General features: G+C 44.1%; 1 protein-coding gene across 2 annotated transcripts; it reads left to right on the top strand.

Moving 5' to 3' along the window:
• Positions 1-24730: 24730 nt before the first annotated feature.
• On the top strand, positions 24731-93807 carry LOC139382703 (solute carrier family 12 member 9-like). Of its 2 annotated transcripts, XM_071126805.1 has the most exons (14): positions 24760-25347; positions 26995-27014; positions 30563-30697; positions 31090-31227; positions 31862-32179; positions 34807-34914; positions 35045-35156; positions 46204-46361; positions 47022-47104; positions 48123-48247; positions 64061-64253; positions 68364-68538; positions 91712-91858; positions 91994-93807. In XM_071126805.1, exons 3-14 carry the CDS (start codon positions 30604-30606, stop codon positions 92935-92937), a joined length of 2595 nt encoding a protein of 864 aa, XP_070982906.1. In that variant the 5' UTR covers positions 24760-25347; positions 26995-27014; positions 30563-30603; the 3' UTR covers positions 92938-93807. The 2 variants fall into 2 exon arrangements, with proteins under 2 accessions (XP_070982905.1, XP_070982906.1); XM_071126804.1 differs by lacking the exon at positions 26995-27014 and having other exon boundaries at positions 24731-25347.
• The last annotated feature ends 50372 nt before the right edge of the window (positions 93808-144179 follow it).

Below are 144179 nucleotides of genomic sequence, written 5' to 3'. Positions count from 1 at the left end.
CAGTTGCCATACTAGGCTAACATACAGCCCGACAGGTTGCAACCCTTGCTCAGATTTTGTCTACCTTGTTGTCAAGAGACTGGACATTGGCGAGTAGTATACTCAGGAGTGGTACACGATGTGCCCGTCTCCGGAGCCTGACCAGAAGACAGCTTCGTCTGCCCCTTTTACGCCGTCGTTGTTTTGGGTCGCTTGCTGGGATCCGGTCCATTGTCCTGGGTTTTGGGCAAAGCAGACGATCCGCTTCGGGAAAGTCGTATTCCTGGTCGTAATGTTGGTGAGTTGACGTTGCTCTTATAGCCAATCGTTCCTCCCGACTGTATGTAATAAAACCTAAGATTTCCTGGGCTAACAATGTAAGAAATAACACATAAAAAAACAAAATACTGCATTGTTTCCTTAAGAACGTGAAGCGAGGCGGCCATCTCTGTCGGCGCCGGAAGTAACAGGTGAGGGGGTGTTGAAGATGCCCCCAGGATTAGCTAACTAACTAATGTTACTTGTTGGTGGCCCTTATTATAGTTAACCTGGCGAAGGCTAGCTTGCTAGCTTGCTAGCTGGTGTGATTGTCAGGTAATATTAGTCACACAGCTTTTACTTTGAAAACTGCTAGCCCATGTATCATGTTGCAGCCCCTCCTCTTCACGCCCACACAGTCTCTGTTGGTTATTAATTATTGTGAAAGAAATTAGAAAAATGAATTCAAGCAGTGGAAATAGTTATCCATCTTCGTTGTTTGAGTTCGGATATCAGTTGAACAACCATTACACAGATCAAATTAGTTAGCTATTTAATCTAACATGCTCAGGGAATGCATGATGGATATTTTGATGTGCAACACTGTTTATTGACCAAAAATCAGCTATAACTGGGAAAACTAACTAGCAGAAAATATCAACAAATGTGCACACGTGTCTACATGCAGCAGTTTCTTTTTTTCTGAAGCCCCAATGACTGAGTCTTGAAGAAGTCTGTCTAATGTCTTAGCCAGCTAGCAAAATGCTAGTTTTGTTTTAAAAGAAAATGGCCGAGATGACTCAAACACTGTAACTAGATAGCAAGCCCTTCTTGGTGACAATGTTATTGGGGTGTGGGAATGTTACATTCATCTTTTAATTGAATTTGGTGGTTACTACTGGCTTCAGATAGCAAGAGAAACTGTCTGCCATGTATGATATTCGGAGTGACGTCATACACCCAAGAAGCCTCAACCAATCACGTGACAGACGTTAATGACTTTGCCTCCTTAAAGGAAATTCGCAACCGGATATGCAAAAACCCTGTCTCCCAAAAATGGATGTCAAGGGAAAATAAAATATCTAAGAAATATAAAAAAGTGAATTGCTGATAGTTTCCTTGTTCTTTTAAGATATCAATGCCAAACCTAACATGGTTCATCATGGTAATGTCTTTGATGACCCTAAAAAGTTAAGTCCATAAGCCAATGGGCAGATAAAATCAGATTTCCTGATTTCTCAATAATTCAGCCATCTCTTAAGCCAAAAAATGTGACGGAGATGACTACAGTATTTCCGTTATATTGTGCTGCTGCTTAGTTGTTGCCACTGCGGCAATACATCTTTTTTAAATGAACATCAAATAATACTTGAGGCACGCCTCTGTGTGTGCATGGCATGTGCGTGTGCCAGTGCGAGTCAGGCCGTTGCCAGAAGAGAGACAGGAGAGCACGAAGTAGCGGACCCAGTACCACGAGGGGGCAAAAGGGGGCTTAGCCTCCTCAGTTGAAACTTGTGCCCCCTCAGTTTTAGTTTTATGTCCCTATATACAAATACCAAAAAAAGTTCAAATGATTGAGTGACAGTTTGGAGAAAAATCTGTATCTCTGCTGCGCTGTATCAGCACAATGGACCGAGCGTGCCACAGTGTCTGTAGGGGGGCTATGGAAAGCCATTGGGGTGGTTAGGTATGACTCCTTTGAGTTTGATTTTGATTTATAAGGGCGGGGGCAAGTTTACAGTTGAAGCTCCTTCAATTAACTCTGCCTCACGCCCCACCACTACAGAGTTTAGTTAGGTTCTTAGCTAGCTGTAAAAAGCATTCGTGTTTTTAGCCTTAGCCTGAAGGGTAGGCCATCATTGTAAATACAAAATTGTTCTTAACTGACTTTCCTAGTTAATTAAATAAAGGTTAAATAAAAAATTAAACTGCTAGCTTGTACCAGCTAATCTGCCACTTCCAAAAGGAGAAGGAGAGCGATGAGCAGCAACATCAAACCACAGAGGCCGCTGGTAAGGTCAGCAGTGATGAGCTCCAGCTAGCTCCGCTAGCAGAGCCTACCCACCCTTCCACAAGCATCGCCAGGATAATCGCTCCACAGCATCCTCCATCTCTGACTGTTCCTGACTATCTTGGAACATAGGAGTCAGCCCAGGTTAACCTAGAATCCTACCCTAGCCACAGGTTTTCTGTGCAAAAATGTTTTATTTAATAGCAACGGGTTCATAGGAAGAGAGTGTCTAGAGTATTCGTACTGCAGAATTCAATATAATTCCAATGCAAGAACCCAAATGACGCCCCTGGGTATAGCTAGATATCGGTATGTTTCATCATAGAAATAGATGCTTCTATAATGGTTTTCTTGGTTGTTGGTTTTGGTTGTAAATAGAACTGTAAATATTGGAAATGTGTTTATGGTAGGCTGGCATTGCTTAATTGATTACGTGGGTGAAATGTGATCCACAGAAGTGTATTGTGCCAAATCACAACTTGTTGCTCTACTCAGGAGCAGCATGGTTTCCCTATAAGTGGGCCTATAGGCCTATTTGTTTGTCAAGACGGCTGTGCATGGCTGCATCTCAGTAGTAGTTTGTAGGCTTTGTTTTGGTTATTTGGATCTCCATTTGCCTTTTATTTACTGTGTTTATTAACTGTTAATGTAACTAGCCTACATATAGATTGTGTCCTGCCTTTATCCATCAGATATTTTGTTTACTAGGCCTACTTGGTACCGCTGTTTTGTTCTGTTAGCGTTCATTCGTGTTCATTCGTTTGCATTCGCAGTTGTGTCGGTATTCTAAGCCAAACTGCTATTCAGTATTTTTGTTTGCATGCATGAATAACTAGGTTACCACTTTCAGCATTTAGTTTGTGTTTTTTTGGTAAAACAGATGTGCGTACGGCTGCATTCACATAGTGTAAATCACCTATTGCAAACAGCCTAAATATCTTGTAGCCTATATTCATTACCTAAATAGCCTTGCTTTAGTGTGTAGGTTGCTGGCCATTGTGCGGATACAGTAAATTTGAGATAGGCTACAGATTTCATGCCAACCTATCACTTCAAAACACTCAATGGTCTCAGGGTCTCTGCACTGGAACTTAATGTTTGTGGTATAGCGTGATATAAGCAGAATTCAATATTATGCCAATGCAAGAACCCTCCAAAATTGTGCCCAATCACCAATTTCAACTGCCCCCTTAGTAACTTTATCCTGGCGCCTGGTCTGCAAGGTAGCCTATACAATTTGATAGATGACAACACTAACAAGAGGTGGGACGATGAACCAAAAATGACCTCTTACCTCATATGAAAGCAATTTTGCTTGCATCGGTAATTTCAGTGATTAGGCTACAGAACATTCCTGTAGATTTTTTGGTTCTAAAACCATTATTTTGTCAACAGTAATGTACACTAACCTGCTTACTATAATGAAAGTATCTGCTCTGTCTAGCAGAGTATGTGTTTGAGATGATGCACCAGCGGAACAGAGCGGAGCGTGCCATGTGCGGTGAATACATCAAGCAGCCTATTGGCCTACCAATGGAACATATGTGTTGGACATTTAATTTACTGTTAGATCAATTGCATGGCTATCTAACAACAATAATTCTGTAGCCTATAGGCCTATACACAATAAACATGAAGGCAAAATAATCTCTAAAGAGCCAAAAAGATACCCAATTATTCTGGAATCTATTTTGACATGTTGCAAATCAAAATGTCCATCATGCATTCCCTGAACATGTTAGATGAAATAGCTAACTTCTTTTATGTCTTACTTGGCACTGGAAAAAGTCAGTCTAGAGTCCTTTTGCTTAGCTACCTTTCTTCGAAGTATAGCCATTTGATACATGATTCACTGAATGAGTGCATTATTTTATTAGACTTTTTGGTTGTAGGCTATAGCCTTAGGTGAAAGAGACACCCCTAAAAATACAACTTTTGCCAACATGGGCTCATTTCTGGAGTCCTCAACATTTGTATTAAATTGCATTCCAAGTAGCATTAAAAAGGTCTTAAAGTCTTAAATTCAACTTGAAGTTACCTGCAGATACCCTGGCAAGGGGAAAAACATATTTAAGAATAACAAGCGTCGCTGTAAACCCCTAATCAGAAAACGTACCTTAATTCAGTGTTTAACAGTGTTGGGGTCAATTCCATTTAAATTGCAGTTAAATCAGAAAGAAAACCCAATTCCAAATTAAAAGTATGGAAGAGAATTGATTGGAATTTAAATGTAATTGACCCCAACCCTGGTGTCCAAGCGCATCTCCATCCGACTCAGGTAGGGCAAATTGAGAGAAACCGTAAGTATCCGTGGTAAGGACTGTTCAACGTTGGTCTGACCAATCAAAATATATGCTTCAAGATTGTTTTGATCACTCGGACTGGGATATGTTCCGGGTTGCATCTGAGAATAACATTAACGTATATACTGACTCAGGGATTGAGTTCATCAGGAAGTGCATAGACGATGTTGTTCCCACTGTGACGATTACAACGTATCCAAACCAAAAACTGTGGCTAGAGCAAAACTGAAAGCGCGAACCACCACATTTAACCATGGAAATGTGACTGGGAACATGGATGAGCACAAATAGTCCAGCTATGCTCTCCGTAAAGCAATCAAAGGCAAAATGTCAGTGCAGAGACAAAGTGGAGTCGCAATTCAATGACTCAGACATGAGACACATGTGGCAGAGATTCTAGACAATCGCAGATTATAAAGGGAACATCAGCCTTGCTCCCGGACAAGCTAAACACCTTATTCGCCTGCTTCGAGGGAAACACAGTCACGACGACTGTGAGCTCTCATTCTCCGTGGCCGACATTTAAGCATGTCAACCCTCGCAAGGCTGCCAGCCCAGACGGCATCCCTAGCCTCGTCCTCAGAGCATTACAGACCAGCTGGTTGGAGTGTTTATGGGCATATTCAATCTCTCCCTATACCAATCTGTTGTGTCCACTTGCTTCAAAATGTCCATCATTGTTCCTGTACCCAGAAAGCAAAGGTAACTTAACTAAATGACCCTCCCTTCTGTCATTATGAAGTGCTTTGAGAGGCTAGTTAAGGATCATATCACCTCCACCTTACCTTACCTGACACCCTAGACCCACTACAATTTGCATACCGCCACAACAGATGCATGGATAACGCAATCACCATCGCACTGCACACTGCCCTATCCCATCTGGGCGAGAGGAATACTTATGTAAGAAAGTTGTTAATCGACTACAGCTCAGCCTTCAACACCATATAGTGCCCTCCAAGCTCATCACTAAGCTCGAGGCCCTGGGTCTGAACCCCACTCTGTGCAACTAGGTCCTGGACTTCCTGAAGGATCGACCCCAGATGGTGAAGGTAAGCAACAACACCTCCGCTACGCTGATTCTCGACACAGGTGCTTGCTTAGCCCACCTTAGAAACTGCTGCCTTATGTACATAGTCATTGAACACTGGTCACATCAATAATGTTTACATAATGTTGTACCCACTTCATATGTATACTGAACCAAAATAGAAATGCAACATATAAAGACTTGATCCTATATTCCATGAGCTGAGGAGTATTTCTGTCTGTAATAAAGCCCTTTTTGTGGGGAAATCCATACATTAGGGCCTAATGAATTTATTTCAATTGACCGATTTCCTTATATAAACTGTAACTCAGCAAAATCGTTGAAATTGTTGCATGTTGCCTTTATATTTTTGTTCAGTATATATACTGTATTCTAGTCAAGGCCCATCCTATACAGTATATAGTAACTACTGCTGTACACACCTTGTCTATTCATATACTGTCCATAATGTCTATACCCACCATCATATAAATACTGTATAGATTTATATTCCGGACTCTGACATTGCTCGTTCTAATATTTCAAAATTCCTTTATTTTTGGGATTTGCCTGTTAGGTTTTACTGTACTGTTGGAGCTAGGAAAATATGTTACGTGAACAATACAATTTATTCTATAGACACTCCCACTCAGACTAAACCATAGAGCAGCAACACATATGTTTATCTTTTCAATATCCATCTCATATACTGTATGTTTAATCCATAAAATATAGTATGTATAAGTTGGATCTCTGTGACAATATATTTTAGAAATTCATAATAATAATAATAAAATACTATATTGTTTGTCATTGCACCGCCCTCTCCTCATTGACCTCCATTCTTCATACTGAGTCAAGGAATGTACCCAACTCATTCTCTCTCCATAGTTCATTGTTAGGTTTAGCTATAAGGATGGCAGAGTCCAGTAACTTTCCCTAAATTCCTCAGTTTTCCAGAAATCCTGGTTGGATGCTTCTGGATTTCCTGCTAATTCAGCGAATCCTCCAACCAGAAGTACTGGAAAACCTGAGAATATTTGGACATTTTGCAACCCTACCTGTACAGCATATTGACCATAGGATATTGACCCATTCATTTGTGTGTTTTGTCTACCTTTGTAAGTGGAGTGAATTATTGATTGGCAATGAACATTAAATGATTCAGTTAACCACACACACATGATGCACATCCCACACACATGATACAGATCCCACACAAACCCTCACACCTTAAGTAGAAAAGAAAAATTACTATCAACAAGAACCCGTTTCTAGGTAATGGCAGTGTCATGTTATGGTTGCTAATTTAAAATGTTCTTCAGGTGTGTCCTCTCCTGGCTCAAAGCCATATCTCCTCCCAACTTACTCTCTGCTGCAGGCTACATACAAGACAGACTGGCAGATGCTGAAACAAACAGATTAGTTCTCTGTATTAAGTTTGTTGATTGTATCCAGTATCCTAAATATAGAGGTGACACTGTAGTTCTAAGAAGGTGGAAGAAGACACAAAGATTCATTTGAATATAACAAGTTGAAAGGTTTATTGCTGGCTGTATATTCATCAAAAAAGCAGCATATAAAGCATTACAAGTCGGCTTTAAGTAAAGTGTTATCACCATTTTTTTATGCACACAAAGAGATGGATCCTTGCTTAATCTTCAAAAGGACCTTTCTAGAATGTCTTCAGTCAAACCGACAATGGTGCCACAAAACTAACAGACAGACAGTCAAAATGATACACACACACACACACACACAACGTTGAAGAGAAAATATGTACAGTATTTGATGAAAGTGGAACAGTTGTCATTTCACCTTTGGCTGTTGTTTGCAGTATAGGGTTTACCAAATTTACCCGGAATCTTCTGTAATTTTGGTAAGTAAAAGGTAATCTATGGTAACTTTGGAAATTAATTATTGAATAACTATATTTATATACACTACCGTTCAAAAGTTTGCGGTCACTTAGGAATGTCCTTGTTTTTGAAAGAAAAGCAACTTTTTTGTCCATTAAAATAACATAAAATTGATCAGAAATGCAGTGTAGACATTGTTAATGTTGTAAATGACTATTGTAGCTGGAAACGACTGATTTTTTAAAGGAATATCTACATAGGTGTACAGAGGCCCATTATCAGCAACCATCACTCCTGTGTTCCAAAGGCACATTGTGTTAGCTTATCCAAGTTTATAATTTTAAAAGGCTAATTGATCATTAGAAAATCCTTTTGCAATTATGTTAGCACAGCTGAAAACTATAGTATATGTATATTTTTATATCTTTGTCCATATTGTCCATTTGTTTTGAATGTATAGGCCATATGGTTCAAAAGAAAATAGCCTAATATTGAAAAAGCATCTAATCAACAATGGCATGATTTTCAATTAACTCCGGCAATTCGAAAGGTGGTCTTGAGGAAGCCCCTCAAGACACTGGGCCTGCAACAAACTTCGAGCTGCGGTCTAGGCCAAGGTGGGGTGGATAAAGATTTTGAAATCTGGGCCATCACATTACCTTTTGAGGGGTGTTGATCAGAGTCCTGCACGGATCGAGTCTTTGACAACGGAAATACAGAAGTTGCTGGAGGAGAAGTTGGGCAGAGCGCTGCAGCGGTGAGCAGGTCTTTGGCTATGAGTGGAAATAAGAGATTAAAGAAAAAATTGGTAGACTTCCGTCGGCAACCGTTGTTGTTTGACAAAGAGCAGTCAAAACTGGGCGCCCTAATCTTAGACGGAGAGGTGAGCAGCTCGTGTAGCCTGGTCTTATAGACTAGACGTAACATAGTAAAAATAAATCCTGGATACTCAAATTAGTATGATACAGGGGCACAACTTTCACTCGGGACAGGGGACTTAACCCCTCCACAATCTGAAATTGCATTTTTGTCCCAGCTCCAGTTTTATTATTACACTGGGGTACAAAAATAGGTATTGTATGCTTTAGGACCATGCGGATGCATCAGAGCAGTTGGGTAGCTGTTCGGCGGTTTAAGTCGGCTGGATTTAGGACTGTGCGGAGACCAGAGAGTGTGCGGATAAGCTGTGTGAAGGCAAAGCTGGCTTATAGGACCTTCACGGGAGAGATGAATAGAGGCAGGTGCAGTCTGTGTTGTGATTTTTCTCAGAGTTGTAAAAGCAAGCAGAGCAGAAACTGGCTACTTTTTTATTTGACTGATAAAAGGTAACTACTGTTTGACTTCAGAGGAAAAATGTAGATTCACAGTGCTGAGCTAATAGTGTAGCTAACTGAACTGTAACATTAGTTAATGTTTCACAGTAGCTACTTTAGCTAGTAGCTACCACAGCCAGTTCAGCTCTAGCCTCTAGCTGTCTCAGTATCTGTCAGGTAGCAGTATCTAACTGCTGTCTTGTGAATGGAAATGTTTTGTAGCCTTTGTTTTGTCCCATTTCAACAGAAGTAAATGATCTTGGCTAGTTTTCACCAGTTGATGTACCATTAGAGCTAGCCAAAAGTTGGCTAACGTCAGCTAGCAAATTACACTAGACCTGAATCAAATGATGAAACCAGTGGCCAAACGATTAAAGACCGTTGTTTTTACATTTTCTGACAGCACAATGTGAGTTTTTTTCATTAGAGCCAGTATAGCCAGTATAATTCCCTACTTTTCACACTGACACAGCATTTACAGCTCTAAAGGCTTCACTGTCATGACTCATTGTGCACAATCAGTACACACTACACAACACAATGCTCATCATGTCTTAGCAGCATTAGATGGTGACAGGTGTCCCAGCAGGGTCAGACAGCCAGCCAGACAAACCAGTTTACAGAGCTCAGGTGAATTTTGCAGTGTATTGTAACAATCAGTGAATAGATAAAAAGTTCCATTTAGAGTTGATAGGTAGGTCTATAGTAGCTACATGACAGCAGCTTAAAGCTTCAGTCTGGGATCTGGGAATACTGGTCATTTCAATTATTGAACCATTGATTATAGTCTTGGATAATGTAATGTACACCAAGAAGTGCAGCTTTAATGTAAGGGAATTGTCATCCATATCGGGTGAACTGTTTAGAAATTACAGCACTTTTTGTACGCAGTCCCCCCATTTTAGGGGAGCAAAAGTATTGGGACGAATTCACCTGTATGTCTAAAGTAGTAGAAAGTAAATAAATTGGTCCCACATTCATAGAACCCAATGACCACATCAAGCTTGTTACTCTACACATTTGTTGGATATATTTAGTGTGTGTTTTGGTTGTGTTTCAGATTATTTTGTGTCCAATAGAAATAAATGTATGATACATTTGTTTGTTTCATTTTGGTGTGACTTTATTGTAAATAAGAATATAATATGTTTCTAAACACTTCTACATGAATGATTCCAGATCATCCTGAATGAATCATGAATAATGATGAGTGAGAAAGTTGCAGACGTACAAATATCATAACTCCAAGACATGCTAACCTCTCACCGTTACAATAACAGTGGAAGTTAGCATTTTGGGGGGGATATGATATTTGTGCGTCTATAAATTTCTCACTCATCAATATTCACAATTCATTCAGGATTATCCATAGTTATGGTAGTATCCACATTCATGTAGATGTGTTTAGAAACATATTCTATTCTTATTTACAATAAAGTTTGTACATCTCAATTGTCAGTAGAAACCACATTTGTTTACACAAGTCAGCCATATCAGCTACGTTTTTTTAAAAGGCAGTAAATGAGGCTGAATGAACTGTTTCTCTGCCAGACAAGGCTCCACTGATAGCCAGGTGTAGCAGTGGTAAGGTGTTGGGACTGATATTGGGACTCTGCTGTTGGGACAGCTTAATGTAGGCCCTAACAGTTTGTGAGCACCGTTTGACACCCTTAGAGTGCAATTAATGTATTGTTTAATGGCTTTGCTGGCATGCATCCCACTTATAATTTTTTTGCCCCACCAAGATTTACATGCTAAAATCGCAACTGGATGAGGTCAGACACCTGGCAGTGTGGTGCCAGAAAAACAACCTCTCTCTCAACGTGTGCAAGACAATGGAGCTGATTGTGGACTACAGGAAAAGGAGGGCCGAACACGCCCCCATTCACATCGACAAGGCTGTAGCGGAGTGGGTCGAGATATTCAAGTTCTTAGGTGTCCACATCACCAACAAACAATCATGGTCCTAACACACCAAGACAGTCGTGAAGAGGGCACGACAATGCCTGTTCCTCCTCTGGAGACTGAAAAGATTTGGCATGGGTCCCCAAATCCTCATATAGTTAGAGCATGTTTGCATCAAATCAAATCAAATGTATTTGTCACATACACATTAGCATCACCGCCTGTTATGGCAACTGCTCGGCATCTGACCGTAAGGCACTACAGAGGGGAGGGCGTACGGCCCAGTACATCACTGGGGCCAAGCTTTCTGCCATCCAGGACCTCTATACTAGGCGGTACCAGAGGAAGGCCCAAAAAATTAGGTCTAGGTCCAAAAGGCTCCTTAACACCTTCTACCCCCAAGCCATAAGACCCCAACCCCACCCTTTTTTTTACACTGCTGATATTCGCTGTTTATTATCTATGCATAGGCACTTCGCCCCTACCTACATTACCTCAATTACTTTGACTAACCTGTACACCCGCTCATTGACTTGGTACCGGTACCCCCCCTGTATATAGCCTCATTATTGTTATTTTATTGTGCTACTTTTTTCCACTTCAGTTTTATTTTGTAAATATTTTCTTTTTTTTAAAGTGCATTGTTAGTTAGGTTTGTAAATAAGCATTTCACGGTAAGGCCTACACCTGTTGTTCCATTGGCTAACAATACACTACATGCGAAAGTGCCTCAAACTCTTTGATTTTCTCAAGCAAACAGAGTAAACAGATTGAAAATGACATGGTTAAAAGTATTGAGATGTGTGTGGTTTTATATTCAAGATGTGTTCGCTATATTTTGCTGAAAATGAACAGGCTCAGTGGTCCAAGGGAAAGTATGTTGTTTGGTATCTGTGCAAAAATATATATATTTTTTTTATTGTCACATGCAGCAGATAGGTGCAGTGAAATGTAGGCTGACCCAGTAAAACAACACATTATACTACTATGGCTGACCCTGTAAAACGTCACTACAGTCCCTGGTTCGAATTCAGGCTGAATCACATCCGGCTGTGATTGGGAGACCCATAGGGTGGCGCACAATTGGTCTAGTGTCGTCCAGGTTTGGCCGGGGTAGGCCGTCATTGTAAATAAGAATTTGCTCTTAGCTGACTTGCCTAGTTAAATAAAGGTGAAATATTTTTTTTTATAAAAATAAAAAACAACACATTATTCTACTATGGCTGACCCTGTAAAACAACACATTATTCTACTATGGCTGACCCTGTAAAACAACACATTATTCTACTATGGCTGACCCTGTAAAACAATACATTATTCTACTATGGCTGACCCTGTAAAACAACACATTATTCTACTATGGCTGACCCTGTAAAACAACACATTATTCTACTATGGCTGACCCTGTAAAACAACACATTATTCTACTATGGCTGACCCTGTAAAACAACACATTATTCTACTATGGCTGACCCTGTAAAACAACACATTATTCTACTATGGCTGACCCTGTAAAACAACACATTATTCTACTATGGCTGACCCTGTAAAACAACACATTATTCTACTATGGCTGACCCTGTAAAACAATACATTATTATACTATGGCTGACCCTGTAAAACAACACATTATTCTACTATGGCTGACCCTGTAAAACAATACATTATTCTACTATGGCTGACCCTGTAAAACAACACATTATTCTACTATGGCTGACCCTGTAAAACAATACATTATTCTACTATGGCTGACCCTGTAAAACAACACATTATTCTACTATGGCTGACCCTGTAAAACAACACGTTATTCTACTATGGCTGACCCTGTAAAACAATACATTATTCTACTATGGCTGACCCTGTAAAACAATACATTATTCTACTATGGCTGACCCTGTAAAACAACACATTATTCTACTATGGCTGACCCTGTAAAACAACACATTATTCTACTATGGCTGACCCTGTAAAACAACACATTATTCTACTATGGCTGACCCTGTAAAACAATACATTATTCTACTATGGCTGACCCTGTAAAACAACACATTATTCTACTATGGCTGACCCTGTAAAACAATACATTATTCTACTATGGCTGACCCTGTAAAACAATACATTATTCTACTATGGCTGACCCTGTAAAACAACACATTATTCTACTATGGCTGACCCTGTAAAACAACACATTATTCTACTATGGCTGACCCTGTAAAACAACACATTATTCTACTATGGCTGACCCTGTAAAACAACACATTATTCTACTATGGCTGACCCTGTAAAACAACACATTATTCTACTATGGCTGACCCTGTAAAACAATACATTATACTACTATGGCTGACCCTGTAAAACAATACATTATTCTACTATGGCTGACCCTGTAAAACAACACATTATTATACTATGGCTGACCCTGTAAAACAACACATTATTCTACTATGGCTGACCCTGTAAAACAATACATTATTCTACTATGGCTGACCCTGTAAAACAACACATTATTCTACTATGGCTGACCCTGTAAAACAATACATTATTCTACTATTGCTGACCCTGTAAAACAATACATTATTCTACTATGGCTGACCCTGTAAAACAACACATTATTCTACTATGGCTGACCCTGTAAAACAACACATTATTCTACTATGGCTGACCCTGTAAAACAACACATTATTCTACTATGGCTGACCCTGTAAAACAATACATTATTCTACTATGGCTGACCCTGTAAAACAATACATTATTCTACTATGGCTGACCCTGTAAAACAATACATTATTCTACTATGGCTGACCCTGTAAAACAATACATTATTCTACTATGGCTGACCCTGTAAAACAATACATTATTCTACTATGGCTGACCCTGTAAAACAATACATTATTCTACTATGGCTGACCCTGTAAAACAATACATTATTCTACTATGGCTGACCCTGTAAAACAACACATTATTCTACTATGGCTGACCCTGTAAAACAACACATTATTCTACTATGGCTGACCCTGTAAAACAATACATTATTCTACTATGGCTGACCCTGTAAAACAACACATTATTCTACTATGGCTGACCCTGTAAAACAATACATTATTCTACTATGGCTGACCCTGTAAAACAACACATTATTCTACTATGGCTGACCCTGTAAAACAATACATTATTCTACTATGGCTGACCCTGTAAAACAACACATTATTCTACTATGGCTGACCCTGTAAAACAACACATTATTCTACTATGGCTGACCCTGTAAAACAACACATTATTCTACTATGGCTGACCCTGTAAAACAACACATTATTCTACTATGGCTGACCCTGTAAAACAACACATTATTCTACTATGGCTGACCCTGTAAAACAACACATTATTCTACTATGGCTGACCCTGTAAAACAACACATTATTCTACTATGGCTGACCCTGTAAAACAACACATTATACTACAATGGCTCACTCACTTCCAAGATGGCGTAGCAGTCAGACGTCTTTGTCTTGTCTCGTCCCATGTGTATATAACTTTTTCTTCGCGTTCTTTTTAATATTTTTCCTAAACCTCAACTTCAAAATACTCTCCTGCAACCTGCCTCACCCAATGTGGTGTGGATTTGTTTTTTTCCCCCTAAAGTATTTATATTTACTTCCGAACTGGAATACCTCAACTGACGCTAGCTAGCTAACTAGCTACCAGCTATCAGTCAGCTAACCACTGCTAGTGGTCATCAGCTAACCTTTAGCTCGGAAAGCTCTCACCAGTTCGTACAACGCGTTTCAAACCAGAGCATACCGGACCTATCTTTCTCTCCATATCCCCGAATTCCTACCACAAACTCTGAACCTTTTCATCTGGATCATCACAGCTAGCTAACCGCAACCAGGGTTGACTACTCCTGGCTAACGTTTCCGTCCCATTTCTAGCACCAACTAGCCTGGGGATAGCCCATTCTAGAACCATCTCCCGGCTCACGCCTGGGCTACAATATCCGGACCCCTTCTACTGCCGGTATGGGGCACGGAAACCCGCCGATCCTCTACGACTGGAATACCGACATAATCTGCCCGAGGATTCTAACAGGCCCCTCAGGCGCGACACCCGCTGAAGGCCCATTCTGCTTACCTGCTAGCTACCTAGACCTACTTGGAACCCTGCTAATTCCACGACTGGTCTATCGGCGTCACCTCACGAAGAGGCAAAAACAGACTTACCCCCATCGCGACGTCCCCCAAAGGCTAACTTGCTAGCCCCGGTCTACTAACTGCTAGCCCCTGCTAACTGCTTGCTTGCTAACCCGGTCTGATAACTGCTAGCTTGTTTAGCCCCGGCCTACTAACTGTTAGCGTGTTAGCATCGGACTGCTAACTGTCTGAATCGCCGTGTTCCCAGTCAGCCCAACCACTCACTGGACCCATATGTTCACTTAGCTACGCATGCCTCTCTCTAATATCAATATGCCTCGTCCATTACTGTCCTGGTTAGTGATTACTGTCTTATTTCACTGTAGAGCCTCTAGCCCTGCTCAATATGCCTTAACCAACCATGTTGTTCCACCTCCTACATTTATGATGACATCACCTGGTTTAAACATCACTACAGACTATATCTCTCTCATCATTACTCAATGCCTAGGTTTACCTCCAATGTACTCACATCCTACTTTACCTTTGTCTGTACACTATGCCTTTAATCTATACTATCGTGCCCAGAAACCTGCTCCTTTTACTGAACGTGCTAGATGGCCATTTCGTATAGCATTTAGCCATTCCCTTATCCTACTTCTCCTCTGTTCTTCTGGTGATGTAGAGGTTAATCTAGGTCCTGCAGTGCCTAGCTCCACTCCCACTCCCCAGGTGCTCTCATTTGTTGACTTAGGTAACCGAAAAAGCCTTGTTTTCATGCATGTTAACATTAGAAGCCTACATTAGAAGCCTTCCTCACCATCTTAAATAAGCATGCCCCATTCAAAAAATGTAGAACTAGGAATAGATATAGTCCTTGGTTCACTCCAGACTTGTCTGCCCTTGACCAGCACAAAAACGTCCTGTGGCGTTCTGCATTAGCATCGAATAGCCCCCGTGATATGCAACTTTTCAGGGAAGCAGCTAACAGATCACTGCACCTGTACATAGCCCATCTATCTACCTACCTCATCCCCATACAGTATTTATTTATTTATTTATCTTGCTCCTTTGCACCCCAGTATCTCTACTTGCACATGAATCTTCTGCACTTCTTTACCCGGGTTATGTAAACAAAAAAATGCCTGAATATATAGTTGATGTTTTTTACTGCTAGATTGATGCCTTCATTGTGAGTGGATGTGATGTCCAGAAAGTTATCTAAGTGTTTGGATTTACTGGTTGCTTTCTGGTATTCTCCTGTTTTGTTTTGGGCCCATCTGTATGAATTTCATTTTTTTCTCTCCCCAATTTCATGGTATCCAATTGGTAGTTACAGTCTTGTCTCATCACTGCAACTACCGTACGGACTCAGGAGAGGCGAATGTCGAGAGCCGTGTGTCCTCCTAAACACAACCCAACCCCGCACTGCTTCTTGACACAATGTCCACTTAACCCGGAAGCCAGCCGCACCAATGTGTCGGAGGAAACACGGTACATCTGGCGACCGTGTCAGCATGCACTGCGCCCGGCCCGCCACAGGAGTCGCTAGTGCGCGATGGGACAAGGACATCCTTGCCGGCTGAACCCTCCCCTAACCCGGACGACGCTGTGCCAATTGTGCGCCGCCCCATGGATCTCCAGGTCGCGGCCAGCTGCGATAGAACCTGGACCCGAACCCAGAATCTCTAGTGGCACAGCTTTAGACCAAATAAATCTGATTTGTTTTATAAAATATCTACAGTCTCCAGGAATGCATTGCCTTGTCATTTTAAGAATTTAATTGCCTCAGAATTATAAATTAACTGTAGTTATAATTGTAACTATTTTATAGTTTCCTGCTGATTTGTAGCAAGTGGTGCCCCATTAAAGATGTCATAGTAATAGGTGTACACAGAATTAGAGTTACAGTTGAAGTCGGAAGTTTACATACACCTTAGCCAAATACATTTAAACTCAGTTTTTCACAATTCCTGACATTTAATCCTCGGTAACATTCCCTGTCTTAGGTCTGTTAGGATCACCACTTTATTTTAAGAATGTGAAATGTCACAATAATAGTAGAGGGTCATTTTTTTCAGCTTTTCATCACATTCCCAGTGGGTCAGAAGTTTACATATACTCAATTAGTATTTGGTAGCATTGCCTTTAAATTGTTTAACTTGGGTCAAACATTTCGGGAAGCCTTCCACAAGCTTCTCACAAGCTAGCCTAGTGGTTAGAGCGTTGGACTAGTAACCGGAAGGTTGCAAGTTCAAACCCCCGAGCTGACAAGGTACAAATCTGTCGTTCTGCCCTTGAACAGGCAGTTAACCCACTGTTCCTAGGCCGTCATTGAAAATAAGAATTTGTTCTTAACTGACTTGCCTAGTTAAATAAAGGAAAAATAAATAAGTTGGGTGAATTTTGGCCCATTCCTCCTGACAGAACTGGTGTAACTGAGTCAGGTTTGTAGGCCTCCTTGCTCACACACACTTTTTCTATTCTGCAAACACATTTTCTATAGTATTGATGTCAGGGCTTTGTGATGGCCACTCCAATACCTTGACTTTGTTGTCCTTAAGGCATTTACCACAACTTTGGAAGTATGCTTGGGTTCATTGTTAATTTGGAAGACTCATTTGCGACCAAGCTTTAACTTCCTGACTGATGTCTTGAGATGTTGCTTCAATATATCCACATCATTTTCCTTCCTCAAGATGCCATCTATTTTGTGACGTATCACCAGTCCCTCCTGCAGCAAAGCACCCCCAAGACATGATGCTGCCATCCCCATGCTTGACGGTTGGGAAGGTGTTCTTCGGCTTGCAAGCCTCCCCCTTTTTCCTCCAAACATAACGATAGTCATTATGGCCAAACAATTATATTTTTGTTTCATCAGACCAGAGGACAATTCTCCAAAAAGTACAATCTTTGTCCCCTTGTGCAGTGGCAAACCGTAGTCTGGCTTTTTTATGGTGGTTTTGGAGCAGTGGCTTCTTCCTTGCTGAGTGGCCTTTCAGGTTATGTCGATATAGAACTTGTTTTATTGTGGATATAGATACTTTTGTACCTGTATGATGGCTTCGTGGTCCCATGGTGTTTATACTTGCATACTATTGTTTGTACAGATGAACGTGGTCATTTCAGGCTTTTGGAAATTGCTCCCAAGGGTAAACCAGACGTGTGGAGGTCTACAATTTGTTTTCTGAGGTCTTGGCTGATTTTTGATTTTCCCATGATGTCAAGCAAAGAGTCACTGAGGTTGAAGGTGGGCCTTGAAATACATCCACGGGTACACCTCCAATTGACTCAAATGATGTCAATTAGCCTATCAGAAGCTTCTAAAGCCATGACATCATTTTCTGGAATTTTCCAAGCTGTTGAATGGCACTGTCAACTTAATGTGTAAACTTCTCACCCACTGGAATTGTGATACAGTGAAATAATCTGTCTGTAAACAATTGTTGGAAAAATGACTTGTGTCATGCACAAAGTAGATGTCCTAACTGACTTGCCCAAACTATAGTTTGTTAACTAGAAATTTGTGGAGTGGTTGAAGAACTAGTTTTAATGAATCCAACCTAAGTGTATGTAAACTTCCGACTCCAACTGTACGTGAATAGAACTGTGGTGAAGGAATGGCTCCACTTCCCACATGCAATGAATACAACAGGTACCTTACCGTGAAATGTTTACTTACAAGCCCTTAACCAACAATGCCGTTTTAAGAAAATATAGTTCAGAAAAGTAACACAAAAACATAACAATAACAAGGCTATATACAGGGGATATCGGTACCGAGTGAATATGTGGGGGTTACAGGTTAGTCAAGGTAATTGAGGTAATATGAACATGTAGGGGGTGTCAATGCAAGTAGTTCTGGTGACCATTTGATTAATTATTCAGCAATCTTATGGCTTGGGAGTAGAAGCTGTTGAGGAGCCTTTTGGACCTAGACTTGGAGCTCCGGTACCGCTTGCTATGTGGTAGCAGAGAGATATGTCTATGACTTGGGTGGCTGGAGTCACTCTAGGGATGTACTGGGCCGTACCCACGGCCCTCTGTAGCGCCTTACGGTGGGATGCCGGGCAGTTGCCATACCAGGCGGTGATGCAACCAGTCTATGGTGCAGCTGAAGAACTTTTTGAAAATTCTGGGGACTCATGCCAAATCTTTTCAGTCTTCTAAGGGGGAATAGGCATTGTCATGCCCTCTTCACAACTGTCTTTGTGTGTTTGGACCATGATAGTTTGTTGGTGATGTAGACACCAAGGAACTTTAAGCTCTCAACCCCCTCCACTGCAGCCCCCTCGATGTGAATGGGGTGTGTTCGGCCCTCCTTTTCCTGTAGTCCACTATCAGCTTCTTTGTCTTGCTCACGTTGAGAGGTTGTTGTCCTGGCACCACACTGCCAGGTGTCTGACCTCCTCCTTATAGGCTGTCTTGTCGTTTTCGGTGATCAGGGATAATAGCCTGGGAGTTCTTCTAGCTCTCTCCCACTTTATCAAGGCTGAACTGGTTGAGGAATCTAGGGTGACCAGAAGACTGCACTAGCACTCCCTGGTGGAGGCTGTCTGTACTACATGGCAGTGTTTCGCTGCCACCTAGATTTCTTGATGGAGTTAGCTCGCCCTCTTCTGGTGATATACATTATGACATGGTAGGTGCAATCTGTAGGCTACAACTGGCTTCTACAGAGCTCGCCAGCTTGTAGTCCTAAAAACTAGGAATGAGTTACTTCTGCTTCGTTCAACCATTCCTATGGGGGAAATGTGGAAAGAATGGGGTTAACACAGGTTTAGGAGATCTTATACATTTTGTTCTATGAGATTATATCAGTCAGTTAACCTGACATTTCTGATTTTTGAAGCCTTTATGTGCATTATGTGCTAGTTTTGATTATATAAATGCATCAAAATTCAGAAAATGTGACGTTAGCTAATGAAAATGATCTCATAGAGCAAAACATTTATATCTCCTAAACCTGTGTTTACCACAGACCTTATTTTCAGCATTTATCCAAAAACCCTACAAAAGCCCCATTCATTTCCCCATTGGCTTTGGCCAATGAGCTATGGCAGAGCTGGTGCCTTTAAAAAGACTCCATTACTATTGTGCTCTATCAGAAGCAGGCACTATTCGAGAAACCAAGACCAAAGAGACTGGACCTATGCTCTTATTAGATAAGACAATTCTAAAGACTTTTGCCCTGACTTTAAAGTGCCTCTGTGCCAAATTGGAAGAAGACTATCAACAGTATTTTCAAATGGGAATATCAACAGAGTAAAGGTAGCCGAATATGCATAGATTTTCCCAGCCATGTCAGGAGGGAAAGAAACATCCACGGTGGAAGTATAGTTGGTTAAAATGGATTACTGCACTGGTTGGAAGAATGGAAGAGGAATATTTGTAAAAAGGCATACTTTTGAAGAATGAGTGGTTTGGAAAAAGTTGAGCCAAAAGACTGAATGAAAATGTGGAGAGAGGGAGAAAGAGTTAGTGTGTTGTATTCTATATGTATCTCTCTCTGGGTATAATGATTGATATTAAAGTGTCCTTGTCGAAAACAAATTGTTTGGCTATGTCATGTTTTATATTGAAATATTATTTGCTTCTTATTTCTGTATTTTTTTTATATGCATGATACAGACTGTTACATGGAATGTTATAACAATTAGCCCACCCTTGGTTTCTATTTATAGACTACATCAGTATAAGATTAAATCTAATCCAAGAGTGTGCATTTTGGGTATCAGTGTTGGACTCAGTGATTTATTTGGCCGTTTTTAGGTTGCAATTCCATGGTAAATAGAAGGATTAGCTAACCGCAACGGAATTACTGTAGGCAAATGTATTCCAACGATACAATGTTACTTGTTGAGTCTAAACAGGTGTCAACTTTCGTTTAGATACAAAGTTTCCAGTAATAAGGAAGTAAGACATGGAGGTTTTTACAATGTAATATTTTAAGACATAGGCAAAGTGCATTTACAAGTTGGAGAGAGTTGATTGGACGAACGGGCTGGATCATATGATCGGATGACAAACTAGAAAATCCTGGCGTCACATGATAAATCTAGTGAACGGATTGAGCTCCATGAAATCAGCACCAATAAGCGACATCAACGGGTCCCAAATAGCGCAAATAGCTTCAAAATAAAAGTCCTCCGTTTAGAAGACAATGGGCTTCAAGTAAACGGAGGCAATTGCCGACTGACTGATCTACAAATCACCTTGCATAATAAATAACTACTTTGTAGATCAGTCAGTCAACATTAACCCACAATGCATCATGGATTTGATGCTCTCGAACACGACCAGCATCACAAAAGCTAGCGCCATTAACTTGACATAATCATACGCTAATTTTCTAATAACAAAGTCCCCTGAAAATGTTTTACTTGACTGTTAGAGGACGTTTTTTCATTTAAAACCACAAAACATATATAGTTTAAAGTCACTTAAACATACATTTATTGAAAAGACATAAATATAGAGCCTGGTTCTTTAGGTTTCTTCCCACAGCAGGTTCCTGATTTCTATGGCGTTTTTCCAAGCCACTGTGCTTCTGCATCTTCATGGCTTGCTCTTTGGGGTTTTAAACTGGGTATCTGTAAAGCACTTTTTGACAACTGCTGACGTAAGAAGGGCTTTATGAAATAAATGTGATCGATGATCTACAGATGTTTGATTCTATAACATTTATTTTGATAGAAGTCATCATCATTAAAGGGGGGTATTTCAGACCCTCTACTAATAAGATCCAGTTTCATACCATGAAGATTGACCGCATAAGTATATTTTATCAGCAGGAAGCTACTGTGACCATTGACCAAAAAATACACTGCTCAAAAAAATAAAGGGAACACTAAAATAACACATCCTAGATCTGAATGAATGAAATATTCTTATTAAATACTTTTTTCTTTACATAGTTGAATGTGCTGACAACAAAATCACACAAAAATGATTAATGGAAATCAAATTTATCAACCCATGGAGGTTTGGATTTGGAGTCACACTCAAAATTAAAGTGGAAAACCACACTACAGGCTGATCCAACTTTGATGTAATGTCCTTAAATCAAGTCAAAATGAGGCTCAGTAGTGTGTGTGGCCTCCACGTGTCTGTATTACCTCCCTACAACGCCTGGGCATGCTCCTGATGAGGTGGCGGATGGTCTCCTGAGGGATCTCCTCCCAGACCTGGACTAAAGCATCCACCAACTCCTGGACAGTCTGTGGTGCAACACAGTGGCGTTGGTGGATGGAGCGAGACATGATGTCCCAGATGTGCTCAATTGGATTCAGGTCTGGGGAACGGGCGGGCCAGTCCATAGCATCAATGCCTTCCTCTTGCAGGAACTGCTGACACACTCCAGCCACATGAGGTCCAGCATTGTCTTGCATTAGGAGGAACCCAGGGCCAACCGCACCAGCATATGGTCTCACAAGGGGTCTGAGGATCTCCTCTCGGTACCTAATGGCAGTCAGGCTACCTCTGGCGAGCACATGGAGGGCTGTGCGGCCCCCCAAAGAAATGCCACCCCACACCATGACTGACCCACCGCCAAACCGGTCATGCTGGAGGATGTTGCAGGCAGCAGAACGTTCTCCACGGCGTCTCCAGACTCTGTCACGTCTTTCACGTGCTCAGTGTGAACCTGCTTTCATCTGTGAAGAGCACAGGGAGCCAGTGACGAATTTGCCAATCTTGGTCTTCTCTGGCAAATGCCAAACATCCTGCACGGTTTTGGGCTGTAAGCACAACCCCCACCTGTGTACGTCGGGCCCTCATACCACCCTCATGGAGTCTGTTTCTGACCGTTTGAGCAGACACATGCACATTTGTGGCCTGCTGGAGGTAATTTTTCAGGACTCTGGCAGTGCTCCTCCTGCTCCTCCTTGCACAAAGGCGGAGGTAGCGGTCCTGCTGCTGGGTTGTTGCCCTCCTACGGCCTCCTCCACGTCTCCTGATGTACTGGCCTGTCTCCTGGTAGCGCCTCCATGCTCTGGACACTGCGCTGACAGACACAGCAAACCTTCTTGCCACAGCTCGCATTGATGTGTCATCCTGGATGAGCTGCACTACCTGAGCCACTTGTGTGGGTTGTAGACTCCGTCTCATGCTACCACTAGAGTGAAAGCACCGCCAGCATTCAAAAGTGACCAAAACATCAGCCAGGAAGCATAGGAACTGAGAAGTGGTCTGTGGTCACCACCTGCAGAACCACTCCTTTATTGGGGGCGTCTTGCTAATTGCCTATAATTTCCACTTGTTGTCTATTCCATTTGCACAACAGCATGTTAAATGTATTGTCAATCAGTGTTGCTTCCTAAGTGGACAGTTTGATTTCACAGAAGTGTGATTGACTTGGAGTTACATTGTGTTGTTTAAGTGTTCCCTTTATTTTTTTTGAGCAGTGTACATTCTCATTAGAGGCCTTCATTACAGCCCTATACAGCTGTTTGCTAATGTACTGTTAAAACTCTATAAATGATCACCAATAAAGGGGGATGTTTTAGAATCATCAGACTCTCTACTAATAAGATCCAGTGTCATACCAGGAAGATTAACTGCATTAGATACTTTTTTTGTTAGCTGACCTGCTTTCACTTATTAGCAAAACTTTGTTTTATTATAGCTATCCACATCTAATTTCTACTCCACCATTTAAACTAGAGAAGTTGTCACAAATAAACATAGGTATTTTAGTATACTCAGACCCTCTACTAATAAGATCCAGTGTCATACCATGAAGATTGACCGCATAAGTTTAAAATTATCATTATTAATAGAGACCTTATTTACAGCGCTCTAAAAAATACCCTAATGACACAAATCTTCATGGCATGACACAATATCCCATTAGTAGAGGGTCTGAGGATTCCAAAATACAATAGCAAGCAGATGTACAGGGCTGACAACTTCTATAGTTTAAATGATACAGTATAAATGTGATGTGTAGAGCTATAATGAAAACTATTTAGAGGGTGCAACAGTTCCAAACCTCTGGAGTCAATGTCAGTTGGCTTTTCATAGCCATGCATTCAGAGGTAGAGGTAGAGGTAGAGGTAGAAAGAGAGAGAGAGAGAGAGAGAGAGAGAGAGAGAGAGAGAGATTGAGAGAGAGAGAGAGATTGAGAGAGAGATTGAGAGAGAGAGAGAGATCGGGGAGAGAGAGAGAGAGAGAGAGAGAGAGAGAGAGAGAGAGAGAGAGATTGAGAGAGAGAGAGAGAGAGAGAGAGAGAGAGAGAGAGAGAGAGAAAGAAAGAAAGAAAGAGGGCCGAAAACAGCAGGTCCGGGACAAGGTAGCACACCTGGTAAATTAGGTCAGGGGTCTTCAGCTGTAGAACATCAGGAGTCGTCCTAGAGAGCATGCCTAAGATTACAGTACACCAGATAATAACCTGGCACATAGGCTATTGCAGCATAGATACTGGGGACTGAGATAAGCGGGGTCGGGGGTCACTGTGGCCCCATCCAAAGTTACCCATAGACAGGGTCAATGTGAAAATGTTCACTTCAAAACTTTAAAATCCTGTTCTGTCATGAGTTGATCATAGTTAAAAACCATTTACTGTTGTCAGTATTGTGTTGTTATTATGTTTTTTTTAGTTTTTTTACATTATAATAAAAAAATAATCCCGTAAATCAATGTTTGTTATTTAATTTCAATAATATATTGTTTGTATTTTCAATAATTGTATGTTTATGCAACTTTAAACTCACCCTTAACGGCGTAGGCCACAACTGGATGCATTCAGTTGTTCTGGCGATGGTAACAACTGGATGCATTCGGTTTTTAGGGATACAGTATCTTCAACCTAGGTTCCCTTCCACTGAAAACGTGGGAACTCCGCTCAGGTCTTTATTTTACCCCTGCTGTGTTAGGTTACTTGAGGGGGGACTTTTATTTTGAACATTTGCTGTATGATTACGTGACCTAAATGGCACTAGCTTCACAATGGTCACGGATTGTTGGAAAGTGCCAACAAATGCGACGGGCAACTTTTACGATAATGTGTGATTTGTTATGTAGGCCCACTACAATATAGTGTTTTCTCTTATTTCGAGTGGGGTTAGGCCACACGGGGAGAAACTGTATTTCTAATGTCGAGGTAGGCAAACTATATTGATTAGCATTCAGATTGTAACGATTGGTGCGTGCCAATGTTGTTCAGCGTCTGTTTACATGATTTGAGAAAACAATGTCGTAGTAAAGTCATGCGCACTGATTTTTGCTTCAATGTTTGAGAGTGAACTCTAGAATAGTTTATTGAAAAAGACGACACAATTGGTGATGGGGTGTTTTTAAGTTCTGGTTAGTCGTAGTAGCCAACAGCAGCTTTGCCATGTCGGAGAGGACACCACTCCTGCACTATCGCCTCTCCACAAGTGTCAATGAGCAGTCGGGGGAGCATCAGCCGTGTCTTCCCAGGGAGGCTGTGGAGCAGTCCCCGGCTTTTTCCAGACGGAAGTCGGCGCACCACAGCCGGCCCAAAAAGCTCTCCACATTCTTTGGTGTGGTGATACCCACCTTGCTGTCGATGTTCAGCGTGGTGGTCTTCCTACGAATTGGTGAGTAACGTTATAGCCTACTGTTATTTATTGAGCCAGTTGTTGCCTGGAAACCCGACGTTGAATTGCATTGAATTCTACATCGGGCAGAAATTAGCGTTGGAATCTGGAAAGTTACTAGTAACTCTCACGACGCCTACAAGCCAGAATGTTAAATACAATTATGTTTTTACGTTAAAATATAATTTCATTCAACATTCTTGAATGAAAAATGTAATGTCAGGCCTGGTGGAAACACGTTTCGGCAAACTTTGCAAACGTCGACAAAACAAAATACGTTAGACAACGTGGGATATTTTTGTTTCGGTAAAATGAATTGTGCAAGATCTAGGTGGAAACGATTTTATTCGCAAATATTGCGATAATAAGCATCAAATCGAAGTAAACTTGGGAGTCACGCGATGACGAGTTAAACTCATCGGAAAGGCATGCAGTTTATTAGACTACAAATAAAATAAATTACGATGAACTTCGCAGGGTGGTGAAAATGCAATGCAATGTGATGAGCTTAATATTAATTTCCAATAAATATCGAGGGGCTTAATCTGGTGACATGATCATCGACACTTGGCTGCCATTTGACAAAATAATATATTTTGTCAATAATAACCGCATCGTGTAGGCTATACTTGCGCTGTGCTGTTGGCTAGAACACACGTGCAAAAACCGGATATGGCACACTCGCTATATTATTATTATTTTACATTTTTAGAAAACCATCAGTAGAGTTGAAAATGCGATGGAAACGCATTTATTTTTTATTCGGTAGTGATTTATTTACATCTGTCCCTCATTTTAAGGTAAATCTTGTTACGTGAATTGAACTCTCGTTTTATTATTTTGAACATATTGCTTTTTAAATAGTGTAAAGCAGTTTACCTGGTTCTACTCTCATTGGCCATTTTCTGGTGTTTTGTGATGGTCGGGCAGAGCACGTCAACCCTGATAGTCATAGATAGACAGGTTAGACATAAAAAATAAAATACAAACTTGTTAAGCTTGCATTTAATTGCACCTCCCTGATGCACACAACAAGCTTCCATCCCCTCTGTCACACGGGGATTTATGGATGATTTAAGATAAAACCGTTAACCCTGTAACTTTATTTGGCACTTACTATAGTCATTTTTGTTTTTAGAGATGGGAACGTGTTGAAAGTGCTCTTTATGACAGAATTAAAACATTTGGTGAAATCAAACACTTTTGCCACTTAAGTCCCTTGGTGTGTTACAGTACAAGGGTATGAACTCCTGAGAGTTGCAGAGATAAAAGTAGGTTAACGGATAGAGCCTACTGTAGTGAGTGCATCCTGGGACAGATTGGGAATGGACTGTTATGGGGTCATAGTCATGATGATAAATGTGTAAATATGTACGACAACAATGTTCTTACTGGAGGAATATAGTAGTTTCAAGTGGACTAACAATATGGAGTAAAATGTAGTTCTTGCAAGAAATTGATTATTTACTTGCGCTATAACTTCAGTCTCGAGCCGTTAATCACATTCACATGATGCAGAGCTCGAGGTCCAATATCTCTGACGGCAATAATGACATCCGTATCCATAGTGTATTCGCAAATAATCTGAAGATATGTTTACAAACACAATCCCCATTCCTCAATGTCTCATCTGTTTTCTTTGTTCAGAGGTGTTTTATTCTATCAGAGTAAGTACAGTGGTCTGTCTGTGAGTGTTCTCTCTTGCCTTGGTGTGTTCCACCCTCTGTTTTGCCCCGTCTCGTGATACCTCAGCTGCTGTGGCGTAGACACGCAAACGTTGAACAGCCACTAGTTTGAGAGACAAGAATGCCATTCCACATAACATAAGCACTGCATTATACCTTATATGGAACAATATGGCACTTCTGTTTCAATGCATGGGAGTGGTGTACAGTGAATTGGATGACTTCTGTTTCAATGCATGGGAGTGGTGTACAGTGAATTGGATGACTTCTGTTTCAATGCATGGGAGTGGTGTACAGTGAATTGGATGACTTCTGTTTCAATGCATAGGAGTGGTGTACAGTGAATTGGATGACTTCTGTTTCAATGCATGGGAGTGGTGTACAGTGAATTGGATGACTTCTGTTTCAATGCATAGGAGTGGTGTACAGTGAATTGGATGACTTCTGTTTCAATGCATAGGAGTGGTGTACAGTGAATTGGATGACTTCTGTTTCAATGCATGGGAGTGGTGTACAGTGAATTGGATGACTTCTGTTTCAATGCATAGGAGTGGTGTACAGTGAATTGGATGACTTCTGTTTCAATGCATAGGAGTGGTGTACAGTGAATTGGATGACTTCTGTTTCAATGCATGGGAGTGGTGTACAGTGAATTGGATGACTTCTGTTTCAATGCATGGGAGTGGTGTACAGTGAATTGGATGACTTCTGTTTCAATGCATGGGAGTGGTGTACAGTGAATTGGATGACTTCTGTTTCAATGCATGGGAGTGGTGTACAGTGAATTGGATGACTTCTGTTTCAATGCATGGGAGTGGTGTACAGTGAATTGGATGACTTCTGTTTCAATGCATGGGAGTGGTGTACAGTGAATTGGATGACTTCTGTTTCAATGCATAGGAGTGGTGTACAGTGAATTGGATGACTTCTGTTTCAATGCATGGGAGTGGTGTACAGTGAATTGGATGACTTCTGTTTCAATGCATAGGAGTGGTGTACAGTGAATTGGATGACTTCTGTTTCAATGCATGGGAGTGGTGTACAGTGAATTGGATGACTTCTGTTTCAATGCATGGGAGTGGTGTACAGTGAATTGGATGACTTCTGTTTCAATGCATAGGAGTGGTGTACAGTGAATTGGATGACTTCTGTTTCAATGCATAGGAGTGGTGTACAGTGAATTGGATGACTTCTGTTTCAATGCATGGGAGTGGTGTACAGTGAATTGGATGACTTCTGTTTCAATGCATGGGAGTGGTGTACAGTGAATTGGATGACTTCTGTTTCAATGCATGGGAGTGGTGTACAGTGAATTGGATGACTTCTGTTTCAATGCATGGGAGTGGTGTACAGTGAATTGGATGACTTCTGTTTCAATGCATGGGAGTGGTGTACAGTGAATTGGATGACTTCTGTTTCAATGCATAGGAGTGGTGTACAGTGAATTGGATGACTTCTGTTTCAATGCATGGGAGTGGTGTACAGTGAATTGGATGACTTCTGTTTCAATGCATAGGAGTGGTGTACAGTGAATTGGATGACTTCTGTTTCAATGCATGGGAGTGGTGTACAGTGAATTGGATGACTTCTGTTTCAATGCATGGGAGTGGTGTACAGTGAATTGGATGACTTCTGTTTCAATGCATAGGAGTGGTGTACAGTGAATTGGATGACTTCTGTTTCAATGCATGGGAGTGGTGTACAGTGAATTGGATGACTTCTGTTTCAATGCATAGGAGTGGTGTACAGTGAATTGGATGACTTCTGTTTCAATGCATAGGAGTGGTGTACAGTGAATTGGATGACTTCTGTTTCAATGCATAGGAGTGGTGTACAGTGAATTGGATGACTTCTGTTTCAATGCATGGGAGTGGTGTACAGTGAATTGGATGACTTCTGTTTCAATGCATGGGAGTGGTGTACAGTGAATTGGATGACTTCTGTTTCAATGCATGGGAGTGGTGTACAGTGAATTGGATGACTTCTGTTTCAATGCATAGGAGTGGTGTACAGTGAATTGGATGACTTCTGTTTCAATGCATAGGAGTGGTGTACAGTGAATTGGATGACTTCTGTTTCAATGCATAGGAGTGGTGTACAGTGAATTGGATGACTTCTGTTTCAATGCATAGGAGTGGTGTACAGTGAATTGGATGACTTCTGTTTCAATGCATAGGAGTGGTGTACAGTGAATTGGATGACTTCTGTTTCAATGCATAGGAGTGGTGTACAGTGAATTGGATGACTTCTGTTTCAATGCATAGGAGTGGTGTACAGTGAATTGGATGACTTCTGTTTCAATGCATGGGAGTGGTGTACAGTGAATTGGATGACTTCTGTTTCAATGCATAGGAGTGGTGTACAGTGAATTGGATGACTTCTGTTTCAATGCATAGGAGTGGTGTACAGTGAATTGGATGACTTCTGTTTCAATGCATAGGAGTGGTGTACAGTGAATTGGATGACTTCTGTTTCAATGCATAGGAGTGGTGTACAGTGAATTGGATGACTTCTGTTTCAATGCATAGGAGTGGTGTACAGTGAATTGGATGACTTCTGTTTCAATGCATAGGAGTGGTGTACAGTGAATTGGATGACTTCTGTTTCAATGCATGGGAGTGGTGTACAGTGAATTGGATGACTTCTGTTTCAATGCATAGGAGTGGTGTACAGTGAATTGGATGACTTCTGTTTCAATGCATAGGAGTGGTGTACAGTGAATTGGATGACTTCTGTTTCAATGCATAGGAGTGGTGTACAGTGAATTGGATGACTTCTGTTTCAATGCATAGGAGTGGTGTACAGTGAATTGGATGACTTCTGTTTCAATGCATAGGAGTGGTGTACAGTGAATTGGATGACTTCTGTTTCAATGCATAGGAGTGGTGTACAGTGAATTGGATGACTTCTGTTTCAATGCATAGGAGTGGTGTACAGTGAATTGGATGACTTCTGTTTCAATGCATGGGAGTGGTGTACAGTGAATTGGATGACTTCTGTTTCAATGCATAGGAGTGGTGTACAGTGAATTGGATGACTTCTGTTTCAATGCATGGGAGTGGTGTACAGTGAATTGGATGACTTCTGTTTTGGTTAAAAGCATAAAGTAACTTGTTCTGCATTTTGACCTATTGTTGAATGTTGCAAGGAAGTGGTAGCATTGTAGAAGTTTGGTATTTTTCCATAGGCTGTTGTCAGTCTAAACTGATTTTACTGTGTGTGACATTGAAAAACATTTCTTAAACATAACTGGATGCCTTGGCATGGTGTTTTGATTAATAATTACATGATTGTGTAACTTCGCATGGGGAGGAGGGTCAAACTACTGTCTCAACTGTATAGTGAAGATGAAAGCCATTGAGTATTCCCTACTGCATGTTCTTGTTGACAATTACTGTACATTCCAAGTTCCAACTTGCTGTAAGATAGTTGTTAAACCACCAAAACCAGTTCCTGTTAGACTTTGAGATGATTTGAATTTGAAATGTTAAACCATAGTGTGGTCCTTGTGTTCTCTCCTCTCCCGTCAGGTTTTGTGGTGGGCCAGTGTGGGCTGTATCAGGCCATAGCCATGTTCTTAGTGGCCTACTTCATCATCAGTATGACCGTGCTGTCTGTGTGTGCCATCTCAACCAATGGAGCTCTGGATGCAGGAGGGGCCTACTGTATCCTCCTCAGCAATACACACACAGCTCTATATGATAGATGTATAGACATGTCATTTCAGGCCCATTAGCTGTACACACACACTCCACCTTACAGTGCTCTTTCAGTTTCATTAATGTAGCATTGTATTCCTCAACGTATAGATATTTGTGTGTGTGTCAGTGAATGGCTGGTATTGTTTTCACTTTATCTGTAAGACACATTGTGAGTGTGTGAGAGGAGGATGGGAATGAGTGTCTGTGCCTGGGTCTATTTCTTTCAGTGCCTGATGACATCCACATTTTAAAGGCCTTCACTTCATTATAGTGTCCACAAACACACTCTTTCTCTCACAAATTGACACTCACTCTTAACTCCTGTGTATCCCAGCCTTAACCCCCTCCTCCCCCAGACATGATAAGTCGTGCGTTGGGGCCAGAGTTTGGGGGCAGTCTAGGTGTCATGTTCTTCCTGGCTAATGTGTGTAGCAGTGCCCTCTATATCCTGGGTCTGGTCGAGGCCATAGTAGCAACCTTCGGGCTTCCAGAAGGTATACAGCCATACTCTCTACCTCTTCCTGCTCTGTTTGCGGGTCAATGTTTATTCGGGTGAATCTTGTCCTGGAGGCAGAGCTGGGTGATTTCCATTAGATGGGCCAGCGGCAAATTCGAAATGGGCAATTATTGTATACATTTATGAAAACAAATAACTTTTTGATCTTAATAAAGGTAAGGCTTAGTCATAAGGTTGCCATTGTGGTTAAGGTTAGGTTTAAAATCTGATTGTATTACTTTTTGCTGTGCCAGCTAGTGACAACCCTGCAGAGTTGCCTCCAGTACAAGAGTCATCCCAATAAATACCAACCTGTGCTCTGTTTATATTGACAGACTACTTTTTTTGTATATTGTATTTGATCTAAAACTAATCTGCTTTGACAATGTCTACTCATGCATGTCATGCCCATTTTTAAAGCTTATTGAATCAAACTGAACAATTTAAATGGAATTGGATTATAACCCTTTGACCTTTTCATGGTCTGTTTCAACTATCACCTCATTCCTTCACCCCCTCATCTTCTCATCAACCCCCTCATCTTCTCATCAACCGCCTCACCTTTTAACCTGCTAACCCTCTCACTTACCTCACCTCCTCTTCTCACCCCCATCTCTCCTCTCCCTCTCCAGATGGGGTGAGCCCAGCGGGTTCCCTCCAGGTGTTGCCAGCGGGGTATTGGTGGTCATTGCTCTATGCCACCGGCATCCTCCTCCTCTGCTTGCTTGTGTGTCTGGTGGGGGCAGAGATCTACGCCAAAGCCTCCTTCATCATCTTCCTGGTGGTCATGCTGGTGCTGGCCACCATCTTTATCAGCTTCTTCGCTGTGCGCCCGCGCACCATCCTCCTGCCCGCCGCTCCACCCATCCTCAACGGCACGGGGCCACAGCCGCCGACCATGGCCAACTTCACCGGCTTTAAACTGAACACACTCCTGGGCAACCTGGATGGTGAGAAAGGGGGTCTGTCTGTAGTAGTGTGTGTATGTGTGATGTGCACCAATATAAATGTGTGTGCTTAATGTATGTGTCATTCTAAATAGAATTGCACTTGATTTAAGCTGCAATATGTAACTTTTTGTGTGCCCCTACCAAATTCAAATAGAAGTGTGTTATAGATCTGTCATTTGCATTGAAAGCAAGTCTAAGAAGCAGATGTGATCTATGTGCGTTATTTCTATGCTTCCCGTTAAGTTTAATTCGTCTTTTGCTTTCGCTTTTGTACACCAGCTTCAAGCAGCTGGTAATACAATATTTTTGGTTTATGGAATGTATATTTCGCAGCAGTTTAGATGGTACAAGATTCTCTACACTATGCTTGCTTGTTTTCTCACATAAACTGTCATTTAGAATTTTAGCAACCAGGAAATGGCGTAGTGATTTCTGCATAGTGCATCTTTATGGAATTTAATATAGCTAAGCATTATTAATGTGAGCATAAGCAATGTGAGTGATGTCTCATGTTTAAAAAAAATAAAAAATATTTGACCTTTATTTAACCAAGTATGCCAGTTGAGAACAAGTTCTCATTTACAATTGCGACCTGGCCAAGATAAAGCAAAGCAGTGCGACAAAAACAACAGAGTTACAAATGGGATAGAGATACTGGTGTGCAAAAGAGCAACAACAAAAAAATAACAATATGGGGATGAAGTAGTTGGGTAGGCTGTTTACAGATGGGCTGTGTACAGGTGCAGGGATTGGTAAGCTGCTCTGAAAGCTGATGCTTATAGATAGTGAGGGAGATGTAAGTCTCCAGCTTCAGTGACTTTTGCAATTTGTTCCAGTCATTGGCAGCAGAGAACCGGAAGGAAAGGAGGTGTTGGCTTTGGGGACGACCAGTGAAATGTACCTGCTGGAGCGCGTGCTACGGGTGGGTGTTGCTAGGGTGACCCGTGAGCTGAGATGAGGTGGGGCTTTACCTAGCAAAGACTTATCGATGACCTGGAGCCAGTGGGTTTGGCGACGGATATGTAGCGAGGACCAACCAACAAGAGCATACAGGTCGCAGTGGTGGGTAGTGTATGGAGCTTTAGTGACAAAACGGATGGCACTGTGATGGACTACATCCAATTTGCTGAGTAGAGTGTTGGAGGTTCTTTTGTAAATGACATTGCCGAAGTCAAGGATCGGTAGGATAGTCAGTTTTACGAGGGTATGGTTTTATAGCATGAGTGAGGGATGCTTTGTTGTGAAGTAGGAACCTGATTCTAGATTTAATTTTGGATTGGAGAATGAAAGTTTACAGTCTAATCACACACCGAGGGAAGTCAGAACCGTCCAGAGTAGTGATGCTGGGCGGGCGGGTGAGGGTAACGATCGGTTGCAGAGCATGCATTTAGTTTTACTTGCATGTAAAGAGCAGTTGGAGGCCACGGAATGAGTGTTGTATGGCATTGACACTCGTTTGGAGGTTTAACACAGTGTCCAAAGTAGGGCCAGATGTATACAGAATGGTGTCGTCTGCGTAGAGGTGGATCAGAGAATCACCAGCAGCAAGAGCGACATCATTGATATGAAAAGAGTCAGCCCGAGAATTGAACCCTGTGGCACCCCCATAGACTGCCAGAGGTCCGGACAACAGGCCCTCCGATTTGACACACTGAACTCTGAGAAGTAGTTGGTGAACCAGACGAGGCAATCATTTGAGAAACGAAGGCTATTGAGTCTGCTGATAAGAATGTGGTGATTGACAGAGTCTTGAGCCTTGGCCAGGTCGATGAAAACTGCTTTACAGTACTGTCTTTTATCGATGGCGGTTATGATATAGTTTAGGACCTTGAGCGTGGCTGAGGTGCACCCATGACCAGTTCGGAAACTAGATTGCATAGTGGAGAAGGTGTGGTGAGATTCGAAATGGTCGGTGATCTGTTTAACTTGGCTTTCAAAGACTTTAGAAAGGCAGGGTAGGATAGATATAGGTCTGTAAAAATTTGAGTCAAGAGTGTCTCCCCCTTTGAAGAGGGGGATGACCGCGGCAGCTTTCCAATCTTTAGGGATCTTAGACGATATGAAAGAGAGGTTGAACAGGCTAGTAATGACAGTTATGCATACCTTATGGCGGCAGAATTTACTTGTTTATTATCTTAGACACACATACACCAATTATAGGTTTAAGCCTCTTGTTGTGTTTACCAGGGTTGTAATTAGTGGGTATCATAAATATCCTTTGGCTCCCCATTTCCACCATAACATACCAACCTCACTGAGCTGAGGGATTTATTTTCAGTGTGGAAATCAACCACATGATTACTCTGCTAATCGCCATAACTCAGTCACACTGGCACACACACACACACACATCCCCTTCAAAGACCCTGTTGTCAACAAAATGATACTTTCTTTGCCATTGTAAAGCTTACCCTCCAATGAGAAGTGGGTTAAAAGTCAATGGCTTCATATGTAACACAAACTATACTTGAACCAGCAATGGCGAGAGATGGCATTTTTGTACTTTTTGAATTCCAAGAGGCATGCATGTTCATCAATTCCATTTATTTTGTTAAATATCTGAATTTGGGGTGGATTCAGACATGGAACTGATTGAATTGATTTCTAAATCCGCCCCTCTTCCCTAGCTGACTATGCTGTGGACTACACAACAGGAACCATGATGTCCTTTGCTACGGTGTTTGCTGTCATGTTTAACGGGTGCACAGGCATCATGGCTGGATCCAACATGTCAGGTAAGAAATGGATGTTTGATCAATGGGTGGAGAGATGGGATTTCTATTTAGCTGCTCAGTTTTCAAAGGGAAGAGTTATCCAAGGGATCAGAGACGTGTGTGTCTGACCTGGTGTTGTGCTGTGTCCCAGGTGACCTGAAGAACCCTAGCTACTCCATACCTCGAGGAACCATCACAGCTGTCATCTTCACCTTCATAATCTACAACCTCCTCAGTCTAATGGTGGCCTGCTCCTGTGACCGGTCAGTCACACACACACACAAGTTTGGGTATAATCTATGTAGATGAACACACCTGTAACACGTACAGTGCATTCGGAAAATATTCAGACCCCTTGACTTCTTCAGCATTTTGTTACAATACAGCCTTAAATTTACAGCCTTAAACGGATTAAATATTTTTTTCCCCTCATTAATCTACACAATATACCCCATAATGGCAAAGCAAAAAATAGTTTTTTTTGTGTGCAAATGTATTAAAAATAAAAAAGATCACATTTACATAAGTATTCAGACCCATTACTTCGGTATGATGCTACAAGCTTGGCACACCTGTGTTTGGGGAGTTTCTCCCATTCTTCTCTGTAGAACCTCTCAAGCTCTGTCTGGTTGAATGGGGAGCGTCACTGCACAGCTATTTTCAGGTCTCCAGAGATTTTTAGATTGGGTTCAATTCCAGGCTCTGGCTGGGCCACTGAAGGACATTCAGAGACTTGTCCCGAAGCCACTGTGTGTGTGTAGGGTCGTTGTCCTGTTGGAAGGTGAACCTTTGCCCCAGTCTGAGGTCCTGAGCGCTCTGGTTTTCATCAAGGATCTCTTGTAATTTTCTCTGTTCATCTTTCCCTCAATCTTGACTAGTCTCCCAGACCCTACTGCTGAAAAACATCCCCGCAGCATGATGCTGCCACCACCATGCTTCACCGTAGGGATGGTGCCAGGTTTCCTCCAGTCATGACGCATGGCATTCAGGACAAAGAGTTCAGTCTTGGTTTCATCAGACCAGAGAATCTTGTTTGTCATGGTCTGAGATTCCTTTAGGTGCCTTTTGGCAAACTCCAAGCTGGCTGTCATGTGCCTTTAGCTGAGTGGCTTCCGTCTGGCTACTCTACCATAAAGGCCTGATGGGCGGAGTGTTGCAGAGATGGTTGTCCTTCTGGAAGGTTCTCCCATCTTCACAGAGGAACTAGGAAAGAGCAACCATCGGGTTCTCGGTCACCTCCTTGACCAAGGCCCTTCATCCCCAATTGCTCAGTTTGTCCAAACGGCCAGCTCTAGGAAGAGTCTTGGTGGTTCCAAACTACTTCTATTTAGGAATGACGGAGGCCACCATGTTCTTGGGGACCTTCAATGCTTCAGAAATGTTTTGGTACCCTTCCCCAGATTGGTAACTCAACACAAAGGGGGTGAATACCAGACGCACCGCTTTTCCGTTTTTTACTTTGTATAATTTCTTGAAACATTTCATTTCACCAATCTGGACTATTTTGTGTATGTCCATTACATGAAATCCAAATAAAAATCATTATAATGATTATATTATGATATATATATATATATATATATATATATATATATATATTATGATTATAATTATAATGCAACAAAATTGGAAAAATGCCAAGGGGCATGAATACCTTTGCAAGGCACTGTAGATGACATGTGTTTTTTCCCCACGGACCCTGTGTCAATACAGGTGCATGATAATGGTCCATTCTAAGTCAAATTTCACACATATACTAAATAATATATGTAAAGACAAGATTCAATCAAGAATAGTGACCATATTATCCTATCACTTGTGAATTATATGTCTCTTGGGAATGATGCCCAGCGTAAGAAACAATGCTCTTTTTTTTTGTGTGACTTTTTTAAAATCGTAGTCGCACACCTCATGTAGCCTAGCCCATGGGCCTATATGTTTTTTATAAGGTTTGTATCACAACTAAAGTTGCCAAATAACTTCTTAAAATTAATCACATTAATCTGCTTTACAAAGGTTGTAGAGGCTAACCGGCATACATAAGCAGGCCTGAGTTTCATGGGGGATAGTAGATTGACAGGCTAGTGTTTTTGATGTTAGTTAGGCCTACTCGTATTGTTGGCTGACAGTAAATGTGGACAGTTCTTCCAATCTCTTCAATATGCACCTGGGTATTGGATAAGGACAAATGTAGTTGCGTCCCCGATGTCTCTTCACTTGTAGCCTGTGACAAAGACCCAATCACGTGATGGAGCATCACTCGGGGAGAAGCGCGTAACGGCCACTGGCAGCAAAAGGCATGGATTTAAGGTGCATAACGGCCACACAAAGGGGATGCCGCCATGAAATTCTAGGCATCAAATTGTGAATGAGTGACTGATGTAGTGTACAGCCTGCACAAAAAAAACAAAGCAGAGCTTATGCCTTTCAAGCAACTTCTTTCAAATCATCATTAGTCGCGTCATGCAGCCTTAAAATGTATAAAATCAAAACCTATAGCCCAACATTTGTTCGAACAACTAAAGTTACATTAATAACTCTAAATTAAGCATATAGGAATACCTATGTCTTTGTTAACCGCTCAACACAAAATAACCGCATGTGCTCACTTCCTCCAGTCTATTTTAATCTGTTCCATTGTATTCGTCATACTATAAAATAATGCCTCGGAATTCTAAGCAAATCTTGTCAGCTAAATGAACTTGTCGCCTAAAGACATTTTGCATTGCCAGATCAGGACCTAAGGACAACTCCGAGTATGCTATTCTGTTCTTCTGAAATAGACTACATTTTCTTCATATCATGCTTCATTAGACCTGTCTAAAATAAATACTGGATATATTGTGAAGGTGTAGATGTTCCAAAGTTCTGCATCAAAGTAAAGATACCTTAATCGAAAAGGTCTCAAGTAAAAGTCACCCAGTAAAATACTACTTGAGTAAAAGTATTTGGTTTTAAATATACTTAAGTATCAAAAGTAAATGTAATTGATAAAATATACTTAAGTATCTGAAGTTAAAAGTAAGGTATACATCTTTTCAAATGTATTATATGAAGCAAACCAGGTGGCACCATTTTCTTTTTTTTTCTTTTTTAAATGTACAGATAGCCAGGGGCACACTCCAACACCGACATCATTAACAAATGAAACGTGTTTAGTGAGTCGATCAGAGGCAGTAGGGATGACGAGGGATGTTCTCTTGATAATTGTGTGAATTAGACCATTTTTCTGTCATGCTAACCATTTAAAATGTAATGAATACTTTTGGGTGTCAGGGAAAGTGTATGGAGTAAAAAGTACATTTTCTTTAGGAATGTAGTCAACAATACCCCAAAAAACAAATGAATTATTATTTTACTAAAGTACTTTACACCACTGACGGGTAGACTCCAAGTTGTGGAAACATCTCAAGGATGATTAATGGAAGCAGGATGCACCTGAGATCCATTTCGAGTCTCATAGCAAAGGGTGTGAATACTTATGTAAATAAGGTATTTCTGTTTGATATTTTTATGAATTTGCAAATATTTCTAAAAACCTTTTTTCACTTTGTCATTATGGGGTATTGTATAGATTAATGAGGAAATGTTTTTATTGAATCCATTTTAGAATAAGGCTTTAACGTAACTGTGGAAAAAGTCGAGGGGTCTGAATACTTTCCGAGTGCACTGTATGTTCACATACAGGTGCGCACACCCGATCCAATTCAAACTCGTCTCAAATTTGCACTGAATGAACGACTCACATTTACAATTCATTCTCTCTCCTACTCACACACGTTCTCTCACTCACACTCCCGTCTCTAGCTCAGTGCCAGTGTGCAGTATTGATGTGGCACTAAAGCAAGTGTTGCCAAAGTGCTAAACTGACATAAAAGGACCATAAAGGAGCATCGGAAATCAATACAGCCATAAATTATACTCCTCCGTGTCCTCCCCTCTGCCTGTTTTACCGTTTCCCCTCCTGAAATTGATGTGGTTGTAATTGTGTGTGGTTGTAGTCATTAATGTTTTCATTTGAAACAGTGGTTAGTGGTCGTTGTAGGCTTATCTTAGTGTGTGTTTGAGTGTGAAATTGACCATTCACCTTTTCAAATTGGCACCACCTGCTAATCACATGACCTCACGAGAGGGCTGCTTCAATGGAGGCAATGAGACCCTGTTCCCATGAAGTGTGGGTGGGTTGGTTCTTCTATCTAAAGACCTAAAGTCCCCACAAGGATAGTAAAACAAGAATAATCTTCCCTCATGGGGACATTTCCCACATCCCCATGAGAACAAAGGCTATTTTAAGCTTAGGTTTTAGGGTTAAGGTTACAATTAGGGTAAGAGGTTAGGGAAAATGTGGATTTTGAATGGAAATCAATTTTAGGTCCACACGAGGATAGAATAACAAAACGTTTGTGTCCAGGGGCATTCATAGTTAAGTTACGTGGAAAAAGTCATGTGACATTTTACACCACAAATAGAAACGAGAAGTGGAATGAGGAAGTAAGAGTAGATCAGACATTAGCAGCTAGAAATATACTAACTAATTGACCATGTTTACATGCCCACCAATATCTCGTTATTCGGGTTACTCAAGTATTTAGTTTTTTGAGTTCAACATCATATCCCTTTTACAATAACCCCAAAAAACTCTTATATCCTGGTTATGAGAAACCCGGAGAAGATGCCTGGGATATGCTGATCTTAGATGGGATACTGTGGCATGTAAATATCTTATCCCGTTTACTGTTTTTTTGCTGTCTGCGCAGGCTTAGTTTCACGTATCATGGGTGTTGTGATTATTCTTTTTTTCATCTGATTATCAAACAAATGACTTAAAGAGTAGGCTATACCTGCACAGTTCCATCCACCATAATTCCATAAGAATGTATTTTGCTGATACACCATAGTCTACTGGACGGTATAGCTTACTTTCACCCCTAATTTAGATAGGTTTCTGCTTATATCATTTTCAGCACTTGGTACGCCATTTGTCAACTATAGCTTCTCTTCTGTCATAACTGGTTGCCCAGAAGACCAAAATAAGTATTGCTCACCAGAATGTCTTTCATCGATATGCAGTATAATCCAGTTAACATGGTAAAGTTGTCTGTTTCATTTAGGGACCGGGGAGAAAATGCAATAACTCCAGAACAGTGGAATGATGTCCAAATGTCATCAGTTTGACTGGTTTTATGGAAATGAAAAACTGAGAAAAAGAAACTGTTTCTGATAAGACTTCAGTTCGTCTTGGGTGTATATTTTATCCGGTTGAAATACTGTCTGCTTTGCATAAGTGCAAAAGATAACTTGCACGTACATTCACATTTTCTCAAGAGATGCTGAAAGACAGAAATCCTGTTTCTCAACTCCTGTTCTCAAGACACAATTAACATTTGTTATAATTGTTGGCCTGCTACAAGAAATGCATAATTATACAGGAGTTAATATTATATTACACACCATGTGAGAGGTTATAGACCTACAGATAGTGTCTACATTTCACTTACTATTCCATTTAACCCATATGAACTTAAATGAGGAATATTCATGGGTTCAGGGATATCAAAAGTGCATGTAAACAGCTTATCCCAAACAAGACCTCAAGCAGGATATGTGCTACTATCTGGAGTACTGTGTGCATGTAAATGTGTTCAGGGATGGATAATGTAGTAGTTGATGAGACCCATCGGATCATGATATCCTAGGTGGTTGATTTCTACACAATCTAGATCATGAGGGAAGTGGCATTCAGGACTCGTAGAGGCACATGTACGTTTTTACACTTTTGAGGAAATTCAGAGTATATTTCGATCCATACTTCAGGATATGAACCAAAGGACAATAAGAATGCATTTATTTCTCCAGTAGGTTCAGGTTGTTATCTATCTGTGTCCTTATCTGCTGTGGTTTAGTGTTGCTTTCTTTATGTTGGACAGGGCCTGGCATGCAGTGGAGTGTGACTTTATTGGTCTTAGGTAGTTCGACTGAATGGAGGAAATGTACAGGGTTTATGAATGATACTGACTCCAAGGTCCTTTTATAGTACTTGATGGTGTCTCAACCATATCTAAACCTTATCCTGAACTGTCTTAGTAGTTACTGCACATGTGAAAACCCGCTGACTGCTCCTCCAGTAGTACATAGAGTATGGTAACGCGTTGAAGGGGATAATGGCAACTTGACCAGGGGTAAAGCACCATTTCATCTTGCCTGTTACTGGAAACATAAACTTTTTATTTCTGGTCAGGGAATTCCACATTGATTATAACCTCATTCACCAGAAGGGCTGTATAACATCCTTGACTAGAGGTAAACTTCATAAATGCCGATTTACATTACGAAACAGTTACGCCCTTGTCACAAGGGAGGTCACAGGTTATGTCTATCAACAATATGCCATGTTTTTTGTTGTTGAAAGTAACATGTGGCTGTCAGTTGTAGGATCCAAAAAAGGGCCCAAAGTTTTTCATATTCAAGTCACTTTTCAGGAAAAACCCATGTCGCTAGTGCATCTGTCACCAAACTAAAAACTTTTATCATATTTCTGATATTAACTTTTAAAGTAAACCTGTCACCACCGTCCCGGTTCATGTCATTAAGAGACAGACTAAATAGATTACTGAGATTAAATAGGAAGAATGTGTATTAAAGCCATCAGTCAATGTCACATCGAGACATTGCTAAATGCCAAACACCCCCATCGTCGCCAAGCATTGCCATAGCAACAACACATCGTTGACGGGAAAGCAGTTGAAGGCCGATCACGGTCTGGGTCAGTGATTCTCACTGAAGAGGAACAACTAGAAGCTTTTTGAGTTAGATGTTATTCCCCTTTTGTTAGTCAGAAATGGATTAACATGGTAGCAGTATCCCAAAATATCCAACAGGTGGCGGTCACACCATCTCACAAGATGAGGAGCTCAGTTTCAGACTCTAACATGAGGTCAAGAGGTTTCTTAGGCTGCATTTACCCAGGCAGCCCAATTCTGATATTTTTCCACGAATTGATCTTTTTACCGATCACATCAATCTTTTCACATCAGATTTTTTTCATATCTGATTGGTCTAAAGACCAATTAGTTGGAAAAAGATCAGAATTGGGCTGCCTGGGCCTTACTGATACAGAAACGGTATAACCTTTGAATAAAGCCAAAATGAATTGCTCTCCTCTTCAGCTAGTTATTCTGCGTTCTTGGTAAAGGCATTGTGTTCACTTAAAGTGGAAGTCAGGGAGATTAAGAATGGGTTTTCAGATCTACAGTAGTGTTTCCTTTTGGGAGAGTGACACCTGATGCATACCTGAATAGGTTACAGGTGCATATTTACAGAGTGTGTATGTGTTCTAGATGGTTCTGAGAAGCGTATAGGAGCCCAATGTAAAATATGATGATGGAGGAGGAAGGTCGAGTTCCCAGAGATGAGGAGTGTGTTAACCCTGTGTGACAGGGTAGCCAGTGGTGACACTGCCAACTCTCCAACCCCTCACAGCCAAGTCCTGCCCAATCCCCCAATATACACTTAGCTTACCGTGTGTGTATCTTGGTTAGGGACCCGACTGATCTGTGTGTATCTTACTGTCGTTCTCTTTCTCTGGGTAAGTGAAGAGAGAGGGTGGGTGGGTGTGTTCATTTCCTGAAAGAGTGTCCTTTGGTGTGTATTTGTATATGACTAACTGCAGCGTGTTTGTGTATCTCTATCTCCTCTATGGATGAGTGGCATTGTAATGTGTGTGTGGTGAATGTTTGTGTCTCTGGTTGAGTGTCTTTGGTGTGTGTGTGCGCACCTGTGTGTATTGTGTGTCAGTGACCTGTTGGCTAATCCCATCCTGCTATTGAAGCTTATGTATTTATTACTGACTAAATAATTAAATAAATGTATTCATTTTGTTCTGCTATCTCCTTCATGCAGCCTGTTTGTGGAAGCTGTGCTGTCCCACAAGGCTCTGCAATCGCCAACATGTAGCCTGGTGTGTGTGGGAAGCTGTGTAGTCCCGCAAGTCTCTGCTATCTCCAACATGTAGCCTGGTGTGTGTGGGGAAGCTGTGTAGTCCCGCAAGTCTCTGCTATCTCCAACATGTAGCCTGGTGTGTGTGGGGAAGCTGTGTAGTCCCACAAGGCTCTGCAATCGCCAACATGTAGCCTGGTGTGTGTGGGAAGCTGTGTAGTCCCGCAAGTCTCTGCTATCTCCAACATGCAGCCTGGTGTGTGTGGGGAAGCTGTGTAGTCCCACAAGGCTCTGCTATCTCCAACATGTAGCCTGGTGTGTGTGGGAAGCTGTGTAGTCCCACAAGGCTCTGCTATCTCCAACATGTAGCCTGGTGTGTGTGGGGAAGCTGTGTAGTCCCACAAGTCTCTGCTATCTCCAACATGTAGCCTGGTGTGTGTGGGGAAGCTGTGTAGTCCCACAAGTCTCTGCTATCTCCAACATGCAGCCTGGTGTGTGTGGGGAAGCTGTGTAGTCCCACAAGGCTCTGCTATCTCCAACATGTAGCCTGGTGTGTGTGGGGAAGCTGTGTAGTCCCACAAGTCTCTGCTATCTCCAACATGTAGCCTGGTGTGTGTGGGGAAGCTGTGTAGTCCCACAAGTCTCTGCTATCTCCAACATGCAGCCTGGTGTGTGTGGGGAAGCTGTGTAGTCCCACAAGGCTCTGCTATCTCTTTGCTTTTTCTTCTGCTTTTTAGCCCCCCATATGGCTTTTATTAGTGTGTGAGAGAATGTTGTACTGTCTCTCTCATGCCCCCCACACACACACACTCGCTGGCTCGTAGTACTAGTCTCTTGTCCAGACATTGTGAGGCAACAAGTCCAACATTCTCAGTCTGTCTGCTCTCCCTCTCTCATACCTCTGTTCCCTTGCAATCACCCCACTGCAGAGTGCCTGTCCTTAGCTCTCTCTGTCCATCCTCACGTTATTTGCTTGCTGTCTCTCCACCACAGAGATCTCTCTGTATCTCTTGTTCCCTCTCTGTCTTTCTTTCCTATGGCAGTACCGTGGTGAAAGCGGTCTTGTCTGCTGGTGGACTTCACCCTCCTACCCTTACTACAACTGGTCCTGTCACTGCCATCCCACAGGTAGAGAGATGGATAAGGTTCTTATGTTGCCTATGTCCTCTGTAATCCTGTGGACCCCAGGAAGAGTAGCTGCTGCATGAGCAACAGCTAATGGAGACCCTCATAAACCACATAAACATAGTATCAGGAAGGAGAATGTAGCCAGAGAATAGGAGAGGGGTGAAGTAGAGACAGAATGAGAGTGGTAGTGAGTGAATGAGAGAGGGAGAGGAGCTCTGCAGGCCTTGTTAGCTATTGATCCCATTTTATACTCCTCAGCCACAGCCTAGCCCCCAGGGAGCACTTAACCATCACACATTCTCGCTCTTGCTCTGTTTCTCTGTATGGCCCTCTCTCTGTATGGCCCTCTCTCTGTATGGCCCTCTCTCTGTATGGCCCTCTCTCTGTATGGCCCTCTCTCTGTATGGCCCTCTCTCTGTATGGCCCTCTCTGCTTGCCTCCCCTCTGTAGTTGGTTCTGAAGCGTAATTTTAAAAAATTAAAGAAATGGCAAAAGAACATGAATGTATGAATAAACAAATAAGAGTATGATTGAGGGGATCAACAAATGAGGGAAAGAGCAGATGAGGTGTGGAATGAGAATGAGCGTCCAATCTCTCCAGGCTCTTTCACTCATTTAACTGCATTCCCCTCTTTAAAAAACCTATTTTCTTCTGTCAGGTGCTTTACTTCGTTCTGTTCTTTATTTCCATGGCAGAGCTCATTCCAGCTTCATGATCCGATCAATAATCTACATTATGGGATGGAGGGGACACCAGGACGAACACACTCACACACTCAAAAACAACCGTATACACACATGCTTCTACAAATGCATAGCCTACACAGACATGTTAATAAAAATGACCATATGAAAGTACCCAACTGTGCATGAACACACACAAATGTACTTATTCTCTCTGTTCTCTCTGCATGGCTGTCAACTCTTTATGATGGCTTTGTTTTGGAGTGCAGATTTGAAAATGTCAAGCCCGTTCAGATTTATACTGCACCTGCCACACGTCACAAGGATTAATAACAAGGCCATAGCACAGACCAGCTCCATTACACACACACACACACACACACACACACACACACACAACAGTCACTTCAATGATCCAACCAACACACGAGCATACACTAAATGGGTGCTATTCTGTGTGTCTGTGTGTGTGTTTCTTGTGGAAAGGACCGTTGAAAGTGAATCACTATTAAGCATATGTCAGAGAGCCTGATTAAAGCAATGGCTCATAAACATTTTACTGCGGCACCCGACTCATAACAGACGAACAATCGCACACACACATCAACTAACACGCACAAACCAATCATTGGCATTTCCTAATTTTCGGGGGAGATATTAATTTATCGTGTGTGGCTCTATCTGGGTTTCAGTGTGAAAAAATGGTGTTCAGATGTGTGGCTGGACGGAACAATATTTAATAGGGCCATGATGATAAGTATTAAAACCAGACGACCTGAAAGAACGTGACGGGAGTCTTAATTACAGTGGAGAGTGAGGGAGAATGGACACAGTAGTGGGCAGAGAGGGGGAGCGAGAGAATAGACACTTGGGCGGGGAGCGAGAGAAGGGACACGGTTGGGCGGAGAGGGAGAAGGGGACGGAGAGAAAGGACACGGGTGGGCGGAGAGGGAGAAGGGGACGGAGAGAAGGGACACGGGTGGGCGGAGAGGGAGAAGGGGACGGAGAGAAGGGACACTGGGGTGGGCGGAGAGGGAGAAGGGGACGGAGAGAAGGGACACTGGGGTGGGCGGAGAGGGAGAAGGGGACGGAGAGAAGGGACACTGGGGTGGGCGGAGAGGGGGAGCGAGAGAGATTGAAAGAGGGGTAGAAAGACCTGGTGAAATGGGGGGGGGGGGGAGGGGCGGTAGTAGGTTGAGAAGAAGGAAATAGTGGTTGAGGGAGATATGGTGAGAGTGAAGAGCGGTGGGGAGAGGAGCAGACTTGCTTTACTGATTCTGATTTCTACAGCTCCATTGTGTGGGAAAGGGGTGGAGTGAGGCAGGGCACAATCAGAGAGGGGTGTCCATTTTCTCTCTGATTTTTCTCTCCATCTCTTATTCAAGTATTTAGATGACACACAGCAAATCAAGTCGGAACATCGGTCTTTCTTTCACCCACTGTCTCACCCCTTTCCTCTTGCACCTATTCATGTTGATGTTTGTTTGCGTGTTACCATTCACTCTTCATAGGTAACACGTGTTTAATTTGAATTGTGTATAATAATCAGATTTTCTCTCTCAGTATTCTCCTCCAGAGGGACTACAGTTTCCTGCGGGACATTAATGTGTGGAACCCGTTGGTGACCGTTGGTGTGTACTCCTCCACCATGTCTGCTGCCATGAGTAACCTGATAGGGGCCTCTCGCATCCTCTACGCTCTGGCACGGGACGACCTGTTTGGTGGGTACACCCATGTCCTCTTCTCTCTTGTTCTCTCCCTCATTATTTTTCTTTATAGCTTCTTCTGTCTCCCCTTTCACTGGCGTTGTGTGTGGATAGGGGAGATGAATAGCGATATTAAGCAGGGTTCCCGTGTAGTGGGCAGCTGGAGCAGGGGAGATGACTCAAAACCATACTGAACCAAACTGACTGACTCAGCTCTGGATTGCTAGCAATGCTTTTCAGGGGTTAAAAATAGATTTTTGTTGGGTTTGTTTTGTTTTTGCCTAGTTGACTGTTTGATTAAAGGTGTCTAACTTCAAATGAAGTTCTTATGTGTGTGTCATTCAAACCTTCTGCATGTGGCATCACCTTGTCACTCTCCTACACCCACTGGCTAATATAGTGTAACACACATATACACACCTCATCTCACCCAGTTTAAAACTATCTGCTTTGTCTTCCATCTTTTACCTTTCCTTCCTCTCTCCTATCCTCTCCTTTTATTTCCTCCCTCTCTCTCCATCCCCTGTTCTTGGCTGCATTTATTTGAGTTGAAAGTCTCCTAATTTAATTAATTTCATGTATTAACTGTGAAATGTGGTCCTTAACTTTAATCCCCTCCGTTTTGCTCCTTCTCGACCTCCCTCTTGCTCTCACATATGCTCTCGCTCTCTGCAGGCACGGTGTTGTCTCCAGCTAAGAAGACATCTGGCAATGGGAACCCCTGGGTGTCTGTCCTCCTATCCTGGTTCCTAGTACAGGTAAGACAATGGGAACCCCTGGGTGTCTGTCCTCCTATCCTGGTTCCTTGTACAGGTAAGACAATGGGAACCCCTGGGTGTCTGTCCTCCTATCCTGGTTCCTAGTACAGGTAAAACATTGGGAACTCCTGGGTGTCTGTCCTCCTATCCTGGTTCCTAGTATAGGTGAGACACAGAGGATAGATTAGGTCTAATTTCACATGCTCAATAATCTGATCAGGTCAGATGAAGGAAAGATAGATTGAGAGAGTAGAGGAGAAAGGGAAGTCATTTGAGATTACTGAGAAATGGCCAAGACTTAACAAGAAAGGGAGACCAGGGGTGAGAGTGGAGGCAAGAGATGGGAGGGTAAAGATGCAAAGAGGAGAGAGCTCTGTTAATGATTGGCTAGTCAGATACTCTTCAAGAAGTGAGAAAGGCTAAATGGCTTGTCTTTCTCTTCCTCTCTCATCCCTCGCTCCGTTTCTCTGCTGGAGTGGGGGAGTAATTAGAGGAAATCGTTAGCCTGTATCAGAGCTCATTGAGTCACTAGTCCTGGCCTTCTTTCTATCCCTAGCACGCTCTCTCTTTCGCTCTCAGCCATTTCAATGATACACTGATGACACGAATGATAATCTAATCTCACTCCATGTTAAACAATCTCAGACGAGAGAAAGGGAGCAATGGATGGGGGAGCAAGGGGTGAGTAGAAAAAATATGGGGAAATGTTGCAGTATCATGTACACGTTACATGGACTGGGCATGCAGCATGAAGACGAATGACCTGATCTCACACACACAGATGATTGAGTGGTGCACTGGCAGGCCCACAATTTGCCCATGCTGGCCTGTGGCTGAGGGCTCAGTTAATAGCTACTTATTGCTTTTGTAAAAGAGCCTCTCGGGGGTCAACTAAGGAGACTGACTTAGCATTGGGGAGGTCAGAGGAGAAACTATTCCTTCCCTCTGTCCTTTTTCTCTCTCCCGTCAATGGAACATTAATCAGAGTTTTACTCTTCTCTTTTCTCCATCTCTATAGTTGGTGTTGTTCACAGGGAAGTTGAACACCATCGCCAGCATTGTAACTATCTTCTTCCTGCTGGTCTATGCAGCTGTGGACCTGGCCTGTCTGGCTCTGGAGTGGGCCTCGGCTCCTAACTTCAGGTACTAAGTCACTGTATTTATCACATGCGCCAAATAAAACTGGTGTAGACTTTACAGTGGAATGCTTGCTTAAGAACATTTCCCAACGATGCAGAGTTAAGAAATAATAATACAAAATGAAATGGTAATTAACGTGAGGAATAACATAAAGTACAGAAGAATGGTGCTATGTACAGGTACCAGATCAATGTGCAGGTGTACGAGGTATTTTGAGGTAGATATGTACATGAAGGCAGGGTAAAGTGACTAGGTATCATGATGGATATTCTTATTATAAAGAGCAGAGTAGCAGCAGCAAGTGTGTGTGTGTGTGTGGGGGGGGGGGGGGGGGGGGGGGGGGGGTTGTTGGTGGCACCTTTAATTGGGGAGGACGGGCTCATGGTAATGACTGGAGCCGGATGAGTGAAATGGTATCAAATACAGCACACATGGGTTTCCAGGTGATTGATGCAATTCCATTTGTGCCATTCCAGCCATTATTATGAGCTGTTCTCCCCTTAGCAGGCTCCTGTGGCATATGCAGTGTTTGGATCTGTGAGGGATTTGTGTGGGAGGGACAGCGTTTTGTGTGTGTGTGTGTGTGTGTACAGTGCGCTCAGAAAGTATTCAGGCCCCTTGACCTTTTCCACATTTTGTTACTTTACAGCCTTATTCTAAAATTGATTAAATAGTTTTTTTCCTCATCAATCTATACACACTACCCCGTAATGACGAAGCAAAAACTGTTTTTTAGACATTTTTGCAAATATATTAAAAAATTAAACTGATAACACATTTACATAAGTATTCCGACCCTTTGCTATGAGACTTGAAATTGAGCTCAGGTGCATCCTGTTTATATTGATCATCCTTGAGATGTTTCTACAACTTTGGAGTCCACCTGTGGTAAATTCAATTGATTGGACATGATTTGGAAATGCACACACCCGTCTATAAGGTCCCACAGTTGACAGTGCCAAGCCATGAGGATAAAGGAATTTTCCATAGAGCTCCGAGACAGGATTGTGTCAAGACACAGATCTGGGAAGGGTACCAAAAGATTTCTGCAGTATTGAAGGTCCCCAAGAACACAGTGGCCTCCATCATTCTTAAATGGAAAAAGTTTGGAACCACCAATACTCTAAGAAGAGCTGGCTGCCTGGCCAAACTGATCAATCGGGGGAGAAGGTCCTTGGTCAGGGAGGTGACCAAGAAACTGATAGTCACTCTGACAGAGCTCTGGAGTTCCTCTGTGGATAAGGGAGAACCTACCAGAAGGACAACCATCTCTGCAGCACTCTACCAATCAGGCCTTTATGGTAGAGTAGCCAGACGGAAGCCACTCCTCAGTAAATGGCACATGATAGCACTCTTGGAGTTTGCCAAAAGGCACCTAAAGGACTCAGACAATGAGAAACAAGATTCTCTGGTCTGATGAAACCAAGATTGAACTCCTTGGCCTGATTGCCAAGCGTCACGTCTGGAGGAAACCTGGCACCATCCCTACAGTGAAGCGTGGTGGCAGTATATGGATGTTTTTCAGATGCAGGGACTGGGAGACTAGTCAGGAACGAGGGAAAGATGAACAGAGCAAAGTACAGAGATCCTTGATGAAAACCTGCTCCGGAGTGCTCAGGACCTCCGACTGGGGCAAAAGTTCACCTAACAGGACAAGACACTAAGCACACAGCCAAGACAAAGCAGGAGTGGCTTTGGAACAAGTCTCTGAATGTCCTTGAGTGGCCCAGCCAGAGCTATTTGCAGATTTCACAACCTGCTACACTTATGAGAAACACATTTTTGGTTTATCATACTATCATTTACGCACTCTGAGCATTGAGCATGTGTCTAGTTTCTTTGTCCTATTAATGTTGACGGAGCTTTGTGTGTGTGTGTGCGCGCAGAAGTACCCGATTGCTAGCTAGCTAAATTTATTGCCTAGCAACAAACTTCTTAAGATGATTCGTAAGAAGATATTTGTAAGAAAATCATTAAATCTTAAGATATTCTTGAGGAATTGCACTTACACTATCTTATGAACTTATTATTTAGTGCCCAGCTTTTCGTCAACAAAGTCCTTTTTTTTTTTTAGTTTGTTTTACATCCATTCAAATTATAATAGTTCCTCACAGTAAAAAGTCTTTCCAACACCCCCCCTCTGATCAGCGTTGCTGATAAATAGGCTGAGGACGTGTGTATTTGTTGCTATTTTGATGATGGCCAATTTCGTGTTCACACTACAGCATAGCTGTCCGCTTCATACTTTCCTTGTCAATTCATTATCTTATAGCCTACTTCTGGAAAGGTAGGCCAAGGTTTTTTAATATGTTTTCAGGAAAGGAGAAATATTTGCTGGTTGCATTGATTGACAGGTGCTTTACTGGTGTGTGAGTTGGCTGATTATCTCTATAGGCCTATACGGTATGTCCCTTCAGTAAGTTTCCTAAAGTAGTCTGTCTGAACACATCTCTATTTTAATATGAATCAAACTCTCCTGTCATGATTTCATTGTGTAAAAGGCCTATTTTCAGTAGCTTAGGCTACATTAGGTCTCATGACTTCTTTGAAGAAGAGAGGATGCCATGCTCTCTCTATCTGATGGTTGGATGGTGTGGAGAGTTGGTGTTCCACAGTGTTCACCAGCTGGGTGTTGTGGCCACGTGCTAATTAAGACATAAACTGGCCACAGCTCCCAGCTGCACATCTGAGAAGGACTGAAAATAAGTGTGTGTGTTGAATACTGTGAATCCTCAAATGTTGATGTAATCACAATTAATCACATTTTAATTGAAGTTACGATATAGACATGCAATATCCACTGCGCAAACACACACCAAGACCCACCTCCTTTCACTCAAGCAGGCAGCACATTTCAGTTAGTCTTAGCGCTAAGAGTACCTAGATAATCATGTCGTGCAGCTCTAATGTATGCTGTTAATAATGTGTGATTGGGTTGGTGTTTGGACACGTATATCACAACACAGTTTCTCCTTAATGAAAAATATCTCTAGAAGTTCCTACCTCACTGTACTTCTCTGTCCATATCTGTGCTTGTCCATGTGTCAAGGGAATATAAAGTTAGAAAAGTTTTATTTATATGTGTATGTATGTTACCCAAACTTTTCCCTCTCTCCTTATCGCCCTCCCTATTGGCCGATGTGGTTCAGCTGGGGGCTGATAAGGCACGTGGTTGGCTAGCTGCTGTGGTGCACTTCCTTAATTATATTAGCATGTTGCTGCTGCTGTTGTTGCAGGGCGGGTTCTGGGTGTTGTTGTTTTTGTTGTTGTTGATTGTGTTCCCTGCACCTCTTTCCAGGCGAAAATCATTTAAAGCCATTTAGCGCTGCTCTCCCCTGAGAACTGCTCTGTAATTAGCATAACTAATTTAGCAGAAATATTTCCTTTCCCCTAAATTTGGCACACGGTTGTTTAGCTGATGGGAAGGGGAGGGGACTGCTGAATTATGATGTAGCGGAAGAGCTGTCTGCTTGTTAAGTGTGTGTGTCTGTGTGTGTGTCAAAGAATATTGTGTATAGGGGTGTGAATCTTTTTTTAATTAAAAAACGGTGTCCCGTAAATGTGTCCACTGTGTCCAACACTCCTCTTCATCTTTCTGAATGTGTGTGTAAAGGGGTTGGCTGCAGCTTCATCAGTGACTGGCTCCAGTTTTCCAGAGCGCTCCTCTGGGGCAGTATGTTCACTACTGATGGGACTGACTACTGGGTTTAGAGGACCGGGCTGACTGGCTTAGACACACACAGGCTAGGTTTTTGGGTAAGACTTGAAGCCCAGGCTCTGTTATTAACTACACATGCAGTGAGTCTGACTGTATTCTGTCACTCTTAGCGTACATTTTGTGAAGGTTACTCTAATTACAGTGAGAGACCCTTCTGAATGATATGACTGACGTAATGTCTGAATGAGCACTCACTGACGTACCTCTAGATCTGCCAGCTTTGAGTGCACTTGAGTGCGTGTTTGCAGAACGGGGGTTGTTTTAAGGTGATGGTTGGCAGTAGCAGTTGTGTCCTCTCTAATCATGACGTGTCTTTTGGCTGGCTGCCGGGTCCCCTCTCGCTCTCCCTAAGTACTTGATGGTGGACACTTTTTTTTTGTGTTTTCGCTGATGTCAGCAAAGTGACATCAGTCATTGGGAAATGATTGGGTTGCGGGCAAGGAGGGAGGTGGGAAGAAGGGGGAGACATGGGGAGTGCCAGCGATACACTGACACTAATGAGAGAGGGATTAGAAAGAGCAAAAGAAAGGGAGGTGGAGAGGGAGCACGGGCAGGGTGAGCTTTTAAAATAATAACACTGTCAGGGAGGGAGAGTAAGAGAGGAGTGGATAGAAGAGGGATTGTGAGAGGAGGAAGGGGGGGTTAAGATTGAGAAGTAAGACATTGGGGTGACAAATTATGTGAAATTGGCAATAAAACAAATGGAAAGTGGGGAGAGAAAGTTAGAGCAAATAGTAGGGGAAAAGAAGAGCATTTCACTCTAGTGATGGAGAGAACGGAAAAGAAGAGAAGGGTAACGACTGCGCCAGTCTTTCTTTATCTCTCTCCCCATCACGTTTTAGTGGGCTATGAAGCATTTAGTGCTCGGGTGCGTTCCACTCTGTTAATGAAGCTGTCTTTTAGCGTAGCCTAGCGCTCCCAGCTGGGCCCGGGCCTGTTCATTTGGATGGAAATGACAGTAGCTATCCTTAATAGCTGTTTATCTGCTGAAGATGTTATTGCAGGAGATTAGGGTCACTACGTGATCAATGATCCTACCTTTTCTGCACCTGCCCATATGGGGGAGCTCAGACGCATCACACACACTGACACACACACACCTCCCTTGGACTTTTTCACATTTGATTGTATTACAAAGTGGGAATAAAAATGTATTTAATTGTATATTTTAACGATCTACATAAAAAGATGAGAGGCCTGTAATTGTCATCATAGGTACACTTCAACTATGACAGACAAAATGAGAAAGAAAATCACATTGTAAGATTTGTAATGAATTTATTTGCAAATTATGGTGGAAAATAAGTATTTGGTCAATAACAAAAGTTTATCTCAATACTTTGTTATATACCCTTTGTTGGCAATGACGGGTCAAACGTTTTCTGTAAGTCTTCACAAGGTTTCCACACACTGTTGCTGGTATTTTGGCCCATTCCTCCATGCAGATCTCCTCTAGAGCAGTGATGTTTTGGGGCTGTTGCTGGGCAACACGGACTTTCAACTCCCTCCAAAGATTTTCTATGTGGTTGAGATCTGGAGACTGGCTAGGCCTCTCCAGGACCTTGAAATGCTTCTTACGAAGCCACTCCTTCATTGCCCGGGCGGTGTGTTTGGGATCATTGTCATGCTGAAAGACCCAGCCACGTTTCATCTTCAATGCCTCTCTCATATTTTTAAGTGGGAGAACTTGCACAATTAGTGGCTGACTAAATACTTTTTTGCCTCACTGTAAATGCAATGTCTAATTTCTTATTGTTGCATATCTACCAGTCACTGCCCTCCTTTTAGGCATTTGAAAAACTCCCTGGTCTTTGTAGTTGAATCTGTGCTTGAAATTCAATACTTAACTGTATGGGGGACAGAGGAAGAGGTAGTCATTCAAATCATGTCATCCCCTATTATTTCACATAGTGAGTCCATATCACTTTATGTGATTAGTTCAGCCAAATTTGACTCCTGAACTAACTTAGGCTTGCCTAAACAAGGAGGGTGATTACTTATGCAATGACTATTTTAGTTATGACATTTTTGTTAATTACTAAAAATGTGTAGAATTTTCTTTTCACTTTGACATTATGGAGTATTTTGTAAATTGATGACAAAAAAATCCATTAATCTCTTTCAATCCCACTTTGTTAAGCAACAAAATGTTGAAAAAAGTCAGGGGGTATAGACTTTCTGTAAGCTCTATATATATATATATATATATATATATATATATATATATATATATATATATATATATATATATATATATATATATATATATATATATATATATATATATATATATATATATATATATATATATATATATATATATATACACATACACACACACACACACACATACACATACACACATACATACACACACACTCACTCACAAACATCCTATTAATTTACTAGAGGGGCTATGTCAAAAACCCTCAGTTCCAGAATGGGATGAAAATGGCAGACATATTGGTCAGGGAGAAATCCAAACCAGTCTAATTGGAATGAATGGTGGTAGAGGCATAATCCTGATTTTATTTATGGTGGAAAATACAAGTAAGGCATGTGATCCACTACCATAAGTATGTGGACGCCTGCTCGTCGAACAAACACAGGCACCCTCATAGATATCATCCTAACCAACTTCCCCTCTAAATACACCTCTGCTGTCTTCAACCAAGATCTCAGCGATCACTGCCTCATTGCCTGCATCTGTAATGGGTCAGCGGTCAAACGACCTCCACTCATCACTGTAAAACGCTCCCTGAAACACTTCAGCGAGCAGGCCTTTCTAATTGACCTGGCCGGGGTATCCTGGAAGGATATTGATCTCATTCCGTCAGTAGAGGATGCCTGGATATTTTTTTTTAAATGCCTTTCTAATCATCTTAAATAAACATGCCCCATTCAATAAATTTAGAACCAGGAACAGATATAGCCCTTGGTTCTCCCCAGACCTGACTGCCCTTAACCAACACAAAAACATCCTATGGCGTTCTGCATTCGCATCGAATAGCCCCCGTGATATGCAGCTGTTCAGGGAAGCTAGAAACCATTATACACAGGCAGTTAGAAAAGCCAAGGCTAGCTTTTTCAAGCAGAAATTTGCTTCCTGCAACACTAACTCAAAAAAGTTCTGGGACACTGTAAAGTCCATGGAGAATAAGAACACCTCCTCCCAGCTGCCCACTGCACTGAAGATAGGAAGCACTGTCACCACTGATAAATCCACCATAATTGAGAATTTCAATAAGCATTTTTCTACGGGTGGCCATGCTTTCCACCTGGCTACTCCTACCCCGGTCAACAGCACTGCACCCCCAACAGCAACTCGCCCAAGCCTTCCCCATTTCTCCTTCTCCCAAATCCATTCAGCTGATGTTCTGAAAGAGCTGCAAAATCTGGACCCCTACAAATCAGCCGGGCTAGACAATCTGGACCCTTCCTTTCTAAAATTATCTGCCGAAATTGTTGCCACCCCTATTACTAGCCTGTTCAACCTCTCTTTCGTGTCGTCTGAGATTCCCAAAGATTGGAAAGCAGCTGCGGTCATCCCCCTCTTCAAAGGGGGGGACACTCTTGACCCAAACTGCTACAGACCTATATCTATCCTACCATGCCTTTCTAAAGTCTTCGAAAGCCAAGTCAACAAACAGATTACCGACCATTTCGAATCTCACCATACCTTCTCTGCTATGCAATCTGGTTTCAGAGCTGGTCATGGGTGCACCTCAGCCACGCTCAAGGTCCTAAACGATATCTTAACCGCCATCGATAAGAAACATTACTGTGCAGCCGTATTCATTGATCTGGCCAAGGCTTTCGACTCTGTCAATCACCACATACTCATCGGCAGACTCGACAGCCTTGGTTTCTCAAATGATTGCCTCGCCTGGTTCACCAACTACTTCTCTGATAGAGTTCAGTGTGTCAAATCGGAGGGTCTGCTGTCCGGACCTCTGGCAGTCTCTATGGGGGTGCCACAGGGTTCAATTCTTGGACCGACTCTCTTCTCTGTATACATCAATGAGGTCGCTCTTGCTGCTGGTGAGTCTCTGATCCACCTCTACGCAGACGACACCATTCTGTATACTTCCGGCCCTTCTTTGGACACTGTGTTAACTAACCTCCAGGCAAGCTTCAATGCCATACAACTCTCCTTCCGTGGCCTCCAATTGCTCTTAAATACAAGTAAAACTAAATGCATGCTTTTCAACTGATCGCTACCTGCACCTACCCGCCTGTCCAACATCACTACTCTGGACGGCTCTGACTTAGAATACGTGGACAACTACAAATACTTAGGTGTCTGGTTAGACTGTAAACTCTCCTTCCAGACCCATATCAAACATCTCCAATCCAAAGTTAAATCTACAATTGGCTTCCTATTTCGCAACAAAGCATCCTTCACTCATGCTGCCAAACATACCCTTGTAAAACTGACCATCCTACCAATCCTCGACTTTGGCGATGTCATTTACAAAATAGCCTCCAATACCCTACTCAGCAAATTGGATGCAGTCTATCACAGTGCAATCCGTTTTGTCACCAAAGCCCCATATACTACCCACCATTGCGACCTGTACGCTCTCGTTGGCTGGCCCTCGCTTCATACTCGTCGCCAAACCCACTGGCTCCATGTCATCTACAAGACCCTGCTAGGTAAAGTCCCCCCTTATCTCAGCTCGCTGGTCACCATAGCATCTCCCACCTGTGGCACACGCTCCAGCAGGTATATCTATCTAGTCACCCCCAAAACCAATTCTTTCTTTGGCCGCCTCTCCTTCCAGTTCTCTGCTGCCAGTGACTGGAACGAACTACAAAAATCTCTGAAACTGGAAACACTTATCTCCCTCACTAGCTTTAAGCACCAACTGTCAGAGCAGCTCACAGATTACTGCACCTATAATTTAGCCCAAACAACTACCTCTTTCCCAACTGTATTTAATTTATTTATTTATTTTGCTCCTTTGCACCCCATTGTTTTTATTTCTACTTTGCACATTCTTCCATTGCAAAACTACCATTCCAGTGTTTTACCTGCTATATTGTATTTACTTTGCCACCATGGCCTTTTTTGCCTTTACCTCCCTTCTCACCTCATTTGCTCACATTGTATATAGACTTGTTTATACTGTATTATTGACTGTATGTTTGTTTTACTCCATGTGTAACTCTGTGTCGTTGTATCTGTCGAACTGCTTTGCTTTATCTTGGCCAGGTCGCAATTGTAAATGAGAACTTGTTCTCAACTTGCCTACCTGGTTAAATAAAGGTAAAATAAAAAAATATGGAGTTGGTCCCTCGTCTGCTGTTATAACAGCCTCCACTCTTCTAGACGGGCTTTCCACTAGATGTTGGGGCATTGCTGTATGGACTTGCTTCCATTCATTCACAAGCATTAGTGAGGTCGGGCACTGATGTTGGGCGTTAGGCCTGGCTCACAGTCGGTGTTCCAATTCATCCCAAAGGTGTTCGATGGGGTGGAGAACAGGGCTCTGCAGGCCACTCAAGTTCATCCACACCGATATCAACAAACCATTTCTGTATGGACATTGTTTTGTGCATGGGGCATTGACATGCTGAAACAGGAAAGGGCCTTCCCCAAAATGTTGCCATAAAGTTGTAACACAGAATCGTCTAGAATGTTATTGTACGCTGTGGCGTTAGGATTTCCCTTTAAACTTTACAGTTGGCACTAAGCATTGGGTAGGTAGCATTTTCCTGGCATCCACCAAACCCCTTCGTTCGACTGCCAGATGGTGAAGCGTTATTCATCACTCCAGAGAGCACTTTTCCACTGCTTGAGAGTCCAATGGTAGCGAGCTTTACACCACTCCAGCCAAAGCTTGGCATTTTACATGGTGATCAGTTGACCGGGGCAACTCTAGCAGTGTAGAAATGTGACGAACTGACTTGTTGGAAAGGTGGCATCCTATGATGGTGCCACGTTGAAAGTCACTGAGCCTATCAGCTCTTCAGTAAGGCCATTCCCTTAACTCAGTACTTTTTTGACACACCATTGGCTGAAATTACAGCAATGGTGTAATACACCTGTATTTGGGGAGTTTCTCCCATTCCTCTCTGCAGATCCTCTCAAGCTCTGTCAGGTTGGATGGGGAGCGTTGCTGCACAGCTATTTTCAGGTCTCTCCAGAGATGTTCAAGTCCGGGCTCTGGTTCGACCACTCAAGGACATTGAGACTTGTCCTGACACCACTCCTGCATTGTCTTGGCTGTGTGCTTAGGGTCGTTGTCCTGTTGGAAGGTGAACCTTCACCGAGTCTGAGTTCCTGAGCACTCTGGAGCAGGTTTTCACTGTACTTTGCTCTGTTCATCTTTCCCTCCTGACAAGTCTCCCAGTCCTTGACGCTGAAAAACATCCCCACAACATGATGCTGCCACCACTTTGCTTCACCGTAGGGATGGCGCCATGTTTCCTCCAGAAGGGATGCTTGGTATTCAAGCCTAGGAGTTCAATCTTGGTTTCATCAGACCAGAGAATCTTGTTTCTCATGGTTTGAGTCTTTAGGTGCCTTTTGGGTAAGACCAGGCGGGCTGTCGTGCTTTTTTACTGAGGAATGGCTTCCGTCTGGTCACTCTACCATAAAGGCCTGATTGGTGGAGTGCTGCAGAGATGGTTGTCCTTCTGGAAGGTTCTCCCATCTCCAGAGAGGAACTCAGGAGCTCTTTCAGAGTGATCATCGGGTTCTTGGTCACCTCCTTGACCAAGGCTCTTCTACCCCGATTGCTCAGTTTGGCCAGGCGGACAGATCTAGGAAGAGTCTTGGTGGTTCCAAACTTCTTCCATATAAGAATGATGGAGGCCACTGTGTTCTTGGGGACCTTCAATGCTGCAGAAATGTACCCTTCCCCAGATCTGTGCCTAGATGCAATTCTGTCTTGGAGCTCTATGGACAATTCCTTTGACCTCATGGCTTGGTTTTTGCTCTGACATGTACTATCAACAGTGGGACCTTTTTTATATAGACAGTGTGTGTGCCTTTCCAAATCATGCCCAATCAATTGAATTTACCACAGGTGGACTCCAAGTTGTAGAAACATCTCAAGGATGTTCAGTGGAAACAGGATGCACCTGAGTTCAATTTCGAGTCTCATAGCAAAGGGTCTGAATACTTATGTAAGTAAGGTATTTATTTTTGTATTTTTATTTTTTTTGCTTTGTCATTATGGGGTAGTGTGTGTAGAATGGTGAGGAAAAATCAAGGGGTCTGAATACTTTCCGAATGTACAGAAATGGTGTAATACAATTGTCAACCTAAAATATTGTCATATAATTATTTATACGGGTATTATACAGATGTTCTGTATAAATAGCCTCTTAAAATGTATGTAAACGGACCTTAAATGTCTCGGGGCTCTATTCCTGGCTGGCGTTAAGGTGGCGCTAGTTGTCAAACGCAGGTTAGTTTGCAATTTCGTCATGTAAAAACTGGCGCACTGGCATTTTCCAGCCCTAACGGCAGGTTCTTATATCAGCTCGTTTGCGCTCAGCTCGCTTGGGCGGCGTGGAAATGTGTCCTTAAAAACATGATCCAAAGTGCTGATTTCAGGCAGCGCTGATATGGATTTTTAAGACCAACCAATACCTGGTTTTAGCGGGAACTCAGTTGGTTATATCATGAATTGACAGCAGAAACTCCGTCACGGCCTATCCAGTCGTGACGCACACTGCACATATGGAACAAGAGTAGCCTAATGTGCTTTTGGTGCCTGTATAGTTCGTATTTATTAACATAAAAACATCTTGTTTTTCTTATTTCGCTTTATTTGGCATAGCATCCCCTCTCAATAAATGCTTTTTTTTGACTTACCCAATGCAATTGCCAAGTAGTCAAGACTGTCGATAAAGGGTTTGGTTCCTGAGATCGCTTGGAAATAAATCTTAATCACAGACCCTTTATAAAAATATAACATTTGAGAGGAGTTAAACAGTGTGCAGACATTCCTTTATCTATGCGTTTTTGGCAGACATTCTGTCCATTCAGGTCAGGTATTGGACAAACGTAAAACCCAGTCCATGATGTAGATGACGTGTCCATGCCCATCCTGAAACGACAGATGAGAACCTCTGTGAACGTCGTCTTTAGAAGTAACCTGTAACAACAGCTTATTTTCCATTTCATATGTTCACAACCCAAGCCCTCCCGTAGGCCTATATAACAACGGCTGGTTCAACAGCAATGTGTTTTTTATGCTGGCCATTTTTATGATGTCATTACATCTTACATTTATTGTTTATAAAAAAACTTTTTTTTTTTCTTTATTACAACCAATCTTATTAGAATGATTCACCTTTCTGGTTTTACGGTTACAACATATGTGGTGCTCATGCAATGCAACTTCTGGAGATGTTTGAATGCGATCTGATTGTAAAATGGTTCAGATTTTGTTCATAAAACAGTTCTCTCTTTCTCTATATTGGATCTTTGTCCAGCTACTGTGAAAATCCTCCATAGTCTGCATTGTTTTAACATTCTATGCCAGCGGGGAGCAATTGTGGTGCCTGTAAGTCTGACATCGCCAATTTAAAACAAGTTGTTTTGTTTAAAATGTGTTTTATATGTTGTCTTTTTAGGCCTTATCAATAATGAATTTAATCTTGCTTATTGACAATGTTTGGCATGTCCATGCTCGGGCATAATGCAATGTACAGTAGGTCTAGCCTCTGTTTCAGTGTGAATGCTACTGAATGTACAGTAGGCATAGCCTCTGTTTCAGTGTAAATGCTACTGAATGTACAGTAGGCCTAGCCTCTGTTTCAGTGTAAATGCTACTGAATGTACAGTAGGCCTAGCCTCTGTTTCAGTGTGAATGCTACTGAATGTACAGTAGGCCTAGCCTCTGTTTCAGTGTGAATGCTACTGAATGTTCAGTAGGCCTAGCCTCTGTTTCAGTGTGGATGCTACTGAATGTACAGTAGGCCTAGCCTCTATCAGTGTGAATGCTACTGATTGTACAGTAGGCCTAGCCTCTGTTTCAGTGTGAATGCTACTGAATGTACAGTAGGCCTAGCCTCTGTTTCAGTGTGAATGCTACTGAATGTTCAGTAGGCCTAGCCTCTGTTTCAGTGTGAATGCTACTGAATGTTCAGTAGGCCTAGCCTCTGTTTCAGTGTGAATGCTACTGAATGTACAGTAGGCCTAGCCTCTATATCAGTGTGAATGCTACTGAATGTTCAGTAGGCCTAGCCTCTGTTTCAGTGTGAATGCTACTGAATGTACAGTAGGCCTAGCCTCTATATCAGTGTGAATGCTACTGAATGTACAGTAGGCCTAGCCAGTAGGCGAGCCTCGACACACCCACAACTTGTTTATTCATTTATTCATCAAAACCCGGCCCTTTCGCTCCAACGCCAGCAAGTGCGCTGTTATTTGTGATGGTGAAAAAGGCAAAAATATTTCTGACACCCCTGAAACTATAACACTGTTTCCTGCGCTTAGATTTACCATTGTGATAGGCTTGTTGAAATGGAGCCCTCAATGTTTGTTTTCTTGGAAAGCTGTGAGTGCTATTATACGATACAAGAACAGTAAATGTTGCATTTACAACTTGTCTAAATCCTATCATTAGCTGATTTCAACCGGTGTATGGCTGTGGATTGACTGCATTGTTTGAATGGAATGTTGGCATAATATTGGCAGTCCTTTAAAACTGGCTGGCTAGCTAACAAACACAAAGTGCAGATCAATTAAATTCATTATTTTCAACTATGTTATCACACCATGGTTGACCAACTCCCTGACAAATGGCTGACCTTTATCAAGTCAAATCGAAGTTTATTGGTCGTGTACACAGTTCAACAGGTGTTTATAGCGATGCAGCGAAATGCTTATGTTACAAGCTCCTAACAATGCAGTCAAATGTCAAACAGCTAGAATGTAAGAAAATAAATCAAGAATGGCAGACAAATCCAATTAACAACCCATATAGCAGTATCAAAATGCTATCCATACATAAATTCAGCAAAAAAATGAAACGTCCCCTTTTCAGGACCCTGTCTTTCAAAGATAATTCGTAAAAATCCAAATAACTTCAAATATCTTAATTATAAAGGGTTTAGCCACTGTTTCGCATGATAGTTCAATGAACCATAAACAATTCATGAACATGCACCTGTGGAACGGTTGTTAAGACACTAACCGCTTACAGAGAGTACGCAATTAAGGTCACAGTTAGGCCTCTTTAGTGTCCTAAGTTTTCATTTCTACAGATTCTGAAAAACACCAAAAGATAGATGGTCCCTGCTCATCTGCGTGAATGTGCCTTGGTCATGCTGCATGAGGACTGCAGATGTGGCCAGGGCAATAAATTGCGATGTCTGTACTGTGAGATGTCTAAAACAACGCTACAGGGAGACAGAATGGACAGCTGATCGTCCTCGTAGTGGCAGACCACGTGTAACACCTGCACAACAACTGCCAGAGTTACACCAGGAATACACAATCCCTCCATCAGTGCTCAGACTGTACGAAATAGGCTGAGAGGCTGGACTGAGGGCTTGTAGGTCTGTTGTAAGGCAGGTCCTCACCAGACATCACTGGCAACAACATCACCCATGGGCACAAACCCACCGTCGCTGGACCAGACAGGACTGGCAAAAAGTGCTCTTCTCTGACGAGTCTCGGTTTTGTCTCACCAGGGGTGATGGTCGGATTTGCGTTTATCGTCAAAGGAATGAGCTTTACACCGAGGCCTGTACTCTGGAGCGGGATTGATTTGGAGGTGGAGGGTCCATCATGCAGTGTGTCACAGCGTCATCGGACTGAGCTTGTTGTCATGCAGGCAATCTCAACGCTGTGTGTTACAGGGAAGACATCCTCCTCCTCATATGGTACCCTTCCTGCAGGCTCATCCTGACATGACCCTCCAGCATGACAATGCCACCAGCCATACTGCTCCTTCTGTGCGTGATTTCCTGCACGACAGGAATGTCAGTGTTCTGCCATGGCCAGTGAAGAGCCCGGATCTCAATCCCATTGAGCACGTCTGGGACCTGTTGGATCGGAGGGTGAGGGCTAGGGCCATTCCCCCCAGAAATGTCCGGGAACTTGCAGGTGCCTTGGTGGAAGAGTGTGGTAACATCTCACAGCAAGAACTAGCAAATCTGGTGCAGTCCATGAGGAGGAGAGGCACTGCACTACTTAATGCAGCTGGTGGCCACACCAGATACTGACTGTTACTTTTGATTTTGACACCCCCCCCCCCCCCCCCTTTGTTCAGGGACTCATTATTCAATTTCTGTTAGTCACATGTCTGTGGAACCTGTTCAGTTTATTTCTCAGTTGTTGAATCTTATGTTCATACAAATATTTACACATGTTAAGTTTTCTGAAATAAACATAGTTGCCAGTGAGAGGACGATTCTTTTTTTGCTGAGTGTATGTACACCGGGGGAATTTACACACGCTAAACTAAGAATATCTACAGCAGTGATGCATAAAACATTGAGTTGCACCCCATTTTACCCTTAGAACAGCCTCAATTCATTGAGACATGGGCTTTACTGTCGAAAGCTTTCCACAGGGATGCTGGCCCATGTTGACTCCAATGTTTCCCAAAGTTGTTAAGTTGGCTGGATGTCACTTGGTTGGTGGACTGTTCTTGATACACTCAAACCGGTGCGCCTGGCAGCTACTGCCATACCCCGTTCAAAGGCATTTAAATATTTTGTCTTGCCCATTCACCCTCTGAATGGCACTCACTCACACATGAACTAACACACACTAATTTACTCTCGCTCAAACTCACACACATTAACACACACACGTGCATGGACACTACACACAAACTGTACACCTTTTCTATAGATGCAGTTAGTCATTAAGACTGCTCACAAAAACACAGCAGATAAATAACCCCATCACTTTCTATATACTGCCTCACCTCCAGTTGTTTATCATGCTTAAAAAGAGCTTTACATTCACTTAGAATGCTCACGTGAGCGAGAGTGGGAAAGCGAGAGAGAAATTAAGATAATTTGCATCTCTAAAAGCAAATGCATTTACGTGTGTGTGTGTGTGTGTGTGTGTGTGTGTGTGTGTGTGTGTGTGTGTGTGTAAACCCTCCCCCCTCTCCCTCCAGGCCCACGTTCCGTTACTTCACGTGGCACACCTGTGTGCTGGGCATCGTGGGCTGTGCTGTTATGATGTTCCTGATCAACTCTATCTATGCCTCTGCCTCCATCGCCTTCATGCTGCTTCTACTGCTGCTCATCCACTACCTCAGCCCTACCAGCAGCTGGGGCTATATCAGCCAGGCTCTCATCTTCCACCAGGTACACAGTACAGTGTGTACACACACACACACTTCTGCGCCACATTCACTTCCTCAGCTACATCAGTCTGCAGAACATTATGATGTCATCCAGTAGGGTTGAGCGGTGTCCAGATCGGGGCGGCAGGGTAACCTAGTGGTTAGAGCGTTGGACTAGTAACCGAAAGGTTGCAAGTTCAAACCCCCGAGCTGACAAGGTTCAAATCTGTCGTTCTGCCCCTGAACAGGCAGTTAACCTAGTGGACGGCCACTGTTCCTAGGCCGTCATTGAAAATAAGAATTTGTTCTTAACTGACTTGCCTAGTTAAATAAAGGTCAAATAAAAAAAATAAAAAAATAAAAGTTATACTGTACTTCTCATCTCGAGATTTACGGTTTTACCGGTTTAGTACACAAAACCGCATAAAAGCCCATTGGGCGTCTATTACCAGAATGCTAACAACATTTGCATAATTAATAGCAAATTTCAAGCTGCTAGATAAGTACTGTATGTTAACGAGCGCAAACTAAAATAAATGAATCGCAAAGACAAGCAATCTAGCTCAAAGTTAAACATATATAGGAGTTACTAAATGTCTTTTTTGGTGAGTTTGGACATCTTCAAGCGATTGTGAATGAGCAACGTTGTGCAAATTAACCCATTTGTTATGCATCCTTCTCTGAAGGAACAACAACGGTGCTGTCGCTAGTGCAGCATCCGTACATGTGTGGAGTCTGGATTCACTAGGGCAACGGGCCTGCTTGCTCTGACTTTAGGGAGGGGGAGGAGCAGACTGGCTGAGAAGAGAGAAGGAAAAAAAACGCCAGAGAATCAAGATAACAGTGGCAGTTGTACAGAACTCATCCAAAGGGCTTTGACTTCTCAAACATGGCAGAAAGCTAACCCTGTCGCCTTATTAATTCAGCCTCTTACTTAGATGTCTAGCAAATTAAAGTTGAGGGTCGCATTAATGCAGAATTAGTTCATACAGGAAAACAATATAAAATGCATAAGAAATTGTGTATTTTGGCTGTGTTTTGTAAACGCAGGTCTAAAATGCTTCTTGTTGTAATTTCTGCTCTTCATCAGACTAATTTTGTGTTTCTGTTGCAGTATCAGCAGACAGCGCTCTGACTGATGTGGAGCTACTTTTCTCTGGCACTTTTCTCAGTGTAACCAGCCTACTTTTCTCTGGCACTTTTCTCAGTGTAACCAGCCTACTTTTCTCTGGCACTTTTCTCAGTGTAACCAGCCTACTTTTCTCTGGCACTTTTCTCAGTGTAACCAGCCTACTTTTCTCTGGCACTTTTCTCAGTGTAACCAGCCTACTTTTCTCTGGCACTTTTCTCAGTGTAACCAGCCTACTTTTCTCTGGCACTTTTCTCAGTGTAACCAGCCTACTTTTCTCTGGCACTTTTCTCAGTGTAACCAGCCTACTTTTCTCCAGTAAAATTCTAGATTAACTTTAAAACATAGGAAATGCAGCTGGCTACATTCTTTCTATGATAAACATTAGAAATATGATGGCCATGCATAATTTTTGCAAAAAAGACCTTGCTTTTTCATTGTAAGCTCCTTGTGTGACTGCCAGCCAAATAGCGTTGCTCTTCTGTTGTCATGACTTTGAATATAAAATGCAACCCTTGTCAATACACAGCTCTACTCACCTCAGTCACCTGCTCCCTCTTTCACCCGTTGTTATTTACAAACAAGTTGCTCAACTATGGTAAGCTTCATAATGTAGAATAATGTGCCAGGTGAAATTTAAGAACGCAATTTGCTTTATCTCCTAACGTATTGCACAAGTTGACTGTGGGTATTTACTTAAGTAGCTACAAATATGACAATTTATTGAAAAACTTCAAAGAAATAGTTTTGACGGTATTGAAAAACCATCCCATGGCTATTTGGAAATACCCTGGTATAAGGTGTGTGTGTATATACGGTATACCGTCCAAGCCTCTTATCCAGAAGTGTTTGTGCATTTGTCCTCTATTTTACAAGCCTTTTGCTCTGCACACCATATTTTCAAGGAGGGGGGTAGTGTTGCTAGGAGGGACCGTTGCCAAGGGGACGGTTGCCAGGGCAGTAAGGTGCCAGGAGCCTGTCAAAAGCTAGGCTGCTCCAGGAGCATTATTACAGCCACTTAACTTATTGAGCCTTTCTCCTCCACTGCTCCCTCCTCTCCTCCCCATCCCCCAGTCCCCAGGGAGAGAGGGAAACGAGGGGAACGCAGAGAGACTGGCCCACTTAGATTAAACTAACGTGTGTGTGTGCGTGTCTGGGGATTACGAGGGTGCATGTTTCGGCAGTGCTCAGTATGGATCGGTGCCAACTGGGTGACATTGAGGAAAGACGAAGAAGGGATTCATGTGATCCAGCCAAGGAGATGCAAGCTGATAGTATTGAAGGAGTGATAGAAATTAAGTTTATAGATTGCTAAAATAATACAAGTTGGAAATGCAATGGAAGAGGGTAATGGAGAGGAGTGATTGAGAATAGAAGTGATGGATCAGAAGATCGAGATGGATCAGGAGAGAGGGTGATGGAGAGAGACGGCGTGATGGAGAGATGGAGCGGTAGATGAGTGGAGGAGGCAGAAGCACATTGACTCCAGGACCTTTCTCTGTTTAGCAGAAACTTTGATAATGATGATTATGATGATAATGATTGTGTTATTATGAGTGTTTAGCTTTCTCATCATTAGCCGTATGTAAACACAAACATGCACACACTCTCACATAAACATGCATTCACACACACACACTAATTATTCAGATCAGGTTGTCTGGTCATAAGCATGGTTTCAGTACTTTTTATCATAGTGATTAGTTATTAAAATACTTATCTTAGTATCCTGTCTCCTGTAAAGTAATCATTGATCTTAAGGAAACCTAGTATCGACTACACATCTTTCGCATATCCAGCCATGCCCCTTCAGTGATCACTCCAAGGAAGGGTGGAAGGAACAATGTTTTCAGAGGATTTTAATAGTCCCATTATCTTGAATATCTGCCATTTGGACCTAGTATTTGCTAATTATCTGTATGGTTGGCTAGGTAACAGGACTGAATATAGGAGAGGCAGGTTTATGTTCCAGGAATGTTTCAACATTAGTACTATAGATATAATTACAGCTCTGTGATCTTATGTAATGAGAATATGGCTGGAGGTCGGCGGTACTCCCTTTCCTTAATGACATCTATCTCTTCATGACCACCACACACTCCCTAGTCTGCAGTCTCTGCTACAGGCTCATGTCTTAATGGGATTCTGATTGTGGATCCAATTTGTTTCTGCATTGACAGAATCCTGACTAGACCACACAGACACTCTGCAGACGGGGAGCTTGGTGTGGGGGATGCACAAGAACGTGTGTGTCAGAGAAGAGTGAAGGAATGGTTTTATTCAGAGTGTCAAACTTTAGCGATATACACCATTTTTCTAGTTGCCTGTAGTAACCAGATCTGTGATTTAGCCAACTCCTCTGTGGTTTGTTGTTGTACCATACATAATGTATATGACATGAACATGTATGGAATAGCAATGAACAACTGGGGAGTTTGCCAAATCATCTGGCCACTACAGTAGTAGCAACATGCCTTGGCAACCAATGTACTCTACACATGTAGGATCTTCATTTGATCAGTCTTTTGTTGCTGAGAATTTTACTGTGCCGAAGGAAATGCAGAGGCGCTTTGTGATTTAAATAAATTCACTGAAAGCCCACACTAACACATGGTTATCTTAACAGTATTGCACCTTTCATGTAGCCTACGGCTAATAGCCTAACTACCAGACTAAAATTATTTTGCTGTGACTATAGGTCAAATTAAGATTCTGCGTCTGTGTGTTGTTACCACTTAGCATTCCAGTCATCCAGTCCTGATAACTATTGTGTGTGCAGTATAGAGCAGTGGTTACCAAGCATGGGTACTAGGACCCCCGGGAGTACTTGGCCTATCCATGGGGTAATTGAGAAGGCTCATGAGACCAAAATGAGGGGGTACTTCTTCTGGCAGAGCAAAATTCAGTTGGTGGTACATTTAACCCAAAACGGTTGGGAACCACTGCTATAGAGAATACAGTATATATCTCTGTTGTAACCTGTCTCTCTTTCTCTCCCTCCAGGTGCGTAAGTACCTGTTGATGTTGGACGTGCGTAAGGACCATGTGAAGTTCTGGAGACCCCAGGTGTTGCTGATGGTATCTAACCCCCGTAGCAGTGTAGGTCTCATCACCTTCATCAACGACATCAAGAAGAGTGGTCTCTATGTCCTGGGACATGTACAGCTGGGAGACCTGGGTAAGAGGACACGCGGAGATGTTGTCTTTTCCAGAATAAAGAATCCTTTCCCATTTCACTTCCATTATTCCCCAAGAGTGGCTGAATACCTCCCACTCATCTATTTCAGTTCAGGCTTCTTGGTGAATGTCTAGGGGAATTGTTCGACTGAGTTGATGTCAAACCAATGTTTGAAGAAGTATGGCTCTGACTTGGCTAGTACAGTAACTAAAGTTATATGTGTGGTAAGCCAGGCTGCTTACCAGTGTGAAGTTTATTAGATACACCACCTCGTTCACAAAAATAGTCCGCTCCTATAGACAGTGAGTCGCTGCCAGGCTCTTGTTCCAGTATCTCAGAAACGTCCGGCCTCTTGGGCTTTTCACCCACATCCGTGTCTAGGGTTTACCGAGAATGGTGCAACAAACAAAAACATCTAGTCAGACGGCAGTCCTGTCGGCGAAAACAGCTCCCTGATGAGGTCGACGGAGAATGGCAAGAATAACAGGTAACAGGCGGGCCACAAACAGGAAAACAACGACGCAGTACAACGGTGGTGTGCGCCAGGGGTACCCAAACTTTTTCATTCAGGACCCCCTTCCAGCATTGGAGAACATCCTGCACCGACCCGTCGCGCCCGCACAGTTTGGGAACCACTGCTGAACTGTATCTCGGAATTCATAACTTGTCGGTCCTTGTCACACCGTGCTCCACTCCTATCAGCTAAAAACAAGAAGGAGCGCCTCCAGTGGGCACGCCACCCCCAACACAAGACAACTGAGGAGTGGAAAACATTACCTGGTCCAACGAATCCCGGTTCCTGTTGCATCATGCTGATGTCAGAGTCAGGATTTGACGTAAGTAGCATGAGTCCATGGCCCCATCCTGTCTGCTGTCAACAGTACAGGCTGGTGGTGTGTAGGGAATGTTTTCCTGGCACAGGTCATGTCCCTCGGTCAGGTCCCTTGATACCAATTGAGCAACGTTTCCATGCCCCCAAAAAATCTGACTGTTCTGGATGCATAGAGGGGGCGGGTCAGAACTGGTACTGGATGGGTGTACCTAATAAACTGGCCACTTAGTGTGTGTGTGTGTAGTGCTATATGGTGTTCTGTGATCAGGATGTTCTCTGTAGTGTAGGTGTGTAGTGCTATATAATGTCCTGTGATCAGGCTGTTCTCTGTAGTGTAGGTGTGTGGTGCTATATGGTGTCCTGTGATCAGACTGTTCTCTGTAGTGTAGGTGTGTGGTGCTATATGGTCTCTGGTGATCAGGCTGTTCTCTGTAGTGTAGGTGTGTGGTGCTATATGTTGTCCTGTGTAGGTGTGTGGTGCTATATGGTGTCCTGTGATCAGGCTGTTCTCTGTAGTGTAGGTGTGTGGTGCTATATGGTGTCCTGTGATCAGGCTGTTCTCTGTAGTGTAGGTGTGTGGTGCTATATGGTGTCCTGTGATCAGGCTGTTCTCTGTAGTGTAGGTGTGTGGTGCTATATGGTGTCCTGTGATCAGGCTGTTCTCTGTAGTGTAGGTGTGTGGTGCTATATGGTGTCCTGTGATCAGGCTGTTCTCTGTAGTGTAGGTATGTGGTGCTATATGGTGTCCTATGATCAGACTGTTCTCTGTAGTGTAGGTGTGTGGTGCTATATGGTGTCCTGTGATCAGGCTGTTCTCTGTAGTGTAGGTGTGTGGTGCTATATGGTCTCTGGTGATCAGGCTGTTCTCTGTAGTGTAGGTGTGTGGTGCTATATGGTGTCCTGTGATCAGGCTGTTCTCTGTAGTGTAGGTGTGTGGTGCTATATGTTGTCCTGTGTAGGTGTGTGGTGCTATATGGTGTCCTTTGATCAGGCTGTTCTCTGTAGTGTAGGTATGTGGTGCTATATGGTGTCCTATGATCAGACTGTTCTCTGTAGTGTAGGTGTGTGGTGCTATATGGTGTCCTGTGATCAGGCTGTTCTCTGTAGTGTAGGTGTGTGGTGCTATATGTTGTCCTGTGTAGGTGTGTGGTGATATATGGTCTCTGGTGATCAGGCTGTTCTCTGTAGTGTAGGTGTGTGGTGCTATATGGTGTCCTGTGATCAGGCTGTTCTCTGTAGTGTAGGTGTGTGGTGCTATATGGTGTCCTGTGATCAGGCTGTTCTCTGTAGTGTAGGTATGTGGTGCTATATGGTGTCCTATGATCAGGCTGTTCTCTGTAGTGTAGGTGTGTGGTGCTATATGTTGTCCTGTGTAGGTGTTTGGTGATATATGGTGTCCTGTGATCAGGCTGTTCTCTGTAGTGTAGGTGTGTGGTGCTATATGTTGTCCTGTGTAGGTGTGTGGTGATATATGGTGTCCTGTGATCAGGCTGTTCACTGTAGTGTAGGTGTGTGGTGCTATATGTTGTCCTGTGTAGGTGTGTGGTGATATATGGTGTCCTGTGATCAGGCTGTTCTCTGTAGTGTAGGTGTGTGGTGCTATATGTTGTCCTGTGTAGGTGTGTGGTGATATATGGTGTCCTGTGATCAGGCTGTTCTCTGTAGTGTAGGTATGTGGTGCTATATGGTGTCCTGTGATCAGGCTGTTCTCTGTAGTGTAGGTGTGTGGTGCTATATGTTGTCCTGTGTACGTGTGTGGTGATATATGGTCTCTGGTGATCAGGCTGTTCTCTGTAGTGTAGGTGTGTGGTGCTATATGGTGTCCTGTGATCAGGCTGTTCTCTGTAGTGTAGGTGTGGTGCTATATGGTGTCCTGTGATCAGGCTGTTCTCTGTAGTGTAGGTATGTGGTGCTATATGGTGTCCTATGATCAGACTGTTCTCTGTAGTGTAGGTGTGTGGTGCTATATGGTGTCCTGTGATCAGGCTGTTCTCTGTAGTGTAGGTGTGTGGTGCTATATGTTGTCCTGTGTAGGTGTGTGGTGATATATGGTGTCCTGTGATCAGGCTGTTCTCTGTAGTGTAGGTGTGTGGTGCTATATGGTGTCCTGTGATCAGGCTGTTCTCTGTAGTGTAGGTGTGTGGTGCTATATGGTGTCCTATGACCAGACTGTTCTCTGTAGTGTAGGTGTGTGGTGCTATATGTTGTCCTGTGTAGGTGTGTGGTTCTATATGGTGTCCTGTGATCAGGCTGTTCTCTGTAGTGTAGGTATGTGGTGATATATGGTCTCTGGTGATCAGGCTGTTCTCTGTAGTGTAGGTGTGTGGTGCTATATGGTGTCCTGTGATCAGACTGTTCTCTGTAGTGTAGGTGTGTGGTGCTATATGGTGTCCTGTGATCAGGCTGTTCTCTGTAGTGTAGGTGTGTGGTGCTATATGTTGTCCTGTGTAGGTGTGTGGTGATATATGGTCTCTGGTGATCAGGCTGTTCTCTGTAGTGTAGGTGTGTGGTGCTATATGGTGTCCTGTGATCAGACTGTTCTCTGTAGTGTAGGTGTGTGGTGCTATATGGTGTCCTGTGATCAGGCTGTTCTCTGTAGTGTAGGTGTGTGGTGCTATATGGTGTCCTGTGATCAGGCTGTTCTCTGTAGTGTAGGTATGTGGTGATATATGGTCTCTGGTGATCAGGCTGTTCTCTGTAGTGTAGGTGTGTGGTGCTATATGGTGTCCTGTGATCAGACTGTTCTCTGTAGTGTAGGTGTGTGGTGCTATATGGTGTCCTGTGATCAGGCTGTTCTCTGTAGTGTAGGTGTGTGGTGCTATATGGTGTCCTGTGATCAGGCTGTTCTCTGTAGTGTAGGTGTGTGGTGCTATATGGTGTCCTGTGATCAGGCTGTTCTCTGTAGTGTAGGTATGTGGTGCTATATGGTGTCCTATGATCAGACTGTTCTCTGTAGTGTAGGTGTGTGGTGCTATATGGTGTCCTGTGATCAGGCTGTTCTCTGTAGTGTAGGTGTGGTGCTATATGTTGTCCTGTGTAGGTGTGTGGTGCTATATGGTGTCCTGTGATCAGGCTGTTCTCTGTAGTGTAGGTGTGTGGTGCTATATGGTGTCCTCTGATCAGGCTGTTCTCTGTAGTGTAGGTGTGTGGTGCTATATGGTGTCCTATGATCAGACTGTTCTCTGTAGTGTAGGTGTGTGGTGCTATATGGTGTCCTGTGATCAGGCTGTTCTCTGTAGTGTAGGTGTGTGGTGCTATATGTTGTCCTGTGTAGGTGTGTGGTGATATATGGTGTCCTGTGATCAGGCTGTTCTCTGTAGTGTAGGTGTGTGGTGCTATATGGTGTCCTGTGATCAGGCTGTTCTCTGTAGTGTAGGTGTGTGGTGCTATATGTTGTCCTGTGTAGGTGTGTGGTGCTATATGGTCTCTGGTGATCAGGCTGTTCTCTGTAGTGTAGGTGTGTGGTGCTATATGTTGTCCTGTGTAGGTGTGTGGTGCTATATGGTGTCCTGTGATCAGGCTGTTCTCTGTAGTGTAGGTGTGTGGTGCTATATGGTGTCCTGTGATCAGGCTGTTCTCTGTAGTGTAGGTGTGTGGTGCTATATGGTGTCCTGTGATCAGGCTGTTCTCTGTAGTGTAGGTGTGTGGTGCTATATGGTGTCCTGTGATCAGGCTGTTCTCTGTAGTGTAGGTGTGTGGTGCTATATGGTGTCCTGTGATCAGGCTGTTCTCTGTAGTGTAGGTGTGTGGTGCTATATGTTGTCCTGTGTAGGTGTGTGGTGCTATATGGTCTCTGGTGATCAGGCTGTTCTCTGTAGTGTAGGTGTGTGGTGCTATATGGTGTCCTGTGATCAGGCTGTTCTCTGTAGTGTAGGTATGTGGTGCTATATGGTGTCCTATGACCAGACTGTTCTCTGTAGTGTAGGTGTGTGGTGCTATATGGTGTCCTGTGATCAGGCTGTTCTCTGTAGTGTAGGTGTGTGGTGCTATATGTTGTCTTGTGTAGGTGTGTGGTGCTATATGGTCTCTGGTGATCAGGCTGTTCTCTGTAGTGTAGGTGTGTGGTGCTCTATGTTGTCCTGTGTAGGTGTGTGGTGCTATATGGTGTCCTGTGATCAGGCTGTTCTCTGTAGTGTAGGTGTGTGGTGCTATATGGTGTCCTTTGATCAGACTGTTCTCTGTAGTGTAGGTGTGTGGTGCTATATGGTGTCCTGTGATCAGACTGTTCTCTGTAGTGTAGGTGTGTGGTGCTATATGTTGTCCTGTGTAGGTGTGTGGTGCTATATGGTGTCCTGTGATCAGGCTGTTCTCTGTAGTGTAGGTGTGTGGTGCTATATGGTGTCCTGTGATCAGACTGTTCTCTGTAGTGTAGGTGTGTGGTGCTATATGTTGTCCTGTGTAGGTGTGTGGTGATATATGGTCTCTGGTGATCAGGCTGTTCTCTGTAGTGTAGGTGTGTGGTGCTATATGGTGTCCTGTGATCAGGCTGTTCTCTGTAGTGTAGGTGTGTGGTGCTATATGTTGTCCTGTGTAGGTGTGTGGTGATATATGGTGTCCTGTGATCAGGCTGTTCTCTGTAGTGTAGGTATGTGGTGCTATATGGTGTCCTATGACCAGACTGTTCTCTGTAGTGTAGGTGTGTGGTGCTATATGGTGTCCTGTGATCAGGCTGTTCTCTGTAGTGTAGGTGTGTGGTGCTATATATTGTCCTGTGTAGGTGTGTGGTGCTATATGGTCTCTGGTGATCAGGCTGTTCTCTGTAGTGTAGGTGTGTGGTGCTATATGGTGTCCTGTGATCAGGCTATTCTCTGTAGTGTAGGTATGTGGTGCTATATGGTGTCCTATGACCAGACTCTTCTCTGTAGTGTAGGTGTGTGGTGCTATATGGTGTCCTGTGATCAGGCTGTTCTCTGTAGTGTAGGTGTGTGGTGCTATATGTTGTCCTGTGTAGGTGTGTGGTGCTATATGGTCTCTGGTGATCAGGCTGTTCTCTGTAGTGTAGGTGTGTGGTGCTATATGTTGTCCTGTGTAGGTGTGTGGTGCTATATGGTGTCCTGTGATCAGGCTGTTCTCTGTAGTGTAGGTGTGTGGTGCTATATGGTGTCCTATGATCAGACTGTTCTCTGTAGTGTAGGTGTGTGGTGCTATATGGTGTCCTGTGATCAGGCTGTTCTCTGTAGTGTAGGTGTGTGGTGCTATATGTTGTCCTGTGTAGGTGTGTGGTGCTATATGGTCTCTGGTGATCAGGCTGTTCTCTGTAGTGTAGGTGTGTGGTGATATATGGTGTCCTGTGATCAGGCTGTTCTCTGTAGTGTAGGTGTGTGGTGCTATATGTTGTCCTGTGTAGGTGTGTGGTGCTATATGGTGTCCTGTGATCAGGCTATTCTCTGTAGTGTAGGTGTGTGGTGCTATATGGTGTCCTGTGTAGGTGTGTGGTGCTATATGGTGTCCTGTGATCAGGCTGTTCTCTGTAGTGTAGGTGTGTGGTGCTAATTGGTGTCCTGTGTAGGTGTGTGGTGCTATATGGTGTCCTGTGATCAGGCTGTTCTCTGTAGTGTAGGTGTGTGGTGCTATATGGTGTCCTGTGATCAGGCTGTTCTCTGTAGTGTAGGTGTGTGGTGCTATATGGTGTCCTGTGATCAGGCTGTTCTCTGTAGTGTAGGTATGTGGTGCTATATGGTGTCCTATGATCAGACTGTTCTCTGTAGTGTAGGTGTGTGGTGCTATATGGTGTCCTGTGATCAGGCTGTTCTCTGTAGTGTAGGTGTGTGGTGCTATATGTTGTCCTGTGTAGGTGTGTGGTGATATATGGTGTCCTGTGATCAGGCTGTTCTCTGTAATGTAGGTGTGTGGTGCTATATGTTGTCCTGTGATCAGGCTGTTCTCTGTAGTGTAGGTGTGTGGTGCTATATGGTGTCCTATGATCAGACTGTTCTCTGTAGTGTAGGTGTGTGGTGCTATATGTTGTCCTGTGTAGGTGTGTGGTGCTATATGGTGTCCTGTGATCAGGCTGTTCTCTGTAGTGTAGGTATGTGGTGCTATATGGTGTCCTGTGATCAGGCTGTTCTCTGTAGTGTAGGTGTGTGGTGCTATATGTTGTCCTGTGTAGGTGTGTGGTGATATATGGTCTCTGGTGATCAGGCTGTTCTCTGTAGTGTAGGTGTGTGGTGCTATATGGTGTCCTGTGATCAGGCTGTTCTCTGTAGTGTAGGTATGTGGTGCTATATGGTGTCCTATGACCAGACTGTTCTCTGTAGTGTAGGTGTGTGGTGCTATATGGTGTCCTGTGATCAGGCTGTTCTCTGTAGTGTAGGTGTGTGGTGCTATATGTTGTCCTGTGTAGGTGTGTGGTGCTATATGGTCTCTGGTGATCAGGCTGTTCTCTGTAGTGTAGGTGTGTGGTGCTATATGGTGTCCTGTGATCAGGCTGTTCTCTGTAGTGTAGGTATGTGGTGCTATATGGTGTCCTATGACCAGACTGTTCTCTGTAGTGTAGGTGTGTGGTGCTATATGGTGTCCTGTGATCAGGCTGTTCTCTGTAGTGTAGGTGTGTGGTGCTATATGTTGTCCTGTGTAGGTGTGTGGTGCTATATGGTCTCTGGTGATCAGGCTGTTCTCTGTAGTGTAGGTGTGTGGTGCTATATGTTGTCCTGTGTAGGTGTGTGGTGCTATATGGTGTCCTGTGATCAGGCTGTTCTCTGTAGTGTAGGTGTGTGGTGCTATATGGTGTCCTATGATCAGACTGTTCTCTATAGTGTAGGTGTGTGGTGCTATATGGTGTCCTGTGTAGGTGTGTGTTGCTATATGGTCTCTGGTGATCAGGCTGTTCTCTGTAGTGTAGGTGTGTGGTGCTATATGGTGTCCTGTGATCAGGCTGTTCTCTGTAGTGTAGGTATGTGGTGCTATATGGTGTCCTTTGATCAGACTGTTCTCTGTAGTGTAGGTGTGTGGTGCTGTATGTTGTCTTGTGTAGGTGTGTGGTGCTATATGGTCTCTGGTGATCAGGCTGTTCTCTGTAGTGTAGGTGTGTGGTGCTCTATGTTGTCCTGTGTAGGTGTGTGGTGCTATATGGTGTCATGTGATCAGGCTGTTCTCTGTAGTGTAGGTGTGTGGTGCTATATGGTGTCCTGTGATCAGGCTGTTCTCTGTAGTGTAGGTGTGTGGTGCTATATGGTGTCCTTTGATCAGACTGTTCTCTGTAGTGTAGGTGTGTGGTGCTATATGGTGTCCTGTGATCAGACTGTTCTCTGTAGTGTAGGTGTGTGGTGCTATATGTTGTCCTGTGTAGGTGTGTGGTGCTATATGGTGTCCTGTGATCAGGCTGTTCTCTGTAGTGTAGGTGTGTGGTGCTATATGGTGTCCTGTGATCAGACTGTTCTCTGTAGTGTAGGTGTGTGGTGCTATATGTTGTCCTGTGTAGGTGTGTGGTGATATATGGTCTCTGGTGATCAGGCTGTTCTCTGTAGTGTAGGTGTGTGGTGCTATATGGTGTCCTGTGATCAGGCTGTTCTCTGTAGTGTAGGTGTGTGGTGCTATATGTTGTCCTGTGTAGGTGTGTGGTGATATATGGTGTCCTGTGATCAGGCTGTTCTCTGTAGTGTAGGTATGTGGTGCTATATGGTGTCCTATGACCAGACTGTTCTCTGTAGTGTAGGTGTGTGGTGCTATATGGTGTCCTGTGATCAGGCTGTTCTCTGTAGTGTAGGTGTGTGGTGCTATATATTGTCCTGTGTAGGTGTGTGGTGCTATATGGTCTCTGGTGATCAGGCTGTTCTCTGTAGTGTAGGTGTGTGGTGCTATATGGTGTCCTGTGATCAGGCTGTTCTCTGTAGTGTAGGTATGTGGTGCTATATGGTGTCCTATGACCAGACTCTTCTCTGTAGTGTAGGTGTGTGGTGCTATATGGTGTCCTGTGATCAGGCTGTTCTCTGTAGTGTAGGTGTGTGGTGCTATATGTTGTCCTGTGTAGGTGTGTGGTGCTATATGGTCTCTGGTGATCAGGCTGTTCTCTGTAGTGTAGGTGTGTGGTGCTATATGTTGTCCTGTGTAGGTGTGTGGTGCTATATGGTGTCCTGTGATCAGGCTGTTCTCTGTAGTGTAGGTGTGTGGTGCTATATGGTGTCCTATGATCAGACTGTTCTCTGTAGTGTAGGTGTGTGGTGCTATATGGTGTCCTGTGATCAGGCTGTTCTCTGTAGTGTAGGTGTGTGGTGCTATATGTTGTCCTGTGTAGGTGTGTGTGGTGCTATATGGTCTCTGGTGATCAGGCTGTTCTCTGTAGTGTAGGTGTGTGGTGATATATGGTGTCCTGTGATCAGGCTGTTCTCTGTAGTGTAGGTGTGTGGTGCTATATGTTGTCCTGTGTAGGTGTGTGGTGCTATATGGTGTCCTGTGATCAGGCTATTCTCTGTAGTGTAGGTGTGTGGTGCTATATGGTGTCCTGTGTAGGTGTGTGGTGCTATATGGTGTCCTGTGATCAGGCTGTTCTCTGTAGTGTAGGTGTGTGGTGCTAATTGGTGTCCTGTGTAGGTGTGTGGTGCTATATGGTGTCCTGTGATCAGGCTGTTCTCTGTAGTGTAGGTGTGTGGTGCTATATGGTGTCCTGTGATCAGGCTGTTCTCTGTATTGTAGGTGTGTGGTGCTATATGGTGTCCTGTGATCAGGCTGTTCTCTGTAGTGTAGGTATGTGGTGCTATATGGTGTCCTATGATCAGACTGTTCTCTGTAGTGTAGGTGTGTGGTGCTATATGGTGTCCTGTGATCAGGCTGTTCTCTGTAGTGTAGGTGTGTGGTGCTATATGTTGTCCTGTGTAGGTGTGTGGTGCTATATGGTGTCCTGTGATCAGGCTGTTCTCTGTAGTGTAGGTGTGTGGTGCTATATGGTGTCCTATGATCAGACTGTTCTCTGTAGTGTAGGTGTGTGGTGCTATATGTTGTCCTGTGTAGGTGTGTGGTGCTATATGGTGTCCTGTGATTAGGCTGTTCTCTGTAGTGTAGGTATGTGGTGCTATATGGTGTCCTGTGATCAGGCTGTTCTCTGTAGTGTAGGTGTGTGGTGCTATATGTTGTCCTGTGTAGGTGTGTGGTGATATATGGTCTCTGGTGATCAGGCTGTTCTCTGTAGTGTAGGTGTGTGGTGCTATATGGTGTCCTGTGATCAGGCTGTTCTCTGTAGTGTAGGTGTGTGGTGCTATATGTTGTCCTGTGTAGGTGTGTGGTGCTATATGGTGTCCTGTGATCAGGCTGTTCTCTGTATTGTAGGTGTGTGGTGCTATATGGTGTCCTGTGATCAGGCTGTTCTCTGTAGTGTAGGTATGTGGTGCTATATGGTGTCCTATGATCAGACTGTTCTCTGTAGTGTAGGTGTGTGGTGCTATATGGTGTCCTGTGATCAGGCTGTTCTCTGTAGTGTAGGTGTGTGGTGCTATATGTTGTCCTGTGTAGGTGTGTGGTGCTATATGGTGTCCTGTGATCAGGCTGTTCTCTGTAGTGTAGGTGTGTGGTGCTATATGGTGTCCTATGATCAGACTGTTCTCTGTAGTGTAGGTGTGTGGTGCTATATGTTGTCCTGTGTAGGTGTGTGGTGCTATATGGTGTCCTGTGATTAGGCTGTTCTCTGTAGTGTAGGTATGTGGTGCTATATGGTGTCCTGTGATCAGGCTGTTCTCTGTAGTGTAGGTGTGTGGTGCTATATGTTGTCCTGTGTAGGTGTGTGGTGATATATGGTCTCTGGTGATCAGGCTGTTCTCTGTAGTGTAGGTGTGTGGTGCTATATGGTGTCCTGTGATCAGGCTGTTCTCTGTAGTGTAGGTATGTGGTGCTATATGGTGTCCTATGACCAGACTGTTCTCTGTAGTGTAGGTGTGTGGTGCTATATGGTGTCCTGTGATCAGGCTGTTCTCTGTAGTGTAGGTGTGTGGTGCTATATGTTGTCCTGTGTAGGTGTGTGGTGCTATATGGTCTCTGGTGATCAGGCTGTTCTCTGTAGTGTAGGTGTGTGGTGCTATATGGTGTCCTGTGATCAGGCTGTTCTCTGTAGTGTAGGTATGTGGTGCTATATGGTGTCCTATGACCAGACTGTTCTCTGTAGTGTAGGTGTGTGGTGCTATATGGTGTCCTGTGATCAGGCTGTTCTCTGTAGTGTAGGTGTGTGGTGCTATATGTTGTCCTGTGTAGGTGTGTGGTGCTATATGGTCTCTGGTGATCAGGCTGTTCTCTGTAGTGTAGGTGTGTGGTGCTATATGTTGTCCTGTGTAGGTGTGTGGTGCTATATGGTGTCCTGTGATCAGGCTGTTCTCTGTAGTGTAGGTGTGTGGTGCTATATGGTGTCCTATGATCAGACTGTTCTCTGTAGTGTAGGTGTGTGGTGCTATATGGTGTCCTGTGTAGGTGTGTGTTGCTATATGGTCTCTGGTGATCAGGCTGTTCTCTGTAGTGTAGGTGTGTGGTGCTATATGGTGTCCTGTGATCAGGCTGTTCTCTGTAGTGTAGGTATGTGGTGCTATATGGTGTCCTATGTAGGTGTGTGGTGCTATATGGTCTCTGGTGATCAGGCTGTTCTCTGTAGTGTAGGTGTGTGGTGCTATATGTTGTCCTGTGTAGGTGTGTGGTGCTATATGGTGTCCTGTGATCAGGCTGTTCTCTGTAGTGTAGGTGTGTGGTGCTATATGGTGTCCTGTGTAGGTGTGTGGTGCTATATGGTGTCCTGTGATCAGGCTGTTCTCTGTATTGTAGGTATGTGGTGCTATATGGTGTCCTTTGATCAGACTGTTCTCTGTAGTGTAGGTGTGTGGTGCTGTATGGTGTCCTATGATCAGACTGTTCTCTGTAGTGTAGGTATGTGGTGCTATATGGTGTCCTATGATCAGGCTGTTCTCTGTAGTGTAGGTGTGTGGTGCTATATGGTGTCCTGTGATCAGACTGTTCTCTGTAGTGTAGGTGTTTGGTGCTATATGTTGTCCTGTGTAGGTGTGTGGTGCTATATGGTGTCCTGTGATCAGGCTGTTCTCTGTAGTGTAGGTATGTGGTGATATATGGTCTCTGGTGATCAGGCTGTTCTCTGTAGTGTAGGTGTGTGGTGCTATATGGTGTCCTGTGATCAGGCTGTTCTCTGTAGTGTAGGTGTGTGGTGCTATATGGTGTCCTGTGATCAGGCTGTTCTCTGTAGTGTAGGTATGTGGTGCTATATGGTGTCCTATGATCAGACTGTTCTCTGTAGTGTAGGTGTGTGGTGCTATATGGTGTCCTGTGATCAGGCTGTTCTCTGTAGTGTAGGTGTGTGGTGCTATATGTTGTCCTGTGTAGGTGTGTGGTGATATATGGTCTCTGGTGATCAGGCTGTTCTCTGTAGTGTAGGTGTGTGGTGCTATATGGTGTCCTGTGATCAGGCTGTTCTCTGTAGTGTAGGTGTGTGGTGCTATATGGTGTCCTGTGATCAGGCTGTTCTCTGTAGTGTAGGTGTGTGGTGCTATATGGTGTCCTGTGATCAGGCTGTTCTCTGTAGTGTAGGTATGTGGTGCTATATGGTGTCCTATGATCAGACTGTTCTCTGTAGTGTAGGTGTGTGGTGCTATATGGTGTCCTGTGATCAGGCTGTTCTCTGTAGTGTAGGTGTGTGGTGCTATATGGTGTCCTGTGATCAGGCTGTTCTCTGTAGTGTAGGTGTGTGGTGCTATATGGTGTCCTATGATCAGACTGTTCTCTGTAGTGTAGGTGTGTGGTGCTATATGGTGTCCTGTGATCAGGCTGTTCTCTGTAGTGTAGGTGTGTGGTGCTATATGGTGTCCTGTGATCAGGCTGTTCTCTGTAGTGTAGGTGTGTGGTGCTATATGTTGTCCTGTGTAGGTGTGTGGTGATATATGGTGTCCTGTGATCAGGCTGTTCTCTGTAGTGTAGGTGTGTGGTGCTATATGGTGTCCTGTGATCAGGCTGTTCTCTGTAGTGTAGGTATGTGGTGCTATATGGTGTCCTATGATCAGACTGTTCTCTGTAGTGTAGGTGTGTGGTGCTATATGGTGTCCTGTGATCAGGCTGTTCTCTGTAGTGTAGGTGTGTGGTGCTATATGTTGTCCTGTGTAGGTGTGTGGTGATATATGGTGTCCTGTGATCAGGCTGTTCTCTGTAGTGTAGGTGTGTGGTGCTATATGGTGTCCTGTGATCAGGCTGTTCTCTGTAGTGTAGGTGTGTGGTGCTATATGGTGTCCTATGATCAGACTGTTCTCTGTAGTGTAGGTGTGTGGTGCTATATGTTGTCCTGTGTAGGTGTGTGGTGCTATATGGTGTCCTGTGATCAGGCTGTTCTCTGTAGTGTAGGTATGTGATGCTATATGGTGTCCTGTGATCAGGCTGTTCTCTGTAGTGTAGGTGTGTGGTGCTATATGTTGTCCTGTGTAGGTGTGTGGTGATATATGGTCTCTGGTGATCAGGCTGTTCTCTGTAGTGTAGGTGTGTGGTGCTATATGGTGTCCTGTGATCAGGCTGTTCTCTGTAGTGTAGGTGTGTGGTGCTATATGGTGTCCTGTGATCAGGCTGTTCTCTGTAGTGTAGGTGTGTGGTGCTATATGGTGTCCTGTGATCAGGCTGTTCTCTGTAGTGTAGGTATGTGGTGCTATATGGTGTCCTATGATCAGACTGTTCTCTGTAGTGTAGGTGTGTGGTGCTATATGGTGTCCTGTGATCAGGCTGTTCTCTGTAGTGTAGGTGTGTGGTGCTATATGGTGTCCTGTGATCAGGCTGTTCTCTGTAGTGTAGGTGTGTGGTGCTATATGGTGTCCTGTGATCAGACTGTTCTCTGTAGTGTAGGTGTGTGGTGCTATATGGTGTCCTGTGATCAGGCTGTTCTCTGTAGTGTAGGTGTGTGGTGCTATATGTTGTCCTGTGTAGGTGTGTGGTGATATATGGTGTCCTGTGATCAGGCTGTTCTCTGTAGTGTAGGTGTGTGGTGCTATATGGTGTCCTGTGATCAGGCTGTTCTCTGTAGTGTAGGTATGTTGTGCTATATGGTGTCCTATGACCAGACTGTTCTCTGTAGTGTAGGTGTGTGGTGCTATATGGTGTCCTGTGATCAGGCTGTTCTCTTCAGTGTAGGTGTGTGGTGCTATATGTTGTCCTGTGTAGGTGTGTGGTGCTATATGGTCTCTGGTGATCAGGCTGTTCTCTGTAGTGTAGGTGTGTGGTGCTATATGTTGTCCTGTGTAGGTGTGTGGTGCTATATGGTGTCCTGTGATCAGGCTGTTCTCTGTAGTGTAGGTGTGTGGTGCTATATGGTGTCCTGTGATCAGGCTGTTCTCTGTAGTGTAGGTGTGTGGTGCTATATGGTGTCCTGTGATCAGGCTGTTCTCTGTAGTGTAGGTGTGTGGTGCTATATGGTGTCCTGTGATCAGGCTGTTCTCTGTAGTGTAGGTATGTGGTGCTATATGGTGTCCTATGATCAGACTGTTCTCTGTAGTGTAGGTGTGTGGTGCTATATGGTGTCCTGTGATCAGGCTGTTCTCTGTAGTGTAGGTGTGTGGTGCTATATGTTGTCCTGTGTAGGTGTGTGGTGCTATATGGTCTCTGGTGATCAGGCTGTTCTCTGTAGTGTAGGTGTGTGGTGCTATATGGTGTCCTGTGATCAGGTTGTTCTCTGTAGTGTAGGTATGTGGTGCTATATGGTGTCCTATGACCAGACTGTTCTCTGTAGTGTAGGTGTGTGGTGCTATATGGTGTCCTGTGATCAGGCTGTTCTCTGTAGTGTAGGTGTGTGGTGCTATATGTTGTCTTGTGTAGGTGTGTGGTGCCATATGGTCTCTGGTGATCAGGCTGTTCTCTGTAGTGTAGGTGTGTGGTGCTCTATGTTGTCCTGTGTAGGTGTGTGGTGCTATATGGTGTCCTGTGATCAGGCTGTTCTCTGTAGTGTAGGTGTGTGGTGCTATATGGTGTCCTGTGTAGGTGTGTGGTGCTATATGGTGTCCTGTGATCAGGCTGTTCTCTGTAGTGTAGGTGTGTGGTGCTATATGGTGTCCTGTGTAGGTGTGTGGTGCTATATGGTGTCATGTGATCAGGCTGTTCTCTGTAGTGTAGGTGTGTGGTGCTATATGGTGTCCTTTGATCAGACTGTTCTCTGTAGTGTAGGTGTGTGGTGCTGTATGGTGTCCTATGATCAGACTGTTCTCTGTAGTGTAGGTATGTGGTGCTATATGGTGTCCTATGATCAGGCTGTTCTCTGTAGTGTAGGTGTGTGGTGCTATATGGTGTCCTGTGATCAGACTGTTCTCTGTAGTGTAGGTGTGTGGTGCTATATGTTGTCCTGTGTAGGTGTGTGGTGCTATATGGTGTCCTGTGATCAGGCTGTTCTCTGTAGTGTAGGTGTGTGGTGCTATATGGTGTCCTGTGATCAGACTGTTCTCTGTAGTGTAGGTGTGTGGTGCTATATGTTGTCCTGTGTAGGTGTGTGGTGATATATGGTCTCTGGTGATCAGGCTGTTCTCTGTAGTGTAGGTGTGTGGTGCTATATGGTGTCCTGTGATCAGGCTGTTCTCTGTAGTGTAGGTGTGTGGTGCTATATGGTGTCCTGTGATCAGGCTGTTCTCTGTAGTGTAGGTGTGTGGTGCTATATGGTGTCCTGTGATCAGGCTGTTCTCTGTAGTGTAGTTATGTGGTGCTATATGGTGTCCTATGATCAGACTGTTCTCTGTAGTGTAGGTGTGTGGTGCTATATGTTGTCCTGTGTAGGTGTGTGGTGATATATGGTGTCCTGTGATCAGGCTGTTCTCTGTAGTGTAGGTGTGTGGTGCTATATGGTGTCCTGTGATCAGGCTGTTCTCTGTAGTGTAGGTGTGTGGTGCTATATGGTGTCCTATGATCAGACTGTTCTCTGTAGTGTAGGTGTGTGGTGCTATATGTTGTCCTGTGTAGGTGTGTGGTGCTATATGGTGTCCTGTGATCAGGCTGTTCTCTGTAGTGTAGGTATTTGGTGCTATATGGTGTCCTGTGATCAGGCTGTTCTCTGTAGTGTAGGTGTGTGGTGCTATATGTTGTCCTGTGTAGGTGTGTGGTGATATATGGTCTCTGGTGATCAGGCTGTTCTCTGTAGTGTAGGTGTGTGGTGCTATATGGTGTCCTGTGATCAGGCTGTTCTCTGTAGTGTAGGTATGTGGTGCTATATGGTGTCCTATGACCAGACTGTTCTCTGTAGTGTAGGTGTGTGGTGCTATATGGTGTCCTGTGATCAGGCTGTTCTCTGTAGTGTAGGTGTGTGGTGCTATATGTTGTCCTGTGTAGGTGTGTGGTGCTATATGGTCTCTAGTGATCAGGCTGTTCTCTGTAGTGTAGGTGTGTGGTGCTATATGGTGTCCTGTGATCAGGCTGTTCTCTGTAGTGTAGGTATGTGGTGCTATATGGTGTCCTATGACCAGACTGTTCTCTGTAGTGTAGGTGTGTGGTGCTATATGGTGTCCTGTGATCAGGCTGTTCTCTGTAGTGTAGGTGTGTGGTGCTATATGTTGTCCTGTGTAGGTGTGTGGTGCTATATGGTCTCTGGTGATCAGGCTGTTCTCTGTAGTGTAGGTGTGTGGTGCTATATGTTGTCCTGTGTAGGTGTGTGGTGCTATATGGTGTCCTGTGATCAGGCTGTTCTCTGTAGTGTAGGTGTGTGGTGCTATATGGTGTCCTATGATCAGACTGTTCTCTGTAGTGTAGGTGTGTGGTGCTATATGGTGTCCTGTGATCAGGCTGTTCTCTGTAGTGTAGGTGTGTGGTGCTATATGTTGTCCTGTGTAGGTGTGTGGTGCTATATGGTCTCTGGTGGTCAGGCTGTTCTCTGTAGTGTAGGTGTGTGGTGATATATGGTGTCCTGTGATCAGGCTGTTCTCTGTAGTGTAGGTGTGTGGTGCTATATGTTGTCCTGTGTAGGTGTGTGGTGCTATATGGTGTCCTGTGATCAGGCTGTTCTCTGTAGTGTAGGTGTGTGGTGCTATATGGTGTCCTGTGTAGGTGTGTGGTGCTATATGGTGTCCTGTGATCAGGCTGTTCTCTGTAGTGTAGGTGTGTGGTGCTAATTGGTGTCCTGTGTAGGTGTGTGGTGCTATATGGTGTCCTGTGATCAGGCTGTTCTCTGTAGTGTAGGTGTGTGGTGCTATATGGTGTCCTGTGATCAGGCTGTTCTCTGTAGTGTAGGTGTGTGGTGCTATATGGTGTCCTGTGATCAGGCTGTTCTCTGTAGTGTAGGTGTGTGGTGCTATATGTTGTCCTGTGTAGGTGTGTGGTGATATATGGTGTCCTGTGATCAGGCTGTTCTCTGTAGTGTAGGTGTGTGGTGCTATATGGTGTCCTGTGATCAGGCTGTTCTCTGTAGTGTAGGTGTGTGGTGCTATATGGTGTCCTATGATCAGACTGTTCTCTGTAGTGTAGGTGTGTGGTGCTATATGTTGTCCTGTGATGGTGTGTGGTGCTATATGGTGTCCTGTGATCAGGCTGTTCTCTGTAGTGTAGGTATGTGGTGCTATATGGTGTCCTGTGATCAGGCTGTTCTCTGTAGTGTAGGTGTGTGGTGCTATATGTTGTCCTGTGTAGGTGTGTGGTGATATATGGTCTCCGGTGATCAGGCTGTTCTCTGTAGTGTAGGTGTGTGGTGCTATATGGTGTCCTGTGATCAGGCTGTTCTCTGTAGTGTAGGTGTGTGGTGCTATATGGTGTCCTGTGATCAGGCTGTTCTCTGTAGTGTAGGTATGTGGTGCTATATGGTGTCCTATGACCAGACTGTTCTCTGTAGTGTAGGTGTGTGGTGCTATATGGTGTCCTGTGATCAGGCTGTTCTCTGTAGTGTAGGTGTGTGGTGCTATATGTTGTCCTGTGTAGGTGTGTGGTGCTATATGGTCTCTGGTGATCAGGCTGTTCTCTGTAGTGTAGGTGTGTGGTGCTATATGGTGTCCTGTGATCAGGCTGTTCTCTGTAGTGTAGGTATGTGGTGCTATATGGTGTCCTATGACCAGACTGTTCTCTGTAGTGTAGGTGTGTGGTGCTATATGGTGTCCTGTGATCAGGCTGTTCTCTGTAGTGTAGGTGTGTGGTGCTATATGTTGTCCTGTGTAGGTGTGTGGTGCTATATGGTCTCTGGTGATCAGGCTGTTCTCTGTAGTGTAGGTGTGTGGTGCTATATGTTGTCCTGTGTAGGTGTGTGGTGCTATATGGTGTCCTGTGATCAGGCTGTTCTCTGTAGTGTAGGTGTGTGGTGCTATATGGTGTCCTATGATCAGACTGTTCTCTGTAGTGTAGGTGTGTGGTGCTATATGTTGTCCTGTGTAGGTGTGTGTTGCTATATGGTCTCTGGTGATCAGGCTGTTCTCTGTAGTGTAGGTGTGTGGTGCTATATGGTGTCCTGTGATCAGGCTGTTCTCTGTAGTGTAGGTATGTGGTGCTATATGGTGTCCTGTGATCAGGCTGTTCTCTGTAGTGTAGGTGTGTGGTGCTATATGTTGTCCTGTGTAGGTGTGTGGTGATATATGGTCTCTGGTGATCAGGCTGTTCTCTGTAGTGTAGGTGTGTGGTGCTATATGGTGTCCTGTGATCAGGCTGTTCTCTGTAGTTTAGGTGTGTGGTGCTATATGGTGTCCTGTGATCAGGCTGTTCTCTGAAGTGTCGGTGTGTGGTGCTATATGTTGTCCTGTGTAGGTGTGTGGTGCTATATGGTCTCTGGTGATCAGGCTGTTCTCTGTAGTGTAGGTGTGTGGTGCTATATGGTGTCCTGTGATCAGGCTGTTCTCTGTAGTGTAGGTATGTGGTGCTATATGGTGTCCTATGACCAGACTGTTCTCTGTAGTGTAGGTGTGTGGTGCTATATGGTGTCCTGTGATCAGGCTGTTCTCTGTAGTGTAGGTGTGTGGTGCTATATGTTGTCCTGTGTAGGTGTGTGTGGTGCTATATGGTCTCTGGTGATCAGGCTGTTCTCTGTAGTGTAGGTGTGTGGTGCTATATGTTGTCCTGTGTAGGTGTGTGGTGCTATATGGTGTCCTGTGATCAGGCTGTTCTCTGTAGTGTAGGTGTGTGGTGCTATATGGTGTCCTATGATCAGACTGTTCTCTGTAGTGTAGTTGTGTGGTGCTATATGGTGTCCTGTGATCAGGCTGTTCTCTGTAGTGTAGGTGTGTGGTGCTATATGTTGTCCTGTGTAGGTGTGTGTTGCTATATGGTCTCTGGTGATCAGGCTGTTCTCTGTAGTGTAGGTGTGTGGTGCTATATGGTGTCCTGTGATCAGGCTGTTCTCTGTAGTGTAGGTATGTGGTGCTATATGGTGTCCTATGTAGGTGTGTGGTGCTATATGGTCTCTGGTGATCAGGCTGTTCTCTGTAGTGTAGGTGTGTGGTGCTATATGTTTTCCTGTGTAGGTGTGTGGTGCTATATGGTGTCCTGTGATCAGGCTGTTCTCTGTAGTGTAGGTGTGTGGTGCTATATGGTGTCCTGTGTAGGTGTGTGGTGCTATATGGTGTCCTGTGATCAGGCTGTTCTCTGTAGTGTAGGTGTGTGGTGCTATATGGTGTCCTTTGATCAGACTGTTCTCTGTAGTGTAGGTGTGTGGTGCTGTATGGTGTCCTATGATCAGACTGTTCTCTGTAGTGTAGGTATGTGGTGCTATATGGTGTCCTATGATCAGGCTGTTCTCTGTAGTGTAGGTGTGTGGTGCTATATGGTGTCCTGTGATCAGGCTGTTCTCTGTAGTGTAGGTGTGTGGTGCTATATGGTGTCCTGTGATCAGACTGTTCTCTGTAGTGTAGGTGTGTGGTGCTATATGTTGTCCTGTGATCAGACTGTTCTCTGTAGTGTAGGTGTGTGGTGCTATATGGTGTCCTGTGATCAGACTGTTCTCTGTAGTGTAGGTGTGTGGTGCTATATGTTGTCCTGTGATCAGACTGTTCTCTGTAGTGTAGGTGTGTGGTGCTATATGGTGTCCTGTGATCAGACTGTTCTCTGTAGTGTAGGTGTGTGGTGCTATATGGTGTCCTGTGATCAGGCTGTTCTCTGTAGTGTAGGTGTGTGGTGCTATATGGTGTCCTGTGATCAGACTGTTCTCTGTAGTGTAGGTGTGTGGTGCCATATGGTGTCCTTTGATCAGACTGTTCTCTGGTATAGTGTCTTTTTTAAAATTGTATCTTGACAAGGCTTTCAGTGGTGACCGAGCTCCTCCAGTATTGACAAGCCCAGCCTCTGTGTCTCTCAAGTCAATTCAATTCAAGGGCTTTATTGGCATGGTAAACGTATGTTAACATTGCCAAAGCAAGTGAAATACAGTTGAAGTCTGAAGTTTACATACACCTTAGCCAAATACATCTAAACTCAGTTTTTCACAATTCCTGACATTTAATCCTAGTAAAAATCCCCTGTTTTAGGTCAGTTAGGATCACCACTTTATTTTAAGAATGTGAAATGTCACAATAATAGTATAGAGTGATTTAGCTTTTATTTCTTTCATCACATTCCCAACGGGTCAGAAGTTTACATACACTCAATTAGTATTTGGTAGCATTGCCTTTAAATTGTTTAACTTGGGTCAAATGTTTAGGGTAGCCTTCCACAAACTTCCCACAATAAGTTAGGTGCATTTTGGCCCATTCCTCCTGACAGAACTGGTGTAACTGAGTCAGGCTTGTAGGATCCTTGCTCGCACAAGCTTTTTCAGTTCTGCCCACAAAATTTCTATAGGATTGAGGCCAGGGCTTTGTGATGGCCACTCCAATACCTTGACTTTGTTGTCCTTAAGCCATTTTGCCACAACTTTGTAAGTATGCTTGGGTCATTGTCCATTTGGAAGATCCATTTGCGACCAAGCTTTAACTTTAACTGATGTCCTGAGATGTTGCTTCAATATATCCACATAATTTTCCTAACTCATGATGCCATCTATTTTGTGAGGTGCACCAGTCCCTACTGCAGCAAAGCACCCCCACAATATGATGCTGCCAGCCCCGTGCTTCACGGTTGAGATGGTGTTCTTTGGCTTGCAAGCCTCCCCCTTTTTCCTCCAAACACAACAATGGTCATTATGGCCAAACAGTTATGTTTGTTTCGTCAGACCAGAGGACATTTCTCCAAAAAGTACGCACTTTGTCCCCATGTGCAGTTGCAAACCATAGTCTGGCTTTTTAATGGTGGTTTTGGAGCAGTGGCTTCTTCCTTGCTGAGCGGCCCCTCAGGTTATGTCGATATAGGACTCGTTTTACTGTGGATATAGATACTTTTACGTTTCCTCCAGCATCTTCACAGGGTCCTTTGCTGTTGTTCTGGGATTGATTTTCCCTTTTTGCACCAAAGTACTTTCATTTCTAGGAGACTGAACGGGTCTCCTTGCTGAGCGGTATGACGGCTGCATGGTCCCATGGTGTTTATACTTGCGTACTATTGTTTGTACAGATGAACGTGGTACCTTCAGGCATTTGGAAATTGCTCCCAAGGATGACCCAGACTTGTGGAGGTCTACAATTTTTTTTGGGGGGTCTTGGCTGATTTCTTTTGATTTTCCCATAATGTCAAGTAAAGAGGCACTGAGTTTGAAGGTAGGCCTTGAAATACATCCAATTGGTACACCTCCAATTGACTCAAATTATGTCAATTAGCCTCTCAGAAGCTTCTAAAGCCAGGACATTTTCTGAAATGTTCCAAGCTGTTTAAAGGCACAGTCAACTTAGTGTATGTAAACTTCTGACCCACTGGAATTGTGATACACTGAATTATAAGTGAAATAATCTGTCTGTAAACCAATTGTTGGAAAAATGGTTTGTCATGCACAAAGTAGATGTCCTAACCGCCTTGCTATAACTATAGTTTGTTAACAAGAAATTTTAAAAAGTAGTTTTAATGACTCCAACCTAAGTGTATGTAAACTTCCAACCTCAACTGTAGATAATAAACAATAAAAATGTATAGTAAACATTACACTCACAAAGTTCCAAAAGAGTAGACATTTCAAATGTCATGTAGATATGGAAGTTTATCAAAATTGGGTTTGTTTTTGAATTCTTTGGATCTCATTAATCGGAGGGAAATATGTGTCTTTCATATGGTCATACATTTGGCAGGAGGTTAGGAAGTGCAGCTCAGTTTCCACCTCATTTTGTGGGCAGTGTGCACATAGCCTGTCTTCCCTTGAGAGCTAGGTCTGCCTACTGTGGCCTTTCTCAATAGCAAGGCTATGCTCACTGAGTCTGTACATAGTCAAAGCTTTCCTTAAGTTTGGGTCAGTCACAGTGGTCAGGTATTCTGCCACTGCGTACTCTCTGTTTAGGGCCAAATTGCATTCTAGTTTGCGGTTTTAAAATTTTTATAAATTCTTTCCAATGTGTCAAATAATTCTCTTTTTGTTTTCTCATGATTTGAGTGGGTCTAATTGTGTTGCTGTGCTGTCTTAGGGCTCTGTGTGGTCTGTCTGTGTTTGTGAACAGAGCCCCAGGACCAGCTTGCTTCGGGGTCTCTTCTCCAGGTTCATCTCTCTGTAGGTGATGGCTTTGTTATGGAAGGTTTGGGAATCGCTTCCTTTTAGGTGGTTGTAGAATTGAACGTGTCTTTTCTGGATTTTGATAATTAGTGGGTATCTGTCTAATTCTGCTCTGCATGCATTATTTGGTGTTTTACGTTGTACACGGAGGATATTTTAGCAGAATTCTGCATGCAGTCTCAATTTGGTGTTTGTCCCGTTTTGTGAATTATTGGTTGTTGAGCGGACCCCAGACCTCACAACCATAAAGTAAACTGATTCAGGTGTTTTTTTTGGTAGATTCTAATTGGTATGTTGAATTTATGTTCCTTTTGATGGCATAGAATGCCCTTGTCTCTCAGCTCGTTTACAGCTATGTGGAAGTTACCTGTGGCACTGATGTTGAGGTATGTATGGTTTTTGTGTGCTCTAGGGCAACGGTGTCCAGATGGAATTTGTACTTGTGGTCCTGGCGACTTGACCTTTTTTGGAACACCATTATTTTTGTCTTACTCAGATTTAATGTCAGGGCGCAGGCCTGGCTAAATCTGTGCAGAAGATTGTAGGCCCTCCTTGGTTGGTGACAGAAACATCTGATCATCAGCAAATAGTAGACGTTTGACTTAAGATTCTAGTAGGGTGAGGCCATGTGCTGCAGACTAGTTCCCTCGCCAATTCGTTGATATATATGTTGAAGAGGGTGGGGCTTCTCTCTCGTGTGTCTCTTCTGTCTGGAGCTTATGTTCTTCTGTGGCACACTGCCAAATCAGGTCACTATACATCAGGTCATCTCTTATTCTCTAAGAGCACTTGGCAGATAATGGTCCCTGGCCAAAATGTTTGCATAGATATTGATGTTTTGTTTCTCTCTCGCTCTTTGTCCCCCCCCTCTCTCTCAGACACATTACCGTCCGACCCTCTCCAGTGTCGTTATGACTCATGGTTGTCTCTGGTGGACCACCTCAACATCAAGGCATTTGTCAACCTCACCTTGGCTGACTCAGTACGGCATGGAGTCCAACATCTACTCTTCATCTCTGGCCTAGGTCAATGATTATATTCACTACTCTGATACCATGTTCTCTATTAGCTGTAACTGGCCCAACTGTCACTCATACACCTTTTTTACTATCATACCCATTGACTCATCTCTCCCTCTTTCCATCCCTTTGTCTCTCTAGGTGGCATGAGGCCCAACACCTTGGTCCTGGGTTTCTATGATGACTGCACCCCCAAAGACAAACTCACTGACCCTGCCCTCGCAGATGCCACCGTCCCCACTCAGGACCCCGAGGACGAACGCCCGCCCTACCACTTTCCTGCCCTTCGCGCGTCCATTGATGCCAAGGAGGAGGGCAACGGAGAAAACGGAAAAGTCATGGGACCCCAAGAATATGTGGCGGTAATCGCAGACGCCATGAAGATGATGAAGAATGTAGCGCTAGCCCGCTACTTCCACCAGTTCGACCGGGCCTCGACCATCTCCTCGTCCCCAGGGAAGGGTGCTCTGTACGTGGACGTGTGGCCCGTCAACCTGCTGAGACCAGACAGCTCCAGCTACGTAGACACCTGCTCCCTCTTCCTGCTCCAGCTGGCCTGCGTCCTCAACATGGTCCGCGCCTGGCGCCATGCTAGACTCCGCCTCTTTCTGTGTGTGGAGGAAGGGCGGAGCCTGCGGGGCTCTGAAGGGAAGCTGGGTCAGCTGCTAAAGGAGCTGAGGATCAAAGCCAATGTGTACACGGTGCCCTGGGACCAGCAGGTGGCGCTACATTGGCAGAGGCAGGGTGAGGCGGGCAAGCAGAGGCCCTCTCGCCAATCACGGAGAGAGGAGGAGGGGCTGGGAAAGAAGGGGTTGTTTGAGGAGGAGGAAGGAGACGACGACTATGTGAATAGCTTCCCTAGCAACGCCACAAGGCTGTCGGATGAGTATCTGTCGGCAGTTAATAGGTTGATCCTGGAGCAGGCCCACCCCCCTCCGGCTGTGCGTTTCCTGTATTTACCCCGCCCCCCGGCTGACACGCGCCGCTACACGGCCTACCTGCGCCAGCTAGAATTGCTCACCAAGGATCTGGGTCCTACCCTGCTCATACACGGGGTTACACCTGTCCTCACCACTGACCTCTAACCCTAAACTTTCACCAGCTAACCCCTGATTAAAGCCTTATTTCAACCCCTTACCAAATTGCTGCAGGTGGAAGTGGTACTTAGACAAAGGTCAAGGATCCACTTACCTTCCTCAAAGCTGTACTAAAATACAGCCCCATCCTCCTTATGAATATGGAAGGGTTGCAATGGCCAAAAAGTAAATCATAAATAATATATTGATTATATATTGATTATATTGAAGTCTGACACTGCCAAGTCATTGGAGCTCAGCTAAATATTTTATTTTCTGTAAGCACTTTTGTAGTTTATCTACAAGATAAGAAACATGTGACCTTTTAAACATTTTCAGTTCAAATATGAAAATCTATCAATCTGTTTAATGGGACTATCTATTTATAGAAACAACAATAAAAATGAATTAAAGAAATGTATTTGGGTGCTCTTGATCTGTTTTCCCTTTTAGAAATATTTTCCTTTGTATCGTTATGACTGACTGAACTGATCAGAATGCCAAAGTGCCCTTGTGCCTGAGTGTAGAAGACTATACATTGCACACTCCTCATGTCAGCTTTAGGACCAGTTGTTTCCTGGACCTACTCTAGTCCAACGCTAGTCTACATGGAATCCCATGGATGTTTACTGAAAGGATATCTATTCTATATAGATCTATTTCATCTCTATGAAGCCCTTCAATTGGACACTACACTCCTATGCAAAGAATGCTGGTATATGACAGGTCCTACGCAGCTCAATTACTTTTTTGGGTGAACACATACTGGTACATCGACACTATTTTAAATGAAAGAAAAAATGACATTCTAAAAGCACCATCCTAATCATATTTTAAAGTGTGTATGTTGTAATTGAATAAAGAAGCTGTTTTGTATAAGTTCTGTGTATTGTCTTTTTTTCATTTCACTGTCATTATGCCAGCAATTTATCTAAACCTAGTTGAAATGTTGATTGTGTCAATGTTCAGGTTTAAGTATACTAAACAAAAATATAATTGCAACATGTAAAGTGTTGGTTTCATGAGCTGAAATAAAATATCCCAGAAATTTTATTTGCACAACAAAAATGTATGATAATAAACTAAATAAATGTATGTCTGTTAGTGAGCGTTTCTCCTTTGCCTAGATAATACACCCACCTGACACCTGTGGCATATCAAGAAGTTGATTAAACAGCATGATCATTACACGGGTGCACCTTGTGCTGGGGATAATAAAAGGCCTATCTAAAATGTGCAGTTTTGTCAATCAACACAATGCTACAGATGTCTGAAGTTTTCAGGGAGTGCAATTGGCATGCTGACTGTGGGAAAGTCCACTAGGGCTGCTGCCAGATAAATTCATGTTCATTTTAAAACCATGTTTTTTTAAATTACTTGGCAGTTCATCCAACCAGCCTCACAATCGCAAACGAGGTGTAAAAAAATGTCATACGTTTTTGTTTGGTGCTTTACGCTCTTAAGTTTAACCATTACCAAACTTTTTTTATCACTACATCACTGATAATACAGAATCGTAAGTAATATTCTAATAATAAATGTAATATGATGATCTGTGTGCTCCATCAATATCAGTTTGTGTGGTGCTTGATTAGTAATGCTTATATATATATTATTTATTTAACCAGGTAGGCTAGTTGAGAACAAGTTCTCATTTACAACTGCCACCTGGCCAAGATAAAGCAAAGCAGTGTGACAAACAGAGTTACACATGGAATAAACAAACATACAGTCAATAATATAATGGGGGGGGGGGGGAAATCTATGTAGAGTGTGTGCAAATAAGGTAAGATAAGGGAGGAAAGGCAATAAATAGGCCATAGTGGTGAAATAATTACAATTTAGCAATTTAAACACTGGAGCGATAGATGTGCAGAAGATGAATGTGCAAGTAGAAATACTGGTATGCAAAGGACCCAAAAAATAAATAACAGTATGGAGATGAGGTAGTTGGATGGGCTGTTTACAGCTGGGCTATGTACAGGTGCAGTGATCTGTGAGCTGCTCTGACAGCTGGTGCTTAAAGTTAGTGAGGGAGATACGAGTCTATGAACGCTATGCAATTGAGAATATAGATATCGATATAAAGAGTTGATTGATTTTACAACTGACTGCTCAGTCGCTGATGCTACGTGTCAGTCTGAATCATTTTAACTTAACCCTTGTGTAGTCTTAACATTCTGTATACTCCCCTTGTCCCAAGGGTAAAAAATGACACGCCTTCACTAAACCACTAAAATAAAGCAGCTGAATTGAATTTAGGTTTATTATTGTTATTATTGCTATAGGTACTGCATAGGTGTAAACATACTTTTTTTAGCAAGAGATGGCATTTGTATAACCTAAGAAAGTAGCAGAAATGTGCAGAAAGTAGTTTTGAATGCATTTTATTGAAGGGAAACAATAACAGTCTTGAACTTTGGGCAACAGTGATATATTCTTATATACTGTACAATGAGGAATTCAACTACAAAATACTAGTCTTCTCCCATTTTTTGAACCATAGCCCCACCTGCAAGGTGTATAAACAACAAAATAAGATAAAGACAAAACAAAAATATGAAGAACATAAATCAATCAACTCTAATTAGCACATGTAGGACAGTATGCAAGTGTGTGTGCATGGACATTGCAGATGTATTTCTCACATGTGCAGCACATAGTATTTGTCTTACAGTCCTCCTTTGGGGTCAGAATTGGCATCTCCTCCTCTTGCCTGCCCCAGCTGCAGCCTCAGGTGGATCAGTACAAGATTCAGCCCCCTGAACAGCTTTCACAAGCGCTGCAAAGGCTGCAGTGCGGGGGAGGTGCTCCCTTCTTTGAATGTGTGGGGTTACAAGTGCCTTTCCCAGCTGCTCCAGGAACACCCTCTTGTTCTGCTTGTCAGGCATCCAGGTAGGGTTCATCTTGTTCCATATCACGAAGGCATTGTATGAGGACACATCAATGATGTTTTGGAAGATGACCAGGGGCCAGCGAGCAGTCATCCCCCTGCAGCTGTAAATTCCAATCACCTTGTCCAGGTTGTCCACGCCTTCTTTGTTGTGGTTGTAGTCCAGGATAATGGCTGGCTTCCTGTCCTCACGATCACTGATCTCAGCCTTTTTGTGCAGTGTGCTCAGGAGGACCACATTCTTGTTCCTCTTTGGGAGGTAAGAAACTAGAGTGGTGGTCCATCTGTCACATCAAGCCCAACCAGCATCCCCTGGTTCTCCACTGGTCGGCTTCCCTGTATAGACTTGCATCTTCCAAGCGTAGCTGGATTGTGCGTCACAGGCCACCCATATCTTGATGCCATACTTTGCTGGCTTGCTGGGCATATACTGCTGGAAAGGACAAAGACCTTTTGACAATAGAGATTATTATCAGTAATTAGTATCAGTGTCACAGAAAACAATCACATAAATCAATGATATTACAACAATTCATAATAAAATGAACAGTGAAAATCACTTACATTAACAGATATGAAAATAAAAATGTACCTCTGAATGGAACCAGTTGCTCATCCACTGTTAGTTCAGGCCCAGGGTTGTAGAGGTATTGCAGACGCTCCACCCACTTCTCCCAGACCCCTCTTATGGGTCCACCCACTTCTCCCAGACCTCTCTAATGGCCACCAGTTTGTCTCTCACACGTCTTGCAGGTCTTGACTCACGGTTATCAAATCGTAGCGTTCTTGAGAAAGTGTGAAAGACTTTCAGTGGCATCGTGGCACGGAAAATCACCCTTCCACTCTGCATCCCAGAGACTACAGAGACTACCTCAAGACCTATACACACCTGCTAAGATTAGCAGCCCTATGTAGGCACGCAGGTCAATCTCATCCATCCTTTTCCAGTTGTCTCCATATTTACGGAAACCTCCATATTTGTCATCTCCAGGATGATTTTTTCGACGGCTGGTGTGATGAACATGTAGAATGTTGAGGCGATGTTCTGGGCAGGAGCAACTGCATGTCTTGTGGGCCCTTGGGTCATCCTCATGACATATGTGCTGCCATCCTGCCCTGGTGATTTTGCTGTGCTTTGACAAAAATGTCTCTCAGCTTAGGGGATTTCTTCTTCATCTGAAGATGATGCATCGTGCTCTGTGTTGTATTCTTCCCCAACTTCTTCTTCAGAGACCTCCTCCTCTCCAGAGAGTAAGGCTCTCGAGAGGGTAGTGAGGTCTGCACAACGCATCACCGGGGGCAAACTACCTGCCCTCCAGGACACATACGCCACCAGATGTCACAGGAAGGCCATAAAGATCATCAAGGACAACAACCACCCGAGCCACTGCCTGTTCACCCCGCTATCATCCAGAAGGCGAGGTCAGTACAGGTGCATCAAAGTTGGGACCGAGAGACTGAAAAACAGCTTCTATCTCAAGGCCATCAGACTGTTAAACAGCCATCACTAACATTGAGTGGCTGCTGCCAACATACTGACTCAAATCTCTAGCCACTTTAACAATACAAAATTGGATGTAATACATGTATCACTAGTCACTTTAAACAATTCCACTTTATATAATGTTTACATACCCTACATTACTCATCTCATATGTATATACTGTACTCTATACCATCTACTGCATCTTGCCTATGCCGTTCGGGCCATCGCTCACCCATATATTTATATGTACATATTCTTATTCATTCCTTTACACTTGTGTGTATAAGGTAGTTGTTGTGAAATTCTTAGATTACTTGTTAGATATTACTGCATTGTCGGAACTAGAAGCACAAGCACTTCGCTACACTCGCATTAACATCTGCTAACCGTGTGTATGTGACCAATAAAATTTGATTTGATTTGATATCATTGTTCTCTGGTTCCTCCTGGATATCTGCAAAAATCAGATCTACGACCTGTTGGGCACTGAAACGTGCACTCATGGCATCAGCAAAGAGAGAACTGGTGGGACTGTCATCTGCAGCACCTTTATAGCCTCTGACTGCACTCCCCATTAGAAAACAATGCTTTCAAGAACTCTTTATTTTGTCTGAAATTGTTTTTATTTTGTCTGTGAAGAGTCATGTCTGGGGTCATGGAGGGGAGATGCTGCACATGCACAATAACATTTTAGTTTTGTCTGAGTTCAATCAGTAGCACACAATCTCAATTTCTCAGTGTGTGTGTGTGTGTGTGTGTGTGTGTGCGTGCGTGCGTGCGTGCGTGCGTGCGTGCGTGCGTGCGTGTATGTATATATACTGTATATATATATAAATGATTTTAGAACTGCCGGTTCAAAAATGACCCTAAGACAATCTTTGTACTCTACAAAATAGCTTCCATACTCTACTCAGCAAACTGGATGCAGTTTATCACAGTGCCATCCGTTTTGTTACTGAAGCACCTTATAACCAACCACCTTATAACCACCACTGCGACCTGTATTCTCTAGTCGGCTGGCCCTCGCTACATATTCGTCGCCAGACCCACTGGCTCCAGGTCATCTATAAGTCCATGCTAGGTAAAGCTCCGCCATATCTCAGTTCACTGGTCACGATGGCAACCCCCCCACCGTTGCATGTGCTCCAGCAGGTGTATCTCACTGATCATCCCTAAAGCCAACACCTCATTTGGCCGCCTTTCCTTCCAGTTCTCTGCTGCCTGTGACTGGAACGAATTGCAAAAATTGCTGAAGTTGGAGACTTTTATCTCCCTCACCAACTTTAAACATCTGCTATCTGAGCAGCTAACCGATCGCTGCAGCTGTACATAGTCCATCGGTAAATAGCCCACCCAATTTACCTACCTCATCCCCATACTGTTTTTATTTATTTACTTTTCTGCTCTTTTGCACACCAGTATCTCTACCTGTACATGACCATCTAATCATTTATCACTCCAGTGTTAATCTGCTAAATTGTAATTATTTGCCTACCTCCTCATGCCTTTTGCACACAATGTATATAGACTCTTTTTTCTTCTTTTTTTCTACTGTCTTATTGACTTGTTAGTTGTTTACTCCATGTGTAACTCTGTGTTGTTGTCTGTTCACACTGCCATGCTTTATCTTGGCCAGGTCGCAGTTGTAAATGAGAACTTGTTCTCAACTAGCCTACCTGGTTAAATAAAGGTGAAATAAAAAATAAAAAAATATATATATTTTTTTAACTCTGGTGGTGTACAGCTTTCATGGAAATATGAACAAAGTGATGCTTCACTTTTTCTAATGTTGGGGTCACTCTAGGAAAATTCATCAAATTTTAAGTTGAAAAAAAACGAATTTAGGGGGTTTTCTCTGCTGTTTAACATAGTGGCGGGTCATTTTTGACCCTTAAGACAACACAAAGGTTAAACCCTGGTTATGGCCCTGTCTATGGTAAGCTCTGGGTGTGTCAAGGTTAATTAGTTAATGTGTCTTGCAGGTTTAGGCCTTATGTCAACTATGCTGTGTTTCTCAAATAAACTAGACTTGGATGGAGAGCTGGGGAGGCTCCAGTCTAGACAGACATTTCCAGCCAGCCAAATTGCCCTGTCCCCTAGCTGGCAAGAATAAAATAAATGGATTCCATATCGCGAGTAAGGGAGAGATTTGAAAAATAACCCAACATAACCAATATCTGGTCAGAAAATGGAGCTGAACATTTGTCATTGAGGTAAAGAGCCACACTTCGAAAATGCTGTAGAAGACATGGTATTTGGTGTAAGATTTCTCTATTTGCCCTGAGAAGGTCAGAGGAAGTGTGTAATGTGTTTGTATGATCAGAGAGCCTCAATATCCTCTGACAGTTTTCTAACCTAACATGATAAATCCTTTTGCTCTGTGATAGTAGGAATGAGGGAGAGGGGGAAAGTTTGCAGCCAGAAGAGACAGGGGATGTGTCCACCGTGTGTGATTATGGTCCTGGCTATGTGTGGGGGTGTTGCAGTGCCCCTAGTGTACATTAGACCCCTGACAAGTGGGCACACCACAGGGAAACACTATACATTTGCCTCTGATCACTTTACATGGCCACTCTCATCTGATCAGAACTCTCTCTCCTCTCCCTCTTCTCTCTCCGTCTTTCTCTTTTCTCTCTACTATCTCTCCTATGTCTCTCTCCTGTCTCTTCTTCCAGAGTATAAGTTATATTAGAATGCTTATTGTTTAATTGGGTTCATTTTACATGAGATTCAGATTGTCTGAGTCATCAGAAGGAGGGAAGGGACTTGGGACTTGGGACTTGGCAGTGGTGTAAAGTACTTAAATAAAAATACTTAAAAGTACTACTTAGGTAGGTTTTTGGGGTATCTGTACTTTACTATTCATGTTTTCGACAACTTTTACTTCACTACATTCCTAAAGAAAATAATAACTTTCTGCTCCATAAATGTTCCCTATCACCCAAAAGTACTTGTTACATTTGGAATGCTTAGTAGGACAGGAAAATTGTTCAATTCACGCACTTAAAGAGAAAATCCCTGGTCATCCCTACTGCCTCTTTTTTGGCAGACTCACTAAACACAAATGCTTTCTTTGTAAATTATGTCTGAGTGTTGGAGTGTGCCCCAGGCTATCCGTAAATTAAAACAAGAAAATCGTGCTGCCTGGTTTGCTTAATATAAGGAATGTGAAATGATTTATACTTTTACTTTTAGTAATTAAGTATATTTTAGCGATTACATTTACTTTTGATACTTAAGTATATTTAAAACCAAATACTTTTACTCAAGTAGTTTTAAGTGACTTTTACCTGAGTCATTTTCTTTACCTTTACTCAAGTATGACAATTGGGTACTTTTTCCACCACTGGGACTTAGTCACACTGACACTAGGCAGGATGAGTAATGGAGGAGAGATTTGTTTCTGTGTGTGAGTGTTTGAGAGGGACACAAATGTATATGTAAGGTAGAGCTATATATAGTAGTATGACACAGAAGGCAGTGAATGGAAAAGCCCCTGTATGGTACAGTACAGTATTTTGAAAGAGCCAACATGCCATGATGCCCCATGAGCTGGCTTTCTTGTGGTAATGATGGAGGCTGTACCTTCAATGGCTTGAACTGTCAAACACTTCTACTGTCATCTCCAGGGGCACACCTTTGGTTTTAGAAGTGGGTTCGACATAGTTATTATTATATATATATATATTTTTTTTTATCCAGTCAGATGAACACTCCAAACATCCTACCCCACCGCTCGGAAGCATCCGCATAGTCCTAAAGCATACTAGCCTCTTTTTGCATCACATTCCAATGATAAAACTGTGTGGGACAAAAATGCAATTTCAGAATGTGGGGGAGCATGTCCCCGCTGTAAGTTGCACCCCTGGTCATCTCAAACTTATATCAGGAAGGATGATTAAAGTACTGTGGAAGATTCAATTACAGTTTCTGATAAAGTTAACCCTTCAACTATGTGAACAACGGATATACAGTAGGGACTTTGTATGTATTTGTATCGGGGAGATCGTTGTGTGTGTAAGTGTGTTTCAGGTCGAGAGATTTTGGATATGAGACTGGGGTTGGGACATACTGTATTCCCTCCTCTATCCTGCTACATCTGTCTCTCAGATTCCAGTGCCCCTTACACAGTCAATCTTGCTGGAAATGTCATTCTGCTCTAATCTCACCCTCAATGCAACTACATTTTCAAATTGAATCAGAATTCGGAACCTCTGTCATCGGAAAAATGACGTCTCGAAGATAAATTCCTGGGTTGATGGGAAAGATTGAATCAAAGCTTCAAGTTGAGCAGGTTACTAGTTTTAACATTTCTGTAGGGTTCTCTGTAATGACATGGCAGGCTCTACAGTGATGAAACAGCAGGCAGCAATATGGGGTCTATTACAACCCGAGTTAAGCGCACGTAAAGGGAACATACAGTAATTCCCTTTTTATCTACTTTTATCTCTATGCGTATTCTGACATTTCATTTAAGAATGAGCAGTGGAGACCCATCACCTGTTTTGAGCCCCCTTAAGCAAAATATAATTTTGCCATTAATACTACATTAATCAGTTTGCAAACAATGTAAAAATGTATAATAACTGAGTCAATAAAGCCGTCTACAAACATGGTCTCTTTTTCACTTTCTTGAGTAAGGCAGCTCCAAAATGTAGGTGTTTCAGCCTAGCTCAGTGCTTTCTGTGGAGGTGGGGCAGCCAGCGGGAAATATAGAGCGTAGGGGTTGGTAATGTTCTCTAATTGCGCTGTGATTGGCTCAGTGTTCTGTCACTCTTGGGGACACTGCGTCACCGCAAAATCTACGGGAGATATTGAACATTCAAGCCTCTTGGGTGCTGCCATAGTTACATTAGAAGTGCCCATCCAAGAAGGCTCAAGGTCATTGGCCACAGATAAAGTGATGTCAAATCAAGTTATATCTACAGTAGCTTTGACTGGACTGATCATGTCAACATCACACTTTCAAAATCTTAGCTAGCTGTCATCATCATGAATCAAGTCGACAATCTACTGGCAAATCCTTTTTAATCCTTGTCATATGAAGATAAATTATAGATAAAACGTATCAGTGCTCATCGGCCATTGGACATAAACATTACACAACAAGCTGGAAATCTCAAATTCAACAATGAGTGATTTGGAAGGAATCAGTGGCTAACTGCAACCACTAGCCTGCTATTCAGTGGAGTGGGTGTGTGGTCCAAGTCTGCATTTAAGGGTCTCTTTTCCTATCTTAAAAGGATTAAGATTCAACATTGGCCATGCTGTCAATCCAGCCATTTTCAAAACAACTGGAAACTTGGAAATCACAGACTTCATTGAGTTCAAAACAACTTGGAATAAAATGGTCATACAACTTGGAATTCCAAGTAGGGAACTCTGGCCTCTTTCTAGAGCTCTGACCTGAAGATCACTGACATCATAATTAGACCTTGTTTTTTTCAGAGTTCCCAGATGTCTTGAAAGCACCATAAATTCAGAGAATGCCAGACTTTGATGACAAAGTTTGATGACAAAATTTGCCCATGAAGGGCTTCTGTGCCATCTTCCTGTTCAAGTGAGCACAGCACAACAAGATTAGTCCAAAAATGTCTTGTATGCTGCTGCATAAATTATGTAATATGCCAAGGAAATATGTATACATTTGCTAAGAAGGTAATACTAAGTGTATGTTGTGTAGTAAGCTGTTTGTAGCCCTTGTGCCTCACCCTAATAATTTGGTCCCTTTTCCCCTCATATTTTAGCCTACTGTTCTGACTTGGTGGTGCACATATAGCCTATAGCCTGTTTTAGAGAAATGTCATCATCAAATATTGTAAGAGCTTTCATTGTCTGCTTATATGCCCCCTTTATTTATCCTACGCTTCTGACTTGGTGTACAGGGAGAATACGGTAAGAACAGCACATGTTCTGAATTCCGTAGCTGTACATTTTCAAAAGTGCTGAACAAATAGTTATATTCACTACCTCTGTCCTAGCTCGCTCATTAATGTCTTAATTGAAATTACAGATTGCCTCTTATCCGCTCGACGTCCCCTTATGCCAAAGTTTGTACATATCAATTGTCAGTAGGAACCACATTTGTTTAAGCAAGTCAGCCATATCAGATATGTGTTTTTTAAAGGCAGTAATTGAGGCTGAATGAACTGTTTCGCTGTCAGACAAGGCTTTACTGACAGCCAGGTGTAACAATGGTAAGATTTTGGGACTGCTGTTGGGACAGCTTTACGTAGACCCTAACAGTTTGTGGGCACTGTTTGTCAACGTTATAGTCCAATTAATGTATTGTTTAGTGTAGTGTAGTGCAGGGTTGTGTTGTGTAGTGGCTTTGCTGGCATGTATCTCCCCATTTTTTTTTGCCCCACCAAGATTTACATGCTAAAATTGGCACTGAGAATGAGAATAGCATGCTATTCACCCGCTCGCAATTAGTTCGGATGGAGATCTAAGAAATGAAGGTGTGTCTACTGACCTTGACTTAATTCCCTCATAATTCCACCACCTTCATTCTAAGGAAACCATAATTAAGGTTGAGCGAAGATGCCGGTTCCAAGTGAATTCTCCATGCACTGCAATGAATACATTGCTTAGAGCTTTTGATAAGAGACTAAATGAATAATATTTTTGGAGAAGGGGATTGTAAATACACATAGCAATTGTTTTAGATGATTTTTCCTTATGATCCCTCAAGACAAATGGGAAACCAGTCATTGCGGCTCCTTTTCCACAGTTTAGTAGTCTATAAATAGCTGTGCCGTTATTGCAAATGTTATTTGTGTGCCCTCAATTTGCCTGGATGAAATTTGGAGACCCAAACTATAGGCTTCTGTAGGGCTGAACCTGCCTAGTTGATGTATGTGCTTTAGAATGTTTTGCTTATATGCCTGGGCTTTTCTCCGTTTTCTTTTACAATTTGTATCATGTTAAATATTAGCCACCATCGGGAGCCACAGTCACCAATACCCACATACATTTACAACTGTCACTTAGTGTTTGTTTTCTTCAATTTGTCTCTTACATTTTGCATCATTCCATTCCGTTTACATTTCCTTCCTTTGTCCCATCTGTAAAGTTGTTCCTGAGGGTCGCTAGCATTACTGGATCAAGTTAGGTTAATGTTTTACAATCATTTGGGACATGTAGCCTATTTGAATCATTATGAAACTCAGACCACATGTAGCAGGTTAACCCTGGAGCCTGGTGCACGGCTCATGACGACTGGGCCGTTGTCATACAGTTCCATAAATAGAGGAGATTTATAGGACTATTGTTCAACCCTTATTGTACTCTTTTTTTCCACATTCCAATATTTTATGGATTATACTTGAACATGACAACTTTCAGGATGAATCAAAACGCTGTTTTTGATTCATTGTCATGTTGTATAAATGATTGGAGACAGGCGCAGAAATTCGCAATTGCGGAATTTAATACTCTACCCAAAAGTACAACATGCCATGAAAGGCACGGGGACGAAGCCCAAAACAAACATGAATACATAAACACAGGAATGTAACCCAAACAAAAGAGAGAGGTTAAACCTCTAATATGAGACCCGTGATAACAATACACATGATGAGACCCGTAATAACAATACACAGGATGAGACCCATAATAACAACACACAGGATGAGACCCGTAATAACAACACACAGGATGAGACCCGTAATAACAACACACAGGATGAGACCCGTAATAACAACACACAGGATGAGACCCGTAATAACAATACACATGATGAGACCCGTAATAACAATACACATGATGAGACCCGTAATAACAACACACAGGACAAGAGCCGCATTAACAAGTGCAGAACATTACACGGGATGAGACCCGTAATAACAATACACAGGATGATACCCGTAATAACAACACACAGGATGAGACCCGTAATAACAACACACAGGATGAGACCCGTAATAACAACACACAGGATGAGACCCGTAATAACAATACACATGATGAGACCCGTATTAACAACACACAGGATGAGACCCGTAATAACAATACACAGGATGAGACCCGTAATAACAACACACAGGATGAGACCCATAATAACAACACACAGGATGAGACCCATAATAACAATACACAGGACGAGACCCGTAATAACAACACACAGGACGAGACCCGTAATAACAATACACAGGACGAGACCTGTAATAACAATACACAGGACGAGACCCGTATTAACAAGTGCAGAACATTACACAGGATGAGACCCGTAATAACAACACACAGGATGAGACCCATAATAACAATACACAGGATGAGACCCGTAATAACAACACACAGGACGAGACCCGTAATAACAATACACAGGACGAGACCTGTAATAACAATACACAGGACGAGACCCGTATTAACAAGTGCAGAACATTACACGGGATGAGACCCATAATAACAACACACAGGATGAGACCCATAATAACAATACACAGGATGAGACCCATAATAACAACACACAGGATGAGACCCGTAATAACAATACACAGGACAAGACCCGTATTAACAAGTGCAGAACATTACACGGGATGAGACCCGTAATAACAATACACAGGATGATACCCGTAATAACAACACACAGGATGAGACCCGTAATAACAACACACAGGATGAAACCCGTAATAACAACACACAGGATGAGACCCATAATAACAATACACAGGATGAGACCCGTAATAACAACACACAGGATGAGACCCATAATAACAATACACAGGACGAGACCCGTAATAACAACACACAGGACGAGACCCGTAATAACAATACACAGGACGAGACCTGTAATAACAATACACAGGACGAGACCCGTATTAACAAGTGCAGAACATTACACAGGATGAGACCCGTAATAACAACACACAGGATGAGACCCATAATAACAATACACAGGATGAGACCCGTAATAACAACACACAGGACGAGACCCGTAATAACAATACACAGGACGAGACCTGTAATAACAATACACAGGACGAGACCCGTATTAACAAGTGCAGAACATTACACGGGATGAGACCCATAATAACAACACACAGGATGAGACCCATAATAACAATACACAGGATGAGACCCATAATAACAACACACAGGATGAGACCCGTAATAACAATACACAGGACAAGACCCGTATTAACAAGTGCAGAACATTACACGGGATGAGACCCGTAATAACAATACACAGGATGATACCCGTAATAACAACACACAGGATGAGACCCGTAATAACAACACACAGGATGAAACCCGTAATAACAACACACAGGATGAGACCCATAATAACAATACACAGGATGAGACCCGTAATAACAACACACAGGACGAGACCCGTAATAACAATACACAGGACGAGACCTGTAATAACAATACACAGGACGAGACCCGTATTAACAAGTGCAGAACATTACACAGGATGAGACCCGTAATAACAACACACAGGATGAGACCCATAATAACAATACACAGGATGAGACCCGTAATAACAACACACAGGACGAGACCCGTAATAACAATACACAGGACGAGACCTGTAATAACAATACACAGGACGAGACCCGTATTAACAAGTGCAGAACATTACACGGGATGAGACCCATAATAACAACACACAGGATGAGACCCATAATAACAATACACAGGATGAGACCCATAATAACAACACACAGGATGAGACCCGTAATAACAATACACAGGACAAGACCCGTATTAACAAGTGCAGAACATTACACGGGATGAGACCCGTAATAACAACACACAGGACAAGACCCGTATTAACAAGTGCAGAACATTACACGGGATGAGACCCGTAATAACAACACACAGGACAAGACCCGTATTAACAAGTGCAGAACATTACACGGGATGAGACAGGTAATAACGAGTACACAATACACGCAGCACGAAAGCCGAAACCACAACGCACAAGACCAACGGACATGGGAACATTAACCGATCAAACAATACTGAACAGAGGCCACATACATTTGAAGTCGGAAGTTTACATACACCTTAGACAAATACATTTAAACTCAGTTTTTCACAATTCCTGACATTTAATCCTAGTGAAAATTCCCTGTCTTAGTTCAGTTAGGATCACCACTTTATTTTAAGAATGTGAAATGTCACTATAATAGTAGCGAGTGATTTATTACAGTTTTTATTTCTTTGAGTCAGGTTTGTAGGCCTCCTTGCTCTTACATGCTTTTTTAGTTCTGCCCACACATTTTCTATAGGATTGAGGTCAGGGTTTTGTGATGGCCACTCAAATACCTTGACTTTGTTGTCCTTAAGCCATTTTGACTCAACTTTGGAAGTGTGCTTGGGGTTATTGTCCATTTGGAAGACCCATTTGCGACCAAGCTTTAACTGATGTCTTGAGATGTTCCATCAATATATCCACATAGTTTTCCTAACTCATGATGCCATCTATTTTGTGAGGTGCACCAGTCCCTACTGCAGCAAAGCACCCCCACATCATGATGCTGCCAGCCCCGTGCTTCACGGTTGGGATGGTGTTCTTTGGCTTGCAAGCCTCCCCCTTTTTCCTCCAAACATAATGATGGTCATTGTGGCCAAACAGTTCTATTTTTGTTTCATCAGACCAGAGGACATTTCTTCAAAAAGTATGATCTTTGTCCCCATGTGCTGTTGCAAAGCGTAGTCTGGATTTGTATGGGGGTTTTGGAGCAGTGGCTGCGTCCTTGCTGAGTGGCCTTTCAGGACTCGTTTTACTGTAGATATAAATACTTTTGTACCTGTTTCCCCCAGCATCTTCACAAGGTCCTTTGCTGTTGTTCTGGGATTGATTTGCACTTTTTGCACCAAAGTACGTTCATGTCTAGGAGACAGAAGACGTCTCCTTCCTGAGCGGTATGACAGCTGCATGGTCCCATGGTGTTTATACTTGCGTACTATTGTTTGTACAGATGAACGTGGAACCTTCAGGCGTTTGGAAATTGCTCCCAAGGATGAACCAGACTTGTGGAGGTCTACAATTTTTTTTCTGTGGTATTGGCTGATTTCTTTTGATTTTCCCATGAGTTTGAATGTAGGCCTTGAAATACATCCACAGGTACACCCCCAATTGAATCAAATATATCAATTAGCTTATCAGAAGCTTCTAAAGCCATGACATCATTCATCAAGCTGTTAAAAGGCACAGTCAACTTAGTGTATGTACACTTCTGACCCACTGGAATTGTGATACAGTGAATTATAAGTGAAATAATCTGTCTGTTAACAATTGTTGGAAAAATGGTTTGTCATGCACAAAGTAGTGCATGTCCTAAACGACTGGCCAAAATTATAGTTTGTTAACAAGAAATTTGTGGAGTGGGTGAAAAATGAGTTTTAATGACTCCCACCTAAGTGTATGTAAACTTACGACTTCAACTGTATATACAATTACTAATCAGGGGGAATGGGAACCATTTTTTAAGACACCAGTTGGTGCTGAAACAAAGACGAATATGCATATGTTTAGATGTTTCATTTTTATTGATCCCTATTCTAGTGAATCTGTCGACAGAATTCTAATTCTACACCATATTTCAATGGATGGCTTAAGATAAATGTACTGAAAACCCTATTGAATGACAACCCAGAAAAAATGTGTTGGCCAGCAAGGGGAGGGTTTTCAGCGGTTGAATCAAATGTATTCAGCCCACACAAAGGAACAGTGGCGGTTCTAGCTTGTATGGCTCCCTGGGCGAACCCCCCCTTCCGACATTTGGAACAACACAAATAAATAATCATAACATTTTCAACTATATAAATATAAAAATATATAGAAAAATAAGACTTTTAAATATGAAAAATAAGTAAGAAAGACAAATAGAAACAAATTGTGGTATATGAAGTGTCACGCCCTGACCATAGTTTACTTTGTATTTTCTATGTTTTGATTGGTCAGGGTGTGATCTGAGTGGGTATTCTATGTTTCATGTCTTGTTTGTCTATTTCTATGTTCAGCCTGATATGGTTCTCAGTCAGAGGCAGGTGTTCGTCATTGTCTCTGATTGGGAACCATATTTAGGTAGCCTGGGTTTCACTGTGGGTTTGTGGGTGATTGTTCCTGTCTATGTGTTTTTCACCAGATAGGCTGTTTAGGTTTTTCGTTACGTTTTGTTTTTGTAGTATTGTATTGGAGATTCGTGTTTCGTATTATTAATAAACATGGATCGTAAACCACACGCTGCATTTTGGTCCGACTCTCCTTCTCATACAGAAAACCGTTACAGAATCACCCACCACCAACGGACCAAGCAGCGTGTCAACAGGCAGGAGCAGCGCGAGGAGAAGCGCAATAAGGATTTCTGGACATGGGAGGAAATCCTCGACGGGAGAGGACCCTGGGCTAAACCAGGGGAGTGTAGCCGCACTAAGGTGCAGCGGGAGAAGAAACAACAGGAACAGCCCAAGGAGGAGTACAGTATGGAGTATACTACTTGGGAGGAGATCGACAGGTGGGCGGCCGACCCAGGGAGAGTGCCGGAGCCCGCCTGGGATTCGCTGGAGCAGTGCGAGGAAGGTTACCGTAGAATGGAGGCGGTGAAAGCAGAAAGGCGCTGGTATGAGAAGGCAGCACGGCGACGCGGATGGAAGCCTGAGAGGCAGCCCCAAAAATTTCTTGGGGGGGGGGCTAACAGGGAGTATGGCTATGCCAGGTAGGAGACCTGAGCAGACTCCCTGTGCTTACCGGGGGGCTAGAGAGACCGGACAGGCACCGTGTTATGCAGTGGTGCGCACGGTGTCTCCAGTGCGGGTGCATAGCCCGGTGCGGTATATTCCAGCTCCGCGTGTCTGCCGGGCTAGATTGAGCGTCGAGCCTAATGCCATGAAGCCGGCTCTACGCAGCTGGTCCCCAGTGCGTCTCCTTGGGCCGGCTTACATGGCACCAGCCTTGCGCTCGGTGTCTCCGGTTCGCCTGCATAGCCCAGTGCGGGCTATTCCACCTCGCCGCACTGGCAGGGCGACCGTGAGCATTCAACCAGGTAAGGTTGGGCAGGCTCGGTGCTCAAGAGCTCCAGTGCGCCTGCACGGTCCGGTTTTTCCAGTACCACCTCCACACCCCAGCCCTCCGGTAGCAGCTCCCCGCACCAGGCTTCCTGTGCGTGTCCTTGGCCCAGTACCACCAGTGCCAGTACCACGCATCAAGCCTACAGTGCGCCTCGCCTGTCCAGCGCTGTCGGAGCCCTCCTCCTCTCCAGCGCTGTCGGAGTCTCCCGCCTGTTTAGCGCTGTCAGAGCTTTCCGCCTCTACAGCGCTGCCGGAGTCTCCCGCCTGTTCAGAACTGCCAGTTAGCATAGAGCTGCCAGTTAGCATAGAGCTGCCAGTTAGCATAGAGCTGCCAGTTAGCATAGAGCTGCCAGTTAGCATAGAGCTGCCAGTTAGCAAGGAGCTGCCAGTCTGCAAGGAGCTGCCAGTCTGCATAGAGCTGCCAGTCTGCATGGAGCTGCCAGTCTGCAAGGAGCCGCCAGAGCTGCCTGTCTGCAGGATGCCGCCAAAGCTGCCAGTCTGCAAGGAGCCGCCAGAGCTGCCAGTCTGCAAGGAGCCGCCAGAGCTGCCAGTTAGCATGGAGCAGCCAGGGCCGCCAGTTAGCATGGAGCAGCCAGGGCCGCCAGTCAGCATGGAGCAGCCAGGGCCGCCAGTCAGCATGGAGCAGCCAGGGCCGCCAGTCAGCATGGAGCAGCCAGTCAGCATGGAGCAGCCAGTCAGCATGGAGCAGCCAGAGCAGCCAGTCAGCATGGAGCAGCCAGAGCAGCCAGTCAGCATGGAGCAGCCAGAGCTGCCAGTCAGCATGGAGCAGCCAGTCAGCATGGAGCAGCCAGAGCTGCCAGTCAGCATGGAGCATCCAGTCAGCATGGAGCAGCCAGAGCTGCCAGTCAGCATGGAGCAGCCAGAGCTGTCAGTCAGCATGGAGCAGCCAGTCAGCATGGAGCAGCCAGAGCTGCCAGTCGACCAGACTCTTCCAGATCTGCCAGTCGTCCAGACTCTTCCAGATCTGCCAGTCGTCCAGACTCTTCCAGATCTGCCAGTCGTCCAGACTCTTCCAGATCTGCCAGTCGACCAGACTCTTCCAGATCTGCCAGTCGACCAGACTCTTCCAGATCTGCCAGTCGACCAGACTCTTCCAGATCTGCCAGTCGACCAGACTCTTCCAGATCTGCCAGTCGTCCAGACTCTTCCAGATCTGCCAGTCATCCAGACTCTCTCAGATCTGCCAGTCGTCCAGATTCTCCCAGATCTGCCAGTCGTCCAGATTCTCCCAGATCTGCCAGTCGTCCAGATTCTCCCAGATCCGCCAGTCGACCAGATTCTCCTAGATCCGCCAGTCGACCAGATTCTCCTAGATCCGCCAGTCGACCAGATTCTCCCAGATCCGCCAGTCGACCAGATTCTCCCAGATCCGCCAGTCGACCAGATTCTCCCAGATCCGCCAGTCGACCAGATTCTCCCAGATCCGCCAGTCGACCAGATTCTCCCAGATCCGCCAGTCGACCAGATTCTCCCAGATCTGCTAGTCGACCAGGATCTGCTGAAACCGCCAGCCAGCCAGGTTCTGGTAGTTTCTACTACCTGCCTGGGCTTCCTCTCAGTGCTGAGCTTCTTCTCAGTGCTGAGCTTCCTCTCAGTGCTGAGCTACCTATCTGTCCCGAGTTACCTCTGTCCCGAGCTGTCCCTCTGTCCCATGTTATCATTGTGGTGGGTAACCTATTTAGGGACGTTTAGGAGGGGGATTAAAACTGTCATGGAGTGGGGTCCACGTCCAGCGCCAGAGCCGCCACCGCGGACAGATGCCCACCCAGACCCTCCCCTATAGGTTCAGGTTTTGCGGCCGGAGTCCGCACCTTGGGGGGGGGGTACTGTCACGCCCTGACCATAGTTTACTTTGTATTTTCTATGTTTTGATTGGTCAGGGTGTGATCTGAGTGGGTATTCTATGTTTCATGTCTTGTTTGTCTATTTCTATGTTCAGCCTGATATGGTTCTCAGTCAGAGGCAGGTGTTCGTCATTGTCTCTGATTGGGAACCATATTTAGGTAGCCTGGGTTTCACTGTGGGTTTGTGGGTGATTGTTCCTGTCTATGTGTTTTTCACCAGATAGGCTGTTTAGGTTTTTCGTTACGTTTTGTTTTTGTAGTATTGTATTGGAGATTCGTGTTTCGTATTATTAATAAACATGGATCGTAAACCACACGCTGCATTTTGGTCCGACTCTCCTTCGTATGAAGACGAAACTCGTTACATGAAGACAAATAAAAAAGAGAATTCAAATGATTACACTATTACCCTATTGCTAACATAAAACACACAAATCAAACTAAACTGCACAAAACCTATATCACACAAATACACAAATAGAATAACACACTTTTAAAGAAGAGAACCTGATTATTACACTAATGCACTTCAAACAAGAAACACACAAATTAAATTGCACAACTAATTGCATTACTAATTACATTAGTACTGTACAAAGTTAGAGGTGCGCTATTTGATAGATTCCCCCGCTCTTCCTACCTCGGGCTTCCAGTGGGGAGACCTGAGGTCAACCTACCCCCGCCCCCTCCCCATCTCATACTTCTGAGTGGGAGACCTTCCCAGGCAGTAGCCTGCCTAGCTCACAAACTAGAATCAGGGCGCCCACTCTGACAAGGTTAATTGAGCCACAGTCCCACACGGTGACATGATATCATTCATGTGATGTGCAAATGAGCGATAGAAAACCGATCGTGTAAATGTCACCATTGGGAATGTTAGTATTTTTTTGTTTGTTTTGTGCAGGCGCCCCATGCAGCCCCCGGCAAGATGCTGCCCTAAAACGCCACTGCAAGGGAACCATGCCTGCACAGCCCGTTATGCACCACCATAAGGTAAGTCTGAATACCAACTACTGAGAAGTGCATAGGAAAGGCATTTCCTATGTCGGAAATTGCGCCTATGAGCACATCTGCACTGTGACATCACTGCTAGCTCCTCTATGATATCATGGCAATCATGCCTGTGACATCATCACAACTAACTCCCCTATGAAGTATTAGCTATCTTGCCTGTGACATCACTTCTAGGTCCTCTATGACATCACCACTATGACTCCTAACTCCTCTGTGACATCACCATTATCTTCTATATGACATAATCAGTTACTTCCCAGTGACAACATGACTTCTCTCTTCTCTATTCCATTACAGTAGGCTGACTTAAAAGCACTGTGTGAGTGTGTAGTCCGATGTTAGTGGGAGCTCTGAGAGTTGTGTGTGTTAATGTGCTCAGATCAGGTAGAGCGTCACACACCTGTGTTCTCTGGCTCATCTTTGTGTCTGGGGCACTTTATAGTCTGGGAAAAGGATGACCTGCTGTTAATACATGCAGACAAACAGTTGAATGTCTGGCCAATGTCAAATTGTCAACAGCAGTCTTTATGAGACAGGAAATAGTTGATTTTTCTGTCTGATTCAAGGACTCATCCCAACAACTTTCTATCTATCTCTTTTTTTCTCTCTGTCTGTCTCTCACTCACACACAGACACACACACACACATTGCATATTGATTGGGCTGTTTGCTCTGGGGAGATAAAGAGCTTGCAGGGTGTTATTACCACAAAGAGGAGCCACTCGTCATCTTCCTGCCCGCCTGCCTGCCCGCCTGCCCGCCTGCCCGCCTGCCCGCCCGCCTCCTCACCCCCTGACCAACACTAAACAACAATAACAACTCACACTGAGTTTTAAAGGTGCTGTAGAGTTCATATCTGAATCCACTGTGTGTTGTTGCTGTGGTGTGAGTTGTCTAGCTGTGCCATGCCATCATGACCCCAGGCATCAGAGGCTTCATGTGTTTGAAGGGATCTCTGGTGGCTGAATGTCCTGCTGTCTGCTATTCATTCCATGTGACGGAACAAAAGCTACATCTGATGTATTTCCATCATACAAGTGGGTGAAATTGAGGGGCATTTCAATGAAATATATACAGAGATGCCTCAGATTAAATGGGGCGTGACTCCTCTAGTCCTTTCCTGTGTGATGTTTCATGCAGTGTTCTTACGTAAGGTCCTATTCCATACCTAGCAGTTAACTGCTATGTTGGGTGACTCGGGTCTCTGCTAGGTTCTGCTCAAATTGCTCACAAATTGTGTAAATAGTTTGAGCTGAGAGAGTGTGAGAGAGAGAATGATTGCAGGCTTTCCTTGTTGATTGGGTTCAGGCTGTCTGTCTGAAAGCCTTGTCTGTCCTGTGGAAGACAGATGAGGAAGGAAGCAGGGAAATGAATGTAGTTATGAGGTTGGCAGATTTCATATATTAATTCACTGTAATTGGACCAGGCTGTGTAAACATATGGTTAGACCCATGGGGGGTTATGTTACCAAACTGTGTGTGTGTGTGTGTGTGTGTATGTGTGTGTGCATGGGTGCGTGTCTGCGCTTAGTATAGTATAGCATTAGTATAGTGCCCCTAAAAGTCCTTTCCACTCTCCTCCTTTGCCTAACTGCCCTCCTTTCCCTAACTATCCCCCTCTTCTCAACATCTCTCTCTCCATGTACAACCATCTCTATTTCCCTAATGTATTATCTTCTCTTTCTCACCTTCTATTATTCTATCAACTTCCTTCTCTTCACCTTCATTTCCATTAACCTTTATTTAACGCTGGGCCAATTGTGTGCTGCCCTATGGGACTCCAAATCACTGCTGGTTGTGATACAGCCTGGAATCGAACCAGGGTCTGTAGTGAAGCCTCTAGCACTGAGATGCAGTGCCTTAGACCTCTGCGCCACTCAGCAGCCATCTTCCATCTTCATCTCTGATTTTTTCCTAATATTTTCTTTAATGTTTCTTCCCCTTTTTCTCTTCTCTCTCCTTCTCCCTCTTCCTCTCTTTTCATTCCCCTCACCTCCTTCTCCCTCTTCCTGTCTTTACCTTCCCCTCTTCTCCTTCTCCCTCTTCCTGTCTTTACCTTCCCCTCTTCTCCTTCTCCCTCTTCCTGTCTTTACCTTCCCTTCTCCTCCTTCTCCCTCTTCCTGTCTTTACCTTCCCCTCTCCTCCTTCTCCCTCTTCCTGTCTTTACCTTCCCCTCTCCTCCTTCTCCCTCTTCCTGTCTTTACCTTCCCCTCTCCTCCTTCTCCCTCTTCCTGTCTTTACCTTCCCCTCACCTCTTTCTCCCTCTTCCTGTCTTTACCTTCCCCTCTCCTCCTTCTCCCTCTTCCTGTCTTTTCCTTCCCCTCTCCTCCCTCATCTTTAAGCAGCCCAGATGTCATGACCACTCCTATGTAATGTGATTGTGTCTTTTCTCTTTTCTTCTCCCAGGTGAGTCTTTTATCGCCGTGGGAACAAACACACAGGCACCAACTTTTCAACGTCTACGGGAACCAGAGATCACAGGTTTAGAGAAAGAAAGAAAAATGGGACACAGAAGAGTGAGCATCTTAATTGTGTGTGTTTTGTTGTTGTTGGTTAGAGCGTTGGTAATTAGATCATTATGAGAGAGTGCATGAGTAAGTTTTCAGGCCCACTGGTGCAGAAGGAATGGCTGGCTGGACGGTAAATGGACTGTTACCTACCACCCGCCAACCGCACTCATTTACTGACTCACAAACACCCATGTCTGTGAGTCAGGGAGACATCACTCCCCTGCTACGCTCTCAAGCTCTGTTTGACCACTTCTGGTCCAGAGTGGTTCAATGACAATCAGCGTGTGCTTCAACATGGTTCCGAGTCATTGATTGCAGTTGAGTATGGTTGAGAAGGACTGGTATGGTAATGTCTTGGTTAGAGGGACTGGTAGCTGAGTGTTAGCAGTTGTGGAAAAAGCACCCAATTGTCATACTGTAGTAAAAGTAAAGATACCTTCATATAAAATAACTCAAGTAAAAGTGAAAGTCATCCAGTTAAATACTACTTGAGCAAAAGTCTAAAAGTATTTGGTTTTAAACATACTTAAGTATTAAAAACAAATGTAATTGCTTAAATATACATAAGTATCAAAAGTAAAAGTAAAAGTATAAATCATTTCAAATTCCTTATATTAAGCAAACCAGACGGCACGGTTTTGTTATCGATTTAATTGAGGGATAGCCAGGGGCACACTTCAACACTCATACATCATGTACAAACAAAGCATTTGTGTTTAGTGAGTCTGCCAGATAAGAGGAAGTAGGGATGACCAGGTAATTTCTCTTTAAGTGCATGAATTGAACAATGTTTCTGTCCTGCTAAGCATTCAACATTTAAGAGTACTTTTGTGTGTCAGGGAAAATTTAGAAAGTACATTATTTTCATTAGAAATGTAATGAAGTAAAAGTAAAAGTTGTCAAAAATAGAAATAGTAGAGTACAGATACTCCAAAAAACCTACTTAAGTAGTAGTGGTGTAGTCAAGTGTGGTTTAGGGGTATTACTGGAGAAAGAGAGAGAGAGAAAGGAGTAGAGAGAGAGAGAGATGGCTGCTGACACTTTAACTGCTCTGTGTGTTGTTCTTTAGCCCCCAGCAGAAAATGCCACTGTCATATAAAAGTCAGCAGAGCACAGCATACTTTATGTGAGAGAGACAGAGGGAGGCAGAGACAGAAGAGAGATTGAGATAAAGACAAACAGGTAGAGAGAAAAAGCGACAAGTAGAAAAGAGAGCGAGAGAAGAGAGGGGGAGAGAATAGACAGTCAGAGAATGAAAGAGAAAGCGCAAGAGAGAGGGAGACGTGGTCCTAAGTGGACTTTGGGGATTTTAGTAATACAGCTGTTTGGTCAGACTCTGAAGGATTCCCCATATGTGTCTCATTGTAAACATCACCTTGGAAACAGATAAAGACAGGTTCATACTCCATGAACACAGGCCTGTTCATTGTAAGGCACATCCCAACATTAAAAATGTATGACTTTTAAGAGACTCTGGCTCTTGTCATTCAAAACCATTCTGGGGAAAAATGTATGTCAGGTTGAATTACATTTTAATGGCATACCAGTGTAGAGAGTGACAACTTTTCTCTCTCGTTGTATCTGTTAGTACAACTTTTGGGGTATGGGTTACCTCATCGATTGTAATAAACGGATTCTTCCTGACATTTGTTAGTGTTTATGACAGTGAGTTGGGGCATTGTTAAGGTATCCAGACTTCAGCAGTGTGTATATGTGTGTGTATATGTGTGTGTGTATTGAAGACATAGAGAGGAGGTTGAGGAGGTTGAGGAGGTTGTGTATGAATCTCAGGGCCAGTCCAATCTGAGCACAGAGACACCCACTCTGTCACCTGGACCAACACACAAACAACACACTGTAACTCACACACTCATTTCCTCCTGGACACACACACACACAAACAACACACTGTAACTCACACACTAATTTCCTCCTGGACACACACACACACACACACAAACACACACACTCTGTCACCTGGACCAACACACAAACAACACACTGTAACTCACACACTCATTTCCTCCTGGACACACACACACACACACAAACAACACACTGTAACTCACACACTCATTTCCTCCTGGACACACACACACACACACACACAAACACACCCACTCTGTCACCTGGACCAACACACAAACAACACACTGTAACTCACACACTCATTTCCTCCTGGACGCACACACACACACACACACACACACACACACACACACACACACACACACACACACACACACACACACACACACACACACACACACACACACACACACAAACACACACACTCTTGTTTCACCCACATATATCCATAATCTGGTAGTTTCCCAGGCCTGTCTCTGTGTGTTGTTGCCGTGACTCCCAGGCCTGTCTCTGTGTGTTGTTGCCGTGAGTCCCAAGGCCTGTCTCTGTGTGTTGTTGCCGTGACTCCCAGGCCTGTCTCTGTGTGTTGTTGCCGTGACTCCCAGGCCTGTCTCTGTGTGTTGTTGCCGTGACTCCCAGGCCTGTCTCTGTGTGTTGTTGCCGTGAGTCCCAGGCCTGTCTCTGTGTGTTGTTGCCGTGACTCCCAGGCCTGTCTCTGTGTGTTGTTGCCGTGACTCCCAGGCCTGTCTCTGTGTGTTGTTGCCGTGAGTCCCAGGCCTGTCTCTGTGTGTTGTTGCCGTGAGTCCCAGGCCTGTCTCTGTGTGTTGTTGCCGTGAGTCCCAGGCCTGTCTCTGTGTGTTGTTGCCGTGACTCCCAGGCCTGTCTCTGTGTGTTGTTGCCGTGAGTCCCAGGCCTGTCTCTTTGTGTTGTTGCCGTGAGTCCCAGGCCTGTCTCTGTGTGTTGTTGCCGTGACTCCCAGGCCTGTCTCTGTGTGTTGTTGCCGTGACTCCCAGGCCTGTCTCTGTGTGTTGTTGCCGTGAGTCCCAGGCCTGTCTCTGTGTGTTGTTGCCGTGAGTCCCAGGCCTGTCTCTGTGTGTTGTTGCCGTGACTCCCAGGCCTGTCTCTGTGTGTTGTTGCCGTGACTCCCAGGCCTGTCTCTGTGTGTTGTTGCCGTGAGTCCCAGGCCTGTCTCTGTGTGTTGTTGCCGTGAGTCCCAGGCCTGTCTCTGTGTGTTGTTGCCGTGAGTCCCAGGCCTGTCTCTGTGTGTTGTTGCCGTGAGTCCCAGGCCTGTCTCTTTGTGTTGTTGCCGTGAGTCCCAGGCCTGTCTCTTTGTGTTGTTGCCGTGACTCCCAGGCCTGTCTCTTTGTGTTGTTGCCGTGAGTCCCAGGCCTGTCTCTGTGTGTTGTTGCCGTGAGTCCCAGGCCTGTCTCTGTGTGTTGTTGCCGTGAGTCCCAGGCCTGTCTCTGTGTGTTGTTGCCGTGAGTCCCAGGCCTGTCTCTTTGTGTTGTTGCCGTGAGTCCCAGGCCTGTCTCTTTGTGTTGTTGCCGTGAGTCCCAGGCCTGTCTCTTTGTGTTGTTGCCGTGAGTCCCAGGCCTGTCTCTGTGTGTTGTTGCCGTGAGTCCCAGGCCTGTCTCTGTGTGTTGTTGCCGTGACTCCCAGGCCTGTCTCTTTGTGTTGTTGCCGTGAGTCCCAGGCCTGTCTCTTTGTGTTGTTGCCGTGGGTTTTTTCCACAGTCAGAATTATGAACATTCAGACTGAAGTGACTTGGCTCCGGCAGGGGAAAGAGAAATAAAATGGCAGAAAGGAGGACAAACAAAGGCTCCCCACTGATTGAATCTGTTGAGGCGTGGCATTGACAAAGATCACAAACAGAGGTGTGTGTGTGTGTGTGTGTGTGTGTGTGTGTGTGTGTGTGTGTGTGTGTGTGTGTGTGTGTGTGTGTGTGTGTGTGTGTGTGTGTGTGTGTGTGTGTGTGTGTGTGTGTGTGTGTGTGTGTGTGTGTGTGTGTGTGTGTGTGTGTGTGTGTGTGTGTGTGTGTGTGTGTGTGTGTGTGTGTGTGTGTGTGTGGGGGGGGGGGGCTGGAGTGTGTGTTCAGTTATGTCTTTCTCTGGCCTGGCTGTGTTCCGCAGGTCATCCCTGTCCCTCCTGGGGTCCCCTGAGGTCCTGTCAGAGTGACAGCCGAGGCCCCCTGCTGGTGAACGGTGATACTCCGTCTACTACCACAGCCCCTAACTGACCACAGGATCACTGCTCTGGGACTGATCTGGATGGAGCTGTGTGTGAAGGGGGGTTTAAGAAACATACACTCCCTTAGCTGTACCCCTAAACCCCTCTCTCTTTTTACCCCTCTCCCCCTCCTTCCATCCCTCTCTCCCTCTCAGTCTGTATCCCTCAGGGCGTATGTGGTTACCTGTGAGGATGTTTTTGCCTGGGCTTCTATTGACTAGTGGAGAGGCTAGTGATGCTAGATTTATAGCCCACTCACACATGGTGAAGCCATCAAGGATCAGCCCACCTCATATCCCCTGGACTCATAAAACCAGACACACTGGGGAGAGGGAGGGAGTAGGGGGAGGGTGAGAGGGCGGCAGGAGAGAGGGGATATGGAGAGAGGGAGCAGGAGAGAGGGAGAGGGGAGGGGGAGAGAGAGGTGAAATAGGGAAACAGAGAGATGGGGGAAAAAAGAGAGGTAGGGGGTGGGTGGGAGAGAGTAAAAAGAGTTAATAAAATGTTTTTTCTACATAGCAGGAAGTTAGAAAGAGAGAGAGGAGAGGAAGAGAGGAGGATGGAGTGAGTGAATATAAGATTAAAGTTGGTCTAGCCTCATGAGGCTGTAACTCATATCTTGATGAAAGCAACCTTTTTTGCACCAGTACGTTCATGTCTAGAAGACAGAATGAATGTTGATGAAAGCAACCTTTATGTTTATAGCAGCCATCTCAGGACCCTTCTCTTCCCTCTCTCCGCTCTGTTTTTCCTCTCTGCCATCCTTTCCCCTTCGACCTGCAAGGGATCCCAGCCCATTGTTTCAACCACCCAAACATCCACACAACATCTAAAAAACTATTTTGGGTCACTATCCCACTGTGTCACGTGTACTCCCACTCTAACCCTAACCCTAACCCTCTGGCGTTCGACGTCGCCAGGAATACTACCCACCGGTCCTGGGATCCATCATTACGCACACCTGCAGATCATCATGATACTCACCTGGACTTCATTACCTTCCTGATTACCTCCCCTTCATCTGTCACTCCCTTGGGTTCCTTCCTCAGTCCGTATTGTTCCTGTGTTCATTCAATTTTGCCATTGTTATGTTGTCTTGTTTCCTGTTTGTTGTTTTATTAAACGTTTCACCTGCACGTGCTCCTCTCAATGTTATTTCCACGTTATTTCAACCCCAAACTTCTGTGTGATGACGTTGAATCAATGTGGAAAAATGATTGTTTTTGATAAAAGTCATCAACGTAAAGGCATTTCGTCATTTTTTCTCCCAACTTTTAAACTAAATCCGATGACAAGGTAACATTTTTTCTCCCAACTTTTAAACTAAATCCGATGACAAGGTAACATTTTTTCTCCCAACTTTTAAACTAAATCCGATGACAAGGTAACATTTTTTCTCCCAACTTTTAAACTAAATCCGATGACAAGGTAACATTTTTTCTCCCAACTTTTAAACTAAATCCGATGACAAGGTACATTTTTTTGTGGATTTCACATTGAATTCACGTTAACTGACTACTCAACCAAATGTACATAAAACTAGATGTAGAACTGACATCTGTGCCTAGTGAGGTGTTGGTCACTGTATCTTTACAGCTATAGATATGGACACCACCAGCCTCCCTGTAGTACCTTTATCCGACTGACAGTTGACATTAAATCCAAACTCTCCTCTTCGGTGGTCGCTATAGTAACAGCAGCTACCTGCGTGGGGACTTGCAAATGAACAGGTATAAATATTGGAGATTGGGTTTGTGGCTCCGGCTAGACTTCATCTGTTAGACTGGGACAGCTGTTCTCATCTAGACAGAATATTTACAATGGCTGAGCTCACATAAACAAACAGGCTTGACTCATTTATACACACCACTTCAGAGGATACACGCGAGGTTGTACGCACAGGAACGCACACACACGCATGCACGCACATCCACAAATGCACACACACACACACACACACACGCAATTATACGAGGACACACACACATACAGATACCCCCTCCCTCCCTCGCTCTCTGACAGTTGAGATGGAGACTGAGTGATTAGTAAGGTAATATGGTGACACAGAGTCCAAGCTCCTCTAGGGAAGTTCATGCTGACCTCCACACTCCATTGACCTGGCTTCTCATTAGACAGAAACATGCTGACACTCCCTACACCACACATTACCAACCCTGACCTCTCATCACTTATTCACACTTTCTCTCTCTCTCTCATTCACTTATTATTTCTCTCCTTGATGCTTTTGGTCTTTGTAGTCACCTCATCCTTTCACAAACTCTTTCACAGACTGAAGGACTTTTTATTTTGTTCCTCTCCTTTTGTTTTTCTCTTTTGCTGTTCATATTTTCTCTAACTCAACTTCTCTTTCATTTAGTTTCCCTTCCCCCCTTTCTATATGCCCTTTTCCATTTCTCCCTCTATCTTTCTATTTTCTCCATCTCTCTATCCATCCATACCTCACCCTCTTCTCTTTCTCTGTCCTCCATCCTTCTTCCTTCTCCCTCTATCTCTCTGGATCTACCTCCACCCCCCCCCTTCCTGCTCTCCTCCTCTATCTCTCCCCTCCATCCTCCTCTCTCTGACCCCTTATCCCTTCATCCTCCCCCTCCACCCTACTCTCCCTCACCCTCTCTTTCAGAGGGTAGTGTATGGGCATGGCAGCTTTGACAGTGAGTGAGGGGAGTAGAGCTGGGGCCATGTGCTTGTTCTGATAAGCCCAATGTTTTCCTCCTAGGTACCCTGGCCCACAGCCAGCCTTCCGCTTCCCTTATCCTGCCCCCCATAGTCCCTGTACGCACCCACACACACACCAAAACCCTGTGTGCGTACAAGCACATGCACCCACCCACATGCACGCACTTCACGTACAAGTGCACATGTGCACACACACACCCACACACACAAACAAACACATAGGAGCACAGTTAGGGATCCAACGACCGGAGCATTACTGCAGTTACAGATTATGTCTTTGTTGATGTTGCTGTTGCTGTGTTTGTCAGTGCTCATGTTTCCTGGTGAAGAGTTGGTCTCATGCTGTCTGAATGTTGCCTGATGCCTGACATCCATGTTAGAGAAATTAATCACAGCTAGTTAGATAAGAGGCATTCATAGAGTCCATTCATAGAGTACTGAATCATTGTCCCTGATCTTGTTAGTCCATTCATAGAGTACTGAATCATTGTCCCTGATCTTATTAGTCCATTCATAGAGTACTGAATCATTGTCCCTGTTCTTGTTAGTCCATTCATAAGAGTACTGAATCATTGTCCCTGATCTTATTAGTCCATTCATAGAGTACTGAATCATTGTCCCTGATCTTGTTAGTCCATTCATAGAGTACTGAATCATTGTCCCTGATCTTGTTAGTCCATTCATAAGAGTACTGAATCATTGTCCCTGATCTTGTTAGTCCATTCATAGAGTACTGAATCATTGTCCCTGATCTTGTTAGTCCATTCATAGAGTACTGAATCATTGTCCCTGATCTTGTTAGTCCATTCATAAGAGTACTGAATCATTGTCCCTGATCGTGTTAGTCCATTCATAGAGTACTGAATCATTGTCCCTGATCTTGTTAGTCCATTCATAGAGTACTGAATCATTGTCCCTGATCTTGTTAGTCCATTCATAGAGTACTGAATCATTGTCCCTGATCGTATTAGTCCATTCATAGAGTACTGAATCATTGTCCCTGATCTTGTTAGTCCATTCATAGAGTACTGAATCATTGTCCCTGATCTTGTTAGTCCATTCATAAGAGTACTGAATCATTGTCCCTGATCTTGTTAGTCCATTCATAGAGTACTGAATCATTGTCCCTGATCGTATTAGTCCATTCATAGAGTACTGAATCATTGTCCCTGATCCTGTTAGTCCATTCATAGAGTACTGAATCATTGTCCCTGATCTTGTTAGTCCATTCATAAGAGTACTGAATCATTGTCCCTGATCTTGTTAGTCCATTCATAGAGTACTGAATCATTGTCCCTGATCTTGTTAGTCCATTCATAGAGTACTGAATCATTGTCCCTGATCTTGTTAGTCCATTCATAAGAGTACTGAATCATTGTCCCTGATCTTGTTAGTCCATTCATAGAGTACTGAATCATTGTCCCTGATCTTGTTAGTCCATTCATAGAGTACTGAATCATTGTCCCTGATCTTGTTAGTCCATTCATAAGAGTACTGAATCATTGTCCCTGATCTTGTTAGTCCATTCATAGAGTACTGAATCATTGTCCCTGATCTTGTTAGTCCATTCATAAGAGTACTGAATAATTGTCCCTGATCTTGTTAGTCCATTCATAGAGTACTGAATCATTGTCCCTGATCTTGTTAGTCCATTCATAGAGTACTGAATCATTGTCCCTGATCTTGTTAGTCCATTCATAGAGTACTGAATCATTGTCCCTGATCTTGTTAGTCCATTCATAGAGTACTGAATCATTGTCCCTGATCTTGTTAGTCCATTCATAGAGTACTGAATCATTGTCCCTGATCTTGTTAGTCCATTAAGAGTACTGAATCATTGTCCCTGATCTTGTTAGTCCATTCATAGAGTACTGAATCATTGTCCCTGATCTTGTTAGTCCATTCATAGAGTACTGAATCATTGTCCCTGATCTTGTTAGTCCATTCATAGAGTACTGAATCATTGTCCCTGATCTTGTTAGTCCATTCATAAGAGTACTGAATCATTGTCCCTGATCTTGTTAGTCCATTCATAGAGTACTGAATCATTGTCCCTGATCTTGTTAGTCCATTCATAGAGTACTGAATCATTGTCCCTGATCTTGTTAGTCCATTCATAGAGTACTGAATCATTGTCCCTGATCTTGTTAGTCCATTCATAAGAGTACTGAATCATTGTCCCTGATCTTGTTAGTCCATTCATAAGAGTACTAAATCATTGTCCCTGATCTTGTTAGTCCATTCATAGAGTACTGAATCATTGTCCCTGATCTTGTTAGTCCATTCATAGAGTACTGAATCATTGTCCCTGATCTTGTTAGTCCATTCATAGAGTACTGAATCATTGTCCCTGATCTTGTTAGTCCATTCATAAGAGTACTAAATCATTGTCCCTGATCTTGTTAGTCCATTCATAGAGTACTGAATCATTGTCCCTGATCTTGTTAGTCCATTCATAGAGTACTGAATCATTGTCCCTGATCTTGTTAGTCCATTCATAGAGTACTGAATCATTGTCCCTGATCTTGTTTGTCCATTCATAAGAGTACTGAATCATTGTCCCTGATCTTGTTAGTCCATTCATAGAGTACTGAATCATTGTCCCTGATCGTATTAGTCCATTCATAGAGTACTGAATCATTGTCCCTGATCTTGTTAGTCTATTCATAGAGTACTGAATCATTGTCCCTGATCTTGTTAGTCCATTCATAGAGTACTGAATCATTGTCCCTGATCTTGTTAGTCCATTCATAGAGTACTGAATCATTGTCCCTGATCTTGTTAGTCCATTCATAAGAGTACTGAATCATTGTCCCTGATCGTATTAGTCCATTCATAGAGTACTGAATCATTGTCCCTGATCTTCATAGATGATTAATAAAAAGGCAGACATGGCGAAGAGGAAACTAAAATCTCTATTACACACACACACACACACACACACACACGCACGCACGCACGCACGCACGCACACTTACTTACTTACTTACTTACTCTCATGAATAGGGGCATTTTGTTTGTGTGTGTGTGACTAACCCAATGTGTTATGTATTTTTCTGTGAGTAAGTGACTGAGTATGTTCTCTCCCTTGTGTGTTTTATGGACACGATTTATCGGCCTCAGACTCCACAGTGAACAATAGCTAGCTCCATCTGAACTATGAAAGAGAGGAAGAGAGAGTGGAGGGAGAGAGAAGGAGATAGATGAAGTGAAGGTTAATCTATCGGAACTTTGAAAGATGGAGAGAGGGAGAGAAAGAGATCAGATCCATTTAAACTATTAGGCTACAGGAAGACGAGAGTTGGTTTCAAGAAGAAGCAAGATAGAGGGGAGCATGAGGTTTTGGGAAGATGGAATGGGTAAAACAGATGTAGAAGGACAAATTAGCAAATGGGTGGGGGGGAGTAGGTAAGTGATGGAGAGAGAAAGAAAGGGGAATTTAGTGGATTGATGATGTAGGTGGTTCCTCATTCCTGAACACCTTACTATCAACAAAGTATTATTCACATGCCCAACCTACAGCATACTTAACATTTCAACAATTGCAAAAAGCTTTCCAGCGGGCTTATCACTTTGCTTTTCAAGTGATTTTGTGATTGGTGGACATATGCAGCTTTGGAGCCAGTTGTGCTGTGTGGTTGGCTCTCAGCTCTTAATCACTCTTTCATTGATTGAGAGTGCAGGACTAGCAAATGAGGTCAGTTGTGATGTGTGTGTTCAAGTGTGGACAGCTCCACTGACATCAGGGGCAGAAGACAGCCTGGTCCCACTGTGTTAAGTGCATCACATTGTCTCTGATCCAAGCCTTGCATCTGGCCCATATCCTCTGTGCGTGTGTGCGTGAGTGTCTGTGTGTTTGAAGGTGTGGTGGTTGAACGCTTGAGAAAGAGAGAGCATGTGTGTGAGGGAATGTGAGGATGGGAGTGGTAGAGAGACAGTGTGTGTGTGAGGGAATGTGAGGATGGAAGTGGTAGAGAGACCGTGTGTGTGTGAGTGAGTGTGAGGATGGGAGTGGTAGAGAGACAGTGTGTGTGTGAGTGAGTGTGAGGATGGGAGTGGTAGAGAGACAGTGTGTGTGTGTGAGGGAATGTGAGGATGGGAGTGGTAGAGAGACCGTGTGTGTGTGTGTGAGTGAGTGTGAGGATCGGAGTGGTAGAGAGACCGTGTGTGTGTGAGTGAGTGTGAGGATGGGAGTGGTAGAGAGACCGTGTGTGTGAGAGTGAGTGTGAGGATGGGAGTGGTAGAGAGACAGTGTGTGTGTGAGGGAATGTGAGGATGGTAGTGGTAGAGAGACAGTGTGTGTGAGAGTGAGTGTGAGGATGGGAGTGGTAGAGAGACAGTGTGTGTGTGAGGGAATGTGAGGATGGTAGTGGTAGAGAGACAGTGTGTGTGAGAGTGAGTGTGAGGATGGGAGTGGTAGAGAGACAGTGTGTGTGTGAGTGAGTGTGAGGATGGGAGTGGTAGAGAGACAGTGTGTGTGTGAGTGAGTGTGAGGATGGGAGTGGTAGAGAGACAGTGTGTGTGTGAGTGAGTATGAGGATGGGAGTGGTAGAGAGACCGTGTGTGTGTGAGTGAGTGTGAGTGGTAGAGAGACAGTGTGTGTGTGAGTGAGTATGAGGATGGGAGTGGTAGAGAGACAGTGTGTGTGTGAGTGAGTATGAGGATGGGAGTGGTAGAGAGACAGTGTGTGTGAGTGAGTGTGAGGATGGGAGTGGTAGAGAGACAGTGTGTGTGAGTGAGTGTGAGGATGGGAGTGGTAGAGAGACCGTGTGTGTGTGAGTGAGTGTGAGGATGGGAGTGGTAGAGAGGCCGTGTGTGTGTGAGTGAGTATGAGGATGGGAGTGGTAGAGAGACAGTGTGTGTGTGAGTGAGTGTGAGGATGGGTGTGTGTGTGTGTGTGTGTGTGTTTGTGAGGGAATGTGAGGATGGGAGTGTGTGTGTGTGAGGGAATGTGAGGATGGGAGTGGTAGAGAGACCGTGTGTGTGTGAGTGAGTGAGTGTGAGGATGGGAGTGGTAGAGAGACAGTGTGTGTGTGTGTGAGCGAGTGTGAGGATGGGAGTGGTAGAGAGACCGTGTGTGTGTGAGTGAGTATGAGGATGGGAGTGGTAGAGAGACAGTGTGTGTGTGTGTGTGTGAGTGAGTGTGAGGATGGGAGTGGTAGAGAGACCGTGTGTGTGTGAGTGAGTGTGAGGATGGGAGTGGTAGAGAGACCGTGTGTGTGTGAGTGAGTATGAGGATGGGAGTGGTAGAGAGACAGTGTGTGTGTGTGTGTGTGAGTGAGTGTGAGGATGGGAGTGGTAGAGAGACCGTGTGTGTGTGAGTGAGTGTGAGGATGGGAGTGGTAGAGAGACCGTGTGTGTGTGAGTGAGTATGAGGATGGGAGTGGTAGAGAGACAGTGTGTGTGTGAGTGAGTATGAGGATGGGAGTGGTAGAGAGACCGTGTGTGTGTGTGAGTGAGTGTGAGGATGGGAGTGGTAGAGAGACAGTGTGTGTGTGAGTGAGTGTGAGGATGGAAGTGGTAGAGAGACAGTGTGTGTGCATACAAGAGAGATGGCTCTTTAGGCACCATTAGCAAGGTTTTTTATAGGGAATCTAATTGAGTGAAGGTTGTTGGAAGGATAAGACTGTTTTTAAACGTTGGTTCCTGCCCCGTCTTAAAGGAATCCAATACCTATTTTTGCATGTGCTAAAAGCATAAATAAAAAATGATTTGTTGGCTTGAGCTTTGTGCCAGAGTCTGGAGAGAAGAGAAATGAGAGAGAAAAGGGGAAAAATGAAAGACAGAACAGAGTAAAAAAGGATGAAAGCTGAAACCTGCAGGAAGGGCTTTGGTTCTATTAGAGAACTAGGATCATGGCTACATGCCCTTAATTGGTTGATTGATATTCTGCTTAGCCATCAGCTGTGACAATGTGTGTGACTGAGTGAAGTGTGAGTCATATAATATGATGTCATGATAATAGCGGTCACGATTGTCAACAGTTTGATAATGGTGACTATGCTGGTTGTTCTCACATCTGTGTTGTCATCTTGATATCCGTTGTGATGTCATAATGGTATCCATGACGGATTCTTACTTGTTTGTGATGTCATAATGGTATCCATAATTTATGACGTTATAACAATTACTGGTGCTTTTCTCTAATCAGTGTTGATGTCATGGCCGCAATCAATGCCATTAGGTAAGCCATTGGCAGCTCTCTCTCTCTCTCTCTTTAACACAATCTCTCATTAATTAACAAGCATTAAAGAGGGCTTCAGAGCCTGAGAACATCTGAATGCTACTGTTTCATAATAGTCCACGGTAGAATTGAAATGAGTACAGTAACTTGTATTGTTGTACAGAGTACTATACTTGATTTGGCTGCTGGACTTGGTTTGGTCCTGTCTGTAATTGATTTGGTTTGATTTGATTTGCTGGCCTTGGTTTGGTCAGGTCTGTAATTGATTTGGCTGCTGGCCTTGGTTTGGTCAGGTCTGTAATTGATTTGGCTGCTGGCCTTGGTTTGGTCAGGTCTGTAATTGATTTGGCTGCTGGCCTTGGTTTGGTCAGGTCTGTAATTGATTTGGCTGCTGGCCTTGGTTTGTTCAGGTCTGTAATTGATTTGGTAGTTGGACTTAGTTTGGTCCTGTCTGTAATTGATTTGGTTTGATTTGATTTGCTGGCCTTGGTTTGGTCAGGTCTGTAATTGATTTGGCTGCTGGCCTTGGTTTGGTCAGGTCTGTAATTGATTTGGCTGCTGGCCTTGGTTTGGTCAGGTCTGTAATTGATTTGGCTGCTGGCCTTGGTTTGGTCATGTCTGTAATTGATTTGGCTGCTGGCCTTGGTTTGGTCAGGTCTTTAAGGTGGTAACACTGAGAGACATGTTAGGCCATCTTACCTCAGCTCTCCACTCCTGCTGAGATAAAACACTAGAAACACTGAAATCCATTCTGCAGTTTAAGCTCGCACATCCTGCTGTGTGTGCGTGAGAGCGTGTGAGTAGAACGAAACCAGACCTGTAAAAGGCTGTCTGCTAAAGTAAGTACATCACTCAAGCTCACATCGCTTCTGTAGTAGTTTGTCAGTGGAGAGAATGTATGGACTTGATTGACTCCAGATGAACACACACACATACAGTGGGGCAAAAAAGTATTTAGTCAGCCACCAATTGTGCAAGTTCTCCCACTTAAAATATGAGAGAGGCCTGTAATTTTCATCATAGGTACACTTCAACTATGACAGACAAAATGAGAAAAAAAATCCAGAAAATCACATTGTAGGATTTTTTATGAATTTATTTGCAAATTATGGTGGAAAATAAGTATTTGGTCACCTACAAACAAGCAAGATTTCTGGTTCTCACAGGCCTGTAACTTCTTCTTTGAGAGGCTCCTCTGTCCTCCACTCGTTACCTGTATTAATGGCACCTGTTTGAACTTGTTTTCAGTATAAAAGACACCTGTCCACAACCTCAAACAGTCACACTCCAAACTCCACTATGGCCAAGACCAAAGAGCTGTCAAAGGACACCAGAAACAAAATTGTAAACCTGCACCAGGCTGGGAAGACTGAATCTGCAATAGGTAAGCAGCTTGGTTTGAAGAAATCAACTGTGGGAGCAATTATTAGGAAATGGAAGACATACAAGACCACTGATAATCTCCCTCGATCTGGGATCTCACCCCGTGGGGTCAAAATGATCACAAGAACGATGAGCAAAAATCCCAGAACCATTCACCTAGTGAATGACCTGCAGAGAGCTGGGACCAAAGTAACAAAGCCTACCATCAGTAACACACTATGCCGCCAGGGACTCCTGCTTAAGCCAGTACATGTCCAGGCCCGTCTGAAGTTTGCTAGAGAGCATTTGGATGACAGAAGAAGATTGGGAGAATGTCATATGGTCAGATGAAACCAAAATATAACTTTTTGGTAAAAACTCAACTTGTCGTGTTTGGAGGACAAAGAATGCTGAGTTGCATCCAAAGAACACCATACGTACTGTGAAGCATGGGGGTGGAAAACATCATGCTTTGGGGCTGTTTTTCTGCAAAGGGACCAGGACGACTGATCTGTGTAACGGAAAGAATGAATGGGGCCATGTATCGTGAGATTTTTAGTGAAAACCTCCTTCCATCAGCAAGGACATTGAAGATGAAACGGGGCTGGGTCTTTCAGCATGATAATGATCCCAAACACACCGCCCGGGCAACGAAGGAGTGGCTTCGTAAGAAGCATTTCAAGGTCCTGGAGTGGCCTAGCCAGTCTCCAGATCTCAATCCCATGGAAAATCTTTGGAGGGAGTTGAAAGTCTGTGTTGCCCAGCAACAGCCCCAAAATATCACTGCTGCATGGAGGAATGGGCCAAAACACCAACAACAGTGTGTGAAAACCTTGGGAAGACTTACAGAAAACGTTTGACCTCTGTCATTGCCAACAAAGGGTATATAATAAAGTATTGAGATAAACTTTTGTTATTGACCAAATACTTATTTTCCACCATAATTTACAAATAAATTCATTAAAAATCCTACAATGTGATTTTCTGGATTTTTTTTCTCATTTTGTCTGTCATTGTTGAAGTGAACGTATTATGAAAATTACAGGCCTCTATCATCTTTTTAAGTGGGAGAACTTGCACAATTGGTGGCTGACTAAATACTTTTTTGCCCCACCGTATGACTTTGTATTGCAAATATCAAACACTGATTAATGTTAACATGGGATCCTCATGGCTGTTTATATTTGTAATCAAACGTGTGTTTGTGTGTGTGTGTTTTTGGTTTTACTATCCTTGTAGGGACCCTACAAGGATGTTAAAATAAGGAAAATTCAGAACAAATGGGGACATTTCACCGGTCCTCACAAGGAAAAAGGCTATTTTAGGCTTAGGGGATAGGTTTAGGGTTAAAATTAGGGTTAGGGGTTAGGGTTAGGGTTGGGTATAGGGTTTGGGGTTAAGGTTAAAACAAATGTGTGTGTCTGTATGTCTGTGTGTGTCTGCATGTAGGTGCGTGTTTGTGTGTTCTGGGAGTGTTTGTGTGTGTGTGTGTGTGTGTGTGTGTGTGTGTGTGTTGTGCGTATGGGTGTGTGCCAAGATCAGAGAGTGGTGTGATGTCATCATGGGACCTAACCATGGGTCTCCTCTGCTGTCTCTCATTACCGTCCACTATGGAGGAAACCAAGCCCTATGAAAGACATGTATATAACAGATTTGATTTCAGGAGAACAGGATATTTGATTTCATGCTTATATATCAGCATTTTAATGGTGTTATTTTGCGCTAGTGTGTGCAGCATGTGTGTGCAGCATGTGTGTGTATGACCAGCAGCAGTAGTCAGACTCCAGGCGTGTTAAAGGGGGCAGTGGGTTGGGGAGGAGCTCCTTTAGTTCCAGCAGATTGCTGAGCACTAGCAGGTCCTTAACAACAATTAGGCTGTCGGTAGGGAGGGAGGGAGGGATAGATAGATGGAGGGATAGAGAGAAGGAGGGATAGAGAGAAGGATAGAAGGAGAAGGTTTATCCTGGCCAGAGTGTATTTCCTTCCTGGTCACTTTGGGAGAGGAGACTTCAGCTCCTTACACAAATGTGAAGATAAGCAGCTATCTGCTGGTCCCCATACAGAGACACGTGATGTAGATAAGCAGCTATCTGCTGGTCCCCATGCAGAGACACGTGATGTAGATAAGCAGCTATCTGCTGGTCCCCATACAGAGACACGTGATGTAGATAAGCAGCTATCTGCTGGTCCCCATGCAGAGACACGTGATGTAGATAAGCAGCTATCTGCTGGTCCCCATACAGAGACACGTGATGTAGATAAGCAGCTATCTGCTGGTCCCCATGCAGAGACACGTGATGTAGATAAGCAGCTATCTGCTGGTCCCCATGCAGAGACACGTGATGTAGATAAGCAGCTATCTGCTGGTCCCCATACAGAGACACGTGATGTAGATAAGCAGCTTTCTGCTAGTCCCCATGCAGAGACACGTGATGTAGATAAGCAGCTATCTGCTGGTCCCCATACAGAGACACGTGGTGTAGATGAGCAGCTATCTGCTGGTCCCCATGCAGAGACACGTGATGTGTGGTATATTTGCGTGGCTTTGTAAGGCTGGCAGATGCAGTGTGGACTGGGGGGTACTGGGGAGGAGGGACAAAGGTTAGATACTGGAAGAGGCCAGAGGAGTTTTTCAAAAAATGACCACAAGTTATCATCATTGTTGAACCCCCCTCTCTAAAGTCACATCCTTTACACATATCAATATATCCTAACTTTAACACAGTATCTATTATCTAATTTGGCCTCTAATAATTTAGTACAATAAGGTTGTTGACTGTAAAATAAGTTTAAGTAGGTTAAGTCAGTGCCAAACCATCCCAGTTCCCACAGCATGACAACCACTTCCTTAGAACAGCAGTCCTCCATGTTGGAGTCACAACAGACAAAGAGCTCAGAACGGGCCTTACCCTGTCATTCCTACACTAATAGTTCTGTCAGATGGTCCCTGATGGTCTAATAAGATGTGTTGCCATGGCTCTGTCTCTGCAGTGATGGGTCATCTGTTGCCGTGGGCGTCCCATGTTGGAGACACAAGCAGACAGGCACTCCCCTACCCACCGCCCCTCACTCACGGCCCGCTAGTCTGACGCACGCCACGGGAGATGCCATTTGATTTCCATTAACCACTGGGCCAAAAGACAGAGAGAGGGAAGGGGAGGAGACGGGGAGAGAGGCTAAAGGGAGAGAAAGAGAGGGAGATGAAGTGAGGAAAAGAGAGAGAGTATGAGAGAGGAGGGAGGGAGAAAATGAGAGGTAAATGAAAACAGAGAGAGAGAGAGAGGGGTGAGGATGAAGAGAGGGAGATAAGGAGTGAGAGCATGTTTCCGTCCTCTCAGACTGCACTTCACTACCCCAAGTGTAAATGCCCGTTGGGAGATGGCCAAATATTGCCTGTTCACACAGAGTGAAGGACCCGTTGAGAGGTGGCCAGACATCGCCTGTTCACACAGAGTGAAAGACCCGTTGAGAGGCGGCCAGACATCGCCTGTTCACACAGAGTGAAGGACCCGTTAAGAGGCGGCCAGACATCGCCTGTTTACACAGAGTGAAGGACCCGTTGAGAGGTGGCCAGACATCGCCTGTTCACAGCAGAGCATAGGACAAATGGACAGAGAACAGACAGATATGGAAATGTGTAGTGCAACCTGCAATCTACCTGCCCCCATACAGGTCAAGTCATAAAAGGCTTGGGATCACCCCACACATGCACGCACACACTCACGCACACGCCCAGGAGGAAGGGTTGAATAAAGGGGTGTGCAGCAGGGGGGAGAGAAGGGGGAGAGAAAGAAAGGACCGACAGGATGGAGAAAATAGATAAATACCGAGTGATAGTGGACTGTGGAGAGTGAAAGAAAGACACACATGGAGTGATAGAGAGAGGAAGATAGAGAGGATGACATGGGGAGGGAGCAAATTGGTCATGATAGGATAGTGGGGGAGGGATAAAGAAAGGAGAGATGGAGAATTAGTGGGGGGTTATATAGACAGAGTAGGGAAGGAAAGTTGCCACACACACACACCAAGCGGGGAGGCAGGCCAGCATGCTCTCCTCTTCCCCTGGAGTTATCTCAGTCAGAGAGGGGTCAGCCATTTATCCTGTCCCATTACTGCGGACACTGCTGTGAAATTGTCCAATAAATCAGTGTGGTAAAGGAGCAGCCCTCCCTCGGTACTGGCTAGCCCTCCTCACTGGATCGCCAGAACAGCAATTAGGACACAGACACTCAGGGGCCTGGGCCCCCAGCTTACTTTCTGTCTCACTGAAAGACACAGAGAGGGACAGGGGCCCATAGCTTACATCCTGCTGAGACAGAAAGGGAGAGGGGTCTACCCATTATTGATATACATATAACATTCTTAAAAATAAAGGTGCAAGTTGGAACCACATAAGGTTATTGAGAGCGATGCCAATACGGGAACCATTTTAGTGTCTCTGAAGAACCATAAATGGTTCTTCCAAAACCGGAAATGTTTTGGCGCTCCAGACCGGAATTGAATAGCCCTGCTGTAGGCTTTTAAGTTTTATTTGCATAAATAGGGTGAATTTTTGTTACCTGTAACACCTATAACTGTGTTTGTGGGTGACAGAGACATGGTTGTTGCATTCATTCAATTTCAGTCCTGTGGCTTTTACCAAGTGAGATCCTAAGTGAATATGTTGTCATTAAAATGTTAATAGTTACACACACCTTAGACAAATACATTTTAACTCAGTTTTTCACAATTCCTGACATTTAATCCTAGTGAAAATTCCCTGCTTTGGTCAGTTAGGATCACCACTTCGTTATAAGAATGTGAAATGGCAGAATAATAGTAGAGAGATTGATTTATTTCAGCTTTTATTTCTTTCATCAAATTCTCAGTGGGTCAGAAGTTTACATACACTCAATTAGTATTTGGTAGCATTGAAGTTACATTTTTTAACTTGGGTCAAACATTTCGGGTAGCCTCCTGACAGAGCTGGTGTAACTAAGTCAGGTTTGTTGGCCTCCTGGCTCGCACACGCTTTTTCAGTTCTGCCCACAAATTTTCTATAGGATGGGGTCAGGGCTTTGTGATGGCCACTCCAATACCTTGACTTTGTTGTCCTTAAGCCATTTTGCCACAACTTTGGAAGTGTGCTTGGGGTTATTGTCCATTTGGAAGACCCATTTGCGACCAAGCTTTAACTGATGTCTTGAGATGTTCCATCAATATATCCACATAATTTTCCATCCTCATGATGCCATCTATTTTGTGAAGTGCACCAGTCCCTCCTGCAGCAAAGCACCTCCACAACATGATGCTGCCACCCCCGTGCTTCACGGTTGGTATGGTGTTCTTCGGCTTGCAAGCGTCCCCCTTTTTCCTCCAAACATAACGATGGTCATTATGGAAAAACAGTTCTATTTTTGTTTCATCAGACCAGAGGACATTTCTCAAAAAAGTACGATCTTTGTCCCCATGTGCAGTTGCAAACCGTAGTCTGGCTTTTTTATGGTGGTTTTGGAGCAGTGGCTTCTTCCTTGCTGAGTGGCCTTTCAGGTTATGTCGATATAGGATTTGTTTTATTGTGGATACCTGTTTCCTCCAGCATCTTCACAAGGTCCTTTGCTGTTGTTCTGGGATTGATTTGCACTTTTCACACCAAAGTACGTTCCTCTCTAGGAGACAGAACGCGTCTCCTTCCTGAGTGGTTTGATGGCTGCGTGGTCCCATGGTGTTTATACTTGCGTACTATTGTTTGTACAGGTGAACGTGGTACCTTCAGGTGTTTGTAAATTGCTCCCAAGGAAGAACCAGACTTGTGGAGGTCTACAAATTATTTTCTGAGGTCTTGGCTGATTTTTTTGATTTTCTCATGATGTCAAGCAAAGAGGCACTGTGTTTGAAGGTAGGCCTCAAATACATCCACAGGTACACCTCCAATTGACTCAAATGATGTCAGAAGCTTCTAAAGCCATGACATCATTTTCTGGAATTTTCCAAGCTGTTTAAAGGCACAGTCAACTTAAGTGTATGCAAACTTCTGACCCACTGGAATTGTGATACAGTGAATTATAAGTGAAATAATCTGTCTGTAAACAATTATTGGAAAAAGGACTTGTGTCATGCACAAAGTATATGTCCTAACTGACTTTCCAAAACTATAGTTTGTTAACAAGAAATTTGTAGAGTGGTTGAAAAACGAGTTTTAATGACTCCAACCTAAGTGTATATAAAATTCCGACATCAACTGTAAGACAATTGAATACATATTTCATAAGGTTTTCTGTTGAGGGTCTAGTTTAACCCTAACGTAGTGGCCTGGTTCAACTCTGGTTATTAACACCAATACTGTGGTTCCTTTACACCACAGGCATCAAACTAATTCCACGGAGGGCCGAGTGTCTGTGGGTTTTCGCTCCTCCCTTGGACTTGATTGATGAACTAAGGTCACTAATTAATAAGGAACTCCCCACACCTGGTTGTCTCGGTCTCAATTGAAAGGAAAAAACTTTAACCGACAGACACTAGGCCCTCCATGGAATGAGTTTGACACCATTGCTTTACACCACTGAGTGTTAATTTACCTCTTGAATCAACACTATACATCTTACACTGAAAAATAAACACTATTTAACACTGGCCAATTTGCTGTGTGCTATGAAAGTGGCAGGTGCAGGCTTCCATACATTTCAAGAACCTTTTAGAATTCTGAAGAACGTCAAGAACCCCACACTTAACTCAAAGGTTCTTTATTGGGCAATAGTTCTCCAAGGAACCTTAAGGGCCGAGGAAGAACCATTTAAGAACCTTTATTTTTTTCAGTGTACATGGAAACAGGGTCCCTCTCACAGGTAAGCCTACACATGACTACACATGATACATGCTCACTAATACCCTTACACCCTAACACACTGAACCGGAGACATACTGGTATGACTGACTGACTGACTGACTGACTGACACACACACGCACGCACGCACGCACACTCACACACACACACACACACACACACACACACACACACACACACACACACACACACACACACACACACACACACACACACACACACACACACACACACACACACACACACACACACACACACACACACACACACACAATAGACAAATAGACAAATATAAAACAGAGCATGAGATATATGTAGTGATAGCCTAGCAGTAGGCTGGGGAGATACAGTACTGATTATACTTGTTATGCAGAGGACCCAGGCATACAGACGCCTCTAGTAGATATATGAGAATAGTTATGAAGACTGACAGCATTTACACTCACAGTCAAGGGAAAATCTAAACTCACTCTCGTTCTCCCCTCCTCCTCTCTTCCACTCCTCCTTTCTTCCTCTCTTCCTATACTCCCTCCTTTAGTATCTCACCTGTTAGTTCCTTTCAGTGGTTTGTTCAACCTCATAGCCCGTCCAGCCATTGCTACCATAAGCCTCTCAGAGATCAATCGCTGCCGCTCCCCACCTTTATTTAGGAAAAACTAACATTCCCCCAGGAAGCGCTAGCTCGCAACGTCATAGAGATGGGGCTAATGGAACTGAGGAGGAGAAGGATGAGGAGAATGATGAGGAGTGGGAGGGAGGAGTGGGAGGGAGGAGGAGGAGAAGGAGTGGGAGGAGAAGGAAGAGGAGAAGGAGTGGGAGAGAGGAGGAGAAGGAGAAGGAGAAGGAGTGGGAGGGGGGAGGAGGATAAGGCAAATGAATGGGAGGGAGGAGGAGAAGAATGAGTGGGAGGGAGGGAGGAGGAGTAGGAGAAGGAGTGGGAGTGAGGAGGGAGGAGGGGGAGGAGAAGAAGGAGAAGAAGGAGATGGAGGAGGGAGAAGGAGGAGGGGGAGTGGGAGGAGGCAAGTTATTGAGAGGGAGGAGGAGGAGAATAAATAGGAGGGAGGAGGAGGAGTGGACGGGGGACGAGGAGGAGTGGGAGAGAGGAGGAAAAGTGATAGGGAGGAGAAGGAGTGGAGGGAAGAGGAGATGGAGTGAGAGGGAGGAGGAGGAGAAAGAGAAGGAGTGAGAGGGATGAGGAGGAGAAAGAGAATGAGTGAGAGAGGAGATGGAGATGGAGTGAGAGGGAGGAGGAGGGGTGGAGGGAAGAGGAGATGGAGTGAGAGGGAGGAGGAGGAGGAAGAGAAGGAGTGAGAGGGAGGAGTAGGTGAAAGAGAAGGAGTGAGAGGGAGGGAGGAGGAGGGGTGGAGGGAAGAGGAGATGGAGTGAGAGGGAGGGAGGAGGAGGAGGAGGAAGAGAAGGAGTGAGAGGGATTAGGAGGGGTGGAGGAGGAGGCAAAGGAGTGGGATGGAGGGGGAGGAGGAGTGGGAGGGAGGGGGGGGGGAGGAGGAGTGGGAGGGAGGGGGGGGGGAGGAGGAGTGAGAAGGAGGGGGAGAAGTGGGAGGGAGGATGGAGAGGTTGAGATAGTAAGGAATGGTGATGGAACAGCAAAGTGACGCACCAACGGAGGAGAAGTGACTGTGTGCGTCGTGGGTTACGGTTGGTTCCCGCCATCCCGCTCCATCAGCTTGAGAATGGTCCCAGTCTCGACGGGGGAGGGGAGAACAGGGGAGGGTAGGGGAGCGTCTGTGAATACCAAACGGCGAGCGGCGGCCATCGATCCGCTCTAGAGCACAGGCAGTTTCATTTGGCCATTCAATTATTCAGTCATTTACTTGATTTTGTTCCCTCTGTGGTAGGCTGTGTTCTGAGCTAACTCACTTCAGAGCAGTCTTGGTTTGGGGAGCTCATGTGAGCCTCCAGAGAGAAAAGCTGTCTAGGATTGTGTGTTTAAATTTCTGTTTAGGACTTTTTAAATGTAATTTTTCCCTATTTAATCTTAGCTGTGTTTTTGTTGAGAGAACGATGTCGACCTTGAAATACCTACATGGAACTGTAGGGTGTCTCCATGCTGAGGGTTCACTTACCGCAGCTATTGAACAACCTGTAAGATTTTTTATTTATTTATTTTATCTCCCCAATTTCGTGGTATCCAATTGGTAGTAGTTACAGTCTCATCGCTGCAACTCCTGTACGGACTCGGGCGCACTAGCCACAGGAGTCGCTAGTGCGCGAAGAGACAAGGATATCCCTGCCGGCCAAACCCTCCCTAACCCGGACGATGCTGGGCCAAATGGGCGTCGACCCATGGGCTCGACCCCGAGTTTCTGGTGGCACAGCGCCACCCGGGAGGCCCAAGATTTTAAATTGATTTTACTTTTATTTAACTAGGCAAGTCGGTTAAGAACAAATTCTTATTTTCAATGACGGCCTTTCATTGACAGTGGGTTAACTGCCTGTTCAGGGGCAGAACGACAGATTTGTACCTTGTCAGCTCGGGGATTTGAACTTGCAACCTGCTGCTTTGCTGACAGAACTATTTCCTCAAGGAGAACCAATTTACTTTGATCTTTGTTTATTGTTTAGCGTACTAGGATATCAGGTTGTAGGAATTCCCCCGCTAGCTTCCTCTCTGTATCTTTCCATGAGTTAGTGTTGTACGTGATTAGTGTTGCTGGTCTCTGACATGAGGAGAGGTTGATTATCACCAGACACAAACACACCTCTATCTGTTGTTAACACACACAGACACACAGACACACAGACACACACACACGCACACACACACACACACACACACACACACACACACACACACACACACACACACACACAGACACATGTCACATCACACGCTGTTAATTAATTGCCTACTGACGTCGTTTAGGTTCACTCATCCATCTTCCTGTTGTCTTTTGCACCTTTTCTCATCCGTATCTTTCTCCTATCTTGTTTTCCCACTTTCTCCCTGTTTCTGTCCCCCCTCTCTCTCCCCTCCTCTTATTCTCCACCTCTACCTCACCCCTTACCTGCTTCTGTTTCCCCTCTCTCCCCCTCCTCTTATTCTCCCCCTCTACCTCACCCATTACCTGTTTCTGTCCCCTCTATCTCCCCTCCTCTTATTCTCCACCTCTACCTCACCCATTACCTGTTTCTGTCCCCTCTCTCTCCCCCCCCCCCTCTTATTCCCCCCCTCTACCTCACCCATTACCTGTTTCTGTCCCCTCTCTCTCCCCCTCCTCTTATTCTCCACCTCTACCTCACCCATTACCTGTTTCTGTCCCCCCTCTCTCTCCCCTCCTCTTATTCTCCACCTCTACCTCACCCCTTACCTGCTTCTGTTTCCCCTCTCTCCCCCTCCTCTTATTCCCCCCCTCTACCTCACCCATTACCTGTTTCTGTCCCCTCTCTCTCCCCCTCCTCTTATTCTCCACCTCTACCTCACCCATTACCTGTTTATGTCCCCCCTCTCTCTCCCCTCCTCTTATTCTCCACCTCTACCTCACCCCTTACCTGCTTCTGTCCCCCCTCTCTCTCCCCTCCTCTTATTCTCCACCTCTACCTCACCCCTTACCTGCTTCTGTTTCCCCTCTCTCCCCCTCCTCTTATTCTCCACCTCTACCTCACCCATTACCTGTTTCTGTCCCCTCTATCTCCCCTCCTCTTATTCTCCACCTCTACCTCACCCATTACCTGTTTATGTCCCCCCTCTCTCTCCCCTCCTCTTATTCTCCACCTCTACCTCACCCCTTACCTGCTTCTGTCCCCCCTCTCTCTCCCCTCCTCTTATTCTCCACCTCTACCTCACCCCTTACCTGCTTCTGTTTCCCCTCTCTCCCCCTCCTCTTATTCTCCCCCTCTACCTCACCCATTACCTGTTTCTGTCCCCTCTATCTCCCCTCCTCTTATTCTCCACCTCTACCTCACCCATTACCTGTTTCTGTCCCCTCTCTCTCCCCCTCCTCTTATTCTCCACCTCTACCTCACCCATTACCTGTTTCTGTCCCCCCTCTCTCTCCCCTCCTCTTATTCTCCACCTCTACCTCACCCCTTACCTGCTTCTGTTTCCCCTCTCTCCCCCTCCTCTTATTCTCCCCCTCTACCTCACCCATTACCTGTTTCTGTCCCCTCTATCTCCCCTCCTCTTATTCTCCACCTCTACCTCACCCATTACCTGTTTCTGTCCCCTCTCCCCCCCCCCCCCTCTTATTCTCCCCCTCTACCTCACCCATTACCTGTTTCTGTCCCCTCTCTCTCCCTCTCCTCTTATTCTCCACTTCTACCTCACCCTTGCCTGTTTCTGTCCCCTCTCTCTCCCCTCCTCTTATTCTCCACTTCTACCTCACCCATTACCTGTTTCTGTCCCCTCTATCTCCCCTCCTCTTATTCTCCACCTCTACCTCACCCATTACCTGTTTCTGTCCCCTCTCTCTTCCCCCCCCCCTCTTATTCTCCCCCGCTACCTCACCCATTACCTGTTTCTGTCCCCCCCCTCTCCCCTCCTCTTATTCTCCACTTCTACCTCATCCCTTACCTTTTTCTGTCCCCTCTCTCTCCCCTCCTCTTATTCTCCACCTCTACCTCACCCCTTACATTTATCTGTCCCCTCTCTCTCCCCCTCCTCTTATTATCCACTTCTACCTCACCCCTTACCTGTTTCTGTCCCCTCTCTCTCCCCTCCTCTTATTCTCCACTTCTACCTCACCCCTTACCTGTTTCTGTCCCCTCTCTCTCCCCCTCCTCTTCTCCACTTCTACCTCACCCCTTACCTGTTTCTGTCCCCTCTCTCTCCCCCTCCTCTTCTCCACTTCTACCTCACCCCTGACCTGTTTCTGTCCCCTCTCTCTCCCCCTCCTCTTCTCCACTTCTACCTCACCCCTTACCTGTTTCTGTCCCCTCTCTCTCCCCCTCCTCTTCTCCACTTCTACCTCACCCCTGACCTGTTTCTGTCCCCTCTCTCTCCCCTCCTCTTCTCCACTTCTACCTCACCCCTTACCTGTTTCTGTCCCCTTTCTCCCCTCCTCCTCTTCTCCACTTCTACCTCACCCCTTCATCCCTCTTTTGATCGTGCTCCTTTCTGCATTTTCAAATGAAGATCCAGAGGCAGCTTTTACTACGATTACAGGCGCAGTTGCCAAAGCAATTACCCTGGCACCAGGTAAACCCCATGCTCTCCTTCTCTCCTCTTCTCCTCCTTTCCTCCTCTCCTCTTCTCCTCCTTTCCTCTCCTCCTCTCCTTTTCTCTCTCTCCTTTGCTGCCGTTTTCCCCTGCTGCTCGGCTGGCATCATCCAGACTGATAAAGTGCTGTGTGTGTGTGTGTTAATGTGTGTGTCTGTGTTTGTGTTTGTGTATGTGTGTGTGTGTGTGTACGTGTGTGTTTGTGTGTGTGTTTGTTTGTGTGTGTGTGTGTGTGTGCCTGGCCGCTGTCTCTGTGTCTCATTGTGTTAAACATGCCTCTCCTGCTCTAATCTCTGCCTCTTGCTCCATAGGGGACTATTCACAAACACACAGGCTGTATGATATATAGTGCTGTGTAGAGAAGATTACACTCACATTAGCACTACGGCTTGAGTCCCCATTGCTTACCTGCCAAATGCAGCTCACTTCTCTCTTGAATATTCACACAAACATTACAATGTTTTGTAGCTATGTGTGCTTGGTCTGACAGTTCTTACTCTACATTCACTTGTGAAAGACGTAAAGAAAGAATGCCCACCCTAAATTGAGGGGCTGGCAAACGAAGGAGAAACTATACAAATGAAAAATAAAGTGATACATTCAAAGGCGAAAAGGGAAATTCTGGAAAGTAAAACAAAGAAAATACAAACATTCTGCATCAACAGGTGTTTTCTTCCCCCAAGGTCATCACTAGAACTAACTGTTAAGTATGTCACTGTGCCTTCAACTCAAGTGTCAAAAACAGCTCTACACGATGGAACTTCTCATCCAGTCGTAATACACTGCACTTTTATTCCTGTTTTATTGTTGATGTTTTGGGGGAGCAGACAGAGGCTTGGTAACTTTGTTATGTGGACAAGACATTATCTGGCAAATCTGGGTGATTATTGATACACACTTAAGCCTGAGTACGGCCAAGTGTAATTAACTGTAAGCAGGGATCATTGGAATAGCAAATCAATGCCCCAGCACGCTTCCTCACACCCTAGGACCCCTCCCTCCCTCTCTCCCTCTCTCCCTCCATCCCTCCATCCCCAGTCCCAGCCAGACTGGGCTGTTTGTCTCAGCCAGGCAGCCAGCTGGGCACCAGGCCAACCAAGCCCTGTCCTGTTACGGGAGGGAGGGATGTACAGAGAAGAGGTAGTGCAGTGGGTAAGGGATATAGGAGGGGATAGGAGGGGAAGGAGGGATGGAAGGAGAGGAGGACAGACAAACACCACAACAACCTTTTGTGGTCTGTGGTTCCATCAGGACCAAATGGAGAGGAGGCGATACAGATTGAATCAGTCACAGTAGGAACAGAGAAAGTAAGGACCATTGGAATTTGTTCTCCTCCTCTCTGCCTCTCTTTCAACTCTCTGCATCTCTCCTAATTTCTCTCCACTAACAGTGTGTCCTTCAGGGCTGTGTGCTCAGATCTATTCAGTCTTGTATTAGAGGAACCTTTTACTTCTCGCTCTGCTACATCAGTCGCTCTCTTCTCCCTCTTTGTCTCTTTCCCTCTAGTCTCTCTCTCTTCTCCTTCCCTGTCTCTTTCCCTCTAGTCTCTCTCTCCTCTCCTTCCCTGTCGCTTTCCCTCTAGTCTCTCTTTCTTCTCCTTCCCTGTTGCTTTCCCTCTAGTCTCTCTCTCTTCTCCTTCCCTGTCGCTTTCCCTCTAGTCTCTCTCTCTTCTCCTTCCCTTTCTCTTTCCCTCTAGTCTCTCTCTCTTCTCCTTCCCCTCTCTCTTTCCCTCTAGTCTCTCTCTCTTCTCCTCCCCTCTCTCTTTCCCTTTAGTCTCTCTCTCTTCTCCTTCCCCGTCTCTATCCCTCTAGTCTCTCTCTCTCTTCTCCTTCCCTCTCTCTTTCCCTCTAGTCTCTCTCTCTTCTCCTTCCCTCTCTCTTTCCCTTTAGTCTCTCTCTCTTCCTTCATCCCTCCAACAACTACTCTCTATCTTTTTTCTATATCCCTCTGTTTACTCTCTGGATTCATTCTGCCCAAAGCATCTGTCCCTGAAACTCTTTTTCCTGAAACCTTATTTCCATTCCCCTCTTCCCCAGTTCATCTACAGTTAGTATGCAATATCCAGTTTCCTCCATCTCTCTCTCTATTTAATCTTGATCAATTTCCACTCAATTTTCACG

This window comes from Oncorhynchus clarkii, chromosome 24 (genome assembly GCF_045791955.1).
Source record: "Oncorhynchus clarkii lewisi isolate Uvic-CL-2024 chromosome 24, UVic_Ocla_1.0, whole genome shotgun sequence".
In the NCBI taxonomy this organism is placed as follows: domain Eukaryota; kingdom Metazoa; phylum Chordata; class Actinopteri; order Salmoniformes; family Salmonidae; genus Oncorhynchus; species Oncorhynchus clarkii.
Note: the sequence above shows the minus strand (reverse complement) of the source record. Positions and strands in the feature narration are given on the sequence as shown.

Coding starts and splice junctions, on each gene's coding strand:
- LOC139382703 (XM_071126804.1), top strand. CDS start 25,122: ATGTCGGAGAGGACACCACTCCTGCACTATCGCCTCTCCACAAGTGTC. Junction 31,228..31,861: donor AACCTTCGGGCTTCCAGAAG/GTATACAGCCAT, acceptor CTCCCTCTCCAG/ATGGGGTGAGCCCAGCGGGT. Junction 91,859..91,993: donor ACTCTTCATCTCTGGCCTAG/GTCAATGATTAT, acceptor TTGTCTCTCTAG/GTGGCATGAGGCCCAACACC.